Here is a 133355-nt window from a genome sequence, read left to right as displayed (position 1 = left end):
AGTCCATAGGGTAGCAAAGAGCTATATACGACTGAGTGACTGAACATGCACACATACTAATGTGAATTTTTAAAAGTTCAGATGTTACAAAAGCGTAAACAGTGAAAAGATTGGTTCTCCACTTCTTTCTCTCATCTAATTACTAAAGTTAATATCTTTGTAGTTTAGGGAGTCTTTTTAATCTGCTTCTACACATAAACATCCTTATTTGTGTAGGTTTACATATTTGGCTTTATTCTTATCCAAAAATGTAATCATGCTGTTCATATTTTTCTGAAACTTGCACTTTTTCCACTTAATGTCTTGAATTGGAGCTGCCGTTAGATTTATTCCCATCTTTTTATATGATTTTAATATGTACCATATTTCACCTGATTTTTCTATCACTGGCCATTTAAATGTACAGAATATTTATATTAATAGGAAGTTGGATGTGTTGATGTTTTCCCTAAAGGCCAGGAGTGTTGTGTTTTTCTTATAAAAGCTTCAGGTCTTCTCCGTGCTGAAATCATGTAAACGTTGCCATCATAGTGCTTTTGTGATTGCATCAAATCATTGATTCATCTCATTTCTTTAGGGTATCTGAAATGCGGTTGGGTTTCTCTTTACTCCACTTATTTATGTCCAGTATGAAGTAGCTCCATTTGTTGAGTAAGTCCTTCTCTTTCCAGCTTTTTTGAACTGTCAGTTTTTATCACACATTAAATTCATACATGATCTGATCTTTCTGTTCCCTTGAATTCTGCCCATTCCTGCCCCAACACCAAATCAACGCTTTGATTACAGAATGATGATATGTTTTAATATCTGGCAGAACACTTCCTTTTCAGATGCTCAGGCTACTCTCTGTGCTAATTCTTCTAGACCAACTTCTATTTTATTTAACTGACAATTTTAGCTAATTTAATTGTACATTTCAGTGGCATTAAGTATATTCACATTTTTGTGCAGCCATTACTACTATCTATCTCTAAAACCTTTAATCACCTCAAAATGAACATTATACCTGTGAAACAATAACTCTCCATTCTCCCTCCTCCCAGCCATGCTAACCACTACCTATTTTCTATGTTGATTAATTTGACTGTTCTACATACTGCATAGACTTGGATCACTTCTGGATTATTTCACTTAGCATACTGTTTTCAAGGTTCATCCACCTTGTAACATGTATCAGAACTTTATTTCACTTATGACTTGGTAATATTTCTTCATATATACCACAATTCCTTAATTCATTCATTTGTTGGAAGACCCTTTGACTATGCCAAAGCCTTTGACTGTGTGGATCACAACAAACTGTGGAAAATTCTTAAAGAGATGGGAATACCAGACCACCTGACCTGCCTCCTGAGAAATCTGTATGCAGGTCAAGAAGCAACATTTAGAACTGGACATGGAACAATAGACTGATTCCAAATCGGGAAAGGAGCACATCAAGACTGTATATTGTCACCCTGCTTATTTAACTTATATGCAGAGTACATCATGAGAAACGCTGGACTGGAAGAAACACAAGCTGGAATCAAGATTGCCGGGAGACATATCAATAACCTCAGATATGCAGATGACACCACCCTTATGGCAGAAAGCAAAGAAGAACTAAAGAGCCTCTTGATGAAAGCGAAAGAGGAGAGTGAAAAAGTTGGCTTAAAATTCATCATTCAGAAAACTAAGATCATGGTACCTGGTCCCATCACTTCATGGCAAATAGATGGGGAGACAGTGGAAACAGTGACAGGCTTTATTTTTAGGGGGGTCCAAAATCACTGCAGACGGTGACTGCAGCCATGAAATTAAAAGACGCTTGCTCCTTGGAAGAAAAGTCATGGCCAACCTAGATAGCATATTAAAAAGCAGAGACATTATTTTGCCAACAAAGGTCCATCTAGTCAAAGCTATGGTTTTTCCAGTAGTCATGTATGGATGTGAGAGTTGGATTATAAAGAAAGCGGAGTGCCGAAGAATTGATACTTTTGAACTGTGGTGTTGGGGAAGACTCTCGAGGGTCCCTTGGACAGCAAGGAGATCCAACCAGTCCCTCCTAAAGGAAATCAGTCCTGAATATTCATTGGAAGGACTGATGCTGAAGCAGAAACGCCAGTACATTGGCCACTTGATGTGAAGAACTGACTCATTGGAAAAGACCCTGATGCTGGGAAAGATTGAAAGTGGGAGAAGGGGACGACAGAGGATGAGCTGGTTGGATGGCATCACCAACTCAATGGATATGAGTTTGTGTAAGCTCTGGGAGTTGATGATGGACAGGGAGGCCTGGCGTGCTGCAGTCCATGGGGTTGCAAAGAGTTGGACACAACTGAGCGACTGAACTGAACTGAACTGAATATCTTCATATAAACCACAATTCCTTAATTCACTCATTTGTTGAAAGACCTTTGGTTTGTTTCCACCTTTTAGCTATTCTGAATAACGCTACTCTGAACAGTGGCATTCAGCTATCTGAGTCCCTATTTTTAATTTTGGTGGTTACATGGTTAGGAATAGAATTGCTGTGTTATGTAATAGTATGTTGGGCTTCTCTGATGGCTTAGATGGTAAAGAGTCTGCCTGCAATGTAGGAGACCCAGGTTTGATCCCTGGGTCAGGAAGATCCCCTAAAGCACAGAATGGATACCCACTCCAGTATTCTTGCCTGGAGAATTCCATGGACAGAGGAGTCTTGTGGGCTACCATCCAGGGATGGCAAAAACTCTGACATGACTGAGTAAATAACACTTTCACTTTTTCCTCATAGTATTACTATGTTTATTTTTTTGAGGAACAACCAGGGAATCTTCCAGGGAATCTTCCCCAGTGGCTACACAATGTTACCTTCCCTCCAGCGATGCACAAAAGTTTCAATTTCTCCACCTTTTTGCCAGCAGTTGTTGTCTTTCTTTATTTCTTTTTTTTGGATAAAAGCCATACCAGTATATGTGAAGTACTAACTCATCGTGGTTTTTCTTTGCATTTCTACAATTATTAGTGATTGATCATCTTTTCATGTGCATATTATTGGTCTTTTGTATATCTTCTTTGGAGAAATATCTGTTCAAGTCCTCTGCCCATTTTTTAATTTCATTTTTTTCCATTTTTAAACGCTCATAATATATGTTGAAGGTTAATCCCTTATCAGATATATAATGCAGTTCCCTCCCATTCCGTGGACTGCTCTCTCTCTGATGACAGTGTCCCTTCTTAAACAGCTTGTGTTTGGTTTTGATGAAACCCGGCATGTCTGTGCTTTTGGTGTCACATCCGCGAAATCCCTGCAGACCCCACATCCTGAAGCTGTCCTCCGTGTTCTCTTTAAGAGTTTCGTAATTTTAGCTCTTACGTTTATGGTTCATTTTTGTTCCTTTCTTTTTTTCCTCTCTTCACTTGTGGTGTAATGAGTATCTTCAATGTTATGTTGGATTCCTTACTCTTTCTTGTGGGATATCTATTTTAGAGTTTTGTCCTTCTCATGAGGTCTGTATGTAGCTATATATATATATACACATGATTATTTTAGGTTGCTCATCTCTATTTTGTACACATTCTAACAGCTCAGCACTTTTCTCCATACCCCCACATTTAACGTTCGTAGCATCATATTTTACCACTTTCTGTGTTTTCATCCTTTAGCTACTTCCTGTGGTTATAGATGTGCGCTACTAGGGTGGCCCGTGCTGACCACCTGGCTGCTGGAGCTGGGTCCTGGGGCAGCCGCTGTGGTCTCAGCAAGTGTCGGCCTACTGGTACGTGGGGCTATGGCCTGAGGGATCCGAAGGCTGGTGTCACCCTGCTGGCAGGCAAGGTCATTTCCTGACTTGGCTGATCGTAGTGTCCAGGGGGTCCTGGAGGTGGTGTTGGCCCACGGGTGGATGGGTCTGCCTTGGGGAGGCTGGTTGAGGGGCCCAGTGTTCCTGGAGCTGAAATCTGACTGCTGGGCTTGGGCCCGTGGGCTTCTGGGGCTGATGTTGGCCCACTGGTGAGCAGAGCTGGGTGCTGGGGTCTGGTTTTGGTGTATTGGGCCTTCTAGTGGATAGGGATAGGTCCAGGCAGCTGAAGGATGAGGGGATTTAAGGCAGTCAGCCTGCTTGTGGGTCAGGCTCTGTCCCTGCTCCAATAACTGCTGGGCCTGGGGTGTCCCAGAACTTGTGCCCATCTGCTGGGGGGCAAGGTCATATCGTGGTGCTAATAAGCTAGAGGGAGGATTCCAAACTGCCGCTCGCCAGCCCCAGACTCCTTTTGGTATGCACTCCCACCAGTGGCTACTGCCAGAATCTCTGTCCGCAGAGTGAGTCCACATTGTCCTCCGCCTCTCCAAGATGAGCAAGTCAGTCTGACCAAAACTCCTTTCAAACAACTGCTTCTGCACTGGGTCTCAAGAGTGTGTGACATTTTGTCCGTCCCCCTTAAGAGCAGATTTTTTCCTACAGCCCCTTGGATCTCCCAAAAATATGCCGTGTTGGCTTTCAAAGCCCAGCATTCTAGGAGCTTGTCTCCTGCGGGGCTCCTGCGCTGGGGAATCTGATGTGAAGCTCAGACCCTGCCTTCCTTGGGGAGGACTTGTGCGATTGTCATGATCCCCCTAGTTTGTGGGTCACCTGCCTGGTGTTATGGGTCTTGTGTGTGCCATGTCTCTGGTCTTCTTTCCTGTCTCATGTTGGTTCCTTCTTCATATCTCTGGTTGTAGAAGATCATTTATGCTAGTTTTCAGGTCATTCTCATCCATTGTTCTGTAAATAGTGGAGATGTTCATGTGCCCAAGGAAGGATGCAAACTCAGAGTCTTTCTACTCTACTGACTTAACAACTTCCCTAGGCCTTAAGTTTAGCTCCTGATCTTTTAAATTAATTTTTGTGTATGGTGTCAGGTAGGTGTCAAAATTCATTCTTTTGCATATGGATATCCAATTTTCCAAAAATCATTTGTTGAAAAGATTGTCCATTCCCCATTAAATGTTCTTAGAACCTTTGTGAACAATCATTTGACCATATTAGTGAAAGTTTACTTCTGGTCTCTCTGCTCTTTTATTTTTTTTTAATATAAATACAGTTGTTTTACAATATTCTATTATTTCCAAACATAGAGATTCAATATTTTTAAAGCTTAACTCCAGGTAAAGCTATTACAAAATAATAACTATATTTCCCTGTGGTGTACAGTATATCCTTATTGTAGCTTTTTGGTAAGTTTCAGAATTGGGAAATGTGAGTCCTCTCAACTTTCCATTTCTTTATTAAGATTACTCCCTTCAGATTCCATATTAGGTTTAATTTATCTATTTTGCAAAACACATTTTCAATATAGTCAAAGGGCTGCATTTAATCTGTGGATTGCTTTGTGTGGTATTGACGTCTTAACAGCATTATCTTTCAATCCATGAATGCAGGATGTCCTTTCATTTTCTTATGTCTTCTTCAATTTCTTTATGCAGTGCTTTGTGGTTTTCAGGGAATAAGTCTTTCACTTCGTTAGTTAATGTTTATTCCTAAGTACTTTATCCTCTTTGCTGCTACTGTGTGTGGAGTTGGTTTTTTAAATTTTCTCTTTAGACTCTTCATAGGTAGTGTATAGAAATGCAGCTGATATTTGTTGATTTTGTAACCTCTGACTTTGTTAAATTAATTTATTAGTTCTATTTAATAGGTTCCTGTATGTGTGTGTGTGTGTGTGTTTTGGTGTGTGAGCATGCATAATCTTTAGAGTTTTCCATTTAAAAGATTATATAATCTGGGACAGAGAGAGTTTTATTTCTTCTTTCTCAGTTTGGATGATTTTTTATTTTTTTCTCTTACCACTGCTCTCACTAGGCAAGTTATAAGTTAAAATATTTTGTTGTATTGATTGAAGTGACAAATGTGAACATCCAGTATGGCTCCTGACTTAAGGAAAATAAATTCAGTCTTTCACTATTGAGTATGATGTTATCTATGCTTTTTTTTAAATAAGTGGCCTTTATTATGTTGAATTTTGTTCTATTGCAGATAAGCTCTTAAATGGTTTTAGGCAATTGTATGTCTTTTGTTTTTCAATCTTTTTGTGTGTTTTGATTGGAAGGAAAATTGCTTTATAATATTGTATTGGTTTCTGCCATAGTGAGTTGCTCAGTCGTGTCCGACTCTTTGAGACCCCATGGACTGTAGCCCACCAGGCTCCTCCGTTCATGGGATTTTCTAGGCAAGAAGACTAGAGTGGGTTGCTGTTTCCTTCTCCAGGGTATCTTCCAGACCCAGGGATTGAAGCCAGGTCTCCCTCTTTGCAGACAGACGCTTTACCGTCTGAACCACCAGGGAAGCCATATAACAACATATATCAGCCATAATTATGCATGTATCACCTCCCTCCCCTCTCCCCATCCCACCCTCTAGGTGATCACAGAGCAGCAGGCTGGGCTCCCTGTGCTATACGGCAGCTTCTCACCAGCTAGCTATTTTACACATGGTGGTGTTCTTACGGCTGTGCAATAGTATTTTCCCCTTCCTTCCACTCTCTCATTCCTTCCCCTACTGTGTCCACAAATCCATTCTCTATATATGCATCTCCATTCCTTCCCTGAAAATAGGTTCATCAATAACATTTTTATAGATTCCATAGATATGCATTAATATATGATATTTGCCTTTCTCTTGCTGACTTTCTTCACTCTGTGTAACAGGCTCTAGGTTCATCCACCTCACTGGAATCCATTCTTTTTTATGGCTGAGTAATATTCCATTGTATATATGTAATTTAAAAAAAACTGTATGTAATTTTTTTAAAAGACATTAAAAATATGTAATTTAAAACAAACGAAAACTAAAGGAATAGTTAAGAACCACATTACAACAATACAAAAAATATATATATAGAGAGAGAGACCAGTAGTATGAAGAATGTCCTCCTGAGTCCTCCTTTGTCCAATCCGCACAGTGAGCACCAGCCAATCTACCTATCCAGAAATTCCTCCAATATTTCTAGGAAGGTCTCTGGACCTGCTGTGGGCTCTGTGGGGTCAGCTCTGACTCAGATCTGGCCTCACTCCAGCTTGTACTTGCTCCCAAAGCCCACAATTTCCCCCAGAGTCCACAGCCTCGCTAATTACAGGGATCTTGTCAGCTGCACCTGCGGCTGCCGGGGTGAGTTCCCTTCCTTGTGCTTGCGCAGCCCCTGGCGCTCTGCTCTGCTTTGGCTCCTGCCTCTGTTTGTAGGCCTCCCTCCGGCGCCTGTTCTCCACCCAGACCAGAGCAGGCAATAGTAGTGGCTTATTAAGGTCCACTTGCTCAGTCGGCCTGGGGAGAGGAAGGGGTGTGGAGGCTACAGCTGGGGTGTTTGGGGGTGCCTGCTGCAGCCAAGGCCCGCAGGAAGTTGCTACAGTCTGAGGCGGGCCGTGTGCTCTCCCAGGAGGATTGGGCATGGGTCTGGTGTCCCTTGGCAAAGCCAAGCTGCACAGGCTCCAGGAAGCTGTGCGTCATAACCTGGGCCTGTTCCTGGCTTGCTGACAGCTGCAACCTCTGAGACTGGCATTTTGTTCCCTGCCTCAGGCGCTCAGCCTTGGCTTTTTATGATACTACTTTTAAAGAGATGCATTGAGATAATGCATGTAGGGAAAGGGAAATTATCAGGGGTTTTGTACAAAGGCAACAAAAAAAATATCAAAACCCATAAATGTATAGGTCTTTAAGCTTTATTATTTTCTTTTTCTACCTTTTATTCTTATGTCCATTTTTTTTTCTTTTTCCAGCATATCCCAATCCAAGTGATGATTTACAGCCTGAAGGTTTTGAAGATTTAGGTATTATTTTGGTTATAAGTAGCCCTGCATTATGAAACTCCAGAGTTCTACATGGAACTATTGCAATAACTAGAGAAGAAATAACATATCACAAATTGGTGTTAATTGGCAATCATGTTATTTTAATAGTGTAGATCCCATGATAAATTTAAGTGGTGGTATGTAAAGTGGAAAGTGTTAGTTGCTCAGTTGTGTTTGAGTCTTTGCAACCTCAAGGACTGCAGCCCACGAGGCTCCTCTGTCCATGGGATTCTCCTGGCAAGAATACTGGAGTGGGTTGCCATTTCCTTCTCCTGTGTAGACTTGTAACTAACACGATTTTCAAGAAGTGCCCCTACTGAGGATTCCCAGTGGAGTGAGATAACTTTCTTAAATGCTTTGGTCACGTGCAGGTTAAAATATATAAAATGTAACTGGTTTATCATGTGATAGTGTTCTTTTATCCTGGAGATTTGTAGATAAATTTTCTTTCTGTTGGTATGTTGTATTCACAAGCCTTATGTACCATATTTTGGGATAGTTTTTCTATAACAGGCAGGGGTAGCACACTTTAGATTGTCTCCCGTAGTTCACACAATATGTGTTAAAGAACATGGTGAAGTATAGTGGTGAAGTTGGTTGGAATATAAAGATTTCTTGATAAGAAAAGATCTATTACTTTCCTTTGTATCAGAGTGAGGTAGTCAAGTTTATCTTTTCATCAAATGCACTTCAGGCTTGGTACGTTTCCTTCTGAAAACTGTGGTCCAGTTGCCAGTCTGCCAGGTGAACCCAGGGCCCCTTTTTTTTTTTTTTTTTTGGTGGCAGGGGTAAAGCTGCTTGAGCTTTTCTTCTCTCAGATGTATTTGTGTATTTTTATTTTTGGTTGCACTGGGTCTTCACTGCTGCATGTAGACTTTCTTTAGTTGCAGTGAGTGGGCACTCCTCCGTTGCAGCATACAGGCTTCTCGTGGCGGTGGCCTCTCTCATTGCAGGGCGCAGGCTCTGGGCACACGGGCTCGGTAGCTGTGGCTCGCAGGCTGAGTAGCTGAGGTTCGTAGGCTCTAGAGCTCGGTAGGTGGCACCCGGGCTTAGCTGCCCTACAACATGTGGAATCTTCCCAGACCAGGGGTCAAACCTGTGTCCCCTGCATTGGCAGGCGGATTCTTAGCCACTACACCACCAGGGGAGTCCTGGTGTCATCATAAGATGGTTACAGTTAACATTTATGAAATAAAAAGAGCAGAACTACGATGACATTTTATACTCTGAGTTAAAGGTAGAAGCAGAGGTCCTACTGACGAACATTTATAAAAACATGTTAGTATTATTTCTTGCCCTCTGGATCGTCAAAAATGCATGTTTACATTTTGGCACAAAATTTTCATCCACATGCCCTGATGTTTCATTAGCATTATTACACAAAATCTTCTTGTAATTAGGACTGTGTCTTAATCTGGGGACAGGGAAATAAGAAGGCGTTGATGGTAAGTTAAAGCATTGTTTGTGAAGACTGCAAATAGCATTTGTGTGATAAGAGTTATAGAGCTTTATTGTCATTTATTAAAAAATCACACTATTGGAATAGTGTGTTAAATTCTTAATAAAATCATAAGGACTAGATTGAATACCAAACTATAATAATAACAGAAGCAGAAGATATTAAGAGGTGGCAAGAATACACAGAAGAACTGTACAAAAAAGATCTTCATGACCCAGATAATCATGATGGTGTGATCACTGACCTAGAGCCAGACATCCTGGAATGTGAAGTCAAGTGGGCCTTAGGAAGCATCACTACGAACAAAGCTAGTGGACGTGATGGGATTCCAGTTGAGCTACTTCAAATCCTGAAAGATTATGCTGTGAAAGTGCTGCACTCAATATGCCAGCAAATATGGAAAACTCAGCAGTGGCCACAGGACTGGAAAAGGTCAGTTTTCATCCCAATGCCAAAGAAAGGCAATGCCAAAGAATGTTCAAACTACTGCATAATTGCACTCATCTCACATGTTAGTAAAGTAACACTCAAAATTTTCCAAGCCAGGCTTCAGCAATGCATGAACCGTGAACTTCCAGATGTTCAAGCTGGTTTTAGAAAAGGCAGAGGAACCAGAGATCAAATTGCCAACATCCGCTGGATCATCGAAAAAGCAAGAGAGTTTCCAGAAAAATATCTATTTGTGCTTTATTGACTATGCCAAAGCCTTTGACTGTGTGGATCACAATAAACTATGGAAAATTCTTAAAGAGATGGGCATACCAGACCACCTGACCCGCCTCTTGAGAAACCTGTATGCAGGTCAGGAAGCAACAGTTAGAATTGGACATGGAACAACAGACTGGTTCCAAATAGCAAAAGGAGTACGTTAAGGCTGTATATTGTCGCCCTGCTTATGTAACTTATATGCAGAGTACATCATGAGAAATGCTGGGCTGGAAGAAGCACAAGCTGGAATCAAGATTGCTGGGAGAAATATCAATAACCTCAGATGACACCACCCTTATGGCAGAAAGTGAAGACGAGCTAAAAAGCCTCTTGATGAAAGTGAAAGAGGAGAGTGAAAAAGTTGGCTTAAAGCTCAACATTCAGAAAACTAAGATCATGGCATCTGGTCCCATCATTTCATGGGAAATAGATGGGGAAACAATGGAAACAGTGGCTGACTTTATTTTTCTGGCCTTTAAAATCACTGCAGATGGTGATTGCAGCCATGAAATTAAAAGACTTTTACTCCTTGGAAGGAAAGTTATGACCAACCTAGATAGCATATTCAAAAGCAAAGACATTACTTTGCCAACAAAGGTCCATCTAGTCAAGGCTATGGTTTTTCCATTGGTCATGTATGGATGTGAGAGTTGGACTACAAAGAAAGCTGAGCACCTAAGAATTGATGCTTTTAAACTGTGGTGTTGGAGAAGACTCTTGAGAGTCCCTTGGACTGCAAGGAGATCCAACCAGTCCATCCTAAAGGAGATTAGTCCTGGGTGTTCATTGGAGGGACTGATGTTGAAGCTGAAACTCCAATACTTTGGCCACCTGATTCGAAGAGCTGACGCATTTGAAAAGACCCTGATGCTGGGAAAGATTGAGGGTAATAGGAGAAGGGGACGACAGAGCATGAGATGGTTGGATAGCATCACCGACTCGATGGACATGGGTTTGGGTGGACTCCAGGAGTTGGTGATGGACAGGGAGGTCTGGCATGCTGCAGTTCGTGGGGTCACAAAGAGTTGGACATGACTGAGCAACTGAACTGAAAATAGGATAATATATTTTAAAAAATTTTCTTCTAGTGAATTCTAATTGTTTCAGCTACCTTACTAAATAACCTGGTGTGGTCGCTACTGCACACTGTAAAAAGTAAGATTCCTGTTAAGAATTTCATGAGATAGATCCTAACCCCGGAATATATTTTGAAGTGTTCTGTGGTCAAAATGACCTGGATGCACTAGCAGTCATGCTAAAACTAGATTGGTAATGTTTTTATTTGCTGTAATTATAGCTGATCTATGATCAGATCATTAAAATGCAGCAGCTGTTTGAAGACACGTGTGTGTTTAATTATCATCAATTTTTTTTATTTTCCCCAGATATAGCACTCATTACAACAATTGTTCTTTCTATATGTAAGTATTCCAAACTTTGATACAACTTAAATCGAGATGTTACTGTGAAGTGCATTATCTTATTTAGTGTTTTTTCAGTTTCTTTAATTTTAATAGTGTGAAATTAAGTAAAGCAGTTTATGAAAAATAGCCTTTTATATAATATACTACTTTTTGTTGGTGATCGTATATTCTTTTATATTCTATATGTCCACCTACAAACAATCATACATGTTGTCTCAAGATGCATAGCCATATGAGTTTGCATCCCAAATATGCTTTGGGTAATTTTCTAAATTAACCAAGGACTGCTCTGACTTACTGTGAACTGTTTAAGTGATTCCAGGGAACTGGATTCAAATAGTAAAGAGACCAGACAGAATAAAAATGTATATGTTGTTAAATAAAATATCATTTTCTGACCACGGAAATCTAACCAACATTTTTTCCTTATGTTAGATTTTGAACGTTAAGCAATGATTTTTCAGTTACATGCTATGTGTTTCCTGGTTTCTTGTAGTTGGTGCTGTTGCAATAGTTACTGCCTGTCTGCACAGATTTTCCACACGGCCAGAGAGGGTACATTAAAGCATTTTTCTTTAATTTATTGGTCTTTCTCACTCTTGACATAATTTTATGCAGTTTTATTTATACTCTGTTTTATATGCCAACTTAAAAAAAAAAAAAACGTGCCTGCATGTGTATGCTGTTTGGGTTGCATTTCTTTACTAAAAATATTTTTAGCTGCTTTTAATGTCAATTCAAGAAAATAATCCATGCTGGTCACTTTCGCTATTGTGATGTAAGAAAATTTTCTGTGGGACTAGAGGTTTAAGTGCTACAGCAAGTCATGAACTGTCATGGGGCCTTCCCTCCCCTAGATATACCCTACTGCTCTGATTGGACTAATATCCAAGATTAAATCTGAAACAGTTCACTGTGGACTTAAAAACTCTAGTCCCTGATATTTTTATGGTAAAAGTTTCATTTGCCTGTGTAACTTAGGTGGTTGTAAGAAGGTACGTAGCTGTCAAATTCAAATACCTTGTTTTATTTTTTTTCATTTAGAGTTGTAATTTATACAAGTTAAACTAAGGAATTAAAAGCAACACTATTTGATTCCCCTCGTATGTTCTTTTAATTTGCTGGGTTGTAAAGCTGATGGGGTTAAACTAAGTTGCTGAGTGGGATAAGATTTACACATCACATCATTAATATTATCTATTTATCTAAAAAAGTGAAGAAAAAGGAAGGGAACTTAGATTTTTTTCCAAGTACAAATGCATATATTCTAAGCAGAATAGGGTTTTTTAATTAAGCTTAGATTATAATGAAGTAATTTACAACTCAATGAAAGACCTAGAATAAATCATGAAGCATAGACTAAGATTATGATTTATGATTTTTAATGATTTCTTTCCCCCTTTAATGCTTTGGAAATAGTCTTTAAATCAAACTAATACTTTTAAGACTTTTGCAACTCATGGTTTATTTGTGATTTTAATATATAATTTTTATATTAATGGGTTTACTTGTGGTTTTAATATTGTATAATTTTTATATTGATGACTGGGCTTGGACTAAGTATAAAAATATCTTCTTCACTCATACAGAGCTCAAATTTTTTCAGTGTTGCCTGGTTATCTTTTTAAAATACCCACAGTGCCTTGATTTGGATCTTAAACCTTATATTTATCGAATACATGATGGGCATATTTGATTTCTCTGTCCGTGTATATTTTTAAAAATACACGAGCACAGCAGTCTGGATGCAAACTTCTGTGGATGATCTTTTTCCTTTTCTTGACTGTGCTATGCCCTCGTTGCAGCCGGAGGGCTTTCACTGCGCCCTGTGGGCTTTCTCTTGCTATTTGCAGGCCTGTCCTGTCGCAGAGCATGGGCCCTAGAGCGTTCAGGCTCAGCAGCCGGGGCCCACAGCTGCCCTGAGGCCTGTGGGATCGTAGTTCTCTAACCAGAGATCGACCCTTTATCCCCTGCAGTGGAAGTTGGATCCTCCATCACTGGGCTACCGGGGAAGTCCTAGGTGAAATATTTCTAAAGGTCCAAAAGCCTTGTGTAGAAATAACCTCTGAAGAAACAAAACAGAGTAGCTTTCTGCTCCTCGCTCTCTGTCTTTTTTTAAAACATCACTGCGCCAAAATACTTAAACGTTCTCCAACAAGTGTTAACCAAGCGCTCTCTCTCTGATGAGAGAGCTCTCTGTAACTCACTGTAACGCGTCTTTTAAGCCAAACCGTTATCTGAGCATCTTACCCCCAGGATGCAGTGCCAGTGACACTAGCTTTCTGAGACCCCGTTTCTAATGAGCCCCAGTGAGGCTGCTGCCGGGCCTGACGACGCCGAGAGAAACCAGTGTGTAGGCTGCTACTGACGTGCCCACGCTCTTTAGCTTTGAAAAATCACCAAGCTTACTGAGAAATGGCTCACCTGTTCAAGATGACAGGATTTTTGAAAGACTGCTCAGCTATGTGTGTGCTTTCCAAAAGAATGTGGGGGTAATAACGTAGCTTTAGTTTGCTTTCCTTTTAAAAAGATGAATATTTTTATTATGCTATTTGCACTGTTGAATGCCCACTTTCTCTCCAAAATTGCATTTGTTGTCCATTTAAATTATGACGAAAAATGGCCACAAGGTTCAAGCGTTCTGCTGTAGCTTTCTGTTTCTTAGCTCTCATCTAAGAATAGAACAGGATCCCAGTTGGTCTGATGGGCTCCGTCTACACCCTTTTCCCTCCCGGGCTGCTTTCTTAACTAACGCTTCTAACACACTTTTCAGACTTAGGAATCACAACCTTTGCCATCTCTTTTGCCACTGCCTGAGTCCCATCATGCAAGTCTGGACTGTGGTTCCAAAAACAAGATACCCTTTGTTTATATAATGTTTTCACTTATTTGTAGTGATTTTTCTTTCATAAATGAATGATTTCGCTTACTCCAATTAAATCACCACAGGATAAATAAGAGTTTGCTGAGTTCATTAGAATTATTCCGAAATGTATGTATTTTATAAACTAGGACAAATTTTTTTTCCATTAAGGAGATTTATTATTTGTTTTAAATTAATTTATTTTATTGAAGTGTAGCTGGTTTGCAATGTTGTATTAATTTCTGCTGCCCAGAAAAGTGATTTGGTTATACATATAAATACATTCTTTTCATATTCTTTTCTGTTATGGTTTATTACAGGATATTGAATACAGTTCCCTGTGCTGTACAGTAGGATCCTACATATGATAGTTTGCATGTGCTAATACCAAACTCACAAGCTACCCCACCTCCATCCCCTTGCCCTTGGCAGCTACAAGTTTGTTCTCAGTGTCTTCCAATACACTGATCTTTGCTTTGTTTTCAGTCCCTTATTGCATTTTTCAATACAATAAGTCATGTCCGACTCTTTGCGACCCCATGGACTACAGCATGTGAGGCTTCCCTGTCCATCACCAACTCCCGGAGCTTGCTCAAACTCATGTCCATCGAGTCGGTGATGCCATCCAACCATCTCATCCTCTGTCATCCCCTTCTCCTCCCACCTTCAATCTTTGCCAGCATCAGGGGCTTTTCCAATGAGTCAGTTCTTTGCATGAGGTGGCCAAAGTATTGGAGCTTCAGCTTCAGCTTCAGTCCTTCCAATGAATATTTAGGACTGGTTGCCTTTAGGATGGACTGCTTGGATCTCCTTGTAGTCCAAGGGACTCTCAAGAGTCTTCTCCAACACCACAGTTCAAAAACATCAACTCTTTGGCACTCAGCTTTCCTTATAGTCCAACTCTCACATCCATACATGACTACTGGAAAAACCATAGCTTTGACTAGATGGACCTTTGTTGGCAAAGTAATGTCTCTGCTTTTTAATATGCTGTCTATGTTGGTCATGACTTTTCTTCTAAGGAGCAAGTGTCTTTTAATTTCATGGCTGCAGTCACCATCTGCAGTGATTTTAGAGCCCCCCAAAATAAAGTCTCTCACTGTTTCCACTGTTTCTCCACCTAGTTGCCGTGAAGTGATGGGACCAGATGCCATGATCTTAGTTTTCTGAATGTTGAGTTTTAAGCCAACTTTTTCACTCTCCTCTTTCACTTTCATCATGAGGCTCTTTAGTTCTTCTTTGCTTTTTGCCATAAGGGTGCTGTCATCTACATATCTGAGGTTATTGATATTTCTCCCAGCAATCTTGATTCCAGCTTGCGCCTCATCCAGCCCAGCATTTCTCATGATGTACTCTGCATAGAGGTTAAATAAGCAGAGTGACAATAAACAGCCTAAACATACTCATTTCCCAATTTAGAGCCAATCTGTTGTTCCATGTCCAGTTCTAACTGTTGCTTCTTGACCTGCATACAGATTTCTCAGGAGGCAGGTCAGGTGGTCTGGTATTCCCAGCTCTTGAAGAATTTTTCAGTTTGTTGTGATCCACACAGTCAAAGGCTTTGGCATAGTCAATAAAGCAGAAGTGAATGTTTTTCTGGAACTCTCTTGCTTTTTCGATGATTCAGTGGGTGTTGGCAATTTGAACTCTGGTTCCTCTGCCTTTTCTAAAACCAGCTTGAACATCTGGAAGTTCACAGTTCACGTACTGTTGAAGCCTGGCTTGGAGAATTTTGAGTGTTATTTTGCTAGCGTGTGAGATGAGTGCAATTGTGCGGTAGTTTGAACATTCTTTGGCATTTCCATTCTATGGGATTGGAATAAAAACTGACATTTTCTAGTCCTGTGGCCACTGCTGAGTTTTCCAAATTTTCTGCCATATTGAGTGCAGCACTTTCACAGCATCATCTTTTAGGATTTGAAATAGCTCAACTGGAATTCCATCACCTCCACTAGCTTTGTTTGTAGTGATACTACCTAAAGCCCACTTGACTCTGCATTCCAGAATGTCTGGCTCTAGGTGAGTGATCACCTCATCTTGGCTATCTGGGTCATGAAGACCTTTTTTGTATAGTTCTTCTGTGTATTCTTGCCACCTCTTCTTATTATCTGCTGCCTCTGTTAGGTCTATACCATTTCTGTCCTTTATCAAGCCCATCTTTGCATGAAATATTTCCTTGGTATCTCTAATTTTCTTGAAGAGATCTCTAGTCTTTCCCATTCTTCTGTTTTTCTCTACTTCTTTGCATTGATTGCTGAGGAAGGCTTTCTTATCTCTCCTTGCTATTCTTTGGAACTCTGCATTCAAAAGGGTATATCTTTCCTTTTCTCCTTTGCCTTTCATGTCTTTTCTCAACTATTTATAAGGCCTCTGCAGACAATCATTTTGCCTTTTTGCATTTCTTTTTCTTGGGGATGGTCTTGATCACTGCCTCCTGTACAAAGTCATGAACCTCCATCCATAGTTCTTCAGGCACTCTGTCTGTTAGATCTGATGCCTTAAATCTATTTCTCACTTCCACTGTATAATTGTAAGGGATTTGATTTAGGTCATACCTGAATGGTCTTCTGGTTTTCCCTACTTTCTTCAATTTAGGTCTGAATTTGTCAATAAGGAGTTTGTGATCTGAACCACAGTCAGCTCCCAGTCTTCTTTTTGCTGACTATACAGAGCTTCTCCATCTTTGGCTGTGACAAATGTAATCAATCAGATTTCAGTATTGACCATCTGGTGATGCCCGTGTGTAGAGTCCTCTTGTGTTGTTGGAAGAGGGTGCTTGCTATAATCAGTGCATTCTCTTGGCAAAACTCTGTTTTTTTTTCCTTTGTCTTTATAGTAGATGAAACGACCACCTCTCTCAGTATTGAGGGAGTAGTTTCATGTAGGAAACTAACTATGTTCAACTCTTTCTTTCTCAGCTCCTCATTTTCTCTCAAATCTCTGTGCTTGGCCAAGCTACCCAGTGTATTTTTAATAGCTCCCAACAGTTAAGGATGTGCCAAGCCATGTCAGTGACCCAAAAGGCAGGATCTCAGCACCTAGATTCAGGCTGACTGGAAGACAGACTGCCAGGCATCAGCTTTTAACAGTGTGAAATACATACAGTTTTTTGGGACCACAGGCATAACCTCCACTGATCACCAGAGCCAGCCAATCTGGAGGTGCCCCCTGAGTAACCATCACAGACGTTAGGGCTTCAGACAAATGTATAAACTCTTTTCTGGTCCATGGGGTCACAAAGACTCAGACACTGAACTCAGACTGAGCGACTGAACAACAACATGATCCTGCCTAGTCAGATTCCCACCCCTTGAGCAGAACTCAGGATGACCAGTTTAAAAACCTTCACAGAAAAACCAAGCTCCTGAGCCTGTTGCCTCTTGCTGTGGCCAGGGGATGGTGTTTAAAAACTCTGTCTCCATGGATTACAGGCCTGTGACACCCACTAGGGTAGGTCCCACTGGCCTCCAGAGCCAAGTGTTGAAGCGTCCCCTGGCAGCAGTCTGAAAAATCGGGGCACCAGATAGAGATATGAGATCCTTTCTGGGTGACACCAAATATTAAAGAAACAAACGTTAAAGAACAGGAACACAAGCTCCCCCCAGAGAAATGAGCCATGGATGAAGAGATGTTCCCAAGAAAGAAGCCACAAAAAGTAGTAGCACTAGACACATGGAAAAGTTCCCCTCCCGGAGACAGCAGTGATCTGGAGCACAGCAACAGGATGAGGATGCCACGCAGCAGTCTGTTCTCGGGGTGCTTGAGGCTCCAAACATCTGCTTAATTAGATGCCTCCCCCTTAGGCCTCGGCTGGAATGTAAGAAGATGACCCTTTTCGCTTTAAGTCTGGACACTATTGGCTGACTATGAGCTGGGCTCTGGGGTGGGCAACTCTGAGTAGGAGCCCTTTAAGAGTGGCCTGTCATATCGCTGCCATCTTGTGGGTCTTGGGAAGTGATACCATTGGTTTTCAAAACCAGATAATTGGAGGCTCCTCTCTCAAGTGTATGTCTGCAAAGTGGGAATGCCCGATGTGGGGTCTGAAATCCCTGCTCTTCAGGGAGAAACTCGAGGTTCAAAGGTCCTCCTAGTTGTGGAACACCATACTGAGGTAGGGTTTATGGTAAGATGGGTTTCCTGGGGTCTCCTACCCACTTCGACGTCCCCAGGTGACTTTGGGCAATGTGTCACTCAGCCAGGTCTTCACATGATTTAAGAGGAAATCGTTCATATGTAGCTATAGATTCAAGTGTGTCCGTGGGAGGATGTGAGTGCAAGACTTTCTATGCTTTCATTCTGAAATAGGACCTATTTTTAATTCATTTGTAATACCTTGCTTATGGTTAAGATAGAGACTCAAATGTGTTCTGATGCCATGAGCACACACCAATTGGGCTGTGAATGGAGGCAGCTACAATTTGAGTCAAAATTTGCTCTACACAGGTGGTGCTAATGGTGAAGAACCCACCTGCCAATGCTGGAGATATAAGAGAGGCAGGTTTGATCCTGGGTCAGGAAGATTCCTTGGAGGAGGGGATGGCAACCCATTCCAGTATTCTTGCCTGGAGAATCCCATGCACAGTGGAACCTGGTGGGCTACGGTCCATAGGGTCACAAAGAGTCAGACACGACTGAAGTGACTTAGCACACATGCATGCTCTATACAATATATTCTCAAAGTGGATAGCTTTTTTTCTTTTATGGAGATTTTGTTCCTGATGGCTTCTCTTGCCTTCTTATGCTGAAATGACTGATTTAGCTGTGGAATGGGAAGGAAACAGGCTGAGATATACAGACCAAGCAGAGGCTTACAGTCCTGGAGGAGAAGCCAGGAGTAAAGATGAAGGGGGATGCAAGGCTGACATACAATAAGCTAGGTGAGGGGCCTGTTCAATGACACTTGGGCAAAGGTGTCCCCTGTTGAGGCCAGAAAGGGGAGCTTTCTAGAAAGTGTAAGAGTGGAACAACCCACCAGCACTCAGTTCTGTCCTGCATAGCCAGTCCTAGAGAACAAAGGAAAATTCTGCTTGTAGTCTTTAGAATATTTTAGTAGAAAGCAACACAGACAAGGTGTTGGAAAATCGTTCATACTCACAGCTCTGCCCCATGGCGTTAGTTTGCTTATCAGTAAAACATGGGTATTCTCAAAGCAGATCTTTGAGATCCACATTCTGTAAGTCAGATCTTTAAGCTCCCTAGTAAGCACAGGGCTTCCCTGATAGCTCAGTTGGTAAAGAATCCACCCACAATGCGGGAGGCCTGGGTTCGATCCCTGGGTTGGGAAGATCCCCTGGAGAAGGGAAAGGGTACCCACTCCAGTATTCTGGCCTGGAGAATTCCATGGGCTGTTTAGTCCATGGTGTCGCAAAGAGTCGGACATGACTGAGCGCCTTTCACTTTGACTTTCAGTGCAGGATGCAGCAGAAACTATTCCGCATGGTTGACAGGCACTTTGCTGCTCTTTCCTCACTATGCCAACCACCTCCAGAAATCCTGTCTGGTCAGCACATCCCAAGACACAAGGCTGAATTTAGTCCTGGGCAGGAAGTATTTCACAGCTGTGAGCCTGGCTGTGGTGTCAGGGAGGATGCTTCTCTGCACTGTTCCTCCCAGTGAGAGTGGAACCGGGCAGCCCCCAGAGTACTGGTGCCCATATTCTCATCTGGTTTAAGGATCAGCCTGTCTCTCCCCCGTGTGGATGTCTCACTCCTGTGTTATTTTTCCCTAGTGAAAGCATGTGCTGACTTCCTGGACCCACTCCTTAATGGACACATGCTCTTTCCACTTCATTTCCAACTTAGCATAAAAGTATCCTTCTTTTGCGATGAGGGAATCTTAGAATGGAGGCCAGACCCTGTGATGAATAGTGACTCTCTTGGGTTCTGGGGTTAATCCACAAAGGGATGCTGACCTATGGAATAGAAGTACCCAGACTGACTGACTGACTACCCAGCAGTTTTGAAAGAAAGGGGGCACCACTATTAAGGACATAAAGAAAATGCCACATGTGATTCAACGTTGAATACAACCATAAATATAGACACTGAGTTTGAATTCATGGTTAGAACTTGAAGGAAATGGGGAGATAGTAGTTTGAAGGCAGGAGCATGTAATTTTCTGGGAAATCTGCTATATATATAGGACATATATTGGCCATATAGGACAAAAATTGTTTGAAATGTGATAAATCAGGCAAAGGTTGTTTCGGGAAAATAAAAACCAATCAAAAGTGGAATTTGTAATAGTGTATGGATAAGAACTAATTCAGTCACGTGTTGCATCAGCCACGTGTTGGATTGGGGGATTATAATGGCCAATGTCACTGTTTCAGGGAGTAGTATTAGTTTCTGGATCTAGTCCTCTTGGTAAAATTCAGTCTGTGGGAGCTAATGCCATTGGCCACTATGGTAGTTAAACAATTTCCAATGAATCTTTGATGTTTACAAAGTCTGCCACCCAATAATAATGAGCAGATTTCATAAGAACAACAGGATACAATAATAATCTGGGCATTTCAGCATGGCAGAGACCTCTGTGAGCCTCTTTCGGCCATTACAGCCATAGTGGTAAGAACAACGTTGGTTCATTTCTGGATGTTCTCTGCTTTGCTTCCCCAATCAGGAGCCATTCTTGCTCAGGACCCAGTAATAAAGATGACATGGATGTCAGAGGTCTGTCACTGACACACAGGTGAGGGTCTTGGGCACAGTGGAGAATCCAGTCAGAGTTCAGAAACTCCTGAAGTGACACTGGGATATGATGTCTGTTTGACTATTAAGTGTGCACATTCCGATTCTTTGTCTGTCACAGGACACCATGACACTTCAGCATAATTTGGCTTCTGAACTTCTGGCAGCTACTAAATTCAGGTCCCTAATGAACCGAGACTTCCAACTTGTTCTGAGCCTAAGAACCAAATGGTGTTTAGGCTGAAGTGAGAAAGCTGAGCATGTATCAGTGGAGAGATGGAGAGACGGGAATTTCTCCCCTGCTTGCTACCCTTTTTTCCTTAGGTTCCAATTAAAAGGCAGCTCTGCTAGTCATTGTGTTTTGGTTGGAATGAAAAGCCCTTGGAACAGCAGCATTCCTGTGTGTGAACAGCAGTGTTCCTATGAGTATAAAGAATAACCCTGCAGCCTGGGTATCTCGTTTTGGTTTTTTTCCACTTCGTGAAATCACCTGTTGCCCGGATCTATATTTAACTGAATTACTGGCAAAACACTTCTTTGTTGTAAGAATTTTTTAAAGATCTGGTATGTCTTATACATCATATGCTCATGTTACTAATATGGTAAGTCATTTGTTTCCTGCCAGTGTTGAATTTTGTAGAGAATATGTGGGGAGAAAGAAAACATAACTGTACATCAAACTTTAGTTACTTGCTTTTTTTAGTTTCACTGCGAAGGAGTAATCTCTCTTAAAATTTTTGTGTCCTTTTATCCCCTCACATATTTGAACTATTTATCCAGCCTCTCATTTAGTCCATAGTATTTATCAAGGAGGGCTTCCCTGGTGGCTCAGTTGGTAAAGAATCCGCCTACAATGCAGGACACTTGGGTTCAACCTCTGGGTTGGGAAGATCCCCTGGAGGAGGGCATGGCAACCCACTCCAGTATTCTTACCTGGAGAATCCCCATGGACGGAGGAGCCTGGCGGGCTGCAGTGCATGGGGTCACAGGATCAGACAGGACTAAGCGACTGAGCACATTGATCAAGGAAGGCTCTCCATGTGCCAGAACTGTCCATGTTGGGAGAGTGCTAAATAGGAGAGTCTTATCCCTCCTTTCACGGAGCTCATTTCTATTTGGGGAGAAAGAAACTAAATCAGTAAACAAGGTTAAAAATGAATATATAAAATGCCATGTTATGATAAAATATGATATGTTATAGGGAAAAGAAAACAGTTTATCATAAAATTAGTATGGTATAAGGAGTTGAGTCCCTTGGACTGCAAGGAGATCAAATCAGTCAATCATATAGAAAATCAGCCCTGGAAGGACTGATTCATTGGAAGGACTGATGCTGAAGCTGAAGCTCCAATACTTTGGCCATCTATATAAGAGGTGGCCAATAAGAGCCAACCCATTAGAAAAGGTCATGCTGCTGGGAAAGATTGAAGGCAAAAGGAGAAGAGAACAGCAGAGGATGCGATGGTTGGATGGCATCACCTACTCAATGGACATGAGTTTAAGCAAACTCCAGGATATAGTGAGGTACAGGGAAGCCTGGAGCGCTGCAGTCCATGAGGTTGCAAAGAGTCAGATACAACTTAGCAACTCAACAACAACAACAACAAGGAGGTGAGACAAATTGAAATGAAATAAGGTGCCCTCAATCCCCAAACCATACACTACAACAAAATATTCCAAAAATTCAGTCATTGAAAACAGGTAAGTGTTTTATATATCAATACATTACTGATTTATCCTACGCTATTTACTAGAGCAAGGCAAGATTTAAAAAAAATTTTTTTTCTTGATGATTTAAAAATGTTCATTTCATTTTGGTATTTGTTAAAATAGCTTGCTAGAAATCTATTTGGACATCTTATAGGATTATGGTAGAACTTTACAAGAACATTCAATGTGTATAAAACTCAGATATACAACAAACTCAACCTTCTAGAGACATAAAGCTGAATATAACTAAGTAATATAAATATATAAATATACAAGGGGGTATGTAGCCAAGATGATAGAGCAGGAAAAGCCTGAGCTCATCTCCTGCCACAGGAGAACAAACTTTACAACTATATCTAGAACAGCTGTGAATGAGAGACTGGAAAGCTAGTAGAAAATATCTTCTCCAACTGAAGTTCTAATGGAGTCAAAATAAGCTAGGAGGGGCAGAAACATGGGTATAGTGGGGTTAGTATACGGGTATAGTAAAAACCCATACACCCCCAGGGGGGCAACCCACATACAAGAGGATAATTGCAATTGCAGGGTTCTCTCCAAGGAGCAGGGGTTCTGAGCCCCCATCAGGTTCCACGGCCCAGGCATCCTACACCAGGAAGATGTGCCCCCAGAATGTTCGGCTTTAGAATTCAGAGAACTTCCATTTGGGAGACCCAAAGGGCTGTGAGAAATAGAAACTCCACTCTTCAAGGGCACACACAAAATCTTACACACTCTGGTAAGAAGCAATCGTTTAAAATGATCCTGCGTCGACCTGCCTGCTGAGTTTAGAGAGTCTCAGAGAGGCAGGATGCAACTGTAGCTCACCTTGGGAACACAGACCCTGGCGGCAGTCATTTGGGGGAGCTCATTCTATCATGAGGACGCTGGCAATGGAGCTCCTCCCTCTAGCTTATTAGCTTCTGGACCCAACCCCCCTCCCCAGCCTGTCAGCGCCAGTGATGGGATGCCTCAGGCCAAGCAGCAAGCAAAGCAGGGACACAGCCCCAACCGCCAGCAGGCTGGCTGCCTTAAGACCCCTTGAGCACTGAATCGCTCAGGTCATGGCCCTGTCCATCAGAGTGTCCACTCCCCACACGTCTGTGCACCAGAACAAGCCCTAACGCACCAGACACCCTGCAACCAGAGACTCTGAGAAGCAGCCTCACTCCCCAGTGGGCCAGTACTGGCCCCAACACCAGCCTCACCCACCCGCGGAGCTGTGTGGGAGCTGTTGTTGTTTTTCAATCAGTCAGTCATTTCCGACTGTGACCCCGTGAACTGAAGCACACCAGTCTTCTGTGTCCTTCACCACCTCCCGGAGTTTGAAATCACATGAGCAAGTCACAGACAGCAGTAACAATCACAGCTCAGTTTTTGTTCCGGCAAAATGTAAGTAATTACTAACGTGGTTAATGCAGTTATTTTATGATTTTGGTGATCAAACACAAAGAATTTGTAACTGACGTAATTACCATTTAGATAGTAAAAGCTCTTTAATAAATATAATTAAACCTATCCTGGAATTGCTCAAACTCATGTCCATTGAGTCACTGATACCAGCCAGCTGTCTCATCCTCTGTTGCCTCCTTCTCCACCTGCCCTCAATCTTTCCCAGCATCAAGGTCTTTTCCAATGAGTCAGTTCTTCGATCAGGTGGCCAAAGTATTGAAGCTTCATTTTCAGCATCAGTCCTTCCAGTGAATATTCAGGGTTGATTTCCTTTAGGAACACTAACAGTAAAGATAGTCATCCAATCACAGGGGAAGAGGATAAAAGAATAAAAAATATAAAATAGAACTTAAAAAAAAAACAAAATAATAAAATAGCAACAATTACATACCTATCAATGGTTACTTTATATGTAAATGGACTAAATAATTGAAACACATACACTGACTGAATAGACATAAAATAAGACCCATATATATATTCTGCCTACAGGAGATTCAGTTCTGGTCCAAAGACACACGCACAGAGAGAAAGCAAGAGGGTAGAAAATGGTATTCCATGCAAATGAAAATCAAAATAAAGCCAGGGTAGCAATACTTGTATCAGTCAAAAGAGACTTTAACACAAGACTGTAAGAAGAAACAAAGAAAGCCATAAGATTAAGGGCTCAATCCAAGTTGGAAATATAGCAATTGTAAATAAATATGTATATCAAATTGGCCACCTAAACACATAAAGCAAATATTAACAGATAAAAGAAGACATGGACAGCGATTAAATAATAATAGGGACTTAATACCCCACTTACATCAATGGACAGATCATCCACATACACACATACGTGTGTACATATTCTATATATTATACATATAGAGAGAGAGATGGAGAGAGAATACTACTTAGCCAGGAAAAAATATGATATCGTGACAATAGCAATAACATGGGTGAACCTCGGGGGTATTATACTAAGTGAAATAAGTCAGATGGAGAAAGATAAATACATATGATTTAGTCACACGTGGAATATTAAAAATAGCAAAATAAATAAACCAAGCAAAAAGAACAGGTAGACACAGAGACTGAGGAGCCGTTAGCAGAGGGGAAGAGTAGAGGGGAGAGTGAAATACGCAAAGGGATTAACTGTGTGATGAGAGATGGAAACTAAATTTTTGATGGTGGACATGCTTTAGGTGTGCAGAGCTAGGAATAAAATGTACACATGAAATTTATATAATGTTATATGTTACCTAAATTTACATTTTTTTCTTTAAAAAAATTGAGAAATCAAAAATGTACAAATAAAGTAATGACATAATGTCAGTGATTATTTTAAAAATAAATCCGATAGGGAAAAATGGAGTGTCTGGATAAAATATGATTATCCATATGTTGACACTTGTTGAATGGAGTGATGGGGACACTGGGTTCATTACCTTCTCTCTCTGCTTTGTATATGTTTGGAATTGAATTGGGAGCTAAAAAATAGAAAGCTACAGCCGAATGCTTTAACCTTGTGGCCATTTTTCATCATAATTTAAATGAACAACAAAGGCAGTTTTGGAGAGAAAGTGGGCATTCAACAGTGCAAATAACATAATAAAAACATTTACCTTTTTAAAAGGGAAGCAAACTAAAGCTAAGTTATTACCCCCACATTGTTTTTGGAAAGCCCACACACAGCTGAGCAGTCTTTCAAAAATCCAGTTATCTTGAACGGGTGAACCATTTCTCAATAAGCTTGGTGATTTTTCAAAGCTAAAGAGCATGGGCACGTCAGTAACAGTCTACACCCTGGTTTCTCTCAGTGTCGCCCAGGCCCAGCAGCAGCCTCTTTGGGGGACTCATTAGAAATGGGGTCTCAGAACGCTAATGCCACTGGCACAAGGAGTCACAGTGTGTGATATTCGTGACCTGTGTGTATTCTGAAAAGAGGCTCTTTTTATTTAGTTGCTCAACTCTAATGAACACTTTTTTGCTGATGAAAGGAGCTATGCAGAAAAGTCAGGTTACTCTTTCTCTTTTATACTCAGTGTCTCAGTTTATGCCACACTTTCTTGCACTCAACATAGAGACCACAGGGCATGTGTGTCGGTCAGTTCAGTCGCTCAGTGGTATCCGATCTTTGCGACCCCATGAATTGCAGCACACCAAGCCTCCCTGTCCATCACCAACTCCCGGAATTCACTCAAACTCATGTCCATTGAGTCGGTGATGCCATTCAGCCATCTCATCCTCTGTCGTCCCCTTCTCCTCCTGCCCCCAATCCCTCCCAGCATCAGAGTCTTTTCCAATGAGTCAACGCTTTGCATGAGGTGGCCAAAGTATTGGAGTTTCAGCTTTAGCATCAGTCCTTCCAATGAACACCCAGGACAGATCTCCTTTAGGATGGACTGGTTGGATCTCCTTGCAGTCCAAGGGACTCAAGAGTCTTCTCCAACACCACAGTTTAAAAGCATCAATTCTTAGGCACTCAGCTTTCTTCACAGTCCAACTCTCTCATCCATATATGGCCACTGGAAAAACCATAGCCTTCACTAGACGGACCTTTGTTGGCAAGGTAATGTCTCTGCTTTTTAATATGCTATCTAGGTTGGTCATAACTTTCCTTCCAAGGAGTAACTGTCTTTTAATTTCATGGCTGCAATCACCATCTTCAGTGACTTGGAGCCCCCCAAAAATAAAGTCAGCCACTGTTTCCACTGTTTCCCCATCTATTTCCCATGAAGTGATGGGACTTCACTTCATCTTCAAATAAGATGCCATGATCTTAGTTTTCTGAATGTTGAACTTTAATCCAACTTTTTCACTCTCCTCTTTCACTTTCCTCAACAGGCTTTTTAGTTCCTCTTCACTTTCTGCCATAAGGGTGGTGTCATCTGCATATCTGAGGTTATTGATATTTCTCCTGGCAATCTTGATTCCAGCTTGTGCTTCTTCCAGTCCAGCATTTCTCATGATGTACTCTGCATATAAGTTAAATAAGCAGGGTGACAATATACAGCCTTGATGCACTCCTTTTCCTATTTGGAACCAGTCTGTTGTTCCATGTCCAGTTCGAACTGTTGCTTCCTGACCTGCATATAGGTTTCTCAAGAGGAAGATCGGGTGGTCTGGTATTCCCATCTCTTGAAGAATTTTCCACAGTTTATTGTGATCCACACAGTCAAAGGCTTTGGCATAGTCAATAAAGCAGAAATAGATGTTTTTCTGGAACTCTCTTGCTTTTTTGATGATCCAGCGGATGTTGGCAATTTGACCTCTGGTTCCTCTGCCTTTTCTAAAACCAGCTTGAACATCTGGAAGTTCACAGTTCACGTACTGCTGAAGCCTGGCTTGGAGAATTTTGAGCATTACTTTACTAGCGTGTGACACGGGTGCAATTGTGTGGTAGTTTGAGCATTCTTTGGCATTGCCTTTCTTTGGGATTGGAATGAAAACTGACCTTTTCCAGTCCTGTGGCCACTGCTGAGTTTTCCAAATTTGCTGGCATATTGAGTGCAGCACTTCCACAGCATCATCTTTCAGGATTTGAAATAGCTCAACTGGAATTCTATCACCTCCACTAGCTTTGTTCATAGTGATGCTTTCTAAGGCCCACTTGACTTCACATTCCAGGATGTCTGGCTCTAATTATTAGCCTATTAATTCTAGATAATTCAGTTGTTGACCATGCTTTAATCTGAATAAAAATCTGTTATTTCAGTGTCCTTCCTTAACAAAGTACTACAAAGCTGAAAAACACCTCAAATTAAAATATTGATTGGGAAGGAGCCAATTCATGTCACCAGAGTGAAAGCTGAGACTCATAAAACGTTTTAAGTGACTTCACAGAAATGCGAACATGTACCCTCAAAGATGTTGAAGCTCTCCCAGCATGCAACGAAGCTCCCTCCTCTTACTCTGGATTCTGGTCACCCCTTCACCCTGTTCTCTTGTGCTGAAAGCATAGATTATCTAGTCAGGGAAAACTACTCTTAGGATTTATAAGTAGTTACAAAGACCAACCTAAACAGCATATTAAAAAGCAGAAACATTACTTTGCCAACAAAAGTCTATCTAGTCAAAGCTGTGGTTTTTCCAAGAGTCATGTATGGATGTGAGAGTTGGACTATAAAGAAAGCTGAGTGCCGAAGAATTGATGTTTTTGAACTGCTGTGTTGAAGAAGACTTGAGAGTCCCTTAGACTGCAAGGAGATCCAACCAGTCCATCCTAAAGGAAATCAGTCCTGAATATTCATTGGAAGGACTGATGCTGAAGCTGAAACTCCAATACTTTGGCCACCTGATGCAAAGAACTGACTCATTGGAAAAGACCCTGATGCTGGGAAAGACTGGGGGCAGAAGGAGAAGGGGATGACAGAGGAAGAGATGGTTGGGTGGCATTACTGATTCAATGGACATGAGTTTGAGCAAGCTCTGGGAGTTGGTGATGGACAGAGAGGCCTGGCGAGTGCAGTTCATGGGGTAGCAAAGAGTCGGACACGACTGAGCGACTGAACTGAACTGAACTGAACAACGACTTAAAGAAAGATGTTACCCAGGATTTCTGTTTATATGTTTGTCATTTTTCTTGTGAAAGTGAAGTGAAAGTCAAAGTTGGTCAGTCACGTCTGACTCTTTGCGACCCCATGGACTATACAGCCCATGGAGTTCTCCAGGCCAGAATACTGGAGTGGGTAGCCTTTCCCTTCTCCAGGGGAATCTTCCCAACCCAGGGATTGAACCCAGGTATCCCACATTGTGGGCAGATTCTTTCCCAGCTGAGCCACAAGGGAGGCCCAGTCATTTTTCTTACTTATTGTCAAATATTTTAATTAATATTTTTAATATAGAGGGTAATTGAGGAGAATTTGGAAAATGCATGAGGTGGGTGCCATGCCTTCTCCGAACTCATGAGGAAGACATGTAAAACTAGTCAGTTGTGTGTAATTATAGTACCTAGTGATAACCAGTTAATAAATATTTTAATTCTTTTTCTGATAATCTTTCTTCATATATTTCCTAATACACATACTTTTGTTAGTTATTTTTAAATAGGTATTATTCTTTTAAGATCAGAATATATTTCTCCAGATAGAGTAATGCATGCTGTGTCAATAATATGCTGTCACAATAATATGCTGTATCAATTCACACTTTCTCAAGGGGAAAAATGTAATTTCTAGAGACACATAATTTTTTTTAACTTCAGTTATCTATAGGGAATATTTTATATACTGCTGCTGCTGCTAAGTCGCTTCAGTCGTGTCCAACTCTGTGCAACCCCATAGATGGCAGCCCTATACTAACTATGGGTAAAATACTATTTTGCCTGACTTTGCTTGTATTATTGAGAGGTTCTGCTCTAGCCTTACATTTTCATCTGAAAAGCAGGGATTGGAACAATGGGTCTTGAAGTTATTCCTAGTGATAGCATTCTAATTTTTCTGTTTCATTTGCCTTTTTGTACAGTTATGTGTGAGTTGTAAGTTAAAGTCTATGATATTTAAATGTACTGTCTCCACCATTATAAGAAAGGAATTAAAGATTTTATCTTTGCAAGCCTACTTCTGGAATACGGTTTGTAACTTATTTACTGTGTGAAGCTTCCGAAAGCCAAGAGGAAACAAAGCAAGCGCGTGGTCCTTCTGAGCAAGGCCCTCCTCCCTGCGCCTGGCGGTTCCGGATCCCTGTGTCGGGTGTGGCTCCACAGTGACTCTCTTGAGGTCTGGCAGGCGCCTACCAGGTGCAAGCAGTGGTGGCGGGGCTCCCAGGACCGACATCAGACAGGCGGCTTAACTATGCTTCGTTAAGCCATTCTCTTTCAGGTTTCTGCAAACGCCCAACGTGTAGAGAGGGGCAAGCCCCTTCTGAGAGCGTTCACAGGTCCCTTCATGCTGCTGTGCCCACTTCTGAAAAGCAGAATGCAAATATACCCATTGAGGAGGCAAAGGATCATCTAACATCATTTAATTTAGTGAACATCCCCAGATACCTCCCTCTACTTACCACCATTCCTAAAGCCTGCAGGAGAGCTACTGCATCGTTCAAAACCTGGTCTACAAACAATCATGTTCTCCATTCTCTCCTCAGTTTTCTGTTGGCAGTTTGTTGGAGAGACCACTAGTGTGGTCTCTCCCCTACTTCACTCAAAGCCTAGACTCCTGAGTTCTGTTCCTCTCAGGACCTTAGGAAGTTCACAGTCAATACCCTCCCTTTGAACTCTGTCACTAAAATGATCTCAAGGCTAAGTGTTAAACAGTGAACAGATTCACGTCATAGGTCAGCTTGTCTTCCTGATTTAGAAACGTTTTCTGTGCAGACAGTTGTAGGTCATTCCTTTCAGAGACAAATGCTGCTTTGTTTTCAGTGCCTCGCCTTATTAAAATCAAAATTTCTCAGAATTCCCCAGAATTTGGTAAATGCAGGCAAGGGGAGGATCAACAGACACATGATAAATGCATTTGATGGCAACACTCATGTATTTCCTTAGTATCTAGTGGGTACTTTTATGCACTTAGTATAGATCTAGAACTGTCTCAGCACTGGGGCTAGAGCACGAAAACTACATCTTTGCCTCATGGAGCTTGTTCAGAAAAATAGGGAACAAGGCCCAAAACCTTTCAAATGGAACCTCCGTTGGGTCAAAAATAATTTCAGAAATCAGTGTGAAGTCTTCAATTATACTTAGAATGAATTGATGGATCCTGGGTGCAGAAATTTCACTGTCATAAAGTTTCAGTAAACACAACCTTTGAATCTAATCTATCACCTGTAAATAGAAAACCATGCTAAATTAAAAAGAAACTTACTTTCAAGCCTAAAAATAAAAGAGAAGTTATTTCAGCTTTATGAGATACACTTTAGATGGAATATTGTGTACACATGGTTGCAGAGAACAATAAAAGGATTCCCTCTTCTCACAAAGTATTGCCAACACTGAGCCACAAAACATTTCCTTTATATCACTCTTTCACAACAGTAAGAATTAAAAGAAATGACAGTGCCCCCTCATTATATTTTCTTTCATAAGTCTCCTTATATCTCATTTAGTTGTGTTATCATAGAAAGTCTCGATTTTTTAACCCAAGATACTAAGGTATGGTCTTCCTGGTGGTCCGTGGTTAAGAATCCACCTTCCAATGCAGGAGAGACAGGTTTGATCCCTGGTCTCGGGATCTAGATTCCCACGTGCCCATGGGGTAACTAAGCCCGTGCTTCACAACTACACCCCAGATTCTGCGTGCCACAATTAGAGAAACCCACAGGCCATAAAAACAAGACACCAAGATGTTTTTTTATCACACCCACACTTTGAGTTTTATATTCTCTTCCAAGAATTAAACAAACTGTGTTGTTCTGGGAGGAAGAAGAAATCCCATGGTTTGTGTATCCCAGAATATCTTTAGCATATTTCAGATATAAAATTGCTTAAATGTATATAAATGTATTGTAATTCCATCTGGTGCATTTGACTTACAGGGAGAATTTCCATTTCCTCACCATCTTCTCATTGCTTTATTCTGTGGGATGCAGGCTCTGTCCCCACCATTCTATGAACATTTGAAACGCCAATCACATGTAAATATTCTTTTTTCTTTACCTGATTAGAAATGGTAACATAGGGTCAATACAGAAAGCTGAAAAGCACAAAGAAAATGAAATACCCATAATCCTATCAACTACTAGTTAATTATGGAATATTTCCTGCTAATCCCTTTATGTGTATCAAGTAGTCCTTTTGTTTTAATAGAAGAAATGACAAAAGTTATGTAGTGATTTGGAGCCTTCTTTTTCCACCTAAAATATATCATAGTTTCTCACATTCATATTTTTTTACACGGCTGCACAGACTCCCATGCTGTAAACTACCTATCATAAAATCCTTAAGACTTCTGCTAGACACATAGGGTTAAAATTTTCCCAAAACTATAATCTTTGCTCATGGCTCTGATGATTTCTTTGGAATGAATTCTCAATGGGACTGCTGATTTAAAAGTCATGTCCATATTAAGACTTTTAACATACAAAAGTGTTATGTTAAAAACTAAAAGTTTGGGGGTACTGGTCCCCTCAACACATTTACTCACACTGGTTGACCTTTTTATTCTTTGCCAAGTAATGAGAAAATGGCAGCTCCTTTTGTTTGCTCCTTAATGCCAGCCATGTTACTTTCGTTTTTCTTCTACTAACCATACAGGTTTACTTACAACTTTACACATAAATCGTGTTCACTCTTAATTTTCCAGCATTGTTTGCAAGAGTGTTTCAACAGAAAAGTTTTCCCCTTTATCCATTCCACCTAACCAACTCCTACTCCTCCCAACTATAAGACATTCATTGCTTCCAAGAATTTGGCCCTTAATGCAGCTTTCTTTTTACCTTTTTCATGTATGTGTATTTCATCTTCCATAAAACATTTAGTCCCTCAATAGCAAAGCTTCCAACCCAACCCATTATGCTAAGAATCCGCCTGCAATGCGGGAGACCTGGATTTGATCCCTGGGTTGGGAAGATCCCCTGGAGAAGGGAAAGGCTACCCACTCCAGAATTCTGGCCTGGAGAATTCCATGGACTGTATAGTCTGCTGCTGCTGCTGCTGCTGCTGCTAAGTCGCTTCAGTCGTGTCCGACTCTGTGCTACCCCATAGACGGCAGCCCACTAGGCTCCCCCGTCCCTGGGATTCTCCAGGCAAGAACACTGGAGTGGGTTGCCATTTCCTTTTCAATGCAGGAAAGTGAAAAGTGAAAGGGAAGTCGCTCAGTCGTGTCCGACTCTTAGCGACCCCATGGACTGCAGCCTACCAGGCTCCTCCGTCCATGGGATTTTCCAGGCAAGAGTACTGGAGTGGGGTGCCATCGCCTTCTCCGACTGTATAGTCTACCGGGTCGCAAAGAGTCGGACACGACTGAGCGACTTTCACTCACTCACTCATGCTAACGACCAGGGGTTGTTTAACCATTTACTTTCCCAGAGATGCTCTCCTTGGAACACAGGGTAGAACAAATTGATTTTAGCAGGTGGGAGAGCGATGGACAAACCTTTCGTGACTTTGAAATCTATCCGGCCACGAGAGGCTTCAGTAGCAGAGGCTCAGCCACGGAAATCTCAAATATTGTCGTGAATGATGCCTGACTAATGGCAAAGGCCGAGCAAGGGCCCAGGTGTCCCGACAATATGGAGGGCCTCAGGTCCAAAAGGAGTCATGACGGTTGTCTGTCCCACATTTACCACTGCCTAAACTCTAGATTTCTATTTTCAGGTCGTTACGCTTGATTTTTCCGGAAAAGGGACAATGATGACCACGCCAGCCCTTGATTCCTTTCCACCCTTCTGCGTAGGGTGATTAACAGTCTTTTCAGCAAGAGGGTCCCGCCGAGTCGCTGCGGCTCTTCTTCAGGTCTGCAGGCAGAGGAACCAGAGACACGCCGTGTGCCGGCGGAGGCGCTCCGACGTCTCTGCGCCCATGGGGAACCGTCTTCCGCGCCGCGCATACAGGTAACCCTCTGCAGCGCCGCGCCCCGCCCCACCGGCGCAGGAACGGCTCCCCCAGGCGCGGGGACCGCCCCTCTAGGAGCAGGGACCGCCCCCCGCTCCGAGGCCCCGCCTTGCAGCCCGCCCATTGGACCCGCTAGACCCTCAGCCCGCCCCCGGCACGGCCCAGCCACGCCCCTCCGCGTTACCGCTCTGGACACCTTGTGAGGCTGGGGATTGTTGCGTCTGACAACCGAGCTGATCTCCGCCCGGCTGGGCTCAGCTTTCCCGCTGGTCTCCCCGAAAGTGACAGAGGCTTTCGTATCGCGCAAGCCCCCTCCTGGTCGCCCCGAGAGTCCCCTTTTGCTGGTGCCTCGTAGGAATGCTTTTGGTGGTCCTCGTGCTCCTGCTGCCCTCCGTCTCCGGTAGGAGCCTGCAGAGTGTGCGCGCGGGTGGGGACCCGGAGCGGCTCGCGAGGCCGGCCGACTGGAACCGAGGGTGGGAGGAGATTTGCTTTTAGTCTCTCGGGAGAGTCCTGGGGCTGCGTCCACTCCGGGGCTATAAGGAATTGGAGTAAAAAGCGTGACCAGAGCGTCCGCGGGTCGTGCTGCGTCGAGATCTAGGGGAGTAGGGACCACATAGCGCTGGAAGAGAAGTCTTGCTTGCGGTGGGCACCCAGCGGTGCGGGGTGATGGGCAAAACTGAGGCCAGGCTGGTGTTCAGTCGCTAGTCGTATCTGACTCTTTGCAAACCCATGGACTGCAGCAAACCAGGCTTCCCTGTCCTTTACCATCTCCTGGAGGTTGCTCAGACTCACGTCCATTGAATCGGTGATGCCATTCAACCATCTCGTCCTCTGCCGTCCCCCTCTTCCTGCCTTCGATCTTTCCCATCATCGGGGTCTTTTCCAACGAGTCAGTTCTCATAAAGTGACCAAATGAACCACAGAACTGCTGATCTGGTGCTGGTGGTGCGGTTTGCTCGTGAGTTCCCAGGCGCCGGGGGATGTAGTTAGGCTGCTGTTGTGCCTGTGGGGAGGGTTTGCCCTATATTCTCTAGCCAGTTTGATAACTTGGGAGTAGGGGTGTTTGTGCCCCTGGGGCTTGGCTGGGCTAGGGGAGCCCACACAGTGTTCCCTAGTGTGTACTTTGTAGAAGTGGCCACCCAGATGTGCCAAGTATGGGCCCAGGAAGCTACTGCTTGCTTTGTGGGGGCTGGGAAGTTCATTTGGAGGTCAGATAAGAACATGTGCTGGGTGGGCCCCCCACCCACCCACTCCCCCCACCCTCCCAGTCCCTCTTTGGTGGTGGAGGCTGTAACTCAGGATCCTGGAGGTGGCAGAAGTCGCCATTCCTGTGCCCCACGTGGTGATGCCATTGACGCTGGCAGCAGCAAGGCACCAACATCCAAGAGGTATAAAAAATAATAAGGTGGCCACTGGGCAAGACCTGTGAAAGAGGCAGTGGAGGGTGAAAAGTGCCCACTTGCAGATATTACCAGAGGCAGCACAGAAGAGAGAAACCAAAGACTTGTGTTGTAGTGCCACCTGCTGGGAAAAAAATCTTTTAATTTCTGACAGGTTGAATCATTCTCTTCCTGCCTTATTGCACCTACTTACCCTCATACTTTTTATGCATGTTAAAGTTCCAAAGAAGTAAGTTAACCATGTATAGAGGTGAATTCTAACTAATCAAAATACTGTACGTGGTGTTTTATAAAAACATTAAGCCTTTTATACCCCAGACTACCTGCTGGGGGCCTACCTGCAAAGGAAGGCAAACAGACAGAAAGTAAGAAATAGTCATGAATTGTTTATGAAGACTTGGATTCAGTATCCTTTCTTTACAACTGATGATGCATCTTCCATCCAGTTTCATCTTCCCCACTAACCAGAACATGATTTTGTAGCATATTTTCCAAGTTTGATTAAAAAAAAAAAAAAAGGTGTGCAGTGTTATAGAATGTAGATGTTCTTGCTTACAAGCATTGTACCAGCCTTCTAAAAAGTTCATTAAAGGAGCATGGACATTAATTTCAATAAACGTTTGTCTTTCATATTCATTTTAAAAGGTAGTCTATGTAGACAGTGAGAGAAGGGGCAGGATGGTCAGGTTTCAATGAGATTTCACTTGATCAGAGACCAGTATTTTACTGAAGGTACTGCCTGGGGGAGGATCTGGTTTTGTGCACGAGTACCAGAGTAATGTTTAAATTTAGCAAGCAGGTAGAGAGTCTCTGCACAACTTTTGTAAGTGTACAGAAGGTGAACAGTTCTCTTGATACGTAGTAGAGACTGTTTCATCTTCCTGAAACTCATCTGGAAAACTAGGGAATTTTATGAATGCAGCCTGTCATATTATACAATGGCAAACATACAGCATTGCAACCCAATAATTATTATATTGTAAACTATCTAGAAAAAAACTTAGTCATAATACTATTTTTCTGAAACTAGAAATGTTTAGTTTGAAAATCCTCACAGGAGTACAGAATTCAGTATTCTGAGTGAGAGAAGAAATTTGGTAATTAAAAAGCGTGATATTGGACTCAATCATTACAGTGTTTAAACCTTGTATTCAACTGCTTGCTGAAGCATACATTCCAAACTTTATATTGTTGAAAGTGTGCCTTTCATGATGCTTGTTAATGGGAAGAAGTACTCGCTAGCTGAATGGATTAAACCATCCCATTGGCATTTCTTTTCTTTTCATATTAGAAATTCTTTCTTCATGATCTGGTTTTGAGATAGGTAGTGAAGTCAAGTACATAAACAAATGACACTTATATAATTAATTATGGACGTGCTATCAACTTGATTTCTCTCTTGGTTCCAGGAAACTCTGAATGATGTTATATATTTGTATCTATTAATAGGAATTATATTGCATTTCTAATCCAGTTTTTTCCTATTGCAAAATGACAATGTATGGCTCAGAATATTCAGTATATTTAATGTTATTAATAAAATTCAACGCTATACTGATCTTTTTGTTGTTCTTGTTCAGTCGCTAAGTCGTGTTCGACTCTTTGCAATCCCATGATCTGCAGCAAACCAAGCTTCCCTGTCCTTCACTCTCTCCCAGAGCTTGCTCAAATTTATGTCCATTGAGTCAGTAATGTTATCTAACCATCTCATTCTCTGCCCCCCTGTTCTCCTTTTGCCTTCAATCCTTCCCAGCGTCAGGGTCTTTTCCAATGAATTGGCTCTTTGCATCAGGTGGCCAAAGTTTTGGAGTTTCAGCTTTAGCACCAGTCCTTCCAGTGAATATTAGGATTGACTGGTTTGATCTCCTTTCTGTCCAAGGGACTTGCAAGAGTCTTCTCCAGCACCACAATTCCAAAGCATTAATTTTTTGGCACTCAGCCTTCTTTATGGTCCAATTCACATATCAGTACATGACTACTGGAAAAATCATAGCTTTGACTATACAGACCTTTATCAGCAAAGTGATGTCTTTACTTCTTAACATGTTGTCTAGGTTTGTCATAGCTTTCCTTCCAAGGAGCAAGCGTCTTTTGATTTCATGGCTGCAGTCACTGTCTGCAGTTATTTTGGAAATCACTGCAGAAAATAAAAGAAAATAAAAATAAAAGAAAATAAAAAATCTGTCACTGCTTCTACTTTTTCCACATCTGTTTGCCATGAAGTGATGGGACCTGATGTCATGATCTTGGCTTTTTGAATGCTGAGTTTCAAGCCAGCTTTTGCACTCTCCTCTTTCACCTTCAAGAGGCTCTTTAGTACTGATCTTTAAACACTGTTTTTAATAACTACATCCTTTTTTGTTTGTTTATTTGTTGCTTTTATTTTGGGCAGTTGATTGAGGAGAATTCATATATTAAGACCAGAATACTGGAAATGTTGAAAACATTTTGCCAAAAGTGGATTTCAGCACGTGGTGTAGTGAAATGTTGGACAGAATGTCAAGAGAGGAACTTAGAATTTAGAAAATGATGAAAAAGGAGGATAACATTCACTTGTCTTGACTAGTCTTTCAATCTAAAGACCTAGACCCAAAGAATAAGAAAGAAAATTTCCCTCAGGGATCAAAATAGTCTATCTCCCACCTCCTTAGGTCCTATAACCTTAAAGGAGAGGCCTCTGCATCCTTTTAGGACTTTAACCAATGTGTCTCCACTATATTTTACATTATTTTCTAACAGATTTATAAGATTTTCAAGAGCACAGATAATTAAAAGGAAGAGGACTTGCTGAAGTAGGAAACACTGTTCTAGGGAAGAACCCCCCACAAAAAAAGGACAGAGGTAAAAAAAAATTCTAAAAGCATAACAATATAACAGCTTTACTGTCCGGATGCATTGGATAAACAGCCCAAAGAGCCCCTGCAGGGGGCTTCTAAGGGAATGCACAATTCATTAATCAGTGAAAGAAGATTAAATTATTACTACTGGAACATCCAAGAAACCAATTCTTACTAAGGCTATTCAAAGTAATAAAATTTGATATTTCAAGGGTTTCCATTTATTTGCAAAATGCTCAATTCACTAATACAAAACACATAAAAGGAAGTCATAATTTTAAATATTTTAGCTAATATCTCTTTTGACCTCTGATATCCACAAGGCTTATTTGATATTTACCTCTTGCCATAGCATGTCTCCAGCACCCAGTGTGTACAGAGTGTAACAAAAAGAAGGTATATGCTCTCTGCCCTCTAGGACCTTGCCTTCCGAGAGGAAACTGAGCCCGAAGGGATAGGTGATCATATGTTTGTGTTTCAAACTATGGAAGCAGAATCTGAGCAGAGTGCTATAGACTATAGAAGACCTCTTAGAGGAGAGGTGAATGTCAAAATAATGAGTTTAGAAAGAAGTGGGGAAGGACACATACCTATAAACATATTTTAAAACCAAAAACATTGATGCAATCTCTTCAACTTAGTGTTGAACAAAACTTTACCTTAATCCTCAACAAACCGAAAGCTCATAGATTATCATTTAAAATAAGCAAGACACATCCTTTGTGACAATTATCACTTGGGTAAAAGCAATAACAGTCATTTAAAACCTTGCCAAGAATCTTTCTATTTATTCTGTACTACCTACCTGATCTGATGCCAGGCCACAGTCCCTGCCTGATGAAATAAACTACTTTATTTTCATGTTCTTATTCTCTGTATTCCTAGATGCCTGTGGTGATCCACCAAGGTTTGAAACTATGCGGCTCCGGGGTGCGCCTAAACCCAGGTATGGTCCTGGGGAACGTGTACAATATGACTGTCGCCTAGGTTTCAAGCCCATAATTCCTCTTCGTCCCAGATCTGCTGTTTGTGAGGATGACAATACATGGTCAGCTCTTGAGGAGGCCTGTACAAGTGAGTAAACTTTTTTTTATTATTGCTCTGGAGAGTTTCACACATTTTAGTGCACATATTCATCTACTGCAATAATGGTTTTCTCATCTGAATATAGGTTTTAGATGGCAATGCATTTTTTCAGGCTTAAAAAATCCCAAAAGAATAATCTTCTTGGCAATTGGTTACCTGGGTAGATATGAATCATGTTTGACCATATAATATGGAAAGAAAATAATAATTAAATAAAATAATAAGATCCCCATGGATTCAAACAAGAATTGTAGAATTTTGAATTTGATTTAAATCTATGTTTGAAATTGCTGTAAACCAACAAGTTTAATATTTTCTCTTAGGAAAATCATGTCCTAATCTGGGCGATCCAGTGAATGGTCAAGTTTACTTCGTCAATGGAAGTGTTCTGTTTGGTTCACAGGCTCACTTTGTTTGTAATCAGGGGTAAGTAAGATGCTACTTACAGAAAATAAGGTTCAGTTCAGTTCAGTTCAGTCGCTCAGTTGTGTCCAACTCTTTGCAACCCCATGAACCGCACTCACCAGGCCTCCCTGTCCATCACCAACTCCCGGAGTTCACCCAAACCCATGTCCATCGAGTGGATGATGCCATCCAACCATCTCATCCTCTGTTGTCCCCTTCTCCTCCTGCCCTCAATCTTTCCCAGCATCAGGGTCTTTTCCAATGAGTCAACTCTTCGCATCAGGTGGCCAAAGTACTGGAGTTTCAGCTTCAACATCAATCCTTCCAATGAACACCCAGGACTGATCTCCTTTAGGATGGACTGGTTGGATCTCCTCACAGTCCAAGGGACTCTCAAGAGTCTTCTCCAACATCACAGTTCAAAAGCATCAATTCTTCTATGCTCAGCTTTCTTTATAGTCCAACTCTCACATCCATACATTTCTACTGGAAAAACCATAGCCTTGACTAGACGGACCTTTGTTGGCAAAGTAGTGTCTCTGCTTTTTCATATGCTGTCTAGGTTGGTCATAACTTTCCTTCCAAGGAGTAAGTGTCTTTTAATTTCATGGCTGCAATCACCATCTGCAGTGATTTTGGAGGCCAGAAAAATAAAGTCAGCCACTGTTTCCACTGTTTCCCCATCTATTTGCCATGAAGTGATGGGACCAGATGCCATGATCTTCGTTTTCTGAATGTTGAGCTTTAAGCCAACTTTTTCACTCTCCTCTTTCACTTTCATCAGGAGGCTTTTTAGTTCTTCTTCACTTTCTGCCATAAGGGTGGTATCATCTGCATACCTGAGGTTATTGATACTTCTCCCAGCAATTTTGATTCCAGCTTGTGGTTCTTCCAGCCCAGTGTTTCTCATGATGTACTCTGCATATAAGTTAAATAAGCAGGGTGACAATATACAGCCTTGACGTACTCCTTTTCCTATTTGGAACTAGTCTGTTGTTCCATGTCCGGTTCTAACTGTTGCTTCCTGACCTGCATACAGGTTTCTCAAGAGGCAGGTCAGGTAGGTTTTAATTGTGATCTCCTCAAATATTTTCTCATAATTTTCTTTTTCTCACTCTCTCCTGGGACCTCTGTAATTTGAATGTTGGTTTGCATAATGTTTTCCCAGAGGACTCTGAGACCGTCCTGTCTTATTTTCATTCTTCTTTATTCTCTGCTTCAGTTATTTCTCCATTCTATCTTCCTGCTCACTTACCGTCCTTTTGCCTCAGTTATTTTGCTCTTGGCTCCCTCTAGTGTACTCTGTTTCAGTTATTGCCTTGCTCATTGCTGATTGACAGTTCTTCATTTCTTCCAAGTCCGTATTGAACATTTCTTGTATCTTCTCTATCCATGCCTCCATCATATCTATCTATGCCTCCATTTTATTTCTGAGATTTGGGGTCATCTTTACTATCATTACTCTAAATGTTTTCAGGTAGACTGTGTGTTTTCTCTTCATTTGTTTGGTCTTGTGAGTTCTTACCAGACTCTTCCATGCGCTACATGTTTCTTTGTCTTTTTAGTTTGTTTCATTTACTGGGCTTGGGTCTACTTTTCACAGGCTGCAAGGATGTAGTTCCTCCTACTTGTGGTGTCTGTCTCCCACGGGTGGGGTTGCTTTCCTGGTAGGCAGTGCCAGTGCCTGTTCTGGTGGTTGGAGGTGGATCTTGTCTCTAAAGGGCAGTGCTATACTTCCAGTAGTGTATTTTGAGATGTCTGTGAACTTGGTATGGCTTTGAGCAGACTGTCTGCTAATGGGTAGGGTTCTATTCCTGTTTTGCTAATTGTTTGGCATGAAGTGTCCAGCACTGGAACTTGCTGGCCTTTGTGTCAGTCCAGGTGTTATGGTTGAGATGGAGGCCTTTTGGAGAGTTCTTGCCAATTAATATTCCATGAGGTTTTAAGTTCTCTGGTGGTCTAACATCATGGATCAGGTCTCCTATCTCAGAGTTTCAGGCCTAACCCCATTGCTGGAGCACCAAGATTCCACAAGCCATACAGCACAGAAGAGAAAGAGGGAAAAAAAGACAGAAAAAAAGAAAAATTTAAACAAACAAATAATGGACAAAGGCCCAAGACAAATATTAAAAGCAGCACTTAACGTGTAATAACATACTATCAAACAAACTAAAAAAAAATTTTTAAAGAATGAAAATGTGAATAAAAACATGAAAAGAGCAATTAAACCATAAACAAACCCATAAATGAAAACAAAGAGTAGAAACTAGACTAGCAAAAATACAACATCAAAAACATGGGGAAAACGGTAAGATAATGAGAAAGTACTGTGAAAATGGGAAAAACATTTTAAAACATTTATTTAAAAGCAAAAAGCATTAAGTAAAGGAAAAATAAAAGCAGTAGTAAAGAACAATAAAACAATAGAAAAAAGAAGAAAGAGAAGCTATTTAGAGAAAGATTGGTAGTAAGAATATTTTCCTATTTGTCTGTGTCCATGTCACACAGAGAGCTCCAGCATGTCTTCCTACTCAGGAAGTTCTCCAAAAATTCTAGGAAGGCCTCTGGCACCTGCTGTGGGCCCTGTGGGGTCAACTCAGGTTCAGATCTGGTTTTACTCCAGCTTTTACTTGCTTACAAAGTCTACAGTTGCCCTCAAAGTCCACAGCCTTAAGCTAATTGTGGGGATTTAGTAGGCTGCTGCTGGGGCTACAAGCGAATTCCCTTCCTCTGAGTCCCTGGTGCTCAGTTTTGGTTTCGGCCCCCTCTCTTTTTATAGACCGTCGTCTGGTGTGTGTTCCCCGCCCAGGCAATGGAGGCAAAAGCTGCGGCTTATTGGGGCTCACTTGCTAAGTCAGTCTGGGCAGAGGGAGCGATATGGCAGACACAGTTGGGATGTGCAAGGAAAACCTGTGGCAGCAGAGACCTGTAGGAAGTTCCTACAGCCTCAGGCAGGTCGTCTGCTCCCCCAGGGGAACTGGCCCCAGGTCGAGGGTCCCTTGGCAGCGCCAAGCCGCACAGGTACGGGCAGTGACTTTTGCCTGCTGACAGCTTGGTGGAGGCTGCAGTGGATATCATGCCAACCTCTGGGGCGGGGGTCTGCCGTGGAACTTTGCCCCCCATCTCTGGCACATGCTTTGGTGGCAGCCAGCCTGCTTGTCCACCTCTGGGACGACAGACCGCAGCCCATCTCACCTCTGGCATTCACGGAGGCAGTGTCCTGCTGTCTGCAAGCGCAAAGAGTTGGAAGGTCCCCACAGCAGTGATCTCTTAACCCTCTGGCTGGCACAGACTTTTCCCTGGAATCCCTCGTCTGTGCTGCACAGACTTTCATCATGGCCCTCAACCCCAGTCCTCTCCCTATGGCCCGATCTCCAAAGCCCAAGCCTCAACACCCAGCCACCATCTCACCACGGCAGGCACGCAAACAAATGTCTCAGACTGGGAAGTGCTGTCAGCACTGAGGTCTGTGGTGAATTCTTTCCACTTCTTTTTCCAAGCACTTGTTTGCAGGCTCCCCTCTGAGGTTCTGAAGCTCGCCCCTATCCCCGCCCATTAGGGGATTTCCTAGTGTGTGGAAACGTTCCCTCCTCCATGGCTCCTTCCCAGAGGCACAGGTCATGTCCTCATACCCTTGTCTCCTTTTTAAATTTCTTTTGCCCTACCCCGTTACGTGAAAATTAGCTTGCCTTTTTGGAAGTCTGGGGTCTCTTCCAGCATTTCAGTATTCTATAGGAGTTGCTCCACATGCAGATTTATTTTGGTGTATTTGTGGGGAGGAAGATGGTCTCTATGTTTTACTTCTCAGCCATCGTGAAATCCCCCTCTTGTAGAACGATTGGTATAACTTCTCTTTTAAACATTTGGCAGAATTAAAGAGTTGAAAAGCATCAGATCCAGGACTTTTTTTTTTAATGGAAGATTTTTGGTTACTGATTCAATCTACTAACTTGTCATATTTAATTCAAATTTTGTAATTTTTTAATGAAGTCATGGTAGATACTGTGTTTACCTGGATTTGTTCACTGTGTCTAGGCTATCATTTGTTGGCATAAAATTATTCATAGAGGTCTCATATTTTTAATTCTGTAGAACTAAGTGATAATATCCCCATTTAATTTCTGATTTGGGTAATTTAGATTTTTCTTTTTTTCTTAGTCCATCTAGCTAAGGGTTTGTCAGTGTTTTTGCTCTTTTGGAAAACCAACTTTTGATTTCACTGACGTTCTCTTCTCTATTTTACTGCTTTAATCTTTATTATTTACTTCCTTCTGGTAGTTTTGGGTTATCTTCTTTCACTAATTCCTTAAGTTGTAACATTAGGTTTCTTACTTTAATTGAAGAATAATTTACCTACAAACTAAATTACTTCAGGTACATCACATGCTGCTGCTGCTAAGTCACTTTAGTCGTATCCGACTCTGTGAGACCCCATAGATGGCAGCCCACCAGGCTTCCCCGTCCCTGGGATTCTCCAGGCAAGAACACTGGAGTGGGTTGCCATTTCCTTCTCCAATGCATGAAAGTGAAAAGTGGAAGTGAAGTCGCTCAGTCGTGTCTGACTCTTTGCGACCCCATGGACTGCAGCCCACCAGGCTCCTCCATCCATGGGGTTTTCCAGGTAAGAGTACTGGAGTGGGGTGCCATCGCCTTCTCCAAGTACATCACATAGGGACTGATATTTCTGTATGTTTAAAAGTGATTACCATGATGTCTAGTTATCATCTGTCAGCATACGAGGTTATTGCACAGTTATTACTGGTTTCCTACTTTCATCCTCATAACCTCTTTCTTTCATAACTGGAAATTTGTGCCTCCTAATCTCACTCACCTAATTCATTTCTCCCTCCACCCCCTCCCTCCGGCAACCACTTTTTTGTTCTCTGTGGCTGGAGTATGTTTGTGTTTTGTTGTTTCTCGTTTGCTTTGTGTTTAATTGCACTTATAGATGAAATCATGCAATATTAATGTTTCATTTTTTCACTTGGCATAATATTCTCTAGGCCCATCCCATGTTGTTGCTAATGGCAAGATTTCCCTGTTTTTATGGCTGAGCTATAGTCCATTGTGTTTGTTTATCCCTATGTTCTTAATCCCTTTAGTCTCCTGAAGGGCATATAGTTAGCTACTGTATCATCTCTACTTTACACAGCAATGAATGTAGGGCTGCTGGGAAAAGTTGAAGGCAAGACGAGAAGGGAGCGGCAGGGGATGAGAGGGTTGGATGGCATCACTGACTCAGTGGACATGAATTTGAGCAAACTCCAGGAGAGAGTAAAGAAGAGGGGAGCCTGACATGCTGCAGTCCATGCAGGTCGCAAAGAGTAGGACATGACTTAGCGATGGAACAACTTTTCAACTCCAGAATTTCCTTTCGGCTTCTTTCTAGTTTTTCTGTCTCCTGTTTGAGATTTCCATGTTTTACACGGCTTTTCTTGATTTTCTAGATTTCTTCCTTTAGTTTTTTAAGCATCATTAAGGCAGTCATTTTTTTCCATCAAATTTTATTGGGGGCTCAGGACCTTGGGGTTTTGGCAAGAGACCTCCCTGCTGGCAAAGAGGCACCAAGGTATGGGAATCATTTAATGTTCTTCTGGAGGCACAGGTTGTTGGTGTGGACACATTTCTTCTTGTGGCAGTTGGCAGCATTGAGATGGAAGTGAGCAAATACTTGTGAGAGATGGTTTACTAACAGTGTGTTTGGGGGCAAACTTGTGGAAGGAAGGCTTAGTGATGCCACCCCACAGGCAAAGCGCGAAGTGTGAGTTGACTCCTTTCTTGAATTTGTGGTCTGAGAGTGTGTGGTCAACCTCCAGCTATATGCCCCCAAAATTCAAAACTGTTAGGCAAACAGGACGTCTCCCTTTTCTTGGGTTTTAGCTTTGATATTCTCAATGGTGACATTGAACTTGACCCTGAGAGTGATGTTGTTACTTGCAGGGCGTTCATAAAGATCTGCAGCTCTATGTCTTCCACTTAGCCCCCTCATTGAAGAAAAATCAGACAGCAGAACTGGCATTAATTGATTTACCACTGCAAATGCCTTCATAAGACAGTTATTTTAAAGTCTTTGTCTAGTTCATCTGCCATCAGTTCTTTTTTTTTAAATTTTATTTTATTTTTAAACTTTACATAATTGTATTAGTTTTGCCAAATATCGAAATGAATCTGCCACAGGTATACATGTGTTCCCCATCCTGAACCCTCCTCTCTCCTCCCTCCCCATACCATCCCCCTGGGTCGTCCCAGTGCACTAGCCCCAAGCATCCAGTATCGTGCATCGAACCTGGACTGGCCACTCGTTTCTTACATGATATTTTACATGTTTCATTGCCATTCTCCCAAATCTTCCCACCCTCTCCCTCTCCCACAGAGTCCATAAGACTGTTCTATACATCAGTGTCTCTTTTGCTGTCTCGTACACAGGGTTATTGTTACCATATTTCTAAATTCCATATATATGCGTTAGTATACTGTATTGGTGTTTTTTCTTCTGGCTTACTTCACTCTGTATAATAGGCTCCAGTTTCATCCACCTCATTAGAACTGATTCAAATGTATTCTTTTTAATGGCTAATACTCCACTGTGTATATGTACCATAGCTTTCTTATCCATTCATCTGCTGATGGACATCTAGGTTGCTTCCATGTCCTGGCTATTATAAACAGTGCTGCGATGAACACTGGGGTACATGTGTCTCTTTCCCTTCTGGTTTCCTCAGTGTGTATGCCCAGCAGTGGGATTGCTGGATCATAAGGCAGTTCTATTTCCAGTTTTTTAAGGAATCTCCACACTGTTCTCCAGAGTGGCTGGACTAGTTTGCATTCCCATCAACAGTATAAGAGGGTTCCCTTTTCTCCACACCCTCTCCAGCATTTATTATTTGTAGACTTTTGGATCGCAGCCATTCTGACTGGTGTGAAATGGTACCTCATAGTGGTTTTGATTTGCATTTCTCTGATAATGAGTGATGTTGAGCATTTTTTCATGTGTTTGTTAGCCCTCTGTATGTCTTCTTTGGAGAAATGTCTATTTAGTTCTTTGGCCCATTTTTTGATTGGGTCATTTATTTTTCTGGAGTTGAGCTGTAGGAGTTGCTTGTATATTTTTGAGATTAGTTGTTTGTCAGTTGCTTCATTTGCTATTATTTTCTCCCATTCTGAAGGCTGTCTTTTCACCTTGCTAATAGTTTCCTTTGATGTGCAGAAGCTTTTAAGGTTAATCAGGTCCCATTTGTTTATTTTTGCTTTTATTTCCAATATTCTGGGAGATGGGTCATAGAGGATCCTGCTGTGATGTATGTCAGAGAGTGTTTTGCCTATGTTCTCCTCTAGGAGTTTTATAGTTTCTGGTCTTAAATTGAGATCTTTAATCCATTTTGAGTTTATTTTTGTGTATGGTGTTAGAAAGTGTTCTAGTTTCATTCTTTTACAAGTGGTTGACCAGATTTCCCAGCACCACTTGTTAAAGAGATTGTCTTTAATCCATTGTATATTCTTGCCTCCTTTGTCAAAGATAAGGTGTCCATATGTGTGTGGATTTATCTCTGGGCTTTCTATTTTGTTCCATTGATCTATATTTTTGTCTTTGTGCCAGTATCATACTGTCTTGATAACTGTGGCTTTGTAGTAGAGCCTGAAGTCAGGTAGGTTGATTCCTCCAGTTCCATTCTTCTTTCTCAAGATCGCTTTGGCTATTTGAGGTTTTTTGTATTTCCATACAAATTGTGAAATTATTTGTTCTAGCTCTGTGAAGAATACTGTTGGTAGCTTGATAGGGATTGCATTGAATCTATAAATTGCTTTGGGTAGTATACTCATTTTCACTATATTGAGTCTTCCAATCCATGAACATGGTATATTTCTCCATCTATTAGTGTCCTCTTTGATTTCTTTCACCAGTGTTTTATAGTTTTCTATATATAGGTCTTTACTTTCTTTAGGTAGATATATTCCTAAGTATTTTATTCTTCCCGTTGCAATGGTGAATGGAATTGTTTCTTTAATTTCTCTTTCTGTTTTCTCATTATTAGTGTATAGGAATGCAAGGGATTTCTGTATGTTGATTTTATATCCTGCAACTTTACTATATTCATTGATTATTTCTAGTAATTTTCTGGTGGAGTCTTTAGGGTTTTCTATGTAGAGGATCATGTCATCTGCAAACAGTGAGAGTTTTACTTCTTCTTTTCCAATTTGGATTCCTTTTATTTCTTTTTCTGCTCTGATCACTGTGGCCAAGACTTCCAAAACTATGTTGAATAGTAATGGTGAAAGTGGGCACCCTTGTCTTATTCCTGACTTTAGAGGAAATGCTTTCAATTTTTCACCATTGAGGATAATGTTTGCTGTGGGTTTGTCATATATAGCTTTTATTATGTTGAGGTATGTTCCTTCTATTCCTGCTTTCTGGAGAGTTTTTACCATAAATGGATGTTGAATTTTGTCAAAGGCTTTCTCTGCATCTATTGAGATAATCATATGGTTTTTATTTTTCAATTTGTTAATGTGGTGTATTACATTGATTGATTTGCGGATATTGAAGAATCCTTGCATCCCTGGGATAAAGCCCACTTGGTCATGGTGTATGATCTTTTTAATGTGTTGTTGGATTCTGATTGCTAGAATTTTGTTAAGGATTTTTGCATCTATGTTCATCAGTGATATTGGCCTGTAGTTTTCTTTTTTTGTGGGGTCTTTGTCAGGTTTTGGTATTAGGGTGATGGTGGCCTCATAGAATGAGTTTGGAAGTTTACCTTCCTCTGCAATTTTTTGGAAGAGTTTGAGCAGGATAGGTGTTAGCTCTTCTCCAAATTTTTGGTAGAATTCAGCTGTGAAGCCATCTGGACCTGGGCTTTTGTTTGCTGGAAGATTTTTGATTACAGTTTCAATTTCCATGCTTGTGATGGGTCTGTTAAGATTTTCTATTTCTTCCTGGTCCAGTTTTGGAAAGTTGTACTTTTCTAAGAATTTGTCCATTTCTTCCACGTTGTCCATTTTATTGGCATGTAATTGTTGATAGTAGTGTCTTATGATCCTTTGTATTTCTGTGTTGTCTGTTGTGATCTCTCCATTTTCGTTTCTAATTTTATTGATTTGATTTTTCTCCCTTTGTTTCTTGATGAGTCTGGCTAATGGTTTGTCAATTTTATTTATCCTTTCAAAGAACCAGCTTTTGGTTTTGTTGATTTTTGCTCTGGTCTCTTTTGTTTCTTTTGCATTTATTTCTGCTTTAATTTTTAAAATTTCTTTCCTTCTACTAACCCTGGGGTTCTTCATTTCTTCCTTTTCTAGTTGCTTTAGGTGTAGAGTTAGGTTATTTATTTGACTTTTTCTTGTTTCTTGAGGTGTGCCTGTATTGCTATGAACTTTCCCCTTAGGACTGCTTTCACCGTGTCCCACGGGTGGGTTGTTGTGTTTTCATTTTCATTTGTTTCTATGCAAATTTTGATTTCTTTTTTGATTTCTTCTGTGATTTGTTGGTTATTCAGCAGTGTGTTGTTCAGCCTCCATATGTTGGAATTTTTAATAGTTTTTCTCCTGTAATTGAGATCTAATCTTACTGCATTGTGGTCAGAAAAGATGCTTGGAATGATTTCTATTTTTTTGAATTTACCAAGGCTAGCTTTATGGCCCAGGATGTGATCTATCCTGGAGAAGGTTCCATGTGTGCTTGAGAAAAAGGTGAAATTCCTTGTTTTGGGATGAAATGTCCTATAGGTATCAATTAGGTCTAACTGGTCTATTGTATCGTTTAAAGTTTGTGTTTCCTTGTTAATTTTCTGTTTAGTTGATCTATCCATAGGTGTGAGTGGGGTATTAAAGTCTCCCACTATTATTGTGTTATTGTTAATTTCTCCTTTCATACTTGTTAGCATTTGTCTTACATACTGCGGTGCTCCCGTGTTGGGTGCATATATATTTATAATTGTTACATCTTCTTCTTGGATTGATCCTTTGATCATTATGTAGTGACCTTCTTTGTCTCTTTTCACAGCCTTTGTTTTAAAGTCTATTTTATCTGATATGAGTATTGCTACTCCTGCTTTCTTTTGGTCCCTATTTGCATGGAAAATCTTTTTCCAGCCCTTCACTTTCAGTCTGTAATGTGTCCCCTGTTTTGAGGTGGGTCTCTTGTAGACAACATATGTAGGGGTCTTGTTTCTGTATCCATTCAGCCAGTCTTTGTCTTTTGGTTGGGGCATTCAACCCATTTACGTTTAAGGTAATTACTGATAAGTATGATCCTGTTGCCAGTTACTTTATTGTTTTGGGTTCGAATTTATACACCGTTTTTGTGTTTCCTGTCTAGAGAATATCCTTTAGTATTTGTTGGAGAGCTGGTTTGGTGGTGCAGAATTCTCTCAGCTTTTGCTTGTCTGAAAAGCTTTTGATTTCTCCTTCATACTTGAATGAGATCCTTGCTGGGTACAATAATCTGGGCTGTAGGTTATTTTCTTTCATCATTTTAAGTATGTCTTGCCATTCCCTCCTGGCTTGAAGAGTTTCTATTGAAAGATCAGCTGTTATCCTTATGGGAATTCCCTTGTGTGTTATTTGTTGTTTTTCCCTTGCTGCTTTTAATATTTGTTCTTTGTGTTTGATCTTTGTTAATTTGATTAATATGTGTCTTGGGGTGTTTCACCTTGGGTTTATCCTGTTTGGGACTCTCTGGGTTTCTTGGACTTGGGTGATTATTTCCTTCCCCATTTTAGGGAAGTTTTCAACTATTATCTCCTCAAGTATTTTCTCATGGTCTTTCTTTTTGTCTTCTTCTTCTGGAACCCCTATGATTCGAATGTTGTAGTGTTTAATATTGTCCTGGAGGTCTCTGAGATTGTCCTCATTTCTTTTAATTCGTTTTTCTTTTATCCTCTCTGATTCATTTATTTCTACCATTCTATCTTCTAATTCACTAATCCTATCTTCTGCCTCTGTTATTCTACTATTTGTTGCCTCCAGAGTGTTTTTAGTTTCATTTATTGCATTATTCATTATATATTGATTCTTTTTTATTTCTTCTAGGTCCTTGTTAAACCTTTCTTGCATCTTCTCAATCCTTGTCTCCAGGCTATTTATCTGTGATTCCATTTTGATTTCAAGATTTTGGATCAATTTCACTATCATTATTCGGAATTCTTTATCGGGTAGATTCCCTATCTCTTCCTCTTTTGTTTGGTTTGGTGGGCATTTATCCTGTTCCTTTATCTGCTGGGTATTCCTCTGTCTCTTCATCTTGTTTAAATTGCTGAGTTTAGGGTGTCCTTTCTGTATTCTGGCAGTTTGTGGAGTTCTCTTTATTGTGGCGTTTCCTCGCTGTGTGTGGGTTTGTACAGGTGGTTTGTCAAGGTTTCCTGGTTAGGGAAACTTGTGTCAGTGTTCTGGTGGGTGGAGCTGTATTTCTTCTCTCTGGAGTGCAATGAAATGTCCAGTAATGAGTTATGAGATGTCTATGGTTTTGGGGTGACTTTGGGCAGCCTGTATCTTGAAGCTCAGGGCTGTGCTCCTTTGTTGCTGGAGAATTTGCTTGGTATGTCTTGCCCTGGAACTTGTTGGCCCTTGTGTGGTGCTTGGTTTCAGTGTCGGTATGGAGGCGTTTGATGAGCTCCTGTCAATTAATGCTCCTTGGAGTCAGGAGTTCCCTGGAGTCAGGGTTTGGACTTAAGCCTCCTGCTTCCAGTTATCAGTCTTATTTTTACAGTAGTTTCAAAACTTCTCCTTCTATACAGCACCATTGATAAAACATCTACGTTAAAGATGAAAAGTTTCTCTACTGTGAGGGTCACTCAGAGAGGTTCACAGCATTACATGGAGAAGAGAAGAGGGAGGAGGGAGTTAGAGGTGACCCAAATGAGATGAGATGGAATCAATAGTGGAGAGAGTGGGCTAGCCAGTAGTCACTTCCTTATGTGCACTCCACAACTGGACCATTCAGAGATGTTCACGGAGTTATACAGAGAAGAGAAGAAGGAGGAAGGTGACAGAGGTGGCCAGAAGGATAAAAGGAGGGATTGAAAAGGAGGGAGACAGATCCAGCCAGTAATCAGTTCCCTAAGTGTTCTCCACCATCTGGAACACACAGAAATTCACAGAGTTGGGTAGAGTAGAGAGGGGTTAGGGAGGAGACACAGGAGACCTGGTGGAGAAAAAGGAGGGTCCAAAGGGAGAGAGAGCAGTCAAGCCAGTAATCTTGCTCCCTAGTGAAAAATGGGTCCTGAAGATTGGGTTCTTAAAGGTACAAAATTGGTAACAAATACATAAAAGCAAAAATTAAAGATCTAGAGTAGAGTCTGGAATTCCAAAAATACGATGTTAAAGAAAAGAAGAAGGAAAAGAAAGAGAGAAAAAGCGAACAAACAAAAACAAACAAGGTCGCGAAAATTATAAAGAAAATACAGGTACAAATTTGATAACTAATACCAAAAAGCAAAAATTAAAAATCTAGAGTAGAGTTTGGAATTTCAAAAATACAATGTTAAAAAAAAAGAAGAAGAAAAATAAAGAGAGAAAACAAACAAACAAAAACAAACAATGTCGCAAAAATTATAAAGAAAATACAGGTACAAAATTGATATCAAATACCAAAAAGCATAAATTAAAAATCTAGAGTAGAGTTTGGAATTTCAGATATACAATGTTATATAAAAGGAGAAGAGAAAGAAACAGAGAAAAGAAAAAAAAAGTCACAGAAATTATAAAAAGAACTATAGGTACAAAATTGATAACATATACCAAAAAGCTACAATTAAAAATCTAGAGTAGACTTTGGAATTTCAAAAATACAATGTTAAAGAAAAGAAGAAAAAAAAAACAAGGTCAAAAATTATAAAATATATATATATATGAAGTTTGCTGAAGAAGAAAAAAATAGGGTCTTTTTTTTTTTTTTTTTTGCAAAGTAATATGTTATAAAAGTGAAAATTAAAAGAACAATAGAGGACTTAAAATTTTTTTTTAAAAAATTAAAAAAAAAAAAGAAAGAATGATCGTAAAAATAGTAAAAATATATCTAGGACTTTCTCTGGTTTTGTTGTGACTATTGTGGGTTCAGTTCATTTTTGGCTAGTTCCTTGGTCTGACTTATATTTCTCAAGATCTATAGGCCCCTTCCTATGTAGTCTGTAGTAACCACAGGGTTTAATCTATTGCCTGTAGCTTCCAAGGTGTTTCCTTCTGTTATAACTTCTTCTGTTTGCTGGTCTCTTCAGTGTCTGGTTTCCGCCCTGACACAAAGGGCACGGTGGAGGACACTTTTTTTTTTTTTTTTTTAAGGCTTACTTGTTCAGTCGCTCTGTGGGGAGGGAGGGAGGGATGCTGCAAACAAATAACACTGGCGTGGGCTCGCAGTGCCTCAGCCACCCTGGGTCTGCCCCCGCTCACGGTGCGTGTAGCCTCCCTGCCCACACTGCTCGGGCTCTAGGTTGTTCTGCCGGGAACAATCCGAGGCCGGCCCAGGGCTGCATGCACCTCCCAGGTCCAAGCCGCTCAGGTTCAGGCACTCGGGTAGTCCTCAGAGGCGCAGACTCAGTTGGGCCTGCGTTTTGTGCTCTTCCCAGGTCCGAGCAGCTCAGGTGATGAGGTGTTTGGCGAGCGCCAATGCTGCGACTTATCGCCTCCCCGCCACTCGGTTATCTGGGTGTAAAACCGGTGCACCTTCTCAGGCAGATGTTGACCGTCCAGACCCGCAAGAAGTTTTAGTTAGCAAAGAAGCCTGCTTACAGTTTTATAGATAATGTCTGTCTGGGGCTGCGATTGCTCCCTTCCGGCTCTGGCTGCCTGTCACCGGAGGGGGAAGGTCTGCAGCCGGCTATCTCTGTTCAGTCCTTTGTTCCGTGTGCAGGCCTGGCGGTGTCTTAGGTTGGGGCTGGCTTTTCGCGTGGTAGATATCCCACAGTCTGGTTTGCTAGCCCAAATTATTTCGCTGAGATAGCGCTCAGGGTATTCAGGCCAGACTCCTACTCTAAGCGATGCAGCCCGCGCCGCGCCTCCCTGCCCAGCCCCCGCTTGCTAATGGCGTGTGCAGGCGTCTGCACTGCTTCTCCACTGGGGGAGTTACCTTGGGCTTGCAATCTGCGAGTTTTAATTGTTTATTTATTTTTTCTCCCTGTTATGTTGCCCTCTGTGCTTCCAAAGCTCGGCACAGATTCGGCAGTGAGAAGGTTTCCTGGTGTTTGGAAACTTCTCTGTTTTTAAGACTCCCTTTCCGGGACGGAACTCCATCCCTCCCTCTTTTGTCTCTTTTTTTGTCTTTTATATTTTTTCCTACCTCCTTTCGAAGAGTTGGGTTGCTTTTCTGGGTGCCTGATGTCCTCTGCCAGCATTCAGAAGTTGTTTTGTGGAATTTACTCAACGTTTAAATGCTCTTTTGATGAATTTGTGGGGGAGAAAGTGTTCTCCCTGTCCTACTCCTCCGCCATCTTGGCTCCTCTCTCCATCAGTTCTTTTTCAAAGACAATTTCTTTTTATTTATTTCTTCCTTTGAAAGGCTTGTACTCTTGTTTCTTTGTATGCATTGTGATTTTCTTACTGAACAAAAAACACTTGAATCTAATACTTTGGTAATTCTGAAAATTAGATTTCCCCTCTTACCTGGGGGTTGCTCTTTTGTGTTAATGTTTTTTGTATCTCTATGATGAATATCAGCCTGCTATATAAACTGAAGATTATCTAGGTCTTTCCTGAGCCTTTCCCTGGGCGTACACGATCACCTACTTATTTCCCCTACACATGCAGTTGCTTTTGAATGTCCTGATGTTGAATGTCTGGCTCCTGAAAGAGGAAAAAGCAAACAATGAAAGGGGGAACAAAGGCCACTAAATATTTAAGCCCCTTTAAGTTACTTCATCCAGGATAGGAGGGGCTTGCAAGAATGGGGCAAGGGGCGACAAAAATGGAAGTCCATCTCTTTGATTATCTGTGATCAGAAGCAGCAATTGGTGACAAGAACACAGAGCCTCATATTTGGAGGGCAGGGTCCTTTTTGCCCACTTTGGCTCCCACAAGCTACTTGTAAGCTGCTCTGGGAACACATGCAGAGAACCCTGCCACGCTGCTATGGGTGAGGATGGGTCACTCCCACTGTGCTAGACAAGAGTTGAGATTGACCAAAACAAGTCAATTTGCCTGCCTCCATCTTCACGGAAACTGTAAACTATCAACAGAAGGCAGAGTTCCAAAATAGTGACATCAGGCAGATTCTACCGGTGCAATTGTTATCAAGGTGGGGAGGCAGATTCCTGATACTTCTTAAATTGCTGTCCTCCCAGAAATACACATTGCAATCTAAAATCAATGAGTGAGCCTTGTGGAAAAAGTCAGCTGGAAGCAGATAGGGTATTTTTTAATGTGGTCAATTAAAAATAATGGAACATTCAGTGAATATTTATATAGAGAGGCTCTGCTAGATACTTTGAGGGATGCCAAAACTTTACTACATAGATTTTTCCCAAAGAAGTTGTATCCTTCTTGAGAAATACAGCATACACAAAGAGGAGTCAAAGCGTAGTAGTAAATGAGAAGAAGTATCAAATAGATAGAATCACTCACAATCATTACAGTGAACTTCCAGAAGGAAGAGAGTGTGTATTGTGAATTTAAATCATCACAGAAAATTTCATCAAGTAGGAGTATTCCTGAGCTACTCCTAAGAAGTCAAGTGACTGAGTTATGTCCGACTCTTTGCAACCCTATAAACAGTAGCCCGCTGGGATCCTTTGTCCATGGGCTTCTCTAGGCAAGAAAACTGGAGTGGGTTGCCATTTCCTACTCCAAGGAATCGTCCCAACCCAGGAATGGAACCTGGGTCTTCCGCATTGCAGGCAGATTCTTTACCCTTGAGCCACTAGGGAAGCCCATAATCCTAGGAAGGTGAAGACATACCTTGGAGATGTTGCAAGTTCAGTTCCAGACCACCGCAATAGAGCAAGTAAAATGAATTTTTCACATATGTTTACAACAACAGCAACAACATATACCATAGTCTACTGTGATTAGAATTATATCTGAAAAGTGTACATACATTAACTTTAAAATAACATATTGCCAAATCTAAGCCTGCAGTAAGTCATAGTAGTAACATTCAACAGCAGTGATCACAGATGACCACAACAAATATAATAACAGTAATAAAGTTTGAAATATGTGATATTTACCAAACTGTGCCAGGAGAAACAAACGGAGCAAACATTGTTGGGAAAATGGCACAAATGAATTTGCTCAATGCAGGGTTGCCACACACCTTCAGTTTGTTAAAATCTCAAAAAGTTAAGAGAAATAAAATAAGGTGCATGTGTATTCTGATCTAAAAAACTAGCAATAAGAGTTTAAACTTGCCTCGTACTCACTATGTGCCGGAGGCTATCTCATCCAGTCCTCAGAACAATCACATGAGTTACGTCAGGGAAGCATTAGGGAAGCATTAAGAGATTTCTCAAGCTCAAGGCAGTCATGGAGCTGGAACTTGATTCCAGGTCGCAAGTTCTAGGGCCCTGATCTCTCTGCTCAGCCCTTACTGAGCAAAATGGTGTGAGCAAAGAGTAGAAGTCAGTGTGTAATACACTTGCCAGAGGGAGCAGAGGGGCTGCACTGACCAGCGTGACAGTAATTTACACATTTTCAGTTCAGCTCAGTTCAGTTGTTCAGTCGTGTCCGACTCTTTGTGACCCCATGAATCGCAGCACGCCAGGCCTCCCTGTTGTTGGGGATTTTCTCCCCAGGACTTGGAAGAAACGAACCTGAAAGAAGGACACTCGGACAGTCTCTTGCTCGGACTGACAAGTTTATTGCTGCAGTCAAGCCTTTTTATAGAAGTAGGAACAAAGAGCTTAGAGTATACAGCCAGCAGAGCGTGTACGGGGTTAACACCTAATCAGTAAAAATATTTCAAGGACGGTGCGCTCTAAGTGACCCATGTCCTTATCCCATAACCCATTTTCTCAAGCAACATCCTTAGTATTTATTATTAAATCTTGGCACCGGGCATAACCAAAGGCAGGAGATGTTTTTCTGCCCGAGCACACCAAGCTGGGATATTTCTGGCCCTTCACCATTTTCCCAAGGACTTCCTCCAACTGGCTATTTTGTACTGGGCTTCCCAACATATCCTTCTTTTGTTTTTAATTTAAGCATGGAAGCTGCTAGTTGGACTCCATTGTGGGAGGCATGGAGTCTCGAGTAGAGACATCTATATCCTATAAGCAATGACAGAAAAAGCAGGGTGATTAATACATATATAAAAATGTTGCTTCCTGAAAACCAAGCTCTAGGATCTAGAGATGATAGGGTTTTGGTTAAAGTATCATAAAATTGAGTGCTGTACAATTCCTTAGGTACCTTAACTTGAAAATTAGCAACTTGTTGTTTCAACAAATTGATGTCTAAACTTGAGTTATCTGTGAGATCCTGCAAATGCACTCTAACTTTATCCCAAGGATATTCAGTGCTATTATAGGGCATGTTAGTCAGACAAAAAGAAGTAAAATTCCAGTGACAACATATACGTGTTTGGAAAGCCAGTTGCTGCACTTGATCTCCTGAGTGGATAACCGCAGTTTGTAACTCATTAATTCGTGTTTGTAATTGCTGATCTATTTGAGTTTGTCGAGTCCGAAGATCATGAGTCTTTGCGCCAAGCAGTGATAAAATCATGATTTTGTATATAATTATGTAAAGCCATACCGGACAAAGTTCCTACAGTCACAATGGAGATAAGGCTTAAGATGCCTGTAACAATCCACCCAATGATGCGCTTAGATCACCTAAGTCCAGTTTTCAACAATACAGAAAGAAATACAGAATCAGTCCAAGTCTCAGTTAAGTTTACAGGAAGCCATATCTCAGATCTTTGTTTAACTAGTGCAATGCTAGCATTGTGATATGAAATGGTGTGATTAACGCAGGTATACAATGCACATGCAGTACAATTGACAATCTTGGTCAATAAGTCAATATCAAAATGCCCTACAATAAACAAATATGGAAGGTGAACACATGATTGAATATGCTGCTGCTACTGCAGCTAAGTCGCTTCAGTCGTGTCCAACTCTGTGTGACCCCATAGACGGCAGCCCACCAGGCTCCCCCGTCCCTGGGATTCTCCAGACAAGAACATTGGAGTGGGTTGCCGTTTCCTTCTCCAATGCATGAAAGTGAAAAGTGAAAGTGAAGTCGCTCAGTCGTGTCCGACTCTAGCAACCCCATGGACTGCAGCCTACCAGGCTCCTCTGTCCATGGGATTCTCCAGGCAAGAGTACTGGAGTGGGGTGACATTGCCTTCTCCAATGATTGAATATAGCCAGTACTATTGTATAGGAAGGTATAATTAGAAGGACGAAACATACCCATAGTCCCATAAACACTAGCGAAGTGCTTTAAGGCTGCTGGAATTTTCCAAATGTGCCATTGCTTTGGCCCCACAATGGGGACGACAATCCTGGGCCGTGGGGGTGATAAGCCCCCATTATACCAATTCAGCAATATGTCCTTATCAGTCCAGAAACTTGTCTTAGATTTATGAAAGCCTCCAATGCTTGATCTATTAAACCAGGAGCAGTTATGATGTTCTTCTTGCTCTTCAGAACAGTTTACAAACAACCCGTGAGGTCCCCAGTCAACAAATTTAAATGTATGATTAGTATGATTTTGCTGAATTATAGAAACTTTCCCAAATTGGCCTCGACAATCAGACCAATGTAACGGTTGTATCTCCTGTTTTCTTCTCCAAGATACAGTGTGACATGAAGGTTCCTCTGGTTGAAAAAGCATGTTCGAATAGTTGGCTATCTGGCCTGGATAATGTCACTTGGAGCCATTAAGTAAGAAAGATGCCGTAGCAAACATTCCCAGATGCAAAGCAGTCCCACTGTTGGCAGAGTATGCCCACCACTGTGGGAAGATAGTCATGCAAAGTGGGTGAGATCCGAAACAGACAGGCAAGGTTTTGAATTCCACGGAAATGTTGATTGGCTTTCCTGCATCTTCTTCATGGATTGGTCGCTTTATGGACCAGGGACTTGGAAAATGCATGCTATCATTGGTAAAGATCATAGGGGCTTTATCTACCCAATCCACTATGGAGAGAAGTGGTGCGTTGGGTATGTATGCCCAATAAGCATATTCTGCACTTACCCAGAGGAACAGGAAAGAACAGCTAACATTGCCAGAAACAGCTTATCTGGAGTCATAGGAGTTCCAGTACTCTTCAGTGTCTGCTCAGCCTGACGAGTCATGTTTTTCACTTGAGCCCATGTCGGGTAAGGGTTCAGACGATGGCGTTTCCTCATTGGCTCCTCCAAAGTCATTGATGAGACCCTTCGTGTCAACTTCGTCACTTGCCGAGGGAGTCTGGTCTTGGGGTCCTTCTCGGTAAAGGACATGGCGAAGGGGAACCCAGATTTCCTCTCCATCTGTAACGACAGGACCATAACCCTTGTCTAGAAGTCGTAAGATTCCTGGCAGCCATTGATTAAACTGCTTATACCATATTGGTGTATTGATTTCTAATTTGCTGTTTTTGTCTTCTGCACGAGTGTCAGAATTATTTTTTATTAAGTTTAAAAAATTCAGGGAATAAAGAGTTAAAGATAATAGTAATTGAGGGTTCATGGGATAAGAAGTGTATCTCCTCTTCTATATTCCCCCTTACTGTTTTAATAAATGAGTTTTTAGGGTGCGGTGGGCTCTTTCAATAATGGCTTGACCCTGAGGATTATAGGGTATTCCTGTAACGTGTGTTATGTTCCATTCTGATAAAAATGAACGAAACGAATGTGAGGTGAATGTAGGTCCATTGTCTGTTTTCAAGACAGAAGGAATCCCCATAATGGGGAAGGTGAGTAAGAGTGTGGAAATGGTGTGTTTACTGGATTCTGAAGAGACAGGTATTGTCCAGATAAAGCCTGAAAATGTATCAACTGAGATAAAAAGCAAAGAAAACTTTCCTAAGGAGCAGTGAGTGAAACCAGATTGCCAAAGGGAGTTAGGCTGTTGCCCCCGGGGATTAACTCCTGAAATCATAGTTTGTAAGCGCAGAGGGGCACAGACATCACAGGCTTTAATAATATGCCGCGCTTCAGTGAGAGGAATATGGTATCTAGAGTGCAATCTGTTAGCACTGGTATGAAGATTAGCGTGTTCGTCATTGGCAGACGTAAAAATGGGAGCTATGAGCCTGTCAACAGCATCATTTCCTGCAACCAGAGGGCCAGGTAAACCTGAATGAGCACGTATATGTGCAATAAAGAAAGGTTCCGTACGTGAGCGAATTAAAGCTCGAGTCTGTGAAAAGAGAGTATATAATTCTTCATCTAGGTTGTATAAAAAGGCGGTAACAAAATCAGGAAAAAGGGAAGCAAGGTATTTGGAATCAGTATATACGTTGAAGGATAATGGTTGAAGTGACAAAAGAGCATATAAAGCATACAATTCAACTCTGTGTACTGAAGAATAGGTAGAGGGTAATTTCTCTTTGATATCAGGGCCGACAATCCCTGCAATGCCTTTCTTGTTGCCATCAATGAAATAGGTGGGTGCATTGGAAATAGGTTGGGATGTAATGATATTAATTACAATGAATTTAGTACATTGTAGAAAGTCCCATAATTTTCCTTTCGGCAAATGAAATGAGGTAACATTTTGAAAATCACTTAATGCCATTTGCATGGTCAAGTTATACTGTAAGGTAATTTGCAATTCCTTTTTTGTCAAGGGAACATGTATTGCATATGGATCAAATCCAAAGTTTGTATATGGCTTCTTCCTGACACAATTAAGTGCCCTATTTTCTCAATATACCCATTCTACTGGGCTATGTTGAGCTATAATTGCAGTGGGCAAATGTTCAGTGGGGAATATATATAAAGAAACTGGTTGATCATAATCTAGCCGAGTTGAAAAAGATTGTTGAATGCGTTTCTCCATAAAGGCCAGTTCTTCTTTGGCCTCTTTTGTTAGCTGCCTAGGGCTATTAGGGTCAGGGGATCCCTCTAAAATTTTAAATAGATTTTGTAAGTCATAGGTGGGGATGCCAACAGATGGCCATAGCCAATTAATATTTCCTAGCAATTTTTGAAAATTATTCAGCATGCGTAGAGATTGCACAGAAATTTGAGTTTTTTGAGGTTTGATTTTAGATTCTTCCATAACATGTCCTAAATAATTAAAGGGTGCTTTCCATTGAATTTTATCTGGTGCAACAAGCAGGCCATGATTTTGAAGAGTAGTAGTAACTTCATTGTAACTGTTGCAAACAGAGTTCAGATTTCATAGAAAGAAGTATATCATCCATGTAATGAATTATAAACGCAGTAGGACATTTATCTCTAATAGGTTGTAATAAAACAGATATGAGATATTGGCAAATGGTAGGAGAGTTCATCATTCCCTGAGGTAGCACCTTCCATTGAAATCTTTTAACAGGAGCCATGTGATTTATAGAAGGAACTGAAAAGGCAAAATGTTTTCTATCTTTAGGGTGCAAAGGTATAGTAAAAAAGCAGTCTTGTAAGTCAATAATAACTATAGACCATCCTTTGGTACCATAGAAGGGGAGGGCAATCCGGGTTGTAAGGGCCCCATAGGTGACATGGTGTTACTAACATTTCTTAAATCTATTAACATTCACCATTTTCCTGACTTCTTTTTTATTATAAAAATAGGGGAGTTCCATGGGGAAAATGAAGATTCTATATGAGCTTTTTGTAATTGTTCATTTACTAATTGTGTAAGAGTTGCCAATTTTTCTTTAGTTAGGGGCCATTGAGGTGTCCATACTGGGGTATTAGATTCCCAATCGAGAGGCAGCGGTGTTAACTCAATGGCCCCCATTAAAAAGGTTCATTTAAAGAAACTGTGGCTTTCGTTTGTTCAAGAAAATCCCATCCCCATAAATTGATAGGGATATTAGTAATATATGGTTTAAGATAAGCTACAATTTGATCAGGGCCATACACTTGTAAATAGGATGCACTGACAAAAGTTTGTGTGGCATCAGCTTCACCCACTCCTAATAGTCTAGAAGGAGCCACAACCTTACCCCAATCAAGGGGCCATTCTGCAGCTCCAATGATTGAAATGTTACCTCCGGTATCTAACATGCCTGTGAAATTTTTTCCCTGTATGCGTAAAGTAAGTATGGGTTTCTGATGTTCCTTTAATAAGGTGGATAGTGCAGCAGTAAGGTTGGTACTGCCAAAGCCTCCCTGCTGAACTTTATCAGATGCCTTCATTGGTTTGACATATGGCAAAAGTAATAATTGTGCAAAACGTTCCCCTTTTTGTAAGTATACATTTCCCATTTTCACAACATTTACCATAACATGTATTTCCCCTTCATAATCTTCATCCATAACACCAGTCAATACCATTAAACCTCTCATTGTGCAGCTACTATGTCCCAAAATCAGTCTCATTGTCCCGGGTGGAATTGGGCCATAATATCCAGTGGGAATTTTGTGGGGGTCATATAATTCTATTAGTTCCATATCATAAGGACTAGGTATATCAATGCAAGCACTCTTAGATGTAGCTGCTTGTAGCGTCATAACGCTAGGTCCTCCTTTTGTAGCGGGGCTAGAGGATGGCCCCTTTATCAGTTTCCCTGTTGTTTTTGTTGTGAACCGGGGTTCAAAGTGTTTCCATCCTTATCAAATTTAGAATGACATTCATTCAGCCAATGGAACCCCTTTTTACATCTTGGACATATTTTTGGGGGTCTCTTCTTATTAGAAGTAGTATTATTTTTTCCGGCCTGTGTATTGTTTTTAAATATGGCTGGGCTTCCCACAGTTAAAACATTTGGCATTAGCAGCTTTTTGTACATTAAAGGTTTCCAATGCTGCCAATTTTGTTCTATGGGACATAGATCTGATGTCCTTATATGCTTTCAAATATTCCATAAGAGAGCCAGTCTCTCGAATTGGTCTGAGCACGGATTGACATTCCTCATTAGCATTTTCAAAAGCAAGTTGTTTTAAAATAATATTTTATAAGTCACATCCTTAATATATTTCTCAATTGCATCCTTTAATTTTCCTATAAATTGAGAATATTCCTCCTCATGTCCTTGAATAATCTTAACAAATGAACCATCAGAGTTAGTGCTATCAACCTTTGCTTACGCCCTGCAGGCAGTTTCTTTAATGAAATGTAACATCTGAGGGGTAATATTAGCTAATTGTGCAATCATATCGGCCATGGCTCTTGTTCCAGTGAGTATATCGTAGGTTAAATTTGCAGGGTTACCATGAGGTTGCTGGTCAATCAGCATTTGTTGGGCCTCATCATTAACCCATATTTGCCATTGAAGTAATTGTTGAGGATTGAAAACCATCTTTGCTACTTGAAAAAAATCATATGGCATCCAATGGTCAGCCCATCCTCTGAGAAATTCTATACAGTAAGGAGAAGTAGGTCCATACAGAATACATGCTTTCTTAAAGCTAGACAACATGCCAAAATCTAGATTAGCCCAAGTATTTTGGCCTTGGGCAGGTTGATTAAATTGCACTGGGAAAGGGAAAGCGCAAGCAGGCATCTCCTGAGGAGGAGTGAAATGATTAGTATGAGCAAAGGTAGCAATTGCTGTTACAGGCGGAGCAGAAGGGGAAACCTCAGGTTTGGGCTGTCCGTTGAATGAAATGACCTCCGTTCTAAGTGGCTTCAGTTTTGACACATCCTGTATATATGTCTCAGTTGTTTTTCTAAGGATTGTGTCTGATTGAACATAACATTCTTATATTTCAAAGCACCTTGCATATCTTGTTCCTTATGCTCATATTCATGTAAAGATTGAATAGTTTTTCACTTCCAAATTAACGTTATGCCCTTCAACTTGTTCTATGATAGCCCGTATGAGTGACCATGTAACCCTTGCTGATATGCTCGCAAAACATTATTTTTAGCCCTTTTCTATATGTCTAGATTGAGTGTCCCCTCTTCTGGGAACCATGAATTGTTCCAGTAAAATATGATAGCAGTCGTTCAACTGATCTCTTGAAACATTAACACCGTTTTGTTTCAAAAAATGATGCATTATAGAAATGAAAGGAATTTCACTGCTATGTTGTCCCATCCTGCTTGCCTCTTTCTGCAGGGGCTCGTTGCTTTGTTCAGCCTTCCTCTCAAGTCCCTGTTCATGGCGCCACTTGTTGGGGATTTTCTCCCTGGGACTTGGAAGCGACGAACCTGAAAGGACACTCGGACAGTCTCTTGCCCGGACTGACAAGTTTATTTCTGCAGTCAAGCCGTTTTATAAAAGCAGGAACAAAGAGCTTAGAGTATACAGCCAGCAGAGCGCGTACGGGGTTAACACCTAATCAGTAAAAATATTTCCAGGACAGCACGCTCTAAGTGACCCATGTGCTTATCCCATAACCCGTTTTCTCAAGCAACATCCTTAATATTTATTATTAAATCTTGGCGCCGGGCATAACCAAAGGCAGGAGATGTTTTTCTGCCCGAGCACACCAAGCCGGGATATTTCTGGCCCTTCGCCATTTTCCCAAGGACTTCCCGCAACCGGCTATTTTGTACCGGGCTTCCCAACACCTGTCCATCACCAACTCCCGGAGTTCACTGAGACTCACGTCCATCAAGTCAGTGATGCCATCCAGCCATCTCATCCTCTGTCGTCCCCTTCTCCTCCTGCCCCCAATCCCTCCCAGCATCAGAGTCTTTTCCAACGAGTCAACTCTTCGCATGAGGTGGCCAAAGTACTGGAGTTTCAGCTTTAGCATCATTCCTTCCAAAGAAATCCCAGGGCTGATCTCCTTCAGAAAGGACTGGTTGGATCTCCTTGCAGTCCAAGGGACTCTCAAGAGTCTTCTCCAACACCACAGTTGAAAAGCATCAGTTCTTTGGCGCTCAGCTTTCTTCACAGTTACACATTTTACTGTAGGCCAAAGTGGGTCCACATGCAGAAACTCTCTATTCAATTGAGTTCCAGATTTAGCATATCCATGATATTTTAAGAAATGTCTTCCTCAATTTACTATAGTGTAGAAAGACAACCCTATAAACATTTTTTTCATTTTTATCCACATTTTCTAATTGCTAAAGAACATAGTAACTTTTCTTTTCTCATTTAGTTTTTATCTGATTGGAGCAAGAATTCTATATTGTGAAATTTCTGAAAATAATGTGAACTGGAATGATGATTCCCCAATATGTGAAAGTAAGTACATCCTCTCTTTAGAATATAGAGCAGCATTTCTCCAACTTTTTGATGTGGTGAGTGTGAGTGAGTGAAAGGTGCTCAGTTGTGTCTGACTCTTTGCGACCCCAAGGACTATACAGTCGATGGGATTCTCCAGGCCAGAATACTGGAGTGGGGAGCCTTTTCCTTCTCCAAGGGATCTTCCCAACCCAGGGATTGAACCCAGGTCTACCGCATCGCTGGCAGATTCTTTACCAGTTGAACCTCAAGGGAAGCCCCTTTGATGCAGGGATCCCTTTATTCTTTTAAACTAAAGTAGACATCCAAGAGCTTTTCTTTATATGGGTTATATCTATTGATATTAATATTATACTGGAATTAATTAAAGCTGAAAAAAATTTAAATAATTATTAATTCATTTTTAAGGAGAGTAATCTTAATACATGTAAATATATGCAACAAATTTTTATGAAAAATCAAAAGATTTTAAACCAAATAGAATTGTGGTACTGTTTTACCTTTTTCCATATTATTTAATTTTTTTCTAGATTCCACGCACACTTTTTAACTTTTTTAAGTTAATTTATTTTTGGTTATGCTGGGTCTTTGTTACTATGCACAGGTGTTCTCTAGTTACTGTGAGCAAGAGGCTACTCTTTTTTATTTTATTTAATTAATTAATTTATTTTTACACAAAAGTCATTTTGTATTGGAGTATAGTTGATTAACAATTTTGTGATAGTTTCAGTGAACAGTGAAGGAATTCAGCTGTACATACACATGTATCTATTCTTCCCCAAAGCCCCCTCCCATCCAGGTTGGCACATAACATTGAGCAGAGTTCCATGTGCTATACAATAGGGTTTTTTTGGTTATCCATTTTAAATATAGCAGTGTGTACATGAGCTTTTCAAAGTCCTCAACTATCCCTTCCCTTCGGCAACCATGAGTTCGTTTTCTAAGTCTGTGAGTCTCTTTATGTTTTCTAAGTAAGTTCATTTGTATGATTTCTTTCTAGTTTTCACATACAAGGGATGTCATATGACGTTTCTCCTTCTCTGTCTGACTTATTTCACTCAAGATCACACTCTCTAGGTCCGTCTGTATTTTGCTGTGAATGGCCTAATTCATTCTTTTTAATGGCTGTATATATATATACACCACCTCTTCTTCATCCGTTCCTATGTTGGTAAACATTTGAGTTGTCTCCATGTCTTGGCCGCTGTAGACAGTGCTGCAATGGACACTGAAGGACATGTATCTTTTCGAGCCATGTTTTTCTCTAGGTATATGCCCAATAGTGGGATTGCAGGGTCATACGGTAGCTCTATTTTTAGTTTTTTAAGGAGCCTCCATACCGTTCTCCATAGTGGCTGTACCAATTTACATTCCTACCAACAGTGCAGGAGGGTTTCCGTCTCTCCACACCCTCTCCAGCATTTGTTGTTTGTGGATTTTTTGGTGATAGCCATTCTGACCAGTGTGAGGTGATATCTCATTGTCGTTTTGATTTGAATTTCTGTAGTGACCGGTGGTTTTGCATGTTTCCGTGTGAGGCTGATCTTCATTTCGGTGCGCAGGCCTCTCCCTGCGGTGTGGAGCACAGGCTCTGGATGCAGGGCTTCAGTGGCTGCAGCGCAGGGCTCGTTAGCTGCGGGTTGCAGGCCCTGGAACCCTCCGGCTTCCATGGCTGTGGCCCACAAGCTTTAGCTTCCCACAGCATGTGGAGTCTTCCCAGACCAGGGATCAAACCTATGTCCTCTGCACTGACACATGGATTCCTATCCTCTGTACACCAAGGGAGTCTGCAAATTACTTTAATATCTGGCTTAAAGGAAGACATCTGGATTCAGCCTATTGCAAAATCACACAGTGTGCAATCACACAGTAACCTCTGAAAAATTTAACCATACTCTCAAAGAGATGAAACTGAAAAACGACAGTAATAGTCTTAATTATAGTAATAGTATTAATGTTAACAATCAATTTGTTAGTGGAGATATTTATAAATCATAAAGGATTTTCTTAGCACAGAGTTTTATTTTTAATCACAAGTACATTTTTGCATTAAATTGTCAGCCTCTTTTATGATGGTGAAAACAAAACTTAGAATGGCCTTGCAGATAAATATATGTATGTCATATTTCAGGAATAAGCTTCATTCTAAAAGTTAATTTCTAAATTAATCGTTTGAATTTGAAATAGTACATTTTGACATAGAGACTTTCTTCTAATTGGATATTGGATTCACAGCTAGCTTATATTAATCATATGTTATGAATTATTTGAAGGAAGTTCAGGACTTTGCTAATGCTGTCTATTTTATCTTTGCTTCATGTCCTTTTCCCCCCTTTAAAGAGATTTTGTGTTCCACACCTGGAAATATAAAAAATGGAAGATTTACCGTTTACAAGGATGAATATCAGTATAATGAGATAGTAATTTATATGTGTGATCCTTCAAATGGACCAGATGAATATTCTCTTGTTGGAGAGAGTACGCTTATTTGTGTTGATTATGACAGATGGAGCAGTGATCCTCCGGAGTGTAAAGGTAATAATATTTCCATTTATTTCCTCCTGAGTCTGCAAAGATCATGGAAGCACTTCATAAATAGTTTTACCTACAAGTAAACAAAACAGTCATAAAGTTACTCCTCTTGCTAAATTGACTTCTAATTTAATTTAATATTGGTCAAATCAAATTAAAAGATAATTCTAGTTGCAGAGTTCCCCACCAGTCACTCCACATGTCCTTGGCATTCCAATTTATACATCATGAGCTACTGTGTATATGCATGAGCTAGAACTTTTTGGTTTTTTGTTTGTTTGAAAGCATCAGAAAACTCAACACACCCTGGCTTAAGAAATAAGAAAATTTTATCTTGTATTACAAGATCTCTGAGAGTTCTGGCTACAGGAATATTAAAAGACTAACCCACTAAGTATCCATCACTATATGAATAGATAAAGAAGATGTGGTGTGATGTGGTGTGGTATAGTGTATGTGTGTAATGGAATATTCAGTTCAGTTCAGTCGCTCAGTCATGTCCAACTAACTCTTTGTGACCCCATGAATCGCAACACACCAGGCCTCCCTGTCCATCACCAACTCCTGGATTCTACTCAAACTCATGTCCATCGATTCGGTGATGCCATCCAACCATCCTCTGTCGTCCCCTTCTCTGCCTGCCCCCAATCCCTCCCAGCATCAGGGTCTTTTCCAATGAGTCAACTCTTCCCATGAGATAGCCAAAGTATTGGAGTTTCAGCTTTAGCATCAGTCCTTCCAATGAACACCCAGGACTGATCTCCTTTAGGATGGACTGCTTGGATCTCCTTGCAGTCCAAGGGACTCTCAAGAGTCTTCTCCAACACCACAGTTCAAAAGCATCAATTCTTTGGTGCTCAGCTTTCTTCACAGTCCAACTCTCACATCCATACATGACTACTGGAAAAACCGTAGCCTTGACTAGATGGACCTTTGTTGGCAAAGTAATGTCTCTGCTTTGAAATGTGTTATCTAGGTTGGTCATAACTTTCCTTCCAAGGAGTAAGCGTCTTTTAATTTCATGGCTGCAGTCACCATCTGCAGTGATTTTGGAGCCCCAAAAAATAATCTGACACTGTTTCCACTGTTTCCCCATCTATTTCCCATGAAGTGATGGGACCAGATGTCATGATCTTAGTTTTCTGAATGTTGGAAGTGAGAAATAGATTTAAGGGACTAGATCTGATAGACAAAGTACCTGATGAACTATGGACGGAGGTTCCTGACATTGTACAGGAAACAGGGATCAAGACCATCCCCATGGAAAAGAAATGCAAAAAAGCAAAATGGCTGTCTGGGGAGGCCTTACAAATAGCTGAGGAAAGAAAAGAAGCAAAAAGCAAAGGAGAAAAGGAAAGATATTCCCATCTGAATGCAGAGTTCCAAAGAATACCAAGAAGAGATAAGAAAGCCTTCCTCAGCAATCAATGCAAAGAAATAGAGGAAAACAACAGAATAGGAAAGACTAGAGATCACTTCAAGAAAATTAGAGATACCAAGGGAACATTTCATGCAAGGATAGGCACAATAAAGGACAGAAATGGTATGGACCTAACAGAAGCAGAAGATATTAAGAAGAGGTGGCAAGAATACACAGAAGAACTGTACAAAAAAAGATCTTCATGACCAAGATAGTCACGACGGTGTGATCACTCACCTAGAGCCAGACATCCTGGAATGTGAAGTCAAATGTGCCTTAGAAAGCATCACTATGAACAAAGCTAGTGAAGGTGATGGAATTCCAGTTGAGCTATTTCAAATCCTGCAAGATGATGCTGTGAAAGTGCTGCACTCAATATGCCAGCAAATCTGGAAAACTCAGCAGTGGCCACAGGACTGGAAAAGGTCAGTTTTCATTCCAATCCCAAAGAAAGGCAATGCCAAAGAATGCTCAAACTACTGCACAGTTGCACTCATTTCACATGCTAGTAAAGTAATGCTCAAAATTCTCCAAGCCAGGCTTCAGCAATACGTGAACCATAAACTTCCAGATGTTCAAGCTGGTTTTAGAAAAGGCAGAGGGACCAGAGATCAAATTGCCAACATTCGCTGGATCATAGAAAAAGCAAGTTATATGTATAATTCCCAAATATTTGAAAAGTATGCAAGACACTACTAAGGAACCTATGAGTCAAAGAAGCAGTCAAAAGGACAGCTAGAAAGTGTTTTGAATCAAATAAAAATTAGAACACAACAGATCAATATATCGAAAGGTGGGATACAGCAAAAGTATTGTTCAGAAAGATATTTTTAGTGTGAAATACTTATGTTAGAAAATTCTCAGATCAATCATCTAAGTTCTACCATAAGAAACTAAAAAAGAAGAACAAATTAAACCCAAAGCAAGAAAACACAAGGAAATAATAGTTAGAAATCCATGAAATTGAGAAGAGACACAAAACAGGGATAATCAAAGAAATCAGCCTGGTTCTTAGAGAAAATAGATGAAGTAGATAAACTTACAGACAGTCTGACAGGAAAAAAGATACAAATTACCAATAACAATAGTGAAAAGGAGAATATCACAAAATATCCTACAGACATTTGAAGAATAATAAGGAAGAAAACAAACCACTGTATGCCTATAAATTTGACAACTTAAACCTTCTCCCGAAGAGCACTATAAACCCTGTGTCCTCACTGGGGAATTCTACCAAACATTTAAGGAATAGATGGTAGCAGTTCTACACAAAGCCTTAAGAAAATATAAGAAGAGGGAATCCTCAACTCGTTTCATGAGGACAGCATTGCTCTGAGGCCAAAACCAGATTGTGTACAAGACAGCGATTTGACATTTACAAGATCAAAGCAAGTTGATCACCATGATGTGTCTATTGTGTATGTCATAACCTCATAGCTTATCTATCTGATAACCGGAAGTCTGTGCCTTTTAATCCACTTCTTTTATTTTGTGCATCCTCCCAACCACCTCCTCTCAGTTTATCACTTGTTCTCTGTACCCATGAACCTATTTCTGTTTTGTTTTGTTAGTCCATTTGTTTTATTTTGTAGATCCCACATATAAATGAAATCATGTGGTATTTGTCTTTCTCTGACTGACATTTTACTTTGCATAATATCCTCTAGGTGCACCCATGCTGTCCTGAATGGAAAGATTCCATTCCTTTTATGACTGTGTAATATTCCATTGTATACATACCACATCTTTTTCATCCATTACTACCCTCAGGCGGCTTCCATATCTTGTTGTTCAGTCACTACGTCGTGTCCGACTATTTGCAACCCCATGAACTCCAGCACACCAGGATTTCCTGTCCTTCACTATCTCCCAGAGCTTGCTCAAACTCATGTCCATTGAGTCGATGATGCCATCCAACCATTTCACCCTCTGTCGTCCCATTCTCCTCCTGCCTTCAGTCTTTCCCAGCATCAGGGTCTTTTTCAGTGAGTTGGCTCTTCGCATCAGGTGGCCAAAGTATTGGAGCTTCAGCTTCAGTGTCAGTCTTTCCAATGAATATTCAGAGTTGATTTCCTTTAGGATGGACTGGTTGGATCTCCTTGCAGTCCAAGGGACTCTCAAGAGTCTTCTCCAGCATCACAGTTCAAAAGCATCAATTCTTTGGCACTCAGCTTTCTTTATGGTCCAACTCTCACATCCATACATGACTACTGGAAAAATCATAGCTTTGACTAGAAGGACCTTTGTTGGCAAGGTAATGTATCTGCTTTTTAATACACTGTCTAGGTTTGCCATAACTTTTCTTCTAAGGAGCAAGCGTCTTAATTTCAGAGCTGCAACCACAGTCCACAGTAATTTTGGAGCCCAAAGGAAATAAAGTCTGTCACCGTTTCTGTTTTTTGCCATGAAGTGATGGGACTGGATGCCATGATCTTCTTGTTTTGAATGTTGAGTTTTAAGCCAGCTTTTTCACTCTCCTCTTTCACCTTTATCAAGAGGCTCTTTAGTTCCTCTTAGCTTTCTGCCATTAGGTGGTGTCATCTGCATATCTGAGGTTATTGATATTTCTCCTGGCAATCTTGATTCCATATTGAGCTTCATCCAACCTAGTATTTCACATGATGTAGTATGCATATACATTAAATGATCAGGGTAACAATATACAGCCTTGACGTTCTCCATTCCCAATTTTGAACCAGTTTATTGTTTCTTATCTGGTTCTGTTGCTTCTTGACCTCCATACAGGTTTCTCAGGAGACAGGTAAGGTGATCTGGTATTCCCATCTCCTTAAGAATTTTCCACAGTTTGTTGTGATCTACACAGTCAAAGGCTCTAGAGTAGTTGATGAAGCAGAAGTAGATGTTTTTCTGTACTTCTCTTGCTTTTTCTATGATCCAACGGATGTTGGCAATTTGATCTCTGGTTCCTCTTCCTTTTCTAAATCCAGCTTGTACATCTGGAAGTTCTTGGTTCATGTACTGTTGAAGTCTAACTAGGAGGATTTTGAGCATTACCTTGCTAGCTATTGTTAAAAAAAAAAAAATGCTGTAATGAAAAAAGTGCTGCACAAATCTTTCTGAATTAGTGTTTTGTTTTCTTTGGATTAATACCCAGAAGTAAAATTGCTGGATCATACGGTGGTTCTATTTTCCCCTAGGCTATGGCTCACTGTATTCATTTCTATACACTGTCTTTCGAAGTAGAAATTAACTGCTCTTAAAATGTTTATTGCAATTCACCTGTGAACCCACATAATCCTTATTCCGTTTGTGGGAGTTATTTGATTACTGATTCCATTTCATTACTAGTAGTCAGCATATTTACATTTTCTATTTCTTATGGACTTAGTATTGGGAGAGTGAATGTTTCTGAGAATTTATCCATTTATTCTAGGCTTTCCAACTTTGGATGTATAATTGTTCATAGTATTCGCTATGATCCTTTGTATTTTTGTGGTATTGGTTGTAACCTCTATTTTTTATTTCATTTACTTGTATCCTTTCTTTTGTTTCTTGATGAGTGTGGCTATATGTTTATCAATTTTATCTTTTCAATGAACCATCTCTTATCTTCATTGTTTTTTACTCAATTTCATTTATTTCCGCTCTGTTCTTTATTATTTTCTTCCTTGTACACACTTTGTGGGGAGGGTTGTTCTTTTGTTGCTATGGGTGTAAGTTTAGTTGTTTACTTGAGACTTTTCTTGTTCCTGAGGTACACCTGTGTGGCTATAATCTTCTCTCTTAGACTGCTTTTCCTGTGTTGCACAGATTTGAAATACACCATTTTCATTTTCATTAATCTTAAAAATATTTTTATATTTTTTTGATCTCTTCAGTGAATGACTGACTGTTTAGTAACCTGTTTTTTGGTTTCCATGTGGCATTTTTTTCCAGTTTTCTTCTGCGGTTGATTTGTGATTGGAAAAGATATTTGATCATAGATTCAAATGTAAGACCTAAACTCTAAGACTTTATGGGAAGAGATAGAAAATATTTATGAGTAACCAAAGATTGCTTTGAAAACCTTAGAAGCATTATCCTTTAAAGAAAAATAAATAAACCAGACTTCTTAAAATCTCAGAACTGCTGCTCTCAAACACATTGGAGAAAGAAAAAAAAAAGCCATAGACTGGGATAAAATGTTTGCCAAGGACATTTCTTAATGGACTTCAAACTATGATAAATAAGGAACTCTTAAAACACAATATGAAAGAAGCAACCCAATTTACAAAAAAAAAAGGGGGAAACATATTTGAATGGAATTTTTTCACCCAAGAAGAAATGTGAATGCCAATGAAGTATATGAAATGTTGCTCAATATCATCAGTAATAACAGAAACTTAATTTAACACCATGATGAGAAACCACTAAAACCTATTAGAATGCCTGAAATTAAAAACGGTAACTAACAATTCCATGTTTTGGTACAGATATGATGTATTTGAAACTCCAATACATTACTGTTAAGAATGCAAAGTGGTATGACCATTTTGGAACACAATTTAGCAATATTTTATACAGTTAAGCATCCACTTAAGGGTTCAATCCCTGGGTCAGGAAGATCCGCTAGAGAAGGGCACGGCAACTCACTCCAGTATCCTTGCCTGGAGAATCCCGTAGACAGAGGTGCCTGGTGGGCTATGTTTCATAGGGTTGCAAAGAGTTGGACGTGACTGAGGGACTAACACTTCAAGGAATAACTCAGCAATCCAAGTCAAGTGCAAACATGTACAGATGGAAACCTCCATGAGAATGTTCATAGCATCCTTATCATAATCATCCCGCTCTGGAAACAAGCGAGAATTTCCTGTCAATTGGAACCTGCCAGGTTACAGTCTGTAGGGTCTCAGAGAGTCGGACAAGGCCAAGTGACTACCACCTTCACTTTTTCACCTGCATCTATTGCAGATTTAATCTCATAAGATATTCTCTTGAAGTCACTGCCCAGTCCAGCGCTTTTTGGTTTTGCTTTGTTTCCAAGTTCTGCAAAACCTATTCGTAGATCCTGAAGTCAAGCTAGAGTGTCATGATCTGTAATTTACTTCTGGAGAAGCAGAAAGAGAAAGTGAAGTCGGTCAGTTGTGTCTGACTCTTTGCAACCCTGTGGACTGTATCTCTGTCCATGGGATTCTCCAGGCAAGAGTACTGGCATGGGTTGCCATTTCCTTCTCCAGGGGATCTTCCCAACCCAGAGATCGAACCCAGGTTTGCCGCATTGCGGGCAGCCGCTTTAACCTCTGAGCCACCAGGGAAGTCTGGAGAAGCAGAGTAGAGTGGGAAGTAGCAGAGCACACTGGTGTAAGGCTAAGTATTAACTTGAAACCTGATCTTGGGTCTGCGTGCTTGTATACTGCTTTACAACTTAAAAATTGTTTCCTGATCTCTTGACTGTAGTCCAGAATGTTTGGAAAACGCTGTCCTAATTACATTGGCCTTTGTATTTCTTGAACATCCCAATTCCTGTGTGTTTTTGCCATATGAAAACTTTTTTATTTTTTTCATAACTGGCTTCTTTTAAACTTTTAAATTTGAGCCCAACTATTACCTTCTCCAAAAGTCTTTACTATCTTTCTAAAAGAATAAGGTATGTAATTCATCTCAGCATGAGCTGAAAAAAATCCTAGAGCTGAAGAATATCAAAAGTCACTTTTGAACTTACCCTGAATTTGTATCTGACAGTCAGACCTTTTCAAAACTTGTCAGCACTGGGGAAAAAAAAAATGTAGAGAAGTCAATAAACTATAATGATTGTCTGTTCCTAGTAGAAAAACATTATTAGATCCCTCTAAATCTGTTTCCCTGGAAGTTGAATGCACAAATAAAGTCTTTTTTTTTTTTTTCTAATTAACACCCTGCCTTTCATTCCTTGCTTCTTTCTTCCCACTGGTAATTATTACTTTGCACTAGATTTTTGCTCCTATGTGAAGCAGATTTCCATTAATTTTGGAATTTCTCCACTTTTCAGTGGTCAAATGTGACTATCCAGTTGTTGAACATGGAATGATATTATCAGGATTTAGAAGAAAATTTTACTACAAAGCGCAAGTTGTATTTAAATGTAACCAGGGTTTTTACCTTCATGGCAGCAGCACAATTGTCTGTAATGCAAACAGTGTTTGGGAGCCCAAGTTACCAACGTGTACTAAAGGTACGAAGGTGTCTTTCTCCTTATTGGGTTTTTTTTTTGTTTTGTTTTGTTTTGTTGACAATAAATTTCAATGATACAGAATAACAGAAAAGAAACACTTTTGGTGCTCATATCTGTCTTATAGCCATTTCCATGTTACATGCATGCCAACTAATTCACAAAGAAAGCTGCTGTTTTGATCTTTCTGTGCTTTTATAGGCTCTTAAAATGTGATGTATGTACATCACAGATGCATACATTTCTCTTGTTCAGCATCTTTACATGTAAAATGGATAGGAAAAATTTTCCAGTGTAAATTAAAGCAATTGCATTTTTACATAAATAAGTGTGTAAATGAACAGAAAGTGGTAAATTCCAAGTAATTCAATGAGTTTATATTTTTGTTTTCCAGTGCCAGTTGCTGTTCCTACTGAGCCTTCAACTACCCATGCTTCAGGTTTCATAAAGTCCTGCTCATATTTGTCAATATCCTTTAAATTCTTTGTGAATTTTCAAAATCTTTTAAATGTCTGGTGACTTACACTCGCTGTAATTTTTGGTCATAGAAGGAGGGAGAATGCATTCACAACCATTTTTGTACTTAGTCTAAAATTACTTACTAAACCAGACGTGTAAACTTAGGTAATGTGTATAAACTTGTGTACGTACACGCGTGATGATGGGGTGCCTCCCTCACTGTGTGATAGCAAAGTTACAATGGGATGCATTTAAAGCACTGAGCACAGCGCCTCGTGTCTAGAAAGCTCTTAAACAGAGCTCACCTGATGCCCAGTTTCACTGTAATTAGTATTAGTGTAGAGGAAGATCCACAGCTTCTGTTTTTTAACATGTATGTTTTCTGTATCATCAACATTGATCATTTATTCATTTTAAAAGTGACCTGTTGACACCTGTACAGAGTATCATCTGGGTCCAGGAATGTGTTTCATTTTCCTGCCAATAAGGAATTTGGTTCTTTTTAAATAGTGTAATTTTAACTGAGGAATTTCTGCTGTCTTCAGAACAAGACTGGTGTTTCTACTCCTCACCCCCAACATCCACCAACCCATGAAATTATTATTTTTCTCTTTACTTGGCTTTTTTTTGTGTGTGTGACAGCGGAAAATAAGTTTTATAACAACTGAAGGGCAGGAAAAGTCCCTACTTACTGAGATGAAATAGAGACTTCCTGGCAGCGACCACTGATCAGCTACTCTTCCTAAGACTTGAACGACTATTTTGATATTTCCTGACTTCAGGGCTGCTGTCTCTTCTCTTTGGTTGCGGCAGAAGCAAGAGACAAGGGAAAGAGTGGGAAGACAGCATTTTTATGATTTATTACTTGTTACCTTCTACATAATGCAAAGCTATAGTGAACATTCTTATGCGTACAATTTTATGTACTTGTATACATACATTTAGGTTAACTTCCCAGAAGTAGAATAACACAGTTTGGAAAATACATTTATTTTTCATTTTGAGAAATAATCTTTTAAAAAATGAAAAATCAAAATCAATTCTATATTTTGTACTGATGAGACTGATGAATTAAATTTATTTTTCCAGGTCCTCGTCCAAATACAACCACAGCGCCAAGCTCGACAGGTCCGGTACCTCTTTATCCTGTCTACATAGCTAGAGCTCAATAAGGTGACGGGTGGAAAATGATAGCCTGTGCTAATTTTGCATTTTTAATTATCAATGAAGCTGAATTTTTTAATCTACTTTCACTGATTTTTGGACCTCTGTTCATTTTTTCTGTGTGGTTTCAGAAGTATTTTCTTGTTAACTTATCAGAACTCATTGTAAGTTAAAGCCCTTTTAACATGAAGTGGAATTTTCTTTTAGGTTTTTTTGTCTTATTTTACTAGTCACTTGTATAAAATTGTAAGATTTTATACTATTGAATATAGATTGCTTTTTATAACTTTTAATTACAAAAGTAGTATCTAACATACATTTGTAAGATTTGCCCTTATTTATTGAAATGAAATGGAGGTTTTCTGGCAGGGACAGGAATTGATCAGCTACTCTTCCTAAGACTTGAGAGACTATTCTGATACGGTGGAAGGAATTGTCTTCCTGACTTCAGAGCTGCTGTCTCTATCTTCTTTTCTTTGGTTGGAGCGGAAGCAAGAACAAGAGAAAGAGTAGGAAGACAGGATTTTTATAATTTATTATTTGTTACCTTCTACATAATACACAGCTATATGGTGAACATTCTTATGCATACAGTTTTATGTACTTATATAAATGTATATTTAGGTTAACTTCCCAGAAGTAGAATAACAGAATTGGGAAAATACATTTATTTTTCATTTTGAGAAATAATTTTTTAAAAACTGAAAAACCAAAATCAATTCTATAATTTTGTACTGATGAGACTGATGAATTAAATTTATTTTTCCAGGTCCTCGTCCAAATACAACCACAGTGCCAAGCTCGACAGGTTGAGTACCTCTTTATCTTATCTACTTGCTGCTGCTGCTGCCAAGTCGCTTCAGTCGTGTCCGACTCTGTGCGACCCCATAGGCAGCAGCCCACCAGGCTCCCCCATCCCTGGGATTCTCCAGGCAAGAACACTAGAGTGGGTTGCCATTTCCTTTTCCAATGCATGAAAGTGAAAAGTGAAAGTGAAGTTGCTCAGTCGTATCTGACTCTTAGTGACGCCATGGACTAAAGCCTACCAGGCTCCTCTGTCCATGGGATTTTCCAGGCAAGAGTACTGGAGTGGGGTGCCATCACCTATCTACATAATTAGAACTTAATAAGGCGATGGGTGAAAATGATATCCTGTGCTAATTTTGCTTTTTAAATTATCAATGAAGCTGAATTTTTTATCTACTTTCACTCCTTCTTGCACCTCTGTTCATTTACCTGTGTGGTTTCAGAAGTAATTATCTTGTTGACTTATCAGAACTCATTATATGCATTAAAACCCTTTTAACATGAAGTGGAATTTTCTTCTAGTTTTTTTCTTTGCCTTATTTTTACTAATCACTTGTATAAAATTGTAAGATTTTATACTATTGAATATAGATTGCTTTTTATAACTTTTAATTACAAAAGTAGTATCTAACATACATTTGTAAGATTTGCCCTTATTTATTGAAATGAAATGGAGGTTTTCTGGCAGGGACAGGAACTGATCAGTTACTCTTGCCTAAGAATTGAGAGACTACTTTGATGTGGTGGAAGGAATTGTCTTCCTGACTTCAGGGCTGCTGTCTTTGGCGTCTCTTCGTTTCAGCAGAAGCAAGAGACAAGAACAGTAGGAACAGCATTAGCCTGGGCAGACCTCACTCAGGGTCCTAGTGTGGCTTGGCTCAGAAGTAACATCGTTTCTATAGGTTCCAGTTTCCCGTTGTTTAATGACTCGAAACAAATGTCACTTACTGCCTCTTGTTTGTTTTTTTCCTTCTGCCCTAACATTTTGAGGAAGTGAGAGGCATTATTCATGTTAACATGGTAACTGGAACATCATTTTATAATTCCTATAAACCTGGTACCCTCACTGAGTTGACTCATTGAGTACCTTGGCAAGTGCTGTGAAGTTTTGTGGGGAAAGAGATTTTTTTTTTTTTGGTGGATGATATATAAAGATTGCGTATATTTACTCATTGACCCACCAATGTTTAATCATCTGTTCCTAATGGGAATAGGCACTGTGGTGACTATACTGATATGCTCTTTTGAAAGAGTTGACTGTAAGCATTTCCTAAAGCATTTATAAAACACTGATCCAGTTTAGTGTTTAAACGAAGACAGACTTGTGAGGGCAGGTTTATAAAGAAGATAAATTACAAAGACCTTTTTTAAAATATAAAAATCAAAATTCCTCATGAGAAGACATGAGTTAGAATTTTTATGATCAGAACATGAGTTTTTATCATCAGTTAGAAAAAGACTATGAAAAGGATCATTAGTGAAATGTAATGGCATAAAGTATATGTGACTGTGTGTGTGTGCTCAGTCGCCTCTGACTCTTTGTGACCCCGTTAACTGTAGCCTGCCAGGCTCTTCTCTCCATGGAATTTTCCAGGCAAGAATACCGAAGTGGATTGGCATTTCCTTCTCAAGGGCGTCTTCCAGACCCAGGGACACCCGCATCTCTTTCGTCTCTTTCATTAGCAGATAGATTCTTTACCACTGTGCCACCTGGGAATTTTATGCCCTTCCAGGGACGTGTGATTATGTGATTATGTGTGTATGAAAAAATGTGGGCAAAATATGAGGTGAAAAAGAAACAATACAAAATCTATAGCATGATACTATGCGGATGGTATTTTTAAAACATTACGTATATATTCTGAATAGATGATCTTTGTGATTTATTATTTCTTAATTTCTAAGATTTCCATTATGTAATACAAAGCTATAGTAAACATTTGTATGTATACATTCTTATGTACTTATGTTAATATACATTTTGGTTAACTTTCCAGAGGTAGAATAGCATAGTTTGGAAAGGATGTATGTTTTTCATTCCGAGAACTCATTCATTTTGTGAAATAATCTTAAAGAGTGAAACATCAAAATTAAATCTATAATTTTGTATTGATGAAATGAGTGAATTAAATCCAATCAATTTTTCCAGGTCTTCATCCAGCTACAACTGCAACATCAAGTCATACAGGTTCAGTACCTCTTTATCTTACTAACATTGGTTAGAATTTAATGAGGTGATGAGTGAAAATGATGTAATATACTAATTTACATTTTTAAATTATCAGTAAAGCTGAATTTTTTATCTGCTGTCGTGTATTTTGGTACTTTGTTCATTTTTCTATGAAGTTTCTGAAATCTTTTTTTGGTCAATTTATTATTTAAGCTCTTTTAACATGAAGTGGAATTTTCTTCTAGGTTTTTTCTTTGCCTTATTTTACTAGTCAGTTTTCTTTTAAGATTTTATTCTATTTCCTATAGATTGCTTTCTGCAGCTTTTAATTATATAAGTAGATACTAATAGGAAAAATGAAAGTTGAAAGTTAGTCACATCATCGTGTCCACTCTGTGCAGCCCCATGGACTGTAGCCCACCAGGCTCATCCGTCCGTGGAATTCTCCAGGCAAGAGTACTGGAGTCGGTTGCCATTACCTTCTCCAGGGGATCTTCCCGACCCACGGATCAAATGTGGGTCTCCTGCATTCCAGGTGGATTCTTTACCATCTGAGCTAATTGCAAACGTTGCAAAAGCATACAGAGTAAAAGATTAGTTCTCCACCTCTTTCTCTGATCTTTTATCTAAGCTAATATCTTTAGAGTTTAGGGTGTCTTTTTAATCTATTTCTACACATCAGCATTCTTATTTCTATACATATTTTAGCATTTTTTTCTTTTTTATCCAAAAATGTCATTATGCTGTTCATATTTTTCTGAAATTTGCACTTTTTCCATTTGAACTGGAGCTGTAGTTAGATTTATTCCCATCTTTTTAAATGATGATTTTAACATGTACCATATTTCACTCAACTATTATCTCAGTGGTAATTTATGAGTGCAGAATTTTTACATTAATAGGAAGTTGGATGCATTGATGTTTTCCCTAATGACTATGAGTGTTGTGTCTCTCTTAAAAAAAGTTTCAGATCTTCTCCATGCTAAATTTTATAAATTTTCCACAATGTAACTGTGTGGTTGCATTAGATCACTGATTCATCTCACATTCTTTATGCCCTGGGAAATGAGATCGCACTCCTCCTCATTCCACCGACCTTCATCCAGTTGTAGGGAATATGCTGTGCACAGGCGTGTACTATAATTAACAGGGCCTCTTTGAAAAATAAAAATGATTTTCTCATCACTCCCAGATGAAGGGCTGGGAGCAGTAAAAAGTACATTGTGGAAAGACATGTTGAAAACAAGATGTTGAAGTACTGATGAGAGAGATGGAAAACCATAGTGACTGTTCCCGTAACCAGAGCCTTGAGGGAGTTGCTGAGAAAGGGCGTCACTAGCTAAACAAAGTCATCAAAGGCCTGAAGGTTTGACACTGAGGACTGTGCATTGTTTATCTTTATCTGGGATCTGAGATTGTAAAGAACAGATATCTCTAGAGCATATCTGCAGAAGGAAGTAGAAGTTAAAAATAAAAGGCATGCGAGGATTAGGATCTGGGCTTTTGCCTGCGAAGGGCATCAACCCCCTGATCCCCACTTTATGTCTGAGTCTTATTTTTCCTTATTCTTCTGCGGCACCACTCGCTCAGGTCAGTTTGTTGTTGGGCTGGTCCCGACACCAATAAGAAGCGCACCATTTGTTGAGTAAGTCATCTCCTTTCCAGCTGTGAAAATGCCAGTTTTTATCACACGTTAAATTCATGTGTGATCTGGTCTTTCTGTTCCCTTGAATTCTGCCCATTCCTGCCCCAGCACCAAATCGATGTTTTGATTACAGCACAATGATACGTTTAATATCTGGCAGTACATTTCCTTTTCAGATGCCCAGGCTACTCTCTGTGTTAATTTTTCTAGACAAACTTCTGTTTTATTTTGCTGACATTTTTAACTAGTTTAATTGTACATTTCAGTGGCATTAAGTATATTCACATTTTTGTGCAGCCATTACTACCATCTATCTCCAAATGCTTTTCATCATCTCAAAATGAAACATTATACCTATGAAACAGTAACTCCCTTCTCCCTCCTCTAGCCCTGCTAAGCATTGCCTGTGTCTATGAGTTTCACTGTTCGAGGTGCCTCACAGAGTTGGAATCACTTCTGGTTTATTTCACTTCACATAATGTTTTCAAGGTTCATCCACCTTGTAACATGTATCAGAACTGTATTACTTTTGTAACTTAATAATATTCTATTATATAAACCACATTTCCTTAATTCTTTCATTTGTTGAAATCTTGGTTTGTTTCCGCCTGTTGGATATTCTGAATAACGCTGCTCTGAACATCGGCATTCAAGTATCTGAGTCCCTATTTTTAATTTGGTGGTTATGTACCTAGGAATAAATTGCTGGGTTATATAGTAGTCGTATGTTTATTTTTTTTGAGGAACAGCCATAAAGTCTTCCACAGCAGCTGACTATTTTATGTTCCCTCCAGTGATGCATAAAAGTTCTGATTTCTCCATCTTTTTGCCAGCACTTGTTATTTCCTGTTTTTTTTTATACAATCCATACCAATATATGAGAAGCAGTATCTCACTGGTTTTCTTTCCATTTCTACAATTCTTAGTGATTGATTATCTCTTCATGTGCATATTGTTGGTCTTTTCTGTATCTTCTCTGGAGAAATGTCTGTTCAAGTCCTTTGCCCAATTTTGAATTGGATCTTTTTTCAATTTTTAAAAGCTCATAATATATGTTGAAGGTTAGTCCCTTATCAGATATATAATGCGGTTGTTCCCTCCCATTCTGTGGACTGCTCTCTCTCTGATGACAGTGTCCCTTTTTAAACATCAGTGTTTGGTTTCGATGAAACCCAGTGTGTTTGGGCTTTTGGTGTCACTTCCGAGAAATCACTGCCAGACCCCACATCCTGAAGCTGTCCTCCGTGTTCTCTAAGAGTTTCGTAATTTTAGCTCTTAAGTTCGTGCTTCATTTTTGTTCCTTTCTTCTTTTCCTCTCTTCACTTGTGCTCTGATGACTATATTTAGTGTTATATTGGGTTCCTTACTCTTTCCTATGGGTGTATCTATGATAGAGTTTTGTTTCATGATTCTCATGAGATTTACAAATATCCAACATATGGTTATTTTAGTTGCTAAACTCTTAATTTTGAACTAATTCTAACAACGCTGGATTTTTACTCCATCCCATCATGTTTAATGTTTGTCCCATCATATTTGTTTTGCTCATCTTTTAACTATTTATGGCGGATATAGGTGATTTTACTGTAGCAGGGCTAGTACTGGCTGACTCGATGGTAGAGCTGGGGAAACAGGCTGTTGGCCTCAGAGCAGGTGTCAGCCTTCTGGTCTATAGGGCTGTGGCCTGGAGGGTCCTGGCGAGCTGGTCATATCCTGACGTAGCTGACTATAGTGTCAGGGTGTCCTGGAGCTGTTGCTGTCCTGCTGCTGGATGGGGTCTGACCTTTGGGAAGCTGGCTGAGGGGCTGAGAGTTGCTGGAGCTGGTATCAGGCTGCAGTTGGTGGGGCTGCTGCCCATGGGGTCCAGGACTCGTGCTGGCCCACTGCTGAGGAAAGCCAGGGACTAAGGTCTGACTGCAGCGTACTGGGTCAGGTCCTGGACCGTCTGGAGGGCAAGGATGTGTCCTGAAGGATACAAGATGACACTTCCCTGCTTGTGGGTGGTGTTGTGTTACCACCCCAATAACTGCTCAGTCTGCAGTTTGAGACCATTGTGCCCACCTTCCTGGGGGGAAGGGTCATATCACAGTCTTGGTGCTAATAAGATAGAGTGAGAATTTCAAAATGATGCTTGTCAGCACCAGAGTCTTTGTGGTATGAGTTCCTACTGCCAGCCTCTGGTCCCCAGAGTGAGTCCTCGCTGTCCTATGCCTCTCCAAGATCAGCAAGTAGATCTAAGCCGAGATCTTTGCAAGTTGCTGCTTTGGCCCTGGGTCTCAAGAGTATATGACATTTTATTTGCACCCTTCAGAGTGGAGTCTCTATTTCCTAAAACTCCCTGGACCTCCCAAAAGTATGCCATGCTGGCCTTCAAAGCCAACATTCTGGGGTGAGGGGTGCTTGTCCCGGTGCAGGACCCCCAGGCTGGGGAATCCCATGTGAAACTCAGACCCCTCCTTCCGTGGGGAGAGCTTCTGCAATTGTAATGGTCGCCAAGTTTGTGGGTCAGCTCCCCAGAGTCACAGTTACTGTTTATACTATGTCTCTGGTCCTCTTTCCTGTCTCATATTGGTTCCTTCTTTATATCTTTCGTTGTAAAGATCATTTATGCTAGTTTTCAGGTCATTTTCATCCATTTGTTGTTCAGTTGCTAAGTCGTGCCTGACTCTTTGCAGCCCCATGGACAGCAGGATGCGAGGCTTCCCAGTCCTTCACCGTCTCCTGGAGCTTGCTCAAATTCATGTCCGTTGAGTCGGTGGTGCTATCCAACTGTCTCCTCCTCTGTTGCCCACTTCTCCTCCTGCCCTCGGTCTTTCCCAGCATCAGGGTCTTTCCCAGTGAGTCAGCTCTTCACATCAGGTGGCCAAAGGATTGGAGCTTCATCTTCAACATCAGTCCTTCCAGCAAATATTCAGGGTTTGTTTCCTTTAGGACTGACTGGTCTGCTCTCCTTGCAATCTAAGGGATGCTCAAGAGTCTTACCACAATTCAAAAGCATCAACTCATAGGTGCTCAACCTTTTGGGGGCTTCTCTGTTGGCTCAGACTGTAAAGAATCTGCCTGCTGGAGACTAACACCTTCAACTTTCACTTCATGACCTTTTGTGGTCAACTCTCACATGCATACAGGGCTACCGGCAAAGTTTTGACTATACAGACCTTTTTGGCAAAGTGATATCTCTGCTTTTTAATATACTGCCTAGGTTTGTCATACCTTTCATTCCAAGGAGCAAGCATTTTTAATTTCATGGCTGCAAGCACTATCTGCACTGATTTTGGAGCCCAAGAAAATAAAATCTTCCACTGTTTTCCCATCTATTTGCCATGAAGAGATGAGACCAGATGCCTTGATCTTAGTTTTTTGAATGTTGAGTTTTAAACCAGCTTTTCCACTCTCCTCTTTCACACTTATCAAGAGGCTCTTTAGTTCCTCTTCACCTTCTGCCATTAGAGTGGTATCATCTGCACATCTGAGGGTGTTGATATTTCTCCCAGAAATCTTGATTACAGCTTGTGATTCATCCAGCCAGACATTTCTCATGATGTACTCTGCATAGAAATTAAATAAACAGTGTGATGAGTCTTTTTATTCTATTGCCTTCCTCTATTTCTTTGCATTGTTTACTTATGAAAACTTTCTTATCTCTCCTTGCTATTCTCTGAAACTCTGCATTCAGATGGGTGTATCTTTCCATTTCTCCTTTGTGTTTTGCTTCTCTTCTTTTCTCAACTATTTGTAAAGCCTCCTCAGACAATGACTTTGCCTTCTTGCATTTCTTTTGCTTTGGGATGGTTTTGGTCACCACCTCCTGTGCAATGTTTGGAACCTCCTTCCATACCTCTTCAGAACTCTATATACCAGATCTAATCTCTTTAATAAAAAATGACAGGATGATCTCGGGTTCGTTTCCAAGGCAAACCATTCAACATCATGGTAATCCAAGTCTATGCCCCAACCACTAATGCTGAAGAAGCTGAACAACACCAAAAAAAAATTTTTTTAAAACACAGATTGGAATGCAAAAAATTCCTTGATTGGAATGCAAAAGTAGGAAGCCAAAAGATACCAGGAGTAAAAGGCAAGTTTAGCCTTGGAGTACAAAATGAAGCAAGGCAAAGGCTAACAGAGTTTGGTCAAGAGAACACACTGCTCATAGCAAACACCCTCTTCCAACAACACAAGAGAGGATTCTACACATGGACATCACCAGGTGGTCAATACTGAAATCAGGCTTCCCTGGTGGCACAGCTGGTAAAGAATCTGCCTGCAATGCGGGAGACCTGGGCTCGATCCCTGTGTCATGAAGACCCCCTGAGAAGGGAATGGCAACACACTCCAGTGTTCTTGACTGGAGAATCCCAAGGACAGAGGAGCCTGGTGGGCTGTAGTCCATGGGACTGCAGAGTCGTTCACAACTGAGCAACTAGCACACATCCAGTTTCCCAAGATTCATTTTAAAAGACTGTCCTTTCACCATCAACTTTCCTTAGTACCCTTGTCAGCTGTCATTTGACCGTAAAAGTGAAAGTTTATTTCTGGGGTCTCTGTTGTTTTTTTTTTTTTTTCAATTGAAATATAGCTATTTTACAGTATTATATTATTTTCAGGTGTACAACATAGTGATTTTTTTATTTTTAAAGCTCATACTCCATTTAAAGTTATTCCAAAATAATAGCCATATTTCCCTGTGCTGTACAATATATCCTTGCTGTGTCTGGGCTCTGCATTCTGTTGTATTGGTCCGTGTGTTTTTCCTCTGTGATTATACAGTTTGTTTTGATTATTGTAGTTTTTTAAGTAAATTCTGAAATTAGAAAAAGTGAGTCTTTTCAACTTCGCATTTCCTTATCGGGAGATTTTCTTGTCTATTCTACTCCCTTGAGATTCCATATGAATTACAGGTTTAATTTGTCTCTTTATGAAAAACGCATTTTCAGTATGGTCAAAGGGTTGCATTTAATCTGTATATTGGTTTGTATGGTATTAACATGTTTAGAATATTGTCTTCCAATCCATGAATGCAGGATTTGCGTTCATATTTTTATGTCTTCTTCAATTTCTTTAAGCAATGCTTTGTAGTTCAGTGTGCAAGTCTTTCACCTCTTAGGTTACTTTTATCCCTCTTGTATTTTATCCTTCTTGATGCTACTTTATTGGTTTTTTTTAAATTTTATTTTTGATTGTTGTAGCTCAGCTGGCAAAGAATCTGCCTGCAATGTAGGAGACCTGGGTTCGATCCCTTGGTTGGGAAGATACCCCTGGAGAAGGGAAAAGCTACCCACTTCAGTATTCTGGCCTAGAGAATTCCATGGGCTGTGTAGTCCATGGGGTCGCAAAAAGTCGGAAACGACTGAGCGACTCACACTTTCACTTTTAGATTGTCCATTGGTAGTGTATAGAAATGCAACTGATTTTTATTTGTTGATTTTGTAGCTTCCAGCTTTGTTGAATTAATTTTTCTAATAGGTTTGTGTGTATTTGTGCATTTGTATGTATGTATAATCTTTAGAGTTTTCCACTTAAAAGATTATTTAATGTGAAACAAGATCATCTTATTTCTTCTTCCCCAGTTTGGATGCTTTTTATTGCTTTTTCTTGCCTAATTGCTCTGATTAGGCAAGAAAAAGAATTAAAATATCATTTTATATTGATAGAAATGGCAAACGTGGGCATCCTGTATTGTGACTTAAGGAAAAAAATCAATCTTTTACTCCTGAGTATGGGTCTTCCCAGGTGGCTCACAGGTAAAGAATGCAGGAGACACAGGTTTAATCCCTGGGTTGGGAAGATCCCCTGGAGTAGGAAATGGCAACCCACTCCAGTATTCTTTCCTGGGAAATTCCATGAACAGAGGAGCCTGGTGAGCAACAGTCTGCGGGTTCTCAAAGAGTCAGACACGACTGAGTGAGCACAAAAGCACTATTGAGTACATTGTTAGCTACGGGTTTTTCATAAATGATCTTTATTATGTTGAATTTCATTCTATTGCAGATAAACTTTTAAATGATATTTAAGCCATCTTACATCTTTTACTTTTAAGTGAAATCACATTAAATTCATAGCTAATTTTGGCATTATAGTAATGATAAATTTGCTTTCTGTACCACATAAAGTATCCTTGGAAATGTTGATGGATAGGAAGAAGAATGCTTTGACATTGAATATAAATTTATGATTTTATAACACTAGCTTTAAAGAGAAGCATTAATATAATTCATGCAGGGGAAAATGAAATTAGGGATTTAATTTAGAAACAAATCAAACCCCTTAAATTTATAGATCTTTTAACCTTTATAATTTTCTTCTTCTACCTTTTTTCTTATATCAATTTTTTCTTCTTTTTTCAGCATATGTCTCTCCAACTGTTGACTTAGAGCCTGAATATTTTGAGGACTTCGGTATTATTTTGGTTATAAATAACCTTGCATTGTGAAACCCTAGTGTTCTACATGAAACTATTTCAATGATCTGTAATTAGAGAAGAAACATCGTGTCACATATTGGTGGTTATTGACATACATTATTATTTTAATAGTGCAAATCCCATGACCAATGTAAGTAGCATTATGTGTAGACATGTAGATAACACAGTTTTCAAGATGTGTCCCAATTTAGGATTTCCAATGGGATGATGTAACTTTCTTAAATGCTATGGTCATGTGTACATTAAAATGTATTGCTTGCCATTTGATAGAGTTATTTTGTGATGGAGATTTGTAGATAGATTTTCTTTCTGTTGCTATGTTGTATACACAAGCCTCATGGACAAGTGAAATACTTTTTCTACAACAGGCAGGAGTTGCCCACTATATCTTTTCTCACATAATTCACATAATTCTTACACAATATATGTTTAAGAGCTTGGTGAATTATAGTGGTGACAGTTAAATGAAATATAAATATTTCTTGATAAGAAAATGAAGAGAAATAGCTATTATTTTTCTTTACGTTAGACTAGTTTAGTCAGGTTAATCTTTTTATAAACTGCAGTTGAGGCTTGTTACATTTTCCCCTCTGAAAACTGTGGCCAGACTGCCACTGCCACTCTGCAGGGCTGTCTTCAAAGGCTACTCTTGCTGCTGTTCAGTCATTCAGTCGTGTTCGACTTTTTGCGACCCCCTGGACTGCAGCACGCAGGCTTCCCTGTCCATCACCAACTCCCAGAGTTTGCTCAGACTCACGTCCATTGAACAGTGATGCTATCCAAGTGTCTCATCCTCTGTCGTCCCGTTCTCTTCCTGCCTTCAACCTTTCCCAGCTCCAGGGTCTTTTCCAAGGAGTTGGCTCTTTTCATCAGGTGGCCAAAGTATCAGAACTTCAGCTTCAGCATCAGTCCTTCCAATGTATAATCAGTGTTGGTTTCCTTTGGGATTGACTGGTTGGAACTCCTTGCTCTCTAAGGGACTCTCAAGAGTCTTCAACACCATAGTTTGAAGGCATCAAACTTAGGCACTCAGCCTTTTTTATTGTCCAGCTCTTACATCCATGCATGACTACTGGAAAAACCATAGCTTTGACTAGACGGACCTTGGTAGGCAAAGTAATGTCTCTGCTTTTTAATAAGCTGTCTACGTTTGTCATTGTTTTACTTCTAAAGAGCAAGCGTCTTTAACTTCATGGATGCGGTCACTGTCCACAGCAATTCTGGAGCCAAAGAAAAAAAAACCTGTCACTGTTTCCATTGTTTCCCCATCTATTTGCCATGAAGTGATTGGAACAGATGCCATGATCTTCATCCTCTGAATATTGAGTTTTAAGCCAGCTTTCTTCACTTTCCTCTTTCACCTTCATCAAAAGGCTGTTTAGTTCCCCTTAGCTTTCTGCCATAAGGATGGTGTCATCTGCATATCTTAGGTTATTGATATTTCTCCCCACAATCTTGATTCCAGCTTCTGCCTCATCCAGCCTGGCATTTCACATGATGTCCTCTGCATGTAAGTTACATAAGCAGGGTGACAAGATACAGCCTTGACGTACTGCTTTCCCAATTCTGAACCAGTCCATTGTTTCATGTCTGGTTCTAATCATTGCTTCTTGACCTGCATACAGGTTTTGCAGGAGGCAGGTAAGGTGGTCTGGTGTTCCCATCTCTTGAAGAATTTTCCATGATTTGTTGTGATCCGCACAGTCAAAGGCTTGAGAGTAGTCAGTGAAGCAGAAGTAGATGATTTTTCCTATACTTTTTCTATGATCTAATGGATGTTGGCAATTTGATCTCTGGTTCCTCTGCCTTTCTCTAAATCCAGCTTGTACATCTGGAAGTTCTCGGTTCACATACTGTTGAAACCTGACTTGAAGGATTGTGCGCATTACTTTGCTAGCATGTGAAATGAGGACAATTGTGTGGTAGTTTGAGCATTCTTTGGCATTGCCTTTCTTTGAGACTGGAATGAAAACTGACCTTTTCCAGTCTTGTGGCCGCTGTTGAGTTTTCCAAATTTGCTGGCATAGTGAGTGCAGCACTTTCACAGCATCATCTTGTAGGATTTGAAATAGCTTAACTGGAATTTCATCACCTCCACTAGCTTTGTTTGTAGTGATACTTCCTAAGGCCCACTTGACTCCAGGATGTCTGGCTCTAGGTGAGTGATCACACCGCTGCGGTTTTCCAGGTCATTAGCATCTTTTTTTGTATGGTTATTCTGTGTATTCTTGCCACCTCTTCATATCTTCTGTTTCAGATGCTAATACTTCATAATATTTATGGAATAAAAAGAGCAGGACCTAACATGACATTTTGTGGTCTGAGTTTTAGATAATACAAATAATGGTAGTTTAGAAGCAGAGGTGCTACTGATAGACATTTCTGAGAATTACCATTTGGTGGTTTATTTATTGTTCTCTGGATAGTTTTTAAAAAATGCATGTTTACATTCTGGTGTGTAATTTTTATCCATGTGCCCTGATGTTTCATCTGCATTATTAGAGAAAATCTCCTTATAATTAGGACTGTATCTTAATTCCAGGGACAGGGAAATAGAGGGGTGATGATAAGATAAAGCTATCATTTGTGAAGATGGCAAATAGCATATGTTTGATAGACTTATAGAACTTCATTATGGTTTATTAAACAATCACACTTTTGGGGGAAAAGTATGTAAAATTCCTAACAAAATCATAGGGAATAGACTTAATCAGATCATATCAGATCAGATCAGTCGCTCAGTTGTCTCCTACTGTTTGCGACCCCATGAATTGAAGCACACCAGGCCTCCCTGTCCGTCACCAACTCTCGGAGTTCACTGAGACTCACGTCCATCAAGTCAGTGATGCCATCCAGTCATCTCATCCTCTGTCATCCCCTTCTCCACTTGCCCCCAATCCCTCCCAGCATCAGAGTCTTTTCCAATGAGTCAACTCTTCGCATGAGGTGGCCAAAGGACTGGAGTTTCAGCTTTAGCATCATTCCTTCCAAAGAAATCCCAGGGCTGATCTCCTTCAGAATGGACTGGTTGGATCTCCTTGCAGTCCAAGGGACTCTCAAGAGTCTTCTCCAACACCACAGTTCAAAAGCATCAATTCTTCGGCACTCAGCCTTCTTCACAGTCCAACTCTCACATCCATACATGACCACAGGAAAAACCATAGCCTTGACTAGACGAACCTTTGTTGGCAAAGTAATGTCTCTGCTTTTGAATATGCTATCTAGGTTAGTCATAACTTTCCTTCCAAGGAGTAAGTGTCTTTTAATTTCATGGCTGCAGTCACCATCTGTAGTGATTTTGGAGCCCAGAAAAATAAAGTCTGACACTGTTTCCACTGTTTCCCCATCTATTTCCCATGAAGTGATGGGACTGGATACCATGATCTTCATTTTCTGAATGTTGAGCTTTAAGCCAACTTTTTCACTCTCCACTTTAACTTTCATAAAGAGGCTTTTAAGTTCCTCTTCACTTTCTGCCATACGGGTGGTGTCATCTGCATATCTGAGGTTATTGATATTTCTGAACTATAATTGTATAAAATGTTTTAAAACAATTTTCTTCTAATCTACTGAATTCTAATTGTTCCCGCTACCTTACTGAATAACCTAGGATGGTAGTTGCAGCACACAATGTTAAAATGTAAGGGTCCTGTTAAGAATTTCAAAAGGAATATATTTTGAAAAGTTCTGTGGTCAGAATGACATGGATGCACTTGCAGTCATGCTAAAACTAGATTGATAATTTTTTCTTCACTGTAATTATAGCGGATCTACACATTAAGATTCAACAGCTATTTGGAGACACCTACGTGCTCAATTATCATCAAAGTGTTTTTGTTTTTCCCAGATGCAGCAGTCATTGCTGTGGTTATTCTTTCTGTACGTAAGTATTCCAAACTTTGATACCACTTAAATCAAGATATCACTCTGAAGAAGTGCATTAATTTTTTAGTGATTTTTCATTTCTTTAGTTTTAATATTGTGAAATTAAGTAAACCAGTTTAGGAAAACATAAACTTTCATGTAATATACTATCTTGTATGTATATATTCTTTTATATTGTATATGTCCACTTACTAACAAACCCTAAATAATATATGTTGTTTCAAGATGCATAGCCATATGAGTTTACACCCCAAATATGCTGTGGGTCATTTTTGAAATTAATCTAGGGCTTCTCTGACTTACTGTGAACTATGTAAGTGATTCCAGAGAATTGGATTCAGAAAGTGAAGAGACAAAACAGAATAAAAATGTGTACTTGCTTAAATAAAATATCATTTTATGACCATGGAAATCTAACCAACATTTATTTCTTCTGCTAGATTTTGAAACTTGGAAGTGATTTTTCAATTACATGTCCCTTGTTTCCTGGTTTTTTGTAGTTATTGCCGCTGGAATAGTTACTGCCTGCCTGTACAAATATTCCGCAGAGCGGACAGAGAGGGTACATTAAAGCATGTTTCTTTAATTTACTGGTCCTTCTCACTCTTGACATACTTCTGTGAAGTTTTGTTTGTACTGTATTTTCCATGCTGACTTAAAAAAAAAATGTGTGCATGTGTATGCCATTGGGGTAGAATTTCTTCACTAAAAATGTCTTTATCTGCTGTTAATATCAACTCAAGAAGAGTGACCATGCTGATCACTTCAGCTATTTTAAGAAAAATTTCTGTGGGATTAGAGGTTTAAGTGCTGCAGCAAGTCATGGGTCTTCCCTCCCTAGATGTACCCTACTGTCTAGATTGGACAGATAGCCAAAATTAAATTTAAAATGGTTAGCTGTGGAGACTTGAAAACTGTAGTCGCTGAAATTGTTATGGTAAATGTTTCATTTGTCTGTATAGCTTAGGTAGTTTTAAGAAGCTCCTTAGGTATTTAATTCAAATACCCTGTTTGATTTCTTTTCGTTTAGAGTTGTTATTTATCCAGGCTAAACTGGGGGTTAAAAGCAACACTATTTGATTTCCCTCTTATGTTGTTTTAATTTACTAAGTAGCAGTAAAACTGATGGGGTTAAACTAAGTTGCTGGGTGGGTTAATGTTGGGGCAGAGTGCGGCACTCTGAGGAAGGAGGCTCGACATACGCAAAGGCGGGATCGAGCCTCAGGAGTCCCCCTGGAAATCCTTGAGCATCTACCCCCATAACCAGAGCCTGCCTACTTTACTACTTGTGCTCTCACCTACACCTCTGACTTTACGGGGGGCTGTCCCCCACCACCTCTTTCGGAGAAGGAGTTAACTTAGAGCTCCAGTTAATAAAATCTCCTGGGCGTGACAAGAGTGTTTTAACCTACAAACTCCTCTGAAGGTTCTCTAGCCTGCCTGACAGGCTTGTCCGGCCACATGTGATTGCTCACAGCCTCCCAACCGTGAGAGGCACAAGATGCTTTAAACCTTCTAAAAACAGGTTCCTTAGAAAAGTTAGAAAACCATTAGTATAAGTATGGTGGGCTGATTAGAAATTGTATTGGTGAAGGGTTTTTCATTTGTTGAGCCAATATTTGTTGCTAAGTCTCCACATCCCCTGCCCTTACACACATTAATGAATATATAGAAGAAATAAGTATTAACCTTTGATATAAATCACATTAGACCTTAGGCTAAGTAAATTCTTTCCTTAACTAAAACCCACTATACCCTCACCCTATAGGAATGTAACTTTATTTGGGTGGCGTCTGTTTTAAGAATAATCACCCCTGGAGAAATAAGTGTCCTGGTTGACTGACCGCTGTCACAAGGAGAGGGTCATAAATTGTCAGCAGGCCCTCTGGCCAGAAGATGATGTAACACCCCTAAGACCTCTGTATACATTTGTATGAAGCACCTGACTTTGATAAAAATCAGGACTGCTGACCCCGTGTGACTCTTGCATAACATCTCAGTGTATAAAAGTAGACCATGGAAAATAAAGAATGGGGATCAGTTTCTCAAAATACTGGTCTCATGTTGCTCTCTCTGTTACACTCTGGCTGAGTCTCCATCTGGAGCGCGGAACCCACCAAGCTTACTAATTTTACCTGGGCTTCTAAGATCCGACTGGGGAGGCCTCAATGTCTCCTCTCCTTCGGGAGAACGGAAGGACGCCTGCGGCCTACGTAAGTGGTGCAAACTTCTTGTCTTGAAGTTTTATTGGTCTCCCGCGTAAACCAAGCTACTCAGCCTCTTTTCTCCACTGAATTTTCCTACTGAGCTATCCTCATTCTATTACTCTTTATATCTTTAATTAACATCTAACTGAAGCTATTGTATCCTGATCCTCACCGTCACGGTCCCCACTTCGAACTCCCTGGATCAGCCGGGGCTGGACCCCGGCAGGTTAAGATTTACAAGACATCTCATTAATATTGTATATCTTTTTATATCTAAATTTAAAAAAGGAAGGGGGACTTAGATTTTTTAAATATATATAAATGCATATCTTGTGAGGAGAATAGGGTTTTTTAATCAAGCTTAAATTGTAATGAAATAACTGACAACAAAAGACTTAGAATAAATCATGAAGCATAGACTAAGATAAGGTGTTTTGAAATTCATGATTTTTAGTAATTTCCCTTTATAATGCTTTGGAAATAGCTTTCAAATCAAACTAATAATTTTAAGGCTTTTTGCAACTCATAGTTTCAGTTCAGTTTAGTTCAGTCGCTCAGTTGTCTCCTACTCTTTGCGACCCCATGAATTGAAGCACACCAGGCCTCCCTGTCCATCACCAACTCTCGGAGTTCACTGAGACTCACGTCCATCAAGTCAGTGATGACATCCAGTCATCTCATCCTCTGTCATCCCCTTCTCCTCCTGCCCCCAATCCCTCCCAGCATCAGAGTCTTTTCCAATGAGTCAACTCTTCACATGAGGTGGCCAAAGGACTGGAATTTCAGCTTTAGCATCATTCCTTCCAAAGAAATCCCAGGGCTGATCTCCTTCAGAATGGACTGGTTGGATCTCCTTGCAGTCCAAGGGACTCTCAAGAGTCTTCTCCAACACCACAGTTCAAAAGCATCAATTCTTCTATGCTCAGCTTTCTTTATAGTCCAACTCTCACATCCATACATGACCACAGGAAAAACCATAGCCTTGACTAGACGGACCTTTGTTGGCAAAGTAATGTCTCTGCTTTTGAATATGCTATCTAGGTTGGTCATAACTTTCCTTCCAAGGAGTAAGCGTGTTTTAATTTCATGGCTGCAGTCACCATCTGTAGTGATTTTGGAGCCCAGAAAAATAAAGTCTGACACTGTTTCCGCTGTTTCCCCATCTATTTTCCATGAAGCGATGGGACCAGATGCCATGATCTTCATTTTCTGAATGTTGAGCTTTAAGCTAACTTTTTCACTCTCCTTTTTAACTTTCATTAAGGGGCTTTTTAGTTCCTCTTCACCTTCTGCCATAAGGGTGGTGTCATCTGCATATCTGAGGTTATTGATATTTCTCCCAGCAATCTTGATTCCAGCTTGTGCTTCTTCCAGCCCAGTGTTTCTCATGATGTATTCTGCATAGAAGTTAAATAAGCAGGGTGACAATGTACAGCCTTGACGAACTCCTAGTACTCCTAGTTTACTTGTGGTTTTAATATACACATTTTTATATTAATGAGTGAGCTTGGACTACATAATAAAAGTAACTTCTTCACTCATTTAGAGCTCAAATTTTTTTTTCAAATTTTTTAAATGTTGTTTCATAATCTTTTTTAAAATACCCAAAATGCCTTGATATGAATCTTAAGTCTTATATTAATGGAATGCATGATAGGCATATTTGATTTCTCTATCAGCAGTACTTTTAAATTATGTATACACAGAAGTCTAAGAGAAAGTTAAATTGATGATATATTTTTAAAGGATATTTTTAAAGGTCCAAAAGACTTGTTGTAGAAATAACCTCTAAAGAAGCAAAGCAAAATAGCTTTCTGCTCCTTACTCCTTCATTGTTTAAAACATCAGCAAAATGCTTAAAAGTTCTCAAGCATTAACCAAACTGTCTCTCACTGTAATGAGTTTTTTTAAAGCCAAGCAATTATATGAGCATCCTACCACCAATATCAGTAGCATTAGAGTTCTGAGATCCCATTTCTAAAGAGTTCCCCAGTGAGGCTGCTGCTGGGCCTGAACAACACTGAGAGAAACCAGGGTGTAGACTGTTACTGATGTGCCCACGCTCTTTAACTTTGAAGAAACATCACCAGGCTTACTGGAAAATGTTTCAGTGGTTCAAGGTAATTGTATTTTTTTTTTTTAAAGACTGCTCAGGACTTCCCTGGTGGCTTAGATGGTAAAGAATCTTCCTACAATGCAGGAGGCCCAGGTTCGATCCCTGGTTTGGGACGATCCCCTTGAGAAGGCAATGGCTACCCACAGCAGTATTCTTTCCTGGAGAATTCCATGGGCAGAGGAGCCCGTGGGCTACAGTCCACGGGGTCCCAAGAGTTGGACACAACTAAGGGACTAACCCACACAGGCAAACACACACACATCTTATTTTTAAGTCTTTGTAATTAACTCTTTGTTCAATTAACTCTTGCTACCTTTACTAGTCTCTCTTTATCTTTAATTTTCCCATTTTAATTGTAACATGGCTTGTTGTAGAACTGTTGGGATTCATCTTGCTTGGGACACTCTGTGCTTTGTATACCAGGATATGCTTCTTTCAATAGGTATGGGAAGTTTTTAGCCATAATTTCTTCAAATATATTTTCACTCCCCTTTTCTTTTTCCTCTTCTGCAATCCCTATTGTGCATAAATTGGCCACTTTATATTATCCTATAGGTCTTTTATATTGCTTTCATTTTGTTTTTCACTTGACTTTGTCTGCTCTTCTGATTGGGTGATTTTCATTTTTCCATCTTTCAGATCACTTATTCATTCTTCTGCATTATTCAATCTTCAATTTACTGGCTTTAGGTCAGTTTTTGTCCCAGGAAATGAGTTTTCTAATTTTTGTGGGCTCCTCTTGTCTGTCTGGGCTCCCTCTGACTCATTATCAGTTATTTCTGGTCAATTCTTTTGCTCTTTTAATTGAGAGTAGTTCCTCTGCTTCCTCATTTTGCTTAAATTCTCTTCCTCTATGAATTTGGTAGAAACAATTATCTACTGTGGCCCTGGAGGACTATTTTTACGTGGCCCCATCCCTGTCTAGCCTGCATGGGTTTAATATTTTTGGTGGAAGGGCTGTTTTTATTATGTATGACTGCTACCTCTTTCCTCAGTGTGTGCTGGCCATTCTCCTCTAGAAAGAGTGTGTGACTGGTATAGTGGTGGCCAGAGCCTCTGCTAGATACTGAGCAGGACCTTGTCCTTGTTCTGTGGTTGTTACAACCAGAAAGGGGGCAGGGTCTGCTCCTTAGTTGCTGGATCAGAAGGCCCCAGATATGTTTCCGCGCTGTGGTGTGAAGCAGGCGGGACTGGGAGCCCCCTGGGAGATGAGCCGCCCAGTACTCCTCCACTGGTTCTGCCCACAGGCGCGCACACTGTGGCGTCACCTGTCACCTGTTGTGCGGGCTCACCAAGTACTGCCCTCAGCCCCACGTCAGTCATGGGTATGATACCAGCAATCAGTCTTGTCATCCTTCAGGCACGGGTTTCACAAGACCATCAGTGCCGATCGCTAAGTGTCTATGCACTGATATCAGGTATGAGTGCCACTTCTGTGCAAATGGATGCACATTGGGAGCTATGGAAGCAACCCAGACCCTGGCCTGGCCCTGTCTCTATGTGCCCACACCCACTGGAGGCTAAGGCTAGACCTTTCCCCGCTGTGAGAGCACCTGTTGTCCACTCGGAGGTTCCGTGGGTGCTCAGATTACAAAGCAGGTATCAGCGGCTTCAATCAGTGAATAGCACAGCCAAGCGGAGAGGGCTCAGATTTCAGCTCTGTTCTCAAAGAGCATCTTCTACGGATCAGCTCTGATTCCATCCCCCGCCTCTGCCTGAGGGCACCTCCCTGCTGCTTGCATTCTTGCAATCTCCCAGAGGTGGTCCAGAGTCCGCTGGGAGCTCGTTGGGACAGAGGCTGCTCTGGCAGGCCCTTCCCTTCCCTGTGCGTGTGCTCATGAACAATGGGCTTTCGGGGGTGGCACCACACCCACTCTGAGCACACCAAAAGTCGGGCTGTTGTTTTCAGACCCTGCCCTCCATTCCAGTGACCCTTGACAACGGCGCTTCACTTCTAGGGGGAGCCCAGGTTTGTTCCATATACACCTGCAGGTGGCCGCCATACTACACTCCAGGCCCTTCGGAACGCCTGCAGCCAGCCCTCGTCCTCTTCTGGGTCAATCCTCCATAGTCTCGGTGCCCTGGCCCCGCTTGCATCAGCGGATGCACGTCGCAGGCTGGGGAGCGCAGGGCGGCGGCACAGACCGTCAGCGCAGGTCTGCTTTGCCTGCGGAAAACTGAATGGCGCGCTCTCCGCTGACTCCTCGAAGCTCTCTTTCTGTCCCAGCCAGTGAAGGGACTTCACAGGGCGCAGGAACCTTCCCTCTTACGGCTCCCTCCCCCCGTGCATGCAGGCAATTTCCTTTCTGCCTCCTTTTTGTTTTGTTTTTTCGTGCCACCCAGTTAGGTGGAGATCTTTTTTGTACTTTTAGGTATCTGAAATTTTCTGTCAGCATTTTAAGAGGCATTCTGTGAGGATTGTATCTGAGGAAGGAGGTGAGCTATAACTCCTATTTCACCATTTTGATTGGAGTCCCTTATTCGTTATAACTTAAAATTATTTTAATGTTATATAAATAATGACTCATCCAGAAACTGTAGTTTTTAAGCTGTCTGCTTAAATGAGCTTTCCTAAAGTTTTTTGGATTCAATAAATCCAATGCAGGCAGTGAGAGTGTAAGCTATGCAGCAAAAACTTGAAGGATCAAATTAATTGGAACTTTTTTCTACTTGGCTTACTCTTCTTGAGCAGTCAAAAAACTTTTCAAAAAAAATTTAAACAGAAACTAATAACAAGGATTTTTTTGATTAGTTGAGAGAGCGCATGTACAAAATTTAGATCCATTTCGGGAAAAGGAAAGGTTATATAATAAGCTGTATAGGTGGAAACAACTGTGGCGCAGGAAGAAACTGTCTTCAACGCAAAAGATCCATCTCAAAATGTGTGGCGTCAAAAAAATCGATTTCAGAGACAACATTACATGAAATTAATACTTGCTCTGTGCGTCCCTCAAAATCTAAGGTGTTAGAGGCCAGGACCATTTCTCCTCATCCCGTCTCATTCGGAGAAAAAAGAGTTTACATTAGTCACTTGAGGCTAAGTGGTTTCATGGGCAAACAGATTGTACACAAATTTACAATCCATTTATCTGCTGAATGATCTATAAGACTTTGGAGGTAAAGTGGTTTCTTGCACCAAATTCCTGTTTCAGGCTCCTAATGAGAATCAGGAGAGCCATAATGCATAAACTTAATTGTCAGCTTACTTCCCTTCTCCTCCCTCATTGATTTCATCCCTTTTTTATGCCACCCTTGCTTCCTTTCTGTGTGACGTCACTATTTCATTCAGCACTCTCCCCTTCTGTTCAGCACATACCTAACTGGTGAGAGCTACAGACAAGGACATTTTATTTCCCTCTGAGAAGAGATGAGAGAAAGGTTTGCTTTTACCATTGAAAAGTATCTCTTTTCTGTTACATTTTTTTCAGAGATGTTCAATGAATATTTGGCTGTTGACACTAAGCTAATTTGGCAGTGGACATCCAAGGGATACCTGGTTTCCCGTTCCCTTTGCTAGATTATTGATGTTTTCTCCTACCTTCCCTGTTTTTGTGTAAAATAATGTGCACTCACACGTTTTGCTTTGACTTAGGAGACTTGTAGCTCAGTCAGTAAAGAATCTGTGGTGCCGGAGACCCGGGTTACATCCCAGGGTTGGGAAGATCCCCTGGAGAAGGAAATGGCAACCCACTCCAGCATCCTTGCCTGGAAAATCTCATGGACAGAGGAGCCTAGTGGGCTGCAGTGCATGGGGTCGCAAAGAGTCGGGCATGACTGAATGACTAACACTTACTTACTTATTAGAATAACTGTTGACCACGGAGTTAGCCATCAGATTAACTCCTCTACCTTCTAGGAGCTGGGAATCCAAAGCATGCGGGAATTTTTTAGCCCAGTGAGAAATAATAACAGAATCTGTTCATTTTATATTCACTTTGGGGTTTTTTTAAAATAGAAATCACAATACATTTTACTTAATTTTGTAAAGAAATTCACTTTCAACTTGTAAATATTAATTCTGCAAAGGCATTCCTTGACCAGGATATTTTTATCATGTAATAAAATCCACCACCAACAAAAATCCATCGGTTTGGGAAAATCATGAAATGCATCGCCTTTAGATGTGTAACCCCCCTCTACTTTCTGTCTCTGAATGAAATGAATTAGAAGTTCTTTTGGGGGGACCAGAACGTGTGTCCACAGAGCCGGGAAGAGAGGAGGTGAATTTTACATAACCTGTGATGTGTGGTGCTACCTTAGGTTACAGTCACAACTTTGGGAGCAGATTCTACAAAGGCCGGTAAGGGGCAACTTCTTAGTAAGAGCACAGCGGTGTCTTTCATCACAGGGTAAAAGGTGAAGACAAAGAATCCCATCTAGAACGGCATGTGGGCCTAGCCAGCCCTATGTTTCCGTGCGGTTCTCTAAGAATTCCTTAGAGGCTAAAGCCAACCAGGAAAGAGTGTTCAGACAGCCCATGAGGTTCAAGTGTCTGTAAACACTTGGAGTAGACTTAAGGAATGCTGAAGGTAATTTAACATAACTGTAATTAGCTCACATTTTAATCATCTTCGTTGTTTTAATCAGGTTCTTTGTTATATCAAATGAGCTGTTTAAGTTTATATTAATACTTATTTATCTTTGTCAAGGGCTTCCCAAGTGGTGCTAGTTGTTAAAGAACCTTCCTGACAATGCAGGAGACGTAAGAGACGCGGATTCAATCCCTGGGCCAGGAAGATCCCCTGGAGGAGGGCACATGGCAACCCACTCCAGTGTTCTTGCCCAGAGAATCCCCATGGACAGAGGAGCCTGGTGGGCTACAGTCCATGGGGTTGCAAAGAGTTGGACATGAATGAAGCCGCTTAGCATGCACGCATGCATCCTTGCCAAACATTAGATTTCTATTTAAAATTCTACTTAAAGAGAAGCATTTCCTTATAACAGAAAAAAAAAAAAAGTATTGCTTCAAAAAATAGTCATCTTCAAGGATTCATTGAGAGGCCTAATTGTTGAATCGCTCTCCACAACAGTCCTGAGGACACGGCCATGTAACAAGTACCGCGCGTGGCAGCGCCGGCTCATAGTGAAGCCTCCCCTCCAGGGGAATAATGAAGTTTCCGGCGTTCACACGGTCAGCTCTTCATGAGGCAGGCACCCGAGGGTTCGCTGGGCGCGCACACTGTCAGTAACCGGCGCGTCCGCGTTCGGTTGTAGTCTGTCTGCTGTAGTCCGGTTCCGAAGCAGGAGTGGAACTGCGTTTCCCAGCTCCAGAGCTGGTGGTCCTGAGTGGCTGCTGCAAATGTCTAAACTGGCTCATCCTATGTAAAATGAGCTCGAGTTCACAGGGTTAAGTAAAATATATGAAAACTAATTTTCCTGCTTTTTCATTTTTTTTTAATGTGGCTTCTATAAAATTCAAAATTACCTACGTAACTTGCATTATATTTCTTTGGACAATGCTGGAATTGAATAATACATTTGAGAAAGCTGTCTGTTGTCACCAAAAAATGTGATGTGAGTTTTAGTTACTTAGGAGACCCTAACCAGAACACATGATTTCCTTCAAGTGAGGGGTAAGCAAGGCATTCCTGAAATTGAACACTCAGAATCATTACCTTTTTAAAGGTTCCCTCTCAGAGCAACATTTTAAATTGCAATGTTAGAAAAATGTGTGTTTTTAAAAGAATCCTTTGTTCAGTGACTTACTGAAAAATGCAGTTGTTTTTTAATTGTCCATTTGCTAACTGGACTGCTGGAATTTAATTTATGTACTTAATTCTGTTCATCTCTGATGCTGTGTTTTACCTTACCTTGTAGGGAAACAGAGTTTAGCACTCCATCCACCACTTATTAGAAAAATTTGACCACTCCTGTAGTACAGACACACTAAAAGGTTTCCATAAATCCATGCGTCCCTTTACCCTTTGATTCTTTTAAAATGTTAAGATCTGCAGTAAACTCATACAGATACTGTGAGAAACAGCATGAATTTTCCTCAAAAAATTAAAACAGAACCACTATATGATCCAGCGGTTCTATCTGGATATGTATTTGAAGGAGATGAAACCACCACATGGACGATGTAACTACACCTTTCTGTTTACTTCAGAATTATTTACAATAACAAAGACATGGAAACAACGGAAGTGTGCGCTGAGGGACGGCAAAGAAGCCGTGGTTTACACACACGGTGCAATACGATCCGGCCGCGAGAAGTAAGGAAATCCTGCCCTTTGTGTCAACACAACGACCTCGAAGGAATTATGCTGAGTGAGTAAGTCACACAGAGAGAAGCAAATCCTGTACGATCTCATAAGTATTCGAAATCCAGACATCCGCACTCACAGAAAAAGAAGCCAGATGTTTGGTTGCAAGAAGTGGGGACTGAGAGGTGGTGGTGAGATGAGTGAAGGGGGTGAAAAGGTACAAAATTCCAGATATAAGATGAACAAGTACAAAGATACAATGTACGTGGCGGCGGTGGTGGTCTGGCCGCTAAGTTGTGTCCAACTCTCGCGACCCCACGGATTGCAGCCTGCAAGGCTCCTGTGTCCGTGGGATTTCCCAGGCAAGAGTACTGGAACGGGTTGCCATTTCCTCCTCCAGGGGATCTTCTCAACTCGGGGATTGAACCCAGGTCTCCTTCATTGCAGGCAGATTCTTCATGGCTGAGTCACCAGGGAAGCCCAGTGTATACAGCAGGGTAACTATAACTAGTAATGCTGTGTTGTATACAGTCCACACTCTGCATCCAATAGTTCTGCATCAGCATCCTTGGATACAGAGGGCCAGCAATGCCATGCTATATTATATGAGTCTGCAGGATTCAGATTTTTAATTGCAGGGGAAGTGGTTGGGGATCTGGAACCAATCCTCTTTGGATATCAAGGGGTGACTACCTTGGCAAGTTGTTAAGGAAGAAGGTCTTGAATGTTCTGATCACAATGAAAAAAATTTGGTAACCATGTGAGTTAATAGATGTTAAGAAAACTTACTGTGGCAATCATTTCACAAATGTCTCATTATCAGATCATGCTGAGCATCTTAAGCCTGTACAGCGTTACACAAGCAAACCTTGTTCACTTGTTCTCTGGTTTGCTGCCCTTTGCAGATATTGCATTTTTGTGTGTGTTCAAATGAAGGTTTGTGGCAACCCTGCATCCGGCAATTCTATCAGTGTCATTTTTCAAATAGCATTTGCTCATTGCAGGTCTCTGTATCTCACTGTGGTAACTCTTACAATAATTCAAGCTTTTAAAGCTACGATTCTGTCATGGTGATCTGTGCTCACTTACCTTGGATGTCACTGCTACAACTCACTGATGGCACAGGTGATGTTTAACATCTTTAGCAATAAGGTAATTTTTAGTTCAGCTATGTACATTGTTGTGTAGACACGCTGCTCCTGCACTCTTAATAGACCACAGGATAGTGTAAACAGAACTTCTACATCCACTGGAAAAAATGAACAATTCCTGTGACTCAGTTTATTGGGATAAATCACTTTAATGAGCCACTCTAGAATCAAACCCACGGATGTCTCCGAGGTATGCCTGTATATCAATTACATCTCAGTGAAAACAGAAGGGAAAAAAGCAATCTACAGAAGTTATTCTCTGATTTCTTTCACGCTCATGAATGCAACTACCTCACAGTGCTAACATTTTACTTTGGGCTCTAATGTGCTCACCATCCTTCACATTTCTCTGGAAACATGTAGGAATTTGGAGTTGAACACCTTGCCTGTTTTCACTTCAATAACACTTGTATTTATAGGGCAAGTCAAGACAGTCCCCAGTAGTATCTAGGTGAGAAAATGTGGTTTTTAAAATCTCCAAACTTAGAGAAATATGCTTCAAAATGAAATTAATTAAATTTCATTTGTAAAGAAAGTGATTTTTAAATCATTTCAACGGCACCCCACTCCAGTACTCTTGCCTGGAAAATCCCATGGACGGAGGAGCCTGGTAGGCTGCAGTCCATGGGGTCACGAAGAGTCGGACATGACTGAGCAACTTCACTTTCACTTTTCACTTTCATGCACTGGAGAAGGAAATGGCAACCCACTCCAGTGTTCTTGCCTGGAGAATCCCAGGGACGGGGGAGCCTGGTGGGCTGCCTTCTATGGGGTCACACAGAGTCGGACACGACTGAAGTGACTTAGCAGCAGCATTCAAAGATTAAAGCCAACTCTTAATATTCATTGTTCAATCACTGCAAAATCCTTTTTATATATTGTTTATTTAAAAAGCATTTACAAATATGTGGGCACTATTTCAGACCTTAGACAGTAAAAACACTGAATATTGGGAATTTGAACAAATTTGACTTTTTTAACTAAGAATATTACCAGAAAACACTCTTACAGTTAATAGGTTGAAATATCATTTTAAGAACTTTGTAACCTCATGTTGATCTAGAGAAGCTATGAAGTTTATGGCTGGCATTTGTTTTTCACCCCTTTTAAGAACAATGAGGCAGTCTAACAAATCAAGAATCATTCAGAATCAGGCTTCTGTATGAGGTGAGGCTCCTCACCTCATCTGTAAAGGGCAGAGTAAAAATGAAGCCCTGTATTTCAGAAAAGCAAACTCAACTCCATGGATTAGCTGTAGATCATGCAAAGGGAAGGAAAGAGGAAACAGCTCAGGTGGCTCTGGACACTCGGGCAGGACAGACCCCAGCCCGCTTCTCTGTCCTCACACCAGTGGCCACAGAGGAGGGACTCTGCTCTAACTCAAATTATGTTTTCACAGGTTTTGTTGTACACCTTTGAAAAAAAAATTTTTTTTTAATTTTTTGATTGCACCTCAGCATGTAGAACTTCCCAGACTGGGATCAAACCCATGCCCCCTGAGGCGGAAGCATGGAAACCCAACCACTGGGCCACCAGGAAAGTCCTCAGACTTCACAGTTAGTAGCACAATTGGGCCAAAGAAACATGGCCTTGAGAAGGATGTGAGAGAGGAATCAAAAGTGCACCCGTGTAAATATTATTTTTACTCCCAAAGGACATGTTGATAAGGCTCTGTAAATGGTTCTTCCCTTGGTAATCCCAGTGAGGCACTTCAGGAGTATAAGCTTGAACAGAATAAATTCAGGAATTCTTAAAAAATTATACATTGACGTTTTACTGTCCCTACTTTCACATGCTTTTCAAGAATGTAGCTCTTTCTTAGAAACAAGGGGGTGGCCCTAAGTACTTAGACTTTAAAAGCCCTCAGGAGGTGTTTTTTCAACCAAAGAATTTTATGCTTACCAAAATAAATTTACTTTCATAGTAGTTTCCACTTAAAATTTAGTTGTTCCAATTTTATATATTTATAAGTGATTGAAATATATGTGCAAATATAAATTATTTTGTCTAGCAAATAATTTGTCAATTACTTAAATATATGGGGAAACCGTTGTTCTCTAGAAATGCTGTTTGAATGAGAGGGAAAGATGTATTTGAATTTAAACTTAAAACTGCAAGAGTGAATCCCCAGTGGACTGAGAAGTCTCATGTCTGTATTGCTTGTTTTTTGAGAACTGATTGGATCTTTAAAACTATTAAAAAATAAAATGTCATTGTGGAGAAGTTTCATTTGTGATAATGCGTTTAGTTCCAGTGTGTTTTATCTCACATGAGAGTGCGCCTCTAATCGGGCCCACCTTCTGGAAGCGTTCCCCTCCCACAGTCACCCCTTCTAGCCCTCCATTCTCAGAGCCTGAAGTCTGTCCAGGCTTCTCCCCTCCCAGCCTGCCTCGAGCCTCCCCTGCTCACGGCGTTCAGCCCTACCTTGTTACCCACAGCCAGAATACTGGAGTGAGTTGCCATGCACTCCTCCAGGGGATCTTCTCGAGCCAGGGATCGAGCCCAAGTCTCTTACGTCTCCTGCATTGGCAGGCAGGCTCTTTATCACTACTGCCACCTGAGAAGCCCTAAAGACCAGAGTCAGTGCTTATATGTATAAGAGAAAATTATTAAAGAAGTCAGAAAATGACCAAGACTCAAATTAAGATATTGATGTCTGGCTAATCAAAGGAAGCCATCTGTAGTTTAAGAAAAAAAAAAAAGAAGCAATCTTTCTAACACCAACACACGTGAAAATTAGGTTGGCTATAAAGAAAGAAAACATTTTGTCAAATTTTAATTTCCTATAAACTGAGACTACTGTATCTTTTTTAATTGTCATAAAATATACGGGGATAGCTTTTAATGTGATCATAAAAGTCTTCTGTAAGAATGCTGAAGAGACCTGAGGTAGGTAGGAAGTTGAATTTTGATTGATAAAGTACATTGTAGGATTTAAGAAAATAGGCAAGTTTGGCCCTGCATTCTAAAAGTTGTAATGCCTGACAGCATTTTATCCAAAAATTAACTTTTATGCCTATTTTTTAAAACGTGCATATTTGTATTAAAGAACAACATTTAACATAGTCTACAGACTTTCAGAAATGAGTCAAACGTGATAGTCACAGAAAGATGTAGCGGTTCTGTTTTTCTTCCTAAGCTGCATTGCTTTCATCATTTCCAGGCTGTTCTAGAAAATATCACCCTGGAATATAGTGGGCAGACTTTACAGAATCATAACACCGCTGCTTTCCTGTAGACCATGAGGGTATTTGACAAGCCCCTTGCTTAGTTGGGTTGGATGACATCACCAACTCGATGGACAGGAGTTTAACCAAGCTCCAGGAGTTGCTGATGGACAGGGAAGCCTGGCATGCTGCAGGCCATTGGGTCAAAAAGAGTAGGACATGACTGAGCGACTGAACTGAACTTGCTTAGTTGTTCAAACTTTGCATTATTTAGAGGTTTCAGTCACTGCTGTGATACCTAGAAGCCATTTTCAATTTTATTTTAATTAACTACCTCTTTTCTATTTACCTCTAAGAAATTAACTTCTTAAAAGAGACAAACTTCTTTCCCTTTCGGCTTATGTATGAGTTAAGTAGGATATAGGGGTCTGTGGTCAATAAACTATTTTCTTTCTCTCTGGTGTACATACCAGCAGAAGGTGACCAAATCCCTTTAAGAATGGATCACATTGAGAAAGTTACTCACCCTAATTTGTTATTTGCTAGCCCGAGAAAACCTGTATCAGATGATAAACGTGTGGTCAAACTTAGATAAGGAGGACCATGCCTGGCAAAGAATTTTCTATGTAAATGGAAAGCATGGTCACAAAAAAACAAACTCAAGATGTCTCCAAAAGATACATTCTGCTTAGCATTTTTTTTTTTAGTAGAAACCACTTAGGAATGCCAATTTTAGGTAATGAGCCCAACGTCCAGATGAATAAAGAAAAATACTCCTCCAGGAGTGGCCCCTCAGTTAGAAGGAACAGGTTTCTCACACACTTTGCTTCTCATGACACAGCCATGAGCACTGTTTAAAATTAAGCTTTCATGGGAACACCAGAAACTACTTTTACAGAAAAGATGTTCCAAGTCATTGCAATTTTGCTTTCGTATTAACATCAATCATCCTCATTTGAGAACCCAAAGGCCAGCAACTTGCTGGCAGAATCCGTGAGTTACTTGTTTGATTTGGAATACACAGGCTGGAGCTAATGACACAGTAGGTGAATCAGAAGCTGTCTAGTTTGTTACCATTGACCCAAAGCTTTTACCCCCATAGATCTGTTGTAGCTACCTCAGCAGAGAAGTGAAGAAAACAATCCAGGGTCTTAACTGTTCCCATCACATCCTGGGAACCAGAACCTGAATTTTCCAGTCAACAGCCCCACACAGCCCGGCAGCTACAGTGGGAGGTGCCCCCCAATTCCCAGGGAAGTTTTCCCAACAGATGCTTCACCCTCTTCATCCCACCCCACCAGGCAGGGCAGCCAGCTGGGGGGGAGACTGGCAGGAACTGGACCTCGAAAGGCTTCCCAGGTGGTTGAAGTGCCACCACGTATGGAGAACAGGTGTGAAGTCAAAGTCCTACAGGTAGGTCAGGGCTGGCCTTGCAGTTTCTGCTCAGAAAGTTCAATAAAGGGGACACAGCTCTCCAACCTGAAGACCCCCGCCAAGTGAAACCCCCTGTGAAGTCAAATCTGGCTCATCTCTGAGCACCTTTACAGAACTGATTCACTCTGTCTTCAAGGGTTGATAGAAAGGAAGAAAAAAAGTAGAGAACGCCTGCATCTCTCCTAACATCGCTGAATTCATTGGCGCACCTCCCTCTAGGGGCCACGTGAGTACAGGCTCCGTTAAGCAAACGTTTCTGCCTGAAGCCTGACTGCAAAGGCTCCCGGGCTGCTGCCCAGCAGGAAGCAAGGTTAGTTTCCCTTTCAAGCAATAGCGTCCTTCATTCCAGGCCTGCAACACTTCTCTCTTCTGTGATCTTTTTCTCATTTTATTTCTTGCCTCAGAGAATTTTATTCTTGTCTTAATGGACATTTTAAATATCTTTCTGATTTAACAGACTTCAAATTCTTTATGAAGAAGGTAAGATCTGCACATAAAATTAACTTTTTGGGGACCCCATTCTCATCACCATAGAATTATGAGTGGAAAATAAAAGATGGGAAACAAAGATATGATAAATTAAATGTACTAAAACATCTATTAATGTTTCAGGATGCATTTACAGATTCCTCTTAACAGAAAGGTAATTTAACAGCAAGAAATTTATAGAGTATGGCATCTGGTCCCATCACTTCATGGGAAATAGATCGGGAAACAGTGGAAACAGTGTCAGACTTTATTTTTCTGGGCTCCAAAATCACTGCAGATGGTGACTGCAGCCATGAAATTAAAAGACACTTACTCCTTGGAAGGAAAGTTATGACCAACCTAGATAGCATATTCAAAAGCAGAGACATTACCAACAAAGGTCCGTCTAGTCAAGGCTACGGTTTTTCCAGTGGTCATGTATGGATGTGAGAGTTGGACTGTGAAGAAAGCTGAGCGCTGAAGAATTGATGCTTTTGAACTGTGGTGTTGGAGAAGACTCTTGAGAGTCCCTTGGACAGCAAGGAGATCCAACCAGTCCATTCTAAGGGAGATCAGCCTTGGGTGTTCTTTGGAATGAATCATGCTAAAGCTGAAACTCCAGTCCTTCGGCCATCTCATGCGAAGAGTTGACTCATTGGAAAAGACTCTGATGCTGGGAGGGATTGGGGGTAGGAGGAGAAGGGGACGACAGAGGATGAGATGGTTGGATGGCACCACCGACTCGATGGATGTGAGTTTGAGTGAACTCCAGGAGTTGGTGGAGGCCTGGTGTGCTGCGATTCATGGGGTTGCAGAGTCCGACACGGCTGAGCGAGTGAACTGAACTGAACAGCATTACCATATTTCAGCAAACTGAGGACACTGGATACATTGTAATGATATGTTTTAAAAAATACATTAAATGCAACAATGTGCATAAAGTATTGTAGATGTAGTTAAGGAAGTCAGTAGGAAAAGGTGTAACCTCCCTCCCCCTGTCTCTGCCCATCCATCTTCCAGGAAGCCACAGGCTGCTGCTGACCAGACTTGGCACGAGACCTCGAGGCTGCTGCTTTTCCCCCTACATCATAATCGATTTCAAATGGTGCTAGACAAAAACAGACTCTGAACACCAGGAGAAATCGGTCAGCCTGTGTAAGAGATGGGTCCGGTGGTGCTCAGTGGGGTCCACACCTTGATGGTACAGGTGGCAAGTCTGATTTCACCTACTCAGCAACTGCAGCTGAATGTTCCACGGCGCGTAGGAGCAGGTGGACAGTGCTGGTGTGATGAGAGAGTCCTGCCGACTGCGATCACGTACCCAACCCAGTGCTGCCCAGTCACACACTGAAAGGCCCCACCAACAGGTTCCTGCTGGTGGCTGCTGCTACCTGTCCATAGGAAGACTATCACAAACCCTGGCTCTGCTCAAGCCTCTGAGTTTCTACTGAACACAGCCCCATCCCTGCACTGTCCCCCTTTCCCAACCGAACATGTTCAAGAATATACTTTTCTTCTCAAATTCTTCTTTTCTTGAACCAGCTCAGTTGGCAGGAGGAGGGGAGCTGGTCCCAGGGCAGCAGCTCCTCTGAAGGTGGCCTTTGGCTGTGCTGCAATTCTTACTCCTAAAACACTGATTTCAAATGGTGCTAGATACAAAGATGGAAAAATCTAAGCCACCATGTGAAACCAGCTTCCAGAAGAAGAGGATTCTCACTGAAGAAAGGAGGGAGATGCGATCAGAAGACCCAGCCTTTGCCTGAGCAAAAGATGTCTTATTGCAGTAATACTTGTGACAGGACATAACATAAGGGTCCCTTCAAAAGGCACAGAGAAGAGTTACGAAGTGATGCTCAAAGGACATGAAAGTCAAAGCTGATAATTTACAATCGCAATTCACAAGTCATGAATTCTAGGCTAGTTTATTTAGTTCCACAACCAGTCCCTACATAATATATGACAAAATAAAATAGCCAAAGCTGTTATTAAACTGTGTTAATAGTTAAGTTAGCATTTCTCTGCTTTGTAAACTATCTCGCAGTGTGTAAAGCATTTTCTGATATTATTTCACTTCTTCAGGGAACAAACAGCCTATTTGCCTGGGAGGATCTAGCCACTACACACAGGCAAGTGTCATCTGAGCCAGGTGTGCAACTCTTCCAAGTGTCCTAGGCAGGAAAAGCACAGGCTCCTCCTCTGTAGCCACAGGTGAGTGTTCAGATCATTCAAATAAGACCCCGATAAGTGCCAATCTTATCTATCTCTAATGTGCCAGAAAAAATGTTAGTGTTCTGTAACTGCATTAAGTAGATGATCCTCCAATACAAGAATGGAGTTTTCTTTTGTCCTGTTTTCGAATTCTGCCTGTAAATAAGATTCCAAACAGTGTTCAAATGAGATTCTCCATTTCCTAATTGTACTGTCCTATGTGGTTGTTTGAAGCTGAGAAAATATGACTGTACTTCCTCTGATACCATAACCAAAAAAAAGAAGAGACGCAAAATTTTTATCAATTATTCAGGACTCTAGATAAAGTCTTATGCTTTTTCTGCCTCCTGGAAATAACATTACATGCTGTTCTAGGGACAAGAAGGAAATAAAATGCAAACATCAAGTTGTGCTCTTCAATTCTCACCACAGTCTGGCGAAGCAGGGATTATTCCCGTTTTTGCAGAAGAAACTGATCCTCACTGTAGTTCAAAAGCTTGTCCACAATCACATGACTAGTGAATTGTGTCGATCCCAGGTCTGACTCCAAAGTCTGTGCTCCTGCCCCCTGCCCACTGCTGCCTGCTTTGTAGTCTGACTATTGTCTAATTCTGTTCTTGAACTTAATTATGAGCAAGATTTAGGGTGGGGGACAGTCCTAGGCAACACTTCTGCAAGGAAGGGGGCTGTTACTGACTGGACAACACGTTAAACTTGGGTGGAGATGGGAGCATGCCTGGTTCTGCAAGGGACTGGGTTCTTTGATACTTGCTCTGTTCTCCAGCACACTGGGGCCTCCGTGGTCTCCCCTGCAGGGCTGCGGGAGCGGGAAGATGCCGGGGATGAACTGCCCTGCAGCATCCGTGCTGGACGCCCGAGCACTTCTGATATCACCTCCAGACTCTGCACCCCATGGGAGGAGAGAACACTTCTTCCATCAGGGATGACTTTTACTGGGAGACGCAGTACAGTCTTTCTCAAAGTGTGCTCTCTATCTGCTTGATTCTAAGGTTGTACAGTGTTTGCTCAAAGGGGTCCATTCTGTGGAACAATCAGAAGCATACAGGCCACTCAGTACGTTACACTCCAGGCTGAATCTTAAATACAAAAGGGTTTTGAATTCTACACTTGGTCTTGAATTCTGCTTGTTTCATAAGAAAAGTGAAAGTGAAAGTTGCTCAGTCATGTCCAGCTCTTTGCGACCCCATGGACTGTGCAGTCCATAGAATTCTTCAGGCCAGGATACTAGAGTGGGTAGCCTTTCCCTTCTCCAGGGGATCTTCCCAAACCAGGAATTGAACCCAGGTCTCCTGCATTGTAGGCAGATTCTTTACCAGCTGAGCTACACGGGAAGAAAATCATGTGCAAAACCTCCAGAACTTTTCTGTGAAATGGTACAAATAAACACAGATGCCCAGCTCGAATTAGTAGCTTCGAATTAGTGCTTCAAATGAAGCACGAATTGGGAGCACTGTCTTTGGAATGGGAGTTCCAGAACACCAATGCCAACCTCTGATCCAGTCCTAGATATGGAAACCAGACTAATGGCATCTGTACTTCAAAAAGTAAGCAAGAGGACTTCTGGGTTGAGACAGTAGCTTGAGCATAAAGCATATGACCAAGGAATATAACATGAAGGAGCAGTCTGTACCTGGATAATAAACTACAGGAGGGCACCAGGCTCCTGCTGAAGGCAGTACGTGAGAAACCTAGCAAGATGCTCACTGGATAAAAGGAGCAGCCTGCCAAATAAATGAAAGGAAGAATGCTGGTTAAACCAGGCAAGCATCTTTGAGGTCAGTGGGTACATAGCTGACTAGAGGCCCTGGAACAGGACTTGGGAGGGTAATCTTAAATGTTACAGCACCTCTGTGGAATATAAGTGTTAAAGCACACACAGAGTGGGGGCCTTCACAGAGTTCCTGCTACTAACGTTGCCCTGAGACCCGCAACCATGCTCAGAGCCATTACCTCAACTTAGAAAGAACAATTAAAGAATGCGTATTAATTTGCAGCTGTTGCAAATCAATTTCAGAGGTAAAACTATATCAAAACTTCCTGCAAAAATTAGTCACGGGTCTTATCTTATTCTATCCAAGTTATTGTACCTGTAATCAGGCGAGTTTAAACTAATATAAATCAATATTAGCCCCTTCTCACTTTTCCTGAGCCTGGGGGGTTGACGCATTATCTTATCACCAATCCCTTCCCACCTCCTATTGTGAATAAGCCTTTAGGCTTAGTAGCTCTAAGTTTGTTTGGGGCAAACAAAACATTACCAAACATAAAGGAAGATATAGCAATTGAAAATAAGAGAGACTAATCAAAAAAATCTGACATGGTACTTTTCTACAAATCAATGTACTAAAATACACAAGGGAACAGCAAGTCCAAAACAGAATAGTAGAAACTGCTCATATTTTTGTAACACAAAATTCATGAAAAAATAGGAGCCATTTGCAAGATTTAATGACTTGACATCAAAAATTTTACACATGAATAAAACATGAGGAAGTCTAAAAAGCAACAATAATCAGGAGATTGAATCCAGAAAAAGAAACACCAAAGAGATCATGAGAAAATAAGCTTAAATTCTCCATAATTACCTATGGTGCTGTGCTTAGCTGCTCAGCCATGTCCGACTCTTTGTGACCCTCTGCACTTGCCAGGCTCCTCGGTTCATGGAATTCTCCAGGGAAGAATACTGGAATGGGTAGCCTATCCCTTCTCCAGGGAATCTTCGGGATCCAGGAATCAAACTGGGTCTCCTGCCTTGGGGGCGGATTCTTTACCAGCTGAGCCACCAGGGAAGCCCCAACTAACTATGCACTGAATGTATGTGTAACTATAAATTACACATACATTCAGACACTTGAGCTCACATGTGTGTACACACATCTAGATATGAGAAAATAAAAGAAAGCAGGAAGAGGTGAAGTATGAATTAACAAATAAGTATGATTAATTTCTCAGATCAAGAGGAGAAAGACTCCATTAGTTGACTCATTCAGTTCAGTTGCTCAGTTGTGTCCGACTCTTTGTGACCCCATGAATCATAGCACGCCAGGCCTCCCTGTCCATCACCAACTCCCGGAGTTCACCCAAACCCATGTCCATCGAGTGGATGATGCCATCCAACCATCTCATCCTCTGTCGTCCCCTTCTCCTCCTCCCCCCAATCCCTCCCAGAATCAGTCTTTTCCAATGAGTCAACTCTTCACATGAGGTGGCCACAGTATTGGAGTTTCAGCTTTAGCATCATTTCTGCCAAAGAAATACCAAGACTTATCTCCTTCAGAATGGACTGGTTGGATCCCCCAAGGGACTCTCAAGAGTCTTCTCCAACACCACAGTTCAAAAGCATCAATTCTTCGGTGTTCAGCCTTCTTCACAGTCCAACTCTCACATCCATACATGACCACTGGAAAACCCATAGCCTTGACTAGATGGACCTTTGTTGGCAAAGTAATGTCTCTGCTTTTGAATATGCTATCTAGGTTGAGTCATTAAGGCTAACTAAACACATGCCAGTTTAATGACAAGTGACCCTGCCCTACATGGAGAAAATTGATAAAATTCATATATTGGAAAAATACTATAACTAGCTGCTGCTGCTGCTGCTAAGTCGCTTCAGTCGTGTCCGACTCTGTGCGACCCCATAGACGGCAGCCCACCAGGCTCCCCTGTCCCTGGGATTCTCCAGGCAAGAACACTGGAGTGGGTTGCCATTTCCTTCTCCAATGCATGAAAGTGAAAAGTGAAAGTGAAGTCGCTCAGTTGTGTCCGACTCCTAGCGACCCCATGGACTGCAGCCTACCAAGCTCTTCCGTCCATGGGACCCTCCAGGCAAGAGTACTAGACTGGGGTGCCATTGCCTTCTCCACTATAAATATCTAGGGATAAAATAAACAGAAAAAGAGAAAGTACATATCAGTATCAAATGTGTCTTTCGTAACTAAACACCAGAAATTAGTGTTTTGAGAGAAAATGTGGCATAAAATTTCTGTACTCACCCAAGCTATCATGTATCTACAAGGCACAGATAAATAGTCTTACATAGGCAAGAACCCAAAAATCACACCAATTATTAGTAGATAGTCTTCCCATGAAAAGAAAAACTCTCTCACACCCAGGGGGAATTTTAAGGAAGAAATCAATAAAATAGTAATGAGGCACAGACTAGTTAAACAGTGTAACCAAATTTTTTTTAAATATGGATCTGAAACTAGATTTAATGGTATGACAAATCTTAAAAGAGAACTCATGGGCAATGAAAACACAAATAATAAGCTTGATATAAAGTAGTAGATTTTGTCAATACAACTAGGAAGTTGAGGATGAAGTAACGGAAAAAAAAACTGTACTTAACTTATAATACATATGGAATAAGTAAAATAGGAAAAACCTATTTTGACATGATAAAGAGAAAATGATATTCAACACGAATATAAAATGGAAAAATGCAACTTTAAAAACACAAAGATAATCAAAACAGCAAAACCACTTGGTCCATGTAACAAAAGAGGAATGAGGAAATGAAGAATGGGGACGCTTTCTATATCTCTTGCTGAAAACAGCATCAGCAGACCAAGAGCAAAGTTGGTCTTGTACAGTGCTGAGTTCAGTCCTTGGGATTGTTAAATAAATAAAAAGGAAAGAACTCTACAAGCAAGATCAAACACAAAAACATATCAGGTATGAAAGTATACGCAAATGGCTTACATTTCCCTTTTGAAGGACTATACTTTCTAACTATACTAAATAAAAAACTTCAAACTACATGATATTTGAAGACACATTCCTAAACTAAAATGACATAGGAAAATTTCATTTATAATACTACCAAAAAGAATAACACTGTAGACATATATTTGACCAAGGAAACACAGACATACACTTAAAACTATAAATTGTCATTGAAAGAAATGAAAAATATGGACATAAATATAAAAACATCCACATTCAGGGATTGGAAGGCAATATGTTTAAGACGAAAACACTGCCTATATACAATATACAGCCTTGATGTACTCCTTTCCCAATTTTGAACTAGTCCATTTTCCATGTCTGGTTCTAACTATTGCTTCTTGACTTGTATACGGGTTTCTCAGGATACAGGTAAGGAGGTCTGGTAGATTCCCATCTCCTTAAGAATTTTCCACAGTTTGTTGTGATCCAAATAGTCAAAGGCTTTAGCTTAGTCAATGAAACAGAAGTAGATATTTTTCTGGAATTCCCTTGCTTTTTCTATGATCCAGTGGCTGGCAGCAATTTGGTCTCTGGTTCCTCTGCCTTTTCTAAATCCAGCAGCTTGGTTCATGTACTGCTGAAGCCTACCTTGAAGGATTTTGAGTATTATCTTGCTAACATATGAAATGAATGTAATTATATGGCAGTTTGAACATTCTTTGGCATTACACTACTTTGAGATGAGAAAGAAAACTGACTTTTTCCAGTCTTGTGGCCAGTACTGAGTTTTCCAAAATTGCTGGCATATTGAGTGCAGCACTTTAACAGCATCATCTTTTTAAGATTTGAAAATAGCTCATCTGGAATTTCATCACCTCCACTAGCTTTGTTCACAGTAATGCTTCCTAAGGCCCACTTGACTTCACACTCCAGGATGTCTGGCTCTAGATGAGTGATCACACCATCATTGTTATCCAAGTCCTAAAGACCTTTTTTGAATAGTTGTGATTTCTTGCCATTTCTTAATCTCTTTTGCCTCTGTTAAGTCCCTGCAGTTTCTGTCCTTTATTGTGCCCATCTTTGCATGAAATGTTTCCTTGGTATCTCCAATTTTCTTGAAGAGATCTCTAGTCTTTCCCATTCAATTGTTTTCCTCTGTTTCTTTGAAATCGTTTACTTAAGGTTTTCTTATCTATCCTTGCTATTCTGGAACTCTGCATTCAGTTGGATACGTCTTTCCTTTTCTCTTTTGCCTTTTGTTTCTCTTCTTTTCTCAGCCATTTGTAAGGCCTACTCAGATGACTACTTTGCCTTCTTGTATTTCTTTTTCTTTGCAATGGTTTTGGTCACTGCCTCCTATACAGTGTCATGAACCTCCGTCCATAGTTCTTCAGGCACTCTATCAGATCTAATCCCTTGAATCTATTTGTCACTTCCACTGTATATTCATAAGGAATTTGATTTAGGTCATACCTGAACGATCTAGTGGTTTTCCCTTTCTTCAATTTAAGTCTGAATTTGGCAATAAGGAGTTCATGATGTGAGCCACAGTCAGCTCCCAGTCTTGTTTTTGCTGACTGTATAGAGCTTCTCCATCTTTGGCAGCAAAGAATATAATCAATATAATCAAAAAAAAAATCAAAGAATATAATCAATCAAAGAATATAATCAATTTCTGTATTGACCATCTGGTGATGTTCATGTGTAGAGTCGTCTCTTGTGTGGTTGGAAAAGGGTCTTTGCTATGACCAGTGTGTTTTCTTGACAAAACTCTATTGGCCGTTGTCCTGCTTCATTTTGTATTCCAAGGCCAACTTGCCTGTTACTCCAAGTATCTCTTGACTTCCTACATCTGCATTCCAATCCCCTACAATGAAAAGGACATTTTTTTTAAAGTGTTAGTTCTAGAAGGTCTTGTAGGTCTTCAAAGAGCTGTTCAACTTCAGCTTCTTTGGCATCAGTGGTTGGGGCACAGACTTGGATTACCATGATGTTGAATGGTTTGCCTTGGAAATGGGTCAAGATCATTCTGTCATTTTTGAGACTTCACTCAAGTACTGCATTTCAGACTCTTTTGTTGACTATGAGGGCTATTCCATTTCTTCTAAGGGATTCTTGCCCACATAGTAGATAGAATGGTCATCTAAATTAAATTGCCCCTTCCCATCCATTTTTGTTCACTGTTTCTTAAAATGTCAGTGCTCACTCTTGCCATCTCCTGCTTGACCAAAATAGTTATCAGAGTTAATTGGAGATATTAGTTGGTGTCTAGTAAAAAGGTAAATATTCATAAATTAGTTACATTCTTTATCTGAGTAACTACCAAGTGAATATAGTGGGGGAAAGTACCATTCACAATAGCAACAAGTCATCTAGAAACAAATTAGAACATTTAAACATTTTGGAAGGGATACAAAAAATGCTTGAAAAAATAAATAATGAAAATTTTATTTAAAAGAGGATTTAATATCATGGAGACGTTAATTATCTCTGAATTTTTGTTTAAAAGATGATTTAATACTGTGGAGATGTTAATTATCTCTGAATTAGAAGGCAAATTTAATGTAATTTCAATCAGAGTTTCAATGGCATTCTTTTTTTAATTTGATGAAATAACTATAAATGTCATAAGACTGATCAACAGAATTTATTGAATAGAAAAAGAAGGGTGTTCAGCTCCAGAACAAAATATAAATGATAATAAAAATTATTTAAAAAAAATACTTGATATGATGCAGGGATAAAGACATAGATCCATAAACTAAACACAGATCCATTGAAATAGCACAAGTTTTTGTAAGAATTTGACAGTAATTAACATGGTATTTCAAGACATGGAAAACTGGAATTATTAATAAGGCAACTATCTGAAAATATAAGTTAGATTCCTGCCTCAGGTTATTCACCAGAGCAAAGTCCATATGGATTAAACATTAAATGTTAAAAATAAGACCATAACAGAACTACATGAAAATATAGGCAAATATCTTTCTGATATGAGAGATCTAGAGATGTATCTTAAGGGAAAATTCTACCACAGACAAGATTTTAAAAAATGGATACAAAATAAAACTTTGTACATAGAAACATAAGGTAATAGACAAATGGGAAAATTAGAAACATCCAAGTATAAAAATTTAACAAATTAAAAACAAATAATTTATAAAAGGAAAGTTGAAGTAGTAAAAAAAAAATATGGAAAAGGTTTAGCTTCACTTGTAACATGAGAAATAATGCACTTTAGAAATGGAATACCTTAATTGCCTAAGAGACAGGGAAACTGACAAAAACTAGTAATAAAGGCTCAGAAAAGGAGGCACTGCTTTGACTCGCTAGTAATTGTGGTCAAAACTTTGTGGAGGGTAGTTTGGAAATAGGTACCTAAAATCTTAAAACAAGGCATAGCCTTTCACTCAAATCTATAACTCTTCTCTCTTCAGTGCAGTTCAGTCACTCCAACTCTTTGTGACCCCATGAACCCTGCACGCCAGGCTTCCCTGTCCATCACCAACTCCTGGAGCTTGCTCAAATTCATGTCCATCGAGTCAGTGAAGCCATCCAGCCTTCTCTCTTAGGTAACCCTTAAGATCTGAATCCTAGAGCTTTCTTTGAAGTCAGTAAAGTTTCCACCTCATTTCTTTCTATATCTACAAGAGTGTGTGTTGTGGTGCTTATTCTAACGATCAAAATTAAAAAGTAGTTCATTTCCAAGAATAGGTAATTAGATAGCTAGATGATGGACCGTCCGAGTAATAACAGTAAACAACCACTACAGACGATGCTGTGGAGTACTATTAACTATGAGGAAAAATTTCACAATATAGCTGATAAAGATAAAGAAGGTTATAAGACTGCATAATGTGTGAGTTCAAACATTTTGGCTTAAATGATAACTATATCTATAACTATAACTATACTGTACTATACTATACTATACTATATCTATAACTATATCTATAACTATAACTATATCTATAACTATAACTATACTATACTATACTAACTAAACTATAACTAAACATAAAGGTTTAAAGAAACTAAAATTATACTCATCATTTTTAGGAAAGGAATTGCATTTATTTAGAAAATACTCAAAGCAAAAGAGGAAACTCAATGTGAGGGCACTGTGAAAGATACGTATGAGATATTTATTATTCTAGAGAAGGAGTCTTAGGAAAAGAGAAGCCAAAAAGATGGATAGAGGTGTTGTTCAAGTGAATATCCTCCAAATTCCCAATAAACATAATAAAGTCATAAAATAATTGAATTTGAGTCACTTTTTTACAAAAGCCTACAGAAGCTTTGGCTTAGCCAGCAGATATGGACACAGAGGTAAAGAAACAGATAAAACACGAGAAAGTAACCCCTAAGGTATCTGAGAACTCGCGTTTGGGGGATGGGTGGTAAGGGCAGGTGGGAGTCTTTACAGATGTGGTATTGCTGCTTGTGTCCGATTTAACCAGTTCTTGCTGTAAAGGTAGCTGACCCCAGTTGATATCTGGGTTAACATGTATTTTCAGATAAAGAAGCTAGAACAAGTCACAACAAAATGTTAACTATAACGAGTGGTAGAATTATGGGTGGTGGCTTATTTGATCTTTGGGTTATTCATGACTTCCAAAATGTCTACAATGAATATACATCAGCTTTTATAATCCAATAAAGTTCTAAGTTTCCTTAAAAAAAAAAGTCCTGCCACGGATTCATATCTGTGAACTCTCTTTAATAATTTTCAACTCCTTTAATGTCTTTGTCAATTTCTCCTACTACAAAATATTCCAAGATGCATGAACAAAAGGAAAAGATAAAAATGACTCCATCCTAGCCCTCGATTCTCGAATCTTCCTTAAAGGGCTCTCCAAAGCTTCAGTATGATTCTCTAGTGTGTGATGTGTGCAGGTAAAGGAGTCTCATTTCTTAGTGCTCAGTTCCTGCCTTACTCAGCTTACTGTGACTCATATTGAGTGGAATTTGGTCTCCTCCCTTATGCTTCCCCTATCAGAAGAGCTGCTGTCCTCCAGGGAAAAATAAGAGAATGCTGAAGAGCACAGGTATTTCAAAAAAGGACAGTATATAGGCTTCATTGGAACAGAAAAGGGGCTTCCCTGATAGCTCTGTTGATAAAGAATCCACCTGCAATGCAGGAGACCCCAGTTTGATTCCTGGGTCAGGAAGATCCACTGGAGAAGGGATAGGCTACCCACTCCAGTATTCTTGGGCTTCCCTGGTGGCTCAGCTGGTAAAGAATCTGCCTGCAATATGGGAGACCTGGGTTCAATCCCTGGGTTGGGAAGATCCCCTGGAGAAGGGAAAGGCTACCCACTCCAGTGTTCTGGTCTGGAGAATTTTGTGGACTGTATAGCCCATGGGGTCGCAAAGAGTCGGACACAACTGAGAACAGAAATAATAGAAGAGATGGATCAAGCATTCAAAGTTAGACAGATAATCATCCTGAAAGAAATAGGGATGATATTAGCAACTTGAAACACGAATAAGCAGAGGCTGAGAGAACCAAGCAGAAATAGCTGGCTTAAAACATACAAAAGTTGAAATTAAAAAAAAATAATCATCACATCAGATGGATGAAATAATAGAATGGATACAGTTGAATGAATTAGATTTCTAGACTGAAGAAGTCTCCCAGAACAAAGGAGAAAAAGACAAAGGAAAAAATATATAAATGAAAAACTAAAAGATAAGGAGAATAGATATAGCGGTACTCACATATGAATAATAGGAATCTTCAGTTCAGTTGCTCAGTCGTGTCCAACTCTTTGCGACCCCATGGACAGCAGCATGCCAGGCCTCCCTGTCCATCACCAACTCCCAGAGCTTACTCAAATTCATGTCCATCGAGTCGGTGATGCCATCCAGCCATCTCATCCTCTGTCGTCCCCTTCTACTCCGGCCTTCACTCTTTCAGCATCGGAGTCTCTGCCAATGAGTCAGTTCTTCACATCAGGTGGCCAAAGGATTGGAGTTTCAGCTTCAGCATCAGTCCTTCCAATGCATATTCAGGACTGACTTTGGGATTGACTGGTTGGATCTCTTTGCAGTCCAAGGGATTCTCAAGAGTCTTCTCCAGCACCATAGAAATAAGAAATGAAAAGGAGGAAGTATTTAAGAAATGATGGACAAAAATAGTTCTCTTTTAGAACTAAAAAGGAAAAAGAAAGCCCCTAGATGGAAAGGTTTCTTGGAGGGTTAAAAATGAGAGGCCCAGAAAAACTCCATTGTTGGGCTTCCTGGGTGGCTCAGTAGTAAGGAACCTGCCTGTAATGCAAAGCATGTGGGTTTAACCCCTGGGTTGGGAAGGTTGCCTGGAGGAGGGCATGGCAACCCACTCCAGTATTCTTACCTGGGAAATCCCATGGACAGAGTGAGTAGCCTGGCGAGCCACAGCCATGGGGTCCTAAAGAGTCGGACACGACTTAGCGAGTAAACAGCAGCAACGACAAGAGGAATCTCATGACTCTTCTTGAACAAGTCTAGATTCACAGCTACCCAGATTTCTAATACTCAAGGGAGCTACGTGGGCTCCAATAAAAGTATTTCTCAGAGATGGGAAACCAGGTCGGGAAAAATTACCATATAATCACCGCTATAGTATATTAGTGTTTTACAATACATTACAGTCATACAGAGGCTGGGGCTTGCTTCATATTTTTATTTCAAAGCTCTAGCTTAGTCACAATGAGAACATTAAGAGCAACCTTTAGACATCAAAATTCTGAGGACACCCAGGACCCTGTGCTCCTAAGGCAAGGTTTAACTGTATGACAGGAGGTCGGCAGAGGGAAACACAGAGGAGCGCAAGGATTATTCTTCGTTACTCAAGTGGTTCTCAAAATAACTATTTGCAGAAATTCTGAAGATTAAATATTTGCTGCTGCTGCTAAGTCGCGTCAGTCGTGTCCAACTCTGTGCGACCCCATAGACAGCAGCCCGCCAGGCCCCTCTGTCTCTGGGATTCTCCAGGCAAAAATACTGGAGTGGGTTGCCATTTGCTTCTCCAATGCATGAAAATGAAATTGAAAGTGAAGTCGCTCAGTCGTGTCCAACTCTTAGCGACTCCATGGACTGTAGCCTACCAGGCTCCTCCATCCATGGGATTTTCCAGGCAAGAGTACTGGAGTGAGTTGCCATGCTGGCACGCTTAAAAGATTACAAGATAGCCAATAAAAAAGAAGTTAACACTAAGCAAAATTTAATCACTAACTAAATACAAAATTGACTCACTCTGTCTACAAAAATATTCCCTGTCACGGCTACACTCACATGGCTCCCGTCATCTTTATATGTCACTGTTCCAGGAAGTACTGGTATATCTGTTAAGATTAGAAAAGCTGTAAAAGACAGAGCGGGGGAAAGCCATAAAAGATAGGGGGGAAAAGCTGTAAAAGACAAGGGGAAAAAGATACCAGGTTAAGAACCATCGGCAGCCCAGGGCTCATATGGTGGCTCTAAGAGCCCGAGAAACCTGGGACCTTCCATGACAGTGTCCATCTCAACTCATGGTCCAAACGCACTTCAGCAAAGAGGAAGACTGGAGGGAAGGAGCACTGATCCCTCTAAAGACACTTTCAAAACACCCCACTTGCATCTCTCTAGATGGAACACAGTCACATGGCAATAAGGAAAGCTGAGAAATGAAGCCTTTAGGAAGGTGGCCAAGGATCCAGTGAAAAGTACGGGGTCCTGTTACTAATGAAGAAGAGGAAAGTGAATACAAGAGATTTCAGCAGTCTCCGCCACAAATGGGGACTACCCTGACCCCGTGTCTTGGATAATCAAGAGGCAAAGTTCTCAGCGGTTCCCGTAACTACCTCACAGTTATATAACTTTGCACTGTGCCTCTTACCTTGTACTTTATCGGCTTTAGCTCCATTGTACATTGGAACACATGAAGAGCTTGGCTGAGTATCTTTCCTGACATTTCTCATGGTACTGAGAGACTATCAAAATGATGAAAAATGAAATAATGAAATGTTCCAAATTTGGGGCCTGCTCTAAACGATTTTATGGCACCTTTGCCTTTGATATTGGGCTTTCCCTGATGGCTCAGTGGGTAAAGAGTCTGCCAGCCATACAGGTGACACAGGAAACTCAGCTTTAATCCCTGGTCAGGAAAATCCCCTGGAGGAGAAAATGGCAACCCACTTCAGTATTCTTGCCTGGAAAATCTCATGGACAGAGGAGCCTACAGTCCACATGGGGTTGCAAAGAGTCAGGATGGTTATTTCCTCTGAGTCTTACTCAGTCTTCAGGGCAAAGGCATCATTCTTTCCTTAAACCAACAAATATTTTTTGAGCACCCCAAGCTTAACCGTCTTTAGGCTAGGTATCAGAGTGCACACATTTCAATTAGCCATCTTCCCTGTTATCAAGGAGTTTATAATTCCCCAGATAGAAATACACACAAATAACTTTATGAAGTTCCCTAAGGACAAGTAAAAAAAAGTCTCAAGATGAATCAGGAAACTACTGCATTAAGTTGTGCGGAGACCAGAGTGAAGATGAATTAAAGAGATAAGAATTTAAGCTTGTCCTTAGAAATAAAGGACATATTGCAGGTGGAGATGGGCTTTCTTCTTCTTTGTGGTCTCCCATGCCCAATTAGTCATTTGTAACATCCTCCTGCTATTATTTTTTCATGGTGATTTAAGTGGGAAATATGCGTACAGTGTGATCGTGTCTCATTCTTAGCTTCTGGGTACTGACTCACAGGTTCCCCTTCTGCTGCTTGTCTCATCTCAGGCAGTGAGATCAGCTGGGATAAGAAGGAACCTATTTGTGAGTCAGTAAGTTTTCCCATGACTCCCTCCACGTGATCCTGATTTGTTTCCGGGGTTAGAAAGAAAAATTCTAATTCTTCTTCCACAGAGTAATCTCTCAGATATTTGAAAATTGCTATAATGTACTGCATGGCCCTTCTAGTTTTTTTTTGTTTGTTTGTTTTTTGTTTTTTTTTTAAGGAGGAAATTTATTAGAAACTGTGGGTTTAAAAAGCTAAAATTGCTCTGCTCTGATAGTAATCCTTTCCAGTATAAATATCATTCTCCTTAGTGATGAAATTAAAAGATATTAGAGAAAATTAATTGTGTTTGTGTTATTTCTTAAAATAGCAATACAAGCCCAGGAATTATGCTACTCACTTCCTCATTATTCTTCTCCAAACAATGAAATAATTTCCGCAAGCCTCTGGTCATTCTTCATTTTTCATCTTCCTTCACATTTTTATTTGGCCTTATAAAGGGTCATTCTCTTAGCTCTTTGTTGTTGACTAGTAGACAGTCCCTCTCGAGCTTTTATTGAAGTATTTTATGATATTACTGGTTTCAGGTGTACAACATAGCAATTATATTGTACACATTATTTTGATAATTTATGAATTATATACACTATGAAATAATGAACATGTCTCATTACCATGTCATCATACAGATTCATTACAGTATTATTGACTATGTTCCATATGTCGTGCATCATATCACCACGACCCACTTGTAAGTGAAAGTGCTTACCTCCTAGTCCCCTTCACCTATTTTGCCCATCTCCTCCACTCCCTTCCCTCTGGCAACCCTGGGTTTTTCTCTGTATCTCTGAGTCTGTTTCTGTTTTGTTCTGTTTGCTCACTTGTTTTGTTTTTTAGATTCCACACACACATGGAATCAGAGTCTGTCTTTCTGTAATCTTTCACTTCGCATAGGCCCATCCATGTCGTCACAAACAGCAATAGTTCATTTTTTACGGCTGAGTAATATTCCACTGTATACCTATACCAACTCCATTCATCTGTTGATGGACATTTGGGCTTCCCTGAGCTCAGCTGGTAAAGATGTTGCCTGGTTCAATTGGGTCAGGAGGATTCACTGGAGAAGGGATAGGCTACCCACTCTGGTATTCTTGGGATTCCCGTGTGGTTCATCTGGTAAAGAATCTACCTGCAATGCGGGAGACCTGGGTTTGATTCCTGTGTTGGGAAGATCCCCTGGAGAAGGGAAAGGCTACCCACTCCAGTATTCTAGCCTGGAGAATTCCATGGACTAGTCCATAGGGTCACAAAGAGTGGGACACGACTGACTTTCACTTTCGCTTTCTTTCTTTCACCAGGTTGCTTAAAGACTAGATCAAATAATGCTGCAATGAACACAAGGTGCATATATCTTTTCTAGCATTCTTACCTTTTCTGGTAAATACACAGAAGTGGAATTCCTGGATCATATGGTAGTTCTATTTTTAATTTTCTGAGGAGCACCCCTACTGTTTTCCATGGTAGCTACACCAATTTATAATCCTGTTAACAGTGAATGAGGCATCTTTCTTCTTCACATCCTCACCAATCACGTGTTTCTGTCTTTTTGATAATGGCCGTTCTGAAGCATGTAAAGTGATATCTCATAGTGGTTTTGATTTGCACTTCCATGATGGTTAGTGATATGGGCCATTTTTCATGCTGGCCGTCTGTTTATTTTCTTTGGAAGGATGCTCAGGTTCTCTGCCCATGCTTTAATCGCATTGTTTGTCTTGGATATTAAGTTGTATGCCTTCTTTATATAATCTGGATATTAAGCCCTTATTGAATATACATGATTTACAACTTAGCAACTGAACAACAACAAACATTTAACTGAGTCAATGTTGATTATATACATTTATGGAAACATACATGTAACCAATTATGCTAATATTTTAAATGTATTATGAGAGAACAGTTTTCATTATATTATTACCCCTGATTCTGTGATTATAATTTCTCTTGGCTTCTCTTTTATTATATTTTCTTTTCTCTGTTTTCTTCATGAGTAGTATCAAAGGCAGTATATCTGTCCTGCTGTTCCTTCAGTAATCAATCACAAAAACAGTCCAGCAGTAAGAAAATAATAATGACAGAGATTATCTACTGAAAATCACAAATCTGTAAACCATAATAGATATTTTTACACAGAATAATTATGTACAGAACTCAGTCACACACAAAATTTCAATGATGTTAACAACATGTCTGAATACTATCAAATATTAGAAGAACCGTACTTTAATTATTTAGGCAGTCATTTGATTCATTTTGTTATTTTAATTCATAGTAAAATCATTCATAATTTTAAAAAATTAATTCTAGAATTTGGAGACAATAAAAGCATCAGTGGTTGCCAGTGCTTGGGTCAGAGGAGGGGCTACAGGCAGAGCACTGAGAAATTTTAGGGAGATACAAATGCCCTGTTTGGCACCGTAGTGACGGAGGCACGTTGCGTGTCTGTTGAAACTGAGAACCTCTGCAAACCAACAGTGAACCTTGATGTAAACAGTAACTTTCGGTGGTTCTGATGTGTCAGTGTAGGTTCATCAATTACAACAAATGTAACCCTGGTAAGGGGTGCTGATAACGAGACTGTGCTTTTATTGGGGTTGTGGGTATACGAGAAATCTCTGAACATTCCCTTCAATTTTGTCCTGAACCTAAAAGGCTCTAAAACAGTTAACTTAAAAAAAAGTCAAACTAAGCTATTGCTTACTACTCTCTCTTATCCCTGGTATGTCTTCTTTTGTGGTTTGATGACTTTCTTTTATGGTATGCTTAAATTTCCTCTCTCTTTATCTTTTGTGTATTTACTATGGGTGTTTGTTTTTTGGATATCTGATGCTTATGTACAGCAGCAACTTACACATAACAGTCTAAGTTGATAACAACTTAAGTTGGATTCCACTGTAAAAATCAGCATTTTTACTCTATCATCTCAAATTTATGTTTTTAATTTGCATATTGCATCTGTTTATTTGAGTATCCTTTAAGTAATTGTTGTAATCATAGCTGCTTTTACTAATTTTGTCTCTTAAAATTCACACAAGATTTATAAGTGATTAACTCACAGCCTTTACTATATACTTACCTTTCCAGTGAGATGTATCCCTTCACGTATGTTCTTTTTACTAAATTAGCTCCCTTTCTTTCAGCATAAAGAAGTCCCTTTAACATTTCTTTACAAAGCTGATCTAGTGGCTTTGGCTTGCCTGGGAAACTCTTTATCTCTTTTTCATTTCTGAGTGATGACATTGCTGGGTAAAGAGTAGTCTTGGTTGGGAGTTTTTTCGTTTATCACTTTGAATCACTTTACATTGTGCTGTTCCTTTCTGGTCTGCAAAATTTCTGCTGAAAAGCCAGCTTTAGTTTTATGGGGTTCTCTTGTATGTAACGAGGTGTTTTACACCTCTGGACACTATAATATTTTCTTATCTTTAACTTTTGACATTTTAATATGATGTGTATTGGTGTGGGTGTCTTTGGGTTCCCCTTATTTGGAACTCTCCCAGCACCATAGAACTGGATGTTGGTTTCCTTCCCCAGGGTAAGGAAGCTTTCAGTCATTATTTTTCAAATAAGATTTCTGCCCTTTTCTCTTTTCCTTCTCCTCCTGGGATCCCTATGATATGAATGTTAGTCTTCTTGATGTGGTCTATGGATTCCTTAGGTATACTCACTTTTTTATTTTTTTTTTCTTTTTGTTGCTCTGCTTGGGTGAGTTCCACTGCCCAGTCTTCCGACACACTGATTCTTTGTCTCCTTCATCTGGTCTGCTGTTGAGTCCCTCTATTGTATTTTTCAGATCAGTTATTTTGTATTCTTTAGCTCTGTGACTTCTATCTTATTTACTTTCTTCTATTTTCCAAACCTTTGTTGACATTCTCACTACATTCATCCATTCTTCTCCCCAGTTTGGTGAGCATCTTTATGACCATTACTTCGAATTCTTTATCATGTAAATAAATCACCTCAATTTCATTATTTCCTGAGGTTTTATTTTGTTCATTCATTTGAAGATATTCCTTTGTTTCTTCATTTTGTTTGGCTTTCTGTGTTGGTTATTTATAGTAGATGAAATAAACACTTTTCTCAATATTGAAGGAATAGTTTCATGTAGGAAATAAACCTTGTTCAACTCTGCCTCAGCTCCCTCATTTTCTCTCAAACCTCTCTCCTTGTCCAAGCTGCCTATTATATTCTTAATGCCTCCTGGTATTTAAGGCTGTGCCTGGACATGCCAGTGACCTAAAGGGAAGGATCTCCTCCCTTTCAACTATTTCATCCTCATTCCTACACCTTGCTCATCAACTGGAGGGTCAAATTCCCAAGTCTAACTGTTGACTTGTTTCACCCAGGTAATTTAAGATCATAAGCTCATATTAGTCATCCACAAACATAAACAAGATTTGATAACCGTTTCATAAAAGCACTTCTTTAGAAATCATTATCTTATAATCTTATTGATCAATCTTAGATCACATACCATTTCTTTGTGTATTCCATCTCTTAAGACCTGCCTGCTGTTTTTTTCAGGTTCTATAAACATGTAACGTCCATGGAGGAGTATTCTCTCTCTGACAAATGGCAACCGAGAGTGTGGCTGGGGAAAAGATCATAGTCCTCTTTGATCTTAAAGGTCAGAGAGCAAACCTCCCAAATGTGTAAACATCTCATAATGAAACCTATTATGTGTAATTCATGAAAATTTCAAAACATTTTAAAACGTTTATTTTTGGCTTGCTTCACTTTTTGGGATAACAAGCAATTCAGAATGAGACCTATTAAATTTTGTTTATGAAAATTTCAAAATGTTAAAAAAATATTTTTTGTTTGATTCACTTCTTGGGGTAACAAAATGTCATTTGTTTTCATCTTACAAATAATGCATGACTTAAAGTAGAGAAGGACATTCTAAGCCTAAATAGTCAGAATGCAGAAGTTTTTTCTCTGCCTAGAAGGAGTTTCTGTTCTAGTGGAGGAAGACACTAGAAACAAGACACTTAATTAATGAATTATATTACAGGGGATGCGCGTGTGTGCACGCTGAGTTTCTCAGTCATGTCTGACTCTTTGTGAACCCATGGACTCTAGCCTGCCAGGCTCCTTTGTCCATGAGATTATTCTGGTGAGAATACTGGAGAGGGTTGCCATTTCCTTCTCCAGGGGATCTTCCCAACCCAGGGATCGAACCTGGGTCTCTTGTGGCTCCTGCATTGGCAGGTGGATTCTTTACCACTGAGCCACCTGGATCACCCATATCACAGGGGATAAATGCTATGAGTAAACGAGCAGAGGAGGAGACCTCAGGAACACGCGTGTGGGGGACGTGCAATCTTTAACACAATGGTTAGAGTAGACCTCACTGAGATCTTCCTGGGTGTGTGTGTGTATATTTATTTTTTCTCATTTTAATTTCTTAGTAAAACATCTAATTGCTTTTTTTTTTTTTTTTAAGGAGATACTTTTTCATGCCCAGTTTAGAGAGGATACTAGGAATGAAGCAGCCAGACAGCGATGTTAGCAGGGGAAATACCAGCTACAAACACTGGTCAGTGAGCTCAGGTGTGTTTAGTATCCAGAGGAAAGTGGCGTGGTGATCAGTTAGCAATGCCTTCTAGGGGTTTTGTGCCCTGAGAATGAAGGGTTCTGATGGATGAAGCTGCCACTCCTGTCCCTCAGGAGATGCTGCCACAGCTTGCTGCCATGTTAAACGGTACACCTCCCACTTGTCCTAAACTCACCCCAGGTTTCACCGTTTCACTCTACGAACACTGAGCTGAGTGAGCAAACTTTGCTTTAGATACATCACATTACTGAGGATTTCACATGACTCCTCAGTCCTCAGCTTTCCCAGATTCGGGATGTCTATTTAGCCTGTGTATCTCCCACCCTCTGCTTTGGGTTTTTCCACACTCATCAAATCCTCTGTCATCTTTTTGGTCACCACCAAACTCCTTACCCCGAGCCCTACCATTCAGGACAATGGTGAAAAAAAATTACTGTTATCAGCATATTTGATATTTTACTCTGTATTTACTACAATACATCAATAATTTGTGACAAGTATTAAACAAGATAAGTTATGCACTGATTACTGAGAAATAATGTTAGACTGCTCCACAGAGCCTGTTAATCTCTGCCACTGTTTCCGCCTTGAATCCACTCTCATTTCTGTACAAAACACTATTTTGTCCACAGTTAGATAAAGCCATAGGTCTTCATTAGTATTACGTGTAGAATTCAAAACTATTAAGGCCGCTCTTTGGAAAGGCTTTCTGCATTGCCCTATATTCACATTCAGTTCAGTCGTTCGGTTGTGTCCGACTCTTTGCGACCCCATGGACTGCAGCACGCCAGGCCTCCCTGTCCATCACCAACTCCTGGAGCTTGCTCAAACTCATGTCCATCGAGTCGGTGACGCCATCTAACCATTTCATCCTCTGTTGCCCCCTTCTCCTCCCGCCTTCAATCTTTCCCAGAATCATTGAGTCAGTTCTTCGCATCAGGTGGCCAAAGTATTGGAGCTTCAGCTTCAGCATCAGTCCTTCCAATGAACATCCAGGACTGATCTCCTTTAGGATGGACTGGTTGGATCTCCTTGCAGTCCAAGGGACTCTCAAGAGTCTTCTCCAACACCACAGTTCAAAAACATCAATTCTTCAGTGCTCAGCTTTCTTTATAGTCCAACTCTCATATCCATACATAACTACTGGAAAAAAAAATTCACATTAGCCACCATCAATCACCTGCTCAGTCATTCTTTGAACACATACTCACTAAGGTTGTATTTTCTCACACCGTGTGTACCTCCCAGCACCCACGACCACTTTCGTGCCGTTACTCACCTAAGCACTTAGTCACTGCTCCTTGGAAGCCCACTGTCCAGCCGTCTGTGCTCCCTCACGCCTAATCTCAAGTTGACCTTCCTTATCCTGTGGAAACTTTGCTCCTGACTCACAGTCTCCGCTTCCATCTCAAGTGATGCCATCATCTAACCTCCACAGGAGGGAGAGAGTAACTGAGGAGTGAGGACGTATCTGGAAGCGGTGGGGTGAGGGAACTTCTTGTGCTTCTATTCTTAAATCTCTAACGACAACCCAGACTTGAAGTCGAAAGGTACTGGTATTGCATGATTCATCATTTCACTTATGTAAAATGAAGTGCTTATTAAACGGCCCACAAAGAGGCAGAGGAGTATTAGGTAAGACGCTGGGCTTTGCAATCGCTAAGACCCATGTTCACACCCACTGACTAGCTATGAGACCATCCAGATACTTATCCTACCTGAATTCTAATTTCCTTGCTTATAAAATACGGAAAATTGAAGTTTCTACTTCATTTAACACAGGGTCTCAGATGGATGTCAGGAAAAATTACTGACATTTAAGAGTGCGATTAAATACAATACTTCTATTTGCTGTCAGTTCTCGTATACCTTCAGGACAACTACTGCCGCTCTCCTAACTGTGGGTATTAACTGCACAGAAAACAGAACGTGTATCTTCACTACAGGGGAAGAAGGAAGCCTTGTAAGATTGCAGCGCAATGACATTCACATTGTGAAGCCTACATGTCACAATGTTGTGGTGAATAATATTTAGTAATCACATTACTTTGGTAATAGTGAAAGGTATTGTTTAAGGCATGGGCCCTGGTCTAATAGGCAATTTAGATTCTTCTAACACAGTGGATTGCTGTTCTTTAGTACTAAGTCACGTCCGACTGTTTCAAGACCCCGTGGACTCTAGCCCACCAGGCTCCGCGGTCCATACGATTTCGAAGGCAAGAGTACCAGAGTGGGTTGCCATTTCCTTCTCTAGGGGATCTTCCCGACCCAGGGATCCAGCCCATGTCTTCTGCATTGGCAGGTGGATTCTTTACCACTGAGCCAGCAGGGAAGCCCAGACACAGTAGGTATGGTTTTATTATTATTTCCTAATAAGTATTTAGCCTTGAAAGCTGGGATTTAGTCATGTTTTTCCTTTTAGACACTGCAAATATTTCAAAAACTCAAGGCAAATTATGCTCTAAATTAAAAAATGAAAGCTACTATCTAATTTCTTTTAAGTTGTTAGTTCACTCAGTTGCATCTGACTCTTTGTAACCCCATGGACTGTAGCCTACAGTCTGAAGCTCCTCTGTCCGTGGGATTCTCCAGGCAAGAACACTGGAGTAGCATGCCATTTCCTTCTTTAATAATTTCTTTTAAGGAATTATAAGAAACATATAATTGATAAACTTTTCTTATTTTTTTATCCATCGCCAATCAGCAATAACAGATGAAAAAATGTAAAAAAGTGATTATCCAATTACATTTCAAAGAAAGCAGTAGTGTCCATCCTCAAACTCTGCAAATCAAGAAAATATCAAGCACCTAATACACACACTGAACTCAAATGTTTTTCAACAATTTAAATGTTGGAAATGAAAACAGGATTTGAATATGAATCGTCATTAGTCGGACAAGTGGTAACAAAGTGTTGTTTTCTTGGGTTCTTGTTTTTCCAGTGATTAGGGGTGATAACTGTCAGGGCTGTGCACAGGCACTGTGCTTTTGATTGTTTTTTTTTTTCCAAAACATTCCTATACTTTGCATTTATGCTATAAACTTGGAGAAATAGTAAGCTTTTCTTCTCGTGTGGAATCTAAGTATTGACTCCTTGGGTGAGTTCCCAAGCCCTCCAACTCCCTTAAACGTGCAGAACCTCTTAAGGGTCCTGTGGAGACTCTGGCCTTACCTCCTCCCCTGCTCTGACGTCCACTGAATTCTTGGCCTCTCCTGGCCTCCGGTGACTGCTTTCTCCTTTCTGTCCTCCTCCACTTGGGCTTATACCAGACCTTATCCATCATCCCACCTACTGAAAGTAGCCTTACCAGAAGCGGTTGTAATACACATGTCCCTGTTTGCTTAGGGTTTGGAGTGGAAAGGGAAATTAGGCTACAACCAAAAGGGGCACACACCTGAGACTGAATAGCAGAAACACTGAACTAAACACCACTGTTTGCAAATATCTATCCTGAAACACAGGCACATACATTCCTTACTCAACGTCTACGGCTCGTTCACATCACAACAGCAGACCTGAGAGCGTGCCACAGAGACTGCATGACACACAAAGCCAAATATTGACTTATGGCCCATAAAAGGACAAGTTTGTCAACCCTTGAACTCTATCATATCAGCCTATCAAGATTTTTCTCAAGGAAAAATTCTTCTCCTTTAAGCCGTGGCTTTACACCCTTTTCTCAAGAAGGTCTTTCTCCCAACAGACACTCATCCTCTCAAATCTTTTCTGTAATCACAGGGTATCTCATTTCAATTCTTGGTTTTCTTGTAAATGCAAAACTTCAGTTGCCTTTATTATAGAGTAATTCACCAGCTATGGCCAGGAGTCCTAAAATTTCCTATCCATAAGATCCTTAGGGCATTTTCAGGAACCATACCGAAAGCACTAGAAAGGGATTAGGCCATTGCTGTAGAAGCAGAAACAAAATCATCACCTTTTAAAGTAAATTTCCTTTCTTTATGACCTACCCTTTTCCCCTATCAGTGTGCATTAATCCAAATCTGGATTTTATATCTACATACATGTTTGAAGTTATAAATTTAACAGAGAACAAGAGAAGGGGCCACAGGAAAAGATAAGGAAATGGGAGAGACATTTTACAGTTAAGTTACATGCAATTCAAATTTTTCTAAACAATAATGTACAGGATGAGGTCAATTTTCTCCTAAATAGAAATGAATTTGGAAAGGCCTATGTAACACCTACTTCTGCTTCATCAGCTATGC

The 133355-nt window shown here is 40.5% G+C and overlaps 1 protein-coding gene and 2 non-coding genes across 3 annotated transcripts; 1 reads left to right on the top strand and 2 right to left on the bottom strand.

The window, feature by feature from the left end:
* Window positions 1-33879: 33879 nt before the first annotated feature.
* LOC518224 (membrane cofactor protein) lies at window positions 33880-113345 on the top strand. The gene is made up of 13 exons (XM_059875833.1): window positions 33880-33963; window positions 38686-38874; window positions 39210-39312; window positions 64374-64459; window positions 66800-66994; window positions 74380-74562; window positions 74954-74998; window positions 76108-76146; window positions 76952-76990; window positions 79139-79177; window positions 87152-87202; window positions 91076-91111; window positions 91614-113345. The coding sequence occupies exons 1-13, from the start codon at window positions 33921-33923 to the stop codon at window positions 91682-91684; spliced, it is 1119 nt and encodes a 372-aa protein (XP_059731816.1). The 5' UTR covers window positions 33880-33920; the 3' UTR covers window positions 91685-113345.
* On the bottom strand, window positions 108939-109026 carry MIR29D (microRNA mir-29d). Its single transcript, NR_031147.1, has one exon. It is a non-coding gene; the product is annotated as a microRNA mir-29d (primary transcript).
* On the bottom strand, window positions 109485-109565 carry MIR29E (microRNA mir-29e). The gene has a single exon (NR_031232.2). It is a non-coding gene; the product is annotated as a microRNA mir-29e (primary transcript).
* Window positions 113346-133355: the final 20010 nt, after the last annotated feature.

This window comes from Bos taurus, chromosome 16 (assembly GCF_002263795.3).
Source record: "Bos taurus isolate L1 Dominette 01449 registration number 42190680 breed Hereford chromosome 16, ARS-UCD2.0, whole genome shotgun sequence".
NCBI lineage: Eukaryota > Metazoa > Chordata > Mammalia > Artiodactyla > Bovidae > Bos > Bos taurus.
Note: the sequence above shows the minus strand (reverse complement) of the source record. Positions and strands in the feature narration are given on the sequence as shown.

Bases quoted from the DNA above. Each gene is read 5' to 3' on its own strand.
- LOC518224 (XM_059875833.1), top strand. From the start codon at position 33,921: ATGCTTTTGGTGGTCCTCGTGCTCCTGCTGCCCTCCGTCTCCG. The intron at 33,964-38,685 runs GTAGGAGCCTGC...CTGTATTCCTAG, and splicing joins CCTGCTGCCCTCCGTCTCCG to ATGCCTGTGGTGATCCACCA. The intron at 38,875-39,209 runs GTGAGTAAACTT...ATTTTCTCTTAG, and splicing joins TCTTGAGGAGGCCTGTACAA to GAAAATCATGTCCTAATCTG.